This window comes from Myodes glareolus, chromosome 5 (assembly GCF_982192425.1).
Source record: "Myodes glareolus chromosome 5, mMyoGla1.1, whole genome shotgun sequence".
In the NCBI taxonomy this organism is placed as follows: domain Eukaryota; kingdom Metazoa; phylum Chordata; class Mammalia; order Rodentia; family Cricetidae; genus Myodes; species Myodes glareolus.
This window is the reverse complement of record NC_142030.1, coordinates 36094795-36220628: the sequence shown is the minus strand read 5'-3', so window position 1 is coordinate 36220628 and position 125834 is coordinate 36094795. Positions and strand designations below refer to the sequence as shown.

Sequence of the window (125834 nt, the reverse complement as noted above, 5' to 3'; positions counted from 1 at the left end):
CAGGAATGTAGAAGAATTGAAAGCTTCAGGTTAGAAAAATCCTTAAGATGCCACGAGCCAGATAGGCTGTCTGATGGGAGCTTGGAAAACCAGAAGGCTGACAAAACTCTACAAGCAAAGACCGTGATCATGAGGTTCAAGGGAGAGCAAGACTTTATTGGAAACAGACTGGGGTCCGTCCATACTAATCTAGCTGTATTCTGCTCCTCTCCTGAGGACTGAGACTGAACAGTTTTAAGTTTTAATTATGGATATGTATTCGTATCTGAGTGTAGGTTCATGCCTAGAGACCAGGTCCCTTGGAGCTGAAATTAGCCACCCAACATGGGTCATCTGTAAGAGCAGTTCATACTCTTTACTGCAGAATCCATCACTCTGGTCCCAAATTATAAAACAATGGAGTCATTTTTGGGAAAAAAAATCAGGACAGAATAACATTGATGTTGTGTTGTGGTTACTGTCTTTACCTGGATGTATAGTAAGAGAGAACAGAAAGTAGGGCAGAAAGTCCTGAGAGTGTGCAGTTTGCTTAGATGCTTGAGGGTTTAAGATGACCATGGACCTTAAGGAGCAGAAGTGCAATGTTATGGTTTTAAAGTGATGTGTTTGCAAAACTCAAGTCCAAGTGGATCAAAGACCTCACTATACAACCAGATATACTGAATCTGATAGAAGAGAAAGTGGGAACAGCCTTGAAGACATTGTCACCGGAGATGGCTTTCTGAACGGAACACCAACAGTGCAAGCACTAAGTTCTACAATTAATAAATAGGACTTCATGAAACTGAAAATCTTCTATAAGGGAAAGGATATCATCAATAGGACAAAGTGGAAACCTACAGGATGGGAAAATAATTTTACCAACTCCATACCGACTGACTTATACCTGGGCTGGTGGACTACTTGTAATCCTGGCCACCTGGCTAGCTTATGCCCAAAACAATGACATGGAGATCTGTATTAATTAAGTTACTGCCTGGCCCATTATCTCTAGCCTCTTATTTGCTAACTCTCACTTCTTGCTTTAACCTATATCTAATAATCTGTGTAGAATCATGAGTCTGTGGCTTACCAGGAAAGATTCAGCATGTCTGACTCTGGCGACTTCATGGCAGCTCTCTCTGCCTGCCTTTTTTCTCCCACAATTCTGTTCTGTCTACTCCACCCACCTAAGGGCTGCCCTATCAAAAGGCCAAGGCAGCTTCTTTATTCAACCAATGAAATCAACACAAATACAGAAGGACCTCCTACACCAAGATGGCTTAAATTGGGGGGTCTTTGGGGTGTGGTATGAAAACCTAGTGCAACAGAGACTTCCTGGAATTTATGAGGATGACCCTAGTGAGGACTCCTAATAAAGGAGGATATGGAGTCTGAACTGGCTGCCTTTTGTAGCCAGGCAAGTTCTCCATTGGTGGGATTGGACTGTATTCAGGTGAGTTGTTGACCAAGGGGATCCCATGGAGATCCCTCAAACAACTCAGGCTGATGCTAGAACAGAGGGTTGTTCTCCAAAACCTGACATGGAGACCCACTGCTGAGAACAACATCCACACAGCTCATTGAACATAAAGAAGCCAAGCAGGTACCTGCATGGAGCCTTCACCCCTACATTCTAGTCTCTTTGGTATGGGGAGGTACTCTGCAGGCTAGTGAAAGAGAAACCTTTGACCTACAGTCTGTCCTGCCTACGAAATGTTCTTGGGCAATGGTGATACAGAATTTGGAGTGGCCAATCAATGACTGGTCTAAATTGAGGCCCACTCCACAAGAGGGATCCCATACCTTACACTGCCTGCATGGCCAGGAACCAGAGACTGCATATCCAAGAGACCCAGAGTAGAATCAAACGCGATTGACCAAAGCATCAATAAAATTATTCCTGATGATATTCTACTAAACTCATAGATCAGTGCCCTGTTTAGTTGCCATCAGAAAGGCGTCCCCCAGCAGCAGATGGGAGCGGGCACAGAGACCCACAGCCAGACTCTGTGCCAAAGAAAGAGTCTATATTGAAGGTCTCCATTGAGTCCCTCCCCTCAAGAGATCTGGGAACCCCAACAAGAGGGTAGAAGTCAGAGGGGATGGAGGACACCAGGAAAACCTGACCCACGGAATCAACTAAACAGGGCTCCCAGGGGCCTGCATGGGTCTACACCAGATCCGCTGCATATATGTGATTACGGTTAGATTGGTGTTTTTGCGAAGCTCCTCCCAGTGAGCGGGTATATCTCTGACTCTTTTGCCTGCTCTTGGGACTCTTTTCCTCTGCCTGGGTTGCTTTGTCCAACCTCACTATAAGGACATTCCCATTGTCTTAGTGTATCCTGTTTTGTCCTGTTTGGCTGTCTCTTGGAGGTGTGCTGTCTTCTGAAGGGAAACAGAGGGAAAGTGGGTCTGGGGGAGAGAGGTGGTCAGGAGAAGAGTGGAGGGAGGGGGAACTGTGGTTGGTATGTATTGTGTGAGAGAATAATCTATTTTCAATTTTTTCTAAAAAGCGATGTGTTTTGAGATTGCAATGGTGTAGTGGTTCAAATGAGAAATGTCTCCTACAGGCTAGCGTTTGTGATCACTTGGTGTCCTCTTGTGGGTGTTATTTGGGTGGTTATGGAACATTTAAGACTTGCAGGAAGTTTGTCTTTGAGAGTCACATCCTTGATCCACTTTCAGTTTGCTCTCTCTGCTCTCTCGACGTCCTTGAAGATGTATTCTCTCAGCTTCCCGGTTAACACAGCAGAACACTGTGCAGCCATGAAATGAACAAGTTAAAACTGCAGAAAACACAGGGCTGAAATAAGACAGAAAACAAAACTTAGAATGTGGCTCAAAAGAAAGTAAGTTATTTTTTTCTCTGTACCCGGGCCTGGATTGAACCCATGGTTTGGAGTATGCTTGGCGTAATTATAGACTAAACTATTCCTCCAGCCCTCGAGAACAGTGAAACAGCAGCCCAGACAGCTTAGGCATGGATTTAGGGGGTAAAACTGTGTAATGTGGGTTTTGCTGTGGTTGTTTGCTTTTGCTTTTTGAAACAATCTGAAAAAACAAATCAGAGCCAGATGGTGGCGGCACATTCCTATAATCCCAGCACTCAGGAGACAGACAGGTGGATATCTGAGTTCAAGGCCAGGCGAGGCTACAGAGAGAGTTCCAGCATAGCCAGGACCCTGACCCCAAGAAAACAAAAAAGAAAAATATAACCAGTGTCACTGTAAGGCCCAAACTGGTCTTGAATTGTCACGCCCATGAGCTGGGACTCCAGCTGTCACAACAGTGTCTTTATAAAATTTGGATGGGTCTTGGTGTTGAGTGTGATAATAGTAGAGCTTTGGTTTGGTTTGGTTTATAAGTTAATCTTGCTATGTAACCAATGAAGTCCTTAAATATTCTGTGTAGCCAAGGCTGGCCTCAGATTTGAAAATCTCCTACTGTAGCCTACCACGTACTGAGAGTATAAGCAGGTACCACACCCTTGAGGCTAAAAATGCTTTTTAAATGACATCAAAGCAAGCTGGTACAACCCCTTTGGATGTCAGTGTGGCGATTTCTCAGAAAAATTAGGAAATAACCTTCCTCAAAACTCAGTAATACCACTTTTGGGTATATATCCAAAGGATGCTCAATTGTGCCACAAGGACATGTGCTCAACTACGTTCATAGCAGCTTTGTTTATCATAGCCAGAACCTGGAAACAATCTAAATGCCCCTTAACCAAAGAATGAATAAGGAAAATGTGGTACATTTACACAATGGAGTACTACACAGCAGAAAAAATAACATTTTGAATTTTGCAGGAAAATGGATGGAGCTAGAAAACATTATTTTGAGTGAGGTAACCCAGACACAAAAAGACAATTATCACATGTGCTCACTCATAGGTGGTTTTTAAATATAAAGCAAAGAAAACCAGCCTGCAAACCACAATTCCAGAGAATTTAGACAACAACGAGGACACTAGGAGAGACTTACATAGATCTAATCTACATGGGAAGTAGAAAAAGTCAAGATCTCCTGAGTAAATTGGGAGCATGGGGACCTTGGGAGAGGGTTGAAGGGGGAGGAGAAAGACAGGGAGGGGAACAGAGAAAAATGTAGAGCTCAATAAAAATCAATAAATAAAAAGATAAAAATAAATAAATGTTGTCAAAGAAGTCAGAAAAGACATCCATCGCAGGTAGGCAGGATCGGGATTGAAGGGAGTGCTATGTTGATACTGTCCTCTTTGAGGGTGAACCTGGTGATGGCTGCATAAGTGCCCATTATACATCTTCATAAAATTGGATGTTTGCTTCACATGGTTTTGACAAAAGCATGACAGTTCAAGTTTAAGAAAGGGAACATTGCCAGGCAGTAGTGGCACACACCTTTAATCCCAGCACTTGGGAGGCAGAGGCAGGAAGATCTCTGTACATTCTAGGCTAACCTAGTCTACAACGTGAGCTCCAGGACAGACAGCTAGGACTATTACACAGAGAAACCCTTGTAGTGACATTTCATTTGTATTTAATAAAGCTTGCCTGAAGATCAGAGAGTAAAACAGCACCAGCGGTTAGCCTTACAGACCAGACAATGCTAACAAACTTCTAATCCCAGTAGCCACACTAGTTGCCATAGAAACTGGGCAGTGCATGTTTTTAATCCCAGACCTAGAGAGGAGTATAAAACGGGAGGAGGCAGCTCTCAGACTCTCATTCTGAGATTCCTGGAGGCAGGATCACCCTTTTGGATTGAGGTAGAGGTAAGAGCCAGTGGCTGGTTGTTTTGCTTTTCAGACCTTCAGGTTGAACCCCAATTTCTACCTCTGAGTTTTTATTAATCATGCTTCAAACCCTGTCTTGAAATTTTTTTAAAAAAAAAAAAGGAAAAAAGAATCACTTCCTTTAGCTGCTATCTCGACACATCTGCATGCCCTGCCTCTGCCTCTGCCTCAGTTTCCATGGGCAGCACACACATGTTCCCGGAAAGGGAAGCTCCTCCCCATTGGACCCTCCTCCCGCAGTTCTCAGCATCTGTATCAATTGAATCTGCACCCCCAGCTCCCTCCAACTACTCCGCATGCTCCCTCTCTGGCAGGAGTGTCCAACCTGAGCCCGTGCGCCCTAGGATAACCATGAATGTGGCCCAACACAACAGGTGTAAACTTACTTAAGATGTATATTTTTGTTTCTCATTACACTCAGTTGCACAGTTCTCAAGGGTGACTTCCATGGAGGACAAAGCTGTGACACAGGCCTGCAAGTGTTTAGCGGCTAACGGTTTGTCCAGGCCTACTACATACAAGCCTTCCCTCTCTAGTGAGGAGTTCATGCCCCCCTTCATTGTTCTATCAGGATCCCCAACAACCACCACATGACTAAATCCAAGGCTATCTGTTCATCCTTCTCTGACCCTGGAAGGCAGCTGGCCACCCACTCCTCTAGCCTGGTGTGTAGCGCAGTCCCATAATGCCAGCACTAAGTAGACAGAGGCAGGAGGATCACAGTGGAATACAGCCTAGACTACAAAGAGACCCTTCCTCAAAACAAAGCAAAAAACCCTCTGTGGTTGACTTTGGGGACGCCACTTAAACTGACCCCCTGACGGCCCAGGCTTAGTCCCCACCACACACACTTTCCTGAACACCACTCCTCTGCCAGCTTCCATCACAGTTACGATGCCACCACAACCTCCATGGCACTCCAGTCCTGACATATAGCCCAGGCCTCAGCAAACACTGGTCTCCTATGTCTAAACAATGCCTGCCCAGCACGACCAACGGGAAGGTCAGACGATTACAAACCTGCTTCTCTGCCTTCTCCAGTTCAGGCAAGTCCATCCTCTCTGGGGTGTCAAACACCTGAGAGCCGCACAGCTGTACCGCCTGGCAGTCCACGCCCGTCTCCTAGCAACACGTGCGTTTGGAAGGATGGTGCCTGTGAGTGCTGGCTAGCCTGGTGGTTTGCTGGAGGAGGAGGGGGCCCGCTTGTTCATTCCCCGCCGCCCGGCTAGCTTAGTTCCAGGCCAGCCATGAGTACACAGGAGGACCGTCTCTCGGTTGCAGATGAGATGGTCAAATGTGTCTGCCTCCTGTCCCTGTTTGCAGTGTACACACTCAGAGGAGACACCCCTGCCTGTCACTGTCCCCTGTGAAAGCTGCAGCTAGCATTGTGGTTGAGACTCCGGATTCCAGTTTGTCCTCTCGGCGCCACCGCCAGATATGGTCACTTTCTACACACTTCCTCTTCTGTGAAATGGGAATACTACGACAGAATTATATGCCATCTTCAGCGATTCGTGATCTGATTAGGGAAAGCTGCAAGGCGTCAGCATCCGCGGTTTATTTCATTAACTAGATTTTATGATTTACTTTTTTAGGTGCTAGGCACTAACCCTTGGATATACTAGACAAATGCTCCACCGCTGAGCTACAAAGCCCGCCCTCGGATTTTGAAGACCACTTTGTAACCGGCCTGGTCTCTGCTTAGGGCCTGCCCCCTGAGCCGCCCTAGTCTCTTTTAGAGTAGTTCCCTTTTCTCACGCCAGGTGGAGCCATCGCACTGACAACACAGGCGCATCTCTGTAGGAGGGAGATGCTCCTCTCTGACAGGCGAAGTCAGCGCTTTGAGGTCTGGCTCAGCCAGAACGACTAAAACCACCGGGAACTTTGCGAACCTACTATTGAGCCCCGGATACAGGACTTGATGGGCCACTGCACGCGCAGGGTCCAGCTTCCCTAATGGTTCCGGTTACAAACGTTTAGACTTTCTGGACCAGGAGAGAGCCGGGTAAGAGCTAGGCCATGGGGAAAAGGATAGGGTTGTAATTTTAGAGGTCAGGCTCAGGAAGGGGCGGGCACAGAAACCGATGGCCCTGCGGTTGGAGCAAAACGCTAAGTCCCAAACTGTCGGAGAAAGGGCGAGACCCGGTGAAACAGCCAAGTCAGGGACTGTGGTGCTTATTCGGGTCCCTGTTGGCCTCAGCACACTGGACGCCAGGTGGAGAAGACCAAATCTACACTGTAAAGGCGCCCAGAAAAATTAGAAGGGGAACGAGTGTGAACAGTTACAGCAGGTAGTTAGATTTCGTCCTATTTGGGGGCACTAAGCTTCGTGGATGTGTTGAGATCCTGGGAAAGCTTCGAGAAGAGGGAAAGGAGAGGCCCGGGAACAGGTTCCTGAGGGTCAGAGGATGCCCTGAGCAGGAAGGAGAAGCGGCTTCCCGTGGCCTGTGCCCTCCTTATACCAGTGTGGTGTGTAGGAGTCAGGGAGTCAGGGCCTCAAAGATGGGCATCACCTAGAAGGGGAAAAATAAATGCATCAAAGGGACAAACTTCACTGTCCATGGGCCCAGGTTGAGGGCAGAGGCAGAGGAAATGGCTCACTGAGGGCTGGAGAAGGGGACCAGACCCATGCCTGTGAATCAGCAGGGAGTGAATGAGCCAGCCCTGATCTCTCTACTTCTCTCTCCAACAGAAGATTTATGGAACAGCATATCAAACCTGGTGTGAGGAATTTTTGCCTTAAAGCATCTCTACCTGGGGCTGGAGAGATGGCTTTGCAGTTAAGACCCTTACTTGTTTTACCAGAGGACCCAGGTTCAATTTCTAACACCCACATGGCCGCTCCCAGTCGGCTCTAACTCCAGGTCCAGGGAATCTAATGCCCTCTTCTGACTTCCGTGGACACTACTTGCACATGGTACACAGACATGGTGCACATGAAGGCAAAATACCACCAAATAAAAATACGTAACAGGAAAATAAAGGTGCTTTACCTGAGCTTTACAAGAGAAGAGTCAGGTTGTTTAATTGAACTTTACTAACCCAGAATAGCACCCACGTCCACAAACAGCTGGGATTGCCCTTATCACATGTTGCTTTCAACAATTATCACAGGTGATAAGTGACTTTCAACTTAGCTGTTTTCAGCCCAGACACAGCCCACACCACACACATCCCACATGCACACACACCACACATACACATCCCATATGCACACACACCACATACACACATCCCACATGCACACACACCCCACACCACACACATCCCACATGCACACACACCACACATACACATCCCATATGCACACACACCACATACACACATCCCACATGCACACACCCCCCACACCACACACATCCCACATGTACACATACCACACGCACACACACCACACACATCCCACATGCACACACACACACACATGCACACACACCCCACATATGCACACACATCTAACACAAACATTATTCTGGATTAGGGACATGAAAGGGTCGTGATGAAGAAATAGGACAGCTGTTTAAAATCGTGACTGTAGTCCCTCTTAGCTTGTAAAATGTTGACTACGTGGGGAACCCAAAGCATAATAAGATTGATTATTTTGTTTTCTTAAAGGCAAGTCAAATTTAAACGAGCTGCTGAGAACACAGTATGTAAACAGATTGAATACACAGTTTTAAATGGTCTCAAAGTATATAATTAACTTGGTTACAAGCTTGGGTAAAAGTTCAATGTTAAAGGCAGGTTCCAAGAGGCGTTTACCAGAAGTCATTTCTACACGGTTCCTGATATTTTCCTAATAAATATTTTACAGCTTTGCTTCCCATCTGGAAACTACTCTTTAGTCCTCCCGAAAATGTCCTCAGAGCCGCTGCTCCGGCCGCAGGCTAATGGCTTGAGTTGGAGCATTACCCTCAAGTTTAGTGTTATGTACTTTCTGATACCCGCTGGTATTTCTTTTTTGATGCCAATGTTAATTGGAAATATGCTTTTTAGCTTTTATTAGCAGCTACATGGGTGCCATGCTATCGACTCTTTGGGTGGGGTTTGTTGAGTAGTCTGTGATGAATCTTTGTGTTTCATGTGACTTACAAATCATATTTCTATTTGTAAATCATACTTAAATTTTTAATATGCTCATTTTAGCAAAATTAAATTTTAAGCAGGATTTCTTCCTGCCACGCGGTAGAAAGATTCAAGAGGAACTTAACTCCAGGCCGCGTGGTCATCTCCCACATTTACACACTAGCGTGGTCCCTTCGCTTTACACCTCCCCAGTCCACTGCTATCGTTTGTACCACAGCTCTTACTGTTCACTCGATGACTGTTTGGACTTATCGGGATGCTGGCTCGTTTCTACCCATCTTACTCGCTTTTCCTTTCTGGACTTAACTGGCTTCTCTATCTTGAGTCTACCCTACTGTGTTCTCAGGAAGGCCCTTGGAGGAACCAACTCTCAGCCATCATTCCTTATGAGACGATATTTTCTCTTCATCCTTACCCCTGGGCAAGGATGACATTAAGCTGGGTCACTTCCAGGTTCAAACCTAGGCACTCTGAAGGCATCCCTGCCCTTCTCCATCTCTGTCTCCCAGAATAACCTATTCTAACTCTTCTTCATTTACTTCATTTGCTTGCCGTTTGTCTGAGACAGAGGCTCAAGTAACTAGGCTGACCTCAAACTCCTTGACCTCGAACTCCTGTTCCCCTGCCTCTGCCTTCCAGCTGCTGAGGTTACAGCATGCACTGCCACACCCAGTGTGGCCTTCATCTCCTGATTCTCTTGGCCTTATTTCAGGTACTGACCTGACAAGCACATACAACCTCCTTGGAATGTAGTCTTCTGTTTGCTTGAATCAAGTCGCTGTCCTCTACGTGTAGCTTTCTGTCCCCCAACCTCCCACCCCGTTCTGGTCAGCTTTCCTTCTGTCTTTAATATTCTGAAGGGCATCCCCGTGCTCAGTGCCATGGTTTGGGTTTGGTGTGTCCTCCGCGGGTCTACAAGTCCGGGGCTGGTCTTTGGTGTGATGGTGATGTCCAGAGCTTTGAAGTTCGGGGTCTGTGGAAGACCATGAGGCCACCACAGAGGTACTTCCTGAGAGGCTCCTGTTTGTCACAGGACTTGGTGCTCCAGAGACAGTGAGTACTTAAGCCAGCTTAGCTGCTAAACCCTCCCTGCTCCGTCTCACCCGTGACCTCTTCATGCACTGCCGCTACCGTGACGGCCGCTACCGTGACACCGTCTGCCATGAGCCCTTCACTAGAACCCAGCAGAATGTAGAGTATAACAGATATCTCTTGAGCCTCCAGAACAGCGAACTAAGCAAATCCCTTCTCTTTAACTATCACTCAACCTTGGGTATTTTGTTATAGCTACACAGACTGAACTACATCATCTTTGTAACCCACTGAATATCCACATAGGAACCACTTTTAAAGAGTTCCTTGGGCTAGAGATATGGCTCAGTGGTTAAGAGCACTGGCTGCTCTTCCAGAGGTCCTGAGTTCAGTTCCCAGCAGTCACATGGTGGCTCTCAACCATCTGTAATGATATCTGGTGCCCTCTTCTGGCGTGCAGGCATACATGGAGGCAGAATGTTGTATACACAATAAATAAATGAATCTTAAAAAAAAAGATTTCCTCTTGACTATACCTTCCATTTTCTCATCTTAAAATTTCAATAAAAGTTAGAATCTTCTTCTATCCTATATGCTTCTTGTTGATGTTATTCAATTTCTTATTTTCCATCTCTCTCTATGGGATCTAATTCACAAATGTTCTCTTCTCTCTTTGGGGGGAGGGGGCAGAGTGGGGCTTGAGACAGGGTCTCACTCTGGAACCTTAGTTGGCCTAGAACATGCTATGTTGAGCAGGCTGGCCTGGAACTCAGCGATCTACCTCCCACGTGTTGGTATTACAGGTTTGTACTACCCTGCTTGACTTTAAAAACACTATATTAATCAACTATTTAATCATATGTTGAAGTTCTAATTTCAATGGTATGATGTTTTAGTTTCACTATTTTTATTCTCCTGGTTTGTTTTCTAATTTTCCTGGGTTTGTTTTTGTTCTTGAGAGAGCCTTATATATTCAAGGCTGGCCTCCAAGTTGATATATAACCAAATGACCTTGTACTCCTGATCCATCTGTCTCCAGCTCATGGGTGCTAAGATTACAGGCACGAGCCACTCTCTTGGGTTTATCTGGTGCTGTTGCAAAGTAATTCCACCAGAGAATACACGGATACTCTCAAAGCCAGTTAGAAAATCTGCATTGCCAGCCAGCAGCTAGGGAAGCTTGGCCAAATCAAGCAGCCTCAAGACCCACTGGTTCTGTCTTTTATGTACAGAACCTTATCCTGGTCGGCACACTTCAGTCAGCAAGAACAGTTAGTGAGAAGCAAAACTACAGAAGCTTTAAATCTTGGTTAGTGTGTTCAGGGACTTTCCCAGATCCTGGAGCTATGGACTACTCTTTGATGGGTTAGGTCTGTTTCCATCTGACTGATGTTGGGGCCTCCATGTTGGGATCTAAGGTAAGAATGGTGCCTCTAACATGGTGTCTGTGGTGCTAAGGTCTCAGGGCCTGCTGCATTCCCCGCTGCTTCCATGAGCTTGAACCAAATCATGAACTCATCTTGCGACAAGGAATTATATTGTCCTCTCAGCACTAATAATTTAACAGAATTTATTTTTATATAATTAAGTACACACTTGAGAAAGCATGGCCTATAGTGAAGTCTAGGAGCAAAAGGTTTAATGGCCCAACCACGGCTGAAGCAGAGCAGTTAACCAGGGGGAACAAAACAAGGTTTGGTACCAGTTATCAGATTTTTATGTCCCCATTGAGGTTATTTTTGGCCAAACTTTTTTCTAATTATCCCTGACTGGTTGTCACAGAAGAAACAAGTTTCTCCTGGTGCCATACAGAGGCCTCCTTGTTTCCCGAAGAGGTCCGGAACTCTTCAATTCTGAAGCCCAACCTCTGCTGCAGAGTATGCCTGCTGGGCCTCCAGATGGTAATAGTTTTTTGTTTTTTTTTTTTATAACATAGGTTAATGTTTACTTGAGCACTGAGGGTTTTTTTTTTTTTGAAACTATTAATCTCCCATAATTAGGACTGAAGTCACACCTGTAGCAGAGCCCACAGGACCCTGTCCCCACAGCTAGAGACAGTTGGCCTCACCAGGGAAGCCCAGAATCTAGATTGAGGTGTGCCCTGTTAGTTTTCTCTCTGATAGAGGAGCACGCATGGTACAACATGCATGAGGATGCGAATGGGCGGGGTCTCCGTTAGTGTCAACAGCTCAGAAGATGGACATTTGGTTAAGCCAGTAGTACCAGCCAGCCAGGTAGTCTCTGGGGTCTGGAAGTACACCTGAACGCCATTCCCGGGGTTAACCTGCTGTGTAAGGCTACAGGAATCCGCACAGGGGACTCTCTAGAGAGCCTAGGGAGTATCTGGATGACATTAGGCAAGCACCCTACCCTTGGAGGTCCCCCAGGATGACCTGCGGTTGGTCTCATTTACAGCTGTTAGGATTGGAAGTGGAGCTTATTGTTTGGAGTCCGGCACAGCCAGCAGTGCTGACCAGTGTTGGGCCAAGAATGGTTCAGGAACTGAGAGACTCCTTCCAGCTTCCTGAACACCGAGGGATTGGTTTCTGCTGCTTCCTTGACTTTTATCCTCTTAGTTGTCAAAAGAATTCTTGGAAAAACTGGAGTTGGAGGGCATTCCACCTTTAGGGGGCTCATATTCTGGAGGTACCAAGATGGGTCAGTTTGGGATGTTGTGCCAGATAACCCTAGACAAGAGGGGAGGGTAAATAGTAAATAAACCGTCTGGGTCTGGACCTTTCATAGGTAACTTGACTCTTCAGGTTTTATCAGTTAGCCAGTAATGACTTCCGATTTCCTGCTAGGTGCTAACCTTTGTAAATATGGGATTGCATTGCGTTTACATTTGCATAGCAAAATCCCAGGAGGGATCGGTTTTGTAACCCCACTGAGCACAGTGGTATTTTCCCAGCTCTTGGCAGTTCAGGGGGCTGTCAGCAGGACAGATACAGTATTAGGTAGATAAGAGTTTTGTCATTAGTAGATCCACTGTTATGATCTGCTGGCCTGGTCTGTCACCTTTGTACCCTGTCCCTTTAAGAGACAAGTCCCGCCCTCTGCCAACCCCTCCCGTGGGCCTTTCTGGTCTCTCTCTATATCCCCCCCCCCACATACACACACACACACACACACACACACACACACACACACATCTCTCTCTTCTTCCCCCTTCTCCCCTTCCCCCTTTCCTTTTCCCTCCATAACCCACTAAATAAACTAACTTTCTTTGCACAGCATGCCCATCTGTCTCTCTCCGCTGCCGCTCCCCGTGGGACCGGCTGCCCCGCCCACCCCCACCTGCCTGGGACCCTAGAGGCCTCAGTAGTGGGACCGGCCGCCCCTCGTGGCCCGCTGCTGCCCCCAGGGAACAGCATAGCTTTTATCTAAACCCTCACACCCACAATCCCAGGAGCATTCTCGTTTGTGTGGCCTCTAGGTGTAATATTTTACAGAGTCCACCTGAAGGCCTGTTGAGTCTCAGTCGACAGATTAACTCTAAGTTCCCCAGTTTCTGTTTTACATTTTTATACCCAGGGTCTTGGCTTATGGGGTTTATGGGCCTTTTCTATGTGGAGACAAAGAAGGTGAAATAGGACAACCATAATCATAGGGCCCGTGTCAGTCTCAGCCTTAGACCAGAGGACCTGGTGGTGACCCATCTGTCTTGGTGTTCTGTAGCCTCCTTTAGCTGGACATGGTGGGTTCATGGGGTGACACTGCTGTAGGGGTGCTGGGGACCACAAGGTATGAGCTTTTCTATAGTGGCTCCAGGTTCCGGGTCAGGATTCTCTTTACCCACACAGGGTTGCAAAACTGGAACTTGTGGGCATGCTCATACATGGACAAGGGCATGGCGCCTTGGATCGTCTGATGAATAGCCCTCCAGGCTTGTTGCAGGGCCTGTAAGGACTAGAGGGAACAGTTAGTAATTTCTGCCTCATGAACAATTTTAGCTTGTGGCAGGGATGGGGGAGGGGCTCCCAACCATAATTTCAAATGGGGTGAAACCCTCACAACATGGAGTAAAGCTAGCCCCTAGAAGTGTAAATGGTAGGAGGTTGGCCTAAGTTTTGTTGGTCTTAAAGACATGTTCAGTTACTTTTTTTAAGGTCTTACATATCTTTTTTATGTCCTGAGCTCTGCAACCTATGGACACAATGTAGTTTTCAACGAGTATTTAGGACCTTTGTCAAACTTTGGGAAACTGGCCAAAGACCAGGTCGCTGACAGACCCCAGGGAGAGAGGTGACTCAGATCTGGGAATGAACTCTTGGAGGACTTTCTTGGTATTACTCAGGCTGTCCCCGCTTGGATGGGACAGGCTCTGTAAAGCACAATGTCTGTCCTACACTCTACCGTACTATGCCTGTAACGTCCGTGCCCCCACAAGATGGTATGCAAGCCGGGAACTAAGCTGGAGACTTAAAAACACACAGACAGACAGACAGACAGACAGATAGAGAGACTCGAGCACGGGTCATCCTTGATACAAGAATGCCAAGTTTATTGTGCTCAGTGGAAGCTTATTTAGGGCTCTGGCCACGCCCCAGCTCTCAGGATCTTTCAACTGCAGACTCATCAGAACCCACTCCGGCCAGGCGTGGTGATGCAATTCTTTAATCCCAGCACTCAGGAGGCAGAGGCAGGCGGATCTCTGTGAGTTTGAGGTCAGCCTGGTCTATAAGAGCTAGCTCCAGGACAGGCTCCAAAGCTACAGAGAAGCTCTGTCTTGAAAAAACCAAAAACAAAAGCAAAAAAAAAAATCCACTCCACCATCAGGGTTTTATGCTAAGAGCAGCTTCAGGCTGCTCAGAGCAGGGGAAAACAAGTTGTTTACAAGAAATTCAGGGTCTGGGGGCCCACAGCCCCCAACAGCTCTCAACAGGCTTCCACCCATCCAGAGATGATCTCTATGAAAATAAACTGTAGTAGAAGAGTCACTTGTTTGTCTGTATTAATCACATCATTGCTTGGCCCATTAGCTCTAGGTTCTTATTGGCTAACGCTTACGTCTTAATTTAATCCATTTCTATGAATCTGTGTATCGCCATGAGGCTGTGGCTTACTGGGTAAAGTTCCTGCATCTGCCTCAGTAGGGGCTACATGACTTCTCCCTGACTCTGCCTTCTTTCTCCCAGTATTCGATTTAGTTTTCCCCCACCTAGCTCTGTTCTACCCTGCTCTGCTATAGGCTCAGAGCAGTTTCTTTATTAGCCAATGGTATTCACAACATACAGAGGGGAATCCACATCGACTAGCGAATACTTACACCCGAGAACCGTGAGTTCTCTTTCTGTAGAGTGCACTTTTCACTGTTCTCTCAGACGCAGTTTCCCTTGGGGGCTTTTTCTTTCCCTTTGGGGTTTACATGTGTCCAAGTAGCACAGCTGGACACAACGTCTTTGGCGAGACTGGGGAATGTAACATCTGGGCCTGAGAAACAGCAGTGTGGATGTCCCCAGGTGGGTGATCTAATAGGGTTTGGGGACTATTCATCTTCTGGACGTAGCAGGGAGTCTGAATCTCCCATCTGGCAAGAGCCACCGTTTGTGTCCTGCTTGACATCTTCCATTCTGTCCTTTGGTGTCTCTCTGGCAGCTTTGGCAGTTCAGGTTTGGGCAAGGTAACCAAAATCTGGAGAGGCCCCACGGTTCAAGAATTGCCTTATGGGGCTGGAGAGATGGCTCGGAGGGTAAGAGCACTGGCTGCTCTTCCAAAGGGCCCGAGTTCAATTCCCAGCAACCACAAGGTGGCTCACAACCATCTGTAAGGAGACTTGGTACCTTCCTTGCTAGCAGCACATTGTATGCTTAATAAATAAGTAAATAAGTAAGTAAGTAAATAAATAAATAAAATAAAAAAGAACTGCCTTATGGCTGGCCAAATCTGCTGCCCTCCTCTCTTGGGCCTCAGGGAAAACCTCTTTTGATGCCCTTTGTGATGAACAATGGCAGCCGTATGGCCTCTAGATGGGTCAGGATTTATGTTTTGCTTTTTTAGTTTTCTTTTCAGCTGAGGTGAGGGGAGGGCCATACGTATACAGACTGTGTACACAGCGATGACTTTACCCTTCCCCCAGTGAGGACCTGACTTGACACCAGGAGGTCAGCCCCGCGTGCTGACATGCCTTGGCTGAGACTGGGACCACACTGTCCTGTCCAAGGCGATAACTCTGACCCCAGCATGCCAAATTCCGTTCCAATCAGTATGCAGTACCTCTTCTGCTTCTCGTAGCCAGACATCCGTTAGATCAGGTCTGATAGGCTGGATCTCAGCAGTCACCTCAGGCAATCATGGAGAGACTCTGTTGGGTTACCTTCTGGCGGCAGGCTGGCTGGGTCCATGACTGAAGTTTTACCAAGTCAGGTATGGAGATGGTCTAGGAGCAGTGTTTGGTAATGGGTTATTTGAGCACTAGACATTCACTCCTCTGGGGTCCCCCTTAGGAGGGCCTCTACAGAGAGCAGGGTGGCAAGGAACAGTTTTCTGACCCATAATCTATTTGCCAGCTTTTTTGGTTTTTTTTTTTTTTTTCAAGACAGGATTTCTCTGTAGCTTTGGAGCCTGTCTTGGAACTAGCTCTTGTAGACTGGGCTGGCCTCGAACTCACAGAGATCCGCCTGCCTCTGCCTCCTGAGTGCTGGGATTAAAGGTGTGCGCCACCACCGCCTGCCTTTGTCAGCTTTTTTTATTATTATTACTAACATGGCTATAGTGGCAGCTGCCCAAAAATAAGGTAGCCAGCCAGCAGAAAGAGGATTTGGTCTTTCGGATTGGTACATCAGTGGCCTCTTCCAGGGTTCCAGTGTCTGGGCAAAGACCCAGCTGTGATACTGCAGACCTCACTCATGGATACAAGTGGAGGCATCTGGGAGAACTGGGGCTGGGGCAGAGATGGAAGCTTCTTCAAGGCCTCTGAGCTACCTGGAGTCAGTACCCTGTGGTCCCCTGTGGTCCCCTGTAGTGACTTGGATGGTCATCTGGTGAGATGCATGAACTGGTCTGAGGGGCTCTGTCAGAACTGAGTGGGCTGCTCTTATGTTGATCAAGAATTTACCAAATTTGCCTCCTACTTTTAATCTTACCCCGGACTCCTGGCGGCTCTGTGGTTCAGAGCCTTGACCCTGACGTTTCTCACCTAAATGAAGGACGGGTGTCCTCATCCCTCTCCCAATTTGGGCATTCGTTTTCTAGGGTCCTTTTCGCTTGCAAGAAGGGCACCAGTTCTTCTCTGGCCTCTTTGTTTCCCAGCATTCCTGGCTTCAGCCTCTAAGATCTCCTGTGAGTCTCGCTGAGGGCTGATGCTACTGCCTGCTCAGGTCAATCTTATTTTGTTTTTCTTTTACAGAGTCACAATTATTATAAGCTTTTTGACCAATCTCTAAAATTATTCACACCCTCAAACTATTTCAACTTTTGAAGTTTTTTTCTAACATCTGGGGCTAACTGCATAGCAAAAGTGATGTCAGTTACTCGCTGATTTTCTGGTATGGTATGTTTGGGTCTGTGGGGGCGGTGAGGACCCAGTATGTCTCCCAGAGGCGCTTCGGGAACCCAGTGAGTGATTCTTGGGGCCTGAAGTAGAAAAAAACCACACACCCCCAGCACAACAGTGAGAACCACTCCCCCTCATCAACCATGCTGAGCCATGAGGGAGGATGTCAGCTTCCTCCAGCAGGACACTTGGATTCCTCTATGCTAACTGGCCAATCCAAAAGGATTTGGTCCAGTGAGAGGACATAGGTCTTAAGTCAACGGGGTGGGCCTTGCGCCAGAGAAAGTCACTGGTCGATGTAAGAAAGTTGGTTGGGGCGGCCAGGGTCTGTAGTCACCACACTGCAAAAGACCTGAGCTGCCTGGAGGTCCAGAGATTTGTCCTTGGGTCTTCCGACCCCAGAGAAGAACCAACCTAATTCACAGAGGGTCCAGAGTTTCCCCAGAGAGATGGAGACCATGCCAGTCCTCCTGCACAAAACCTTCCTTGAAATATTTTAGCAAATATTCTAGTGGTGTCTTGGGACTGCTCACTCCCTCTACCAGGGCGGCTCCTGATGAACCAACCTGCCTCCATCATGGGCCTCCATCATGGGCTATCTTTTTTTTTTTTTTAGAAAGTAATTTTATTAAATTATAAAAGTTTCCATTTCCGCCCCTCCTCCCAACACCCTCCCACTCCCCCCACTCCCTCTCCTCCTCCCTCTTCATCCCTAAGAACAGTCAGGGTTTCCTGCCCTGTGGGAAGTTCAAGTTCCTCCCCCCTCCCTCCAGGTCCAGGAAGGTGAGTATCCAAACAGACTGGATCCCCAAAATCCAGTATATGCAGAGGAAACAAGTCCCAGTGTCATTGGCAATGGCTTTTCAGAAAGACTCCAGGCCAGCCACATTCAGAGAATCCGGCCACATTCAGAGAATCTGGTTGGATCACGACCTCGTTCAATCCCAGTCCAACGGGCCTTGGTGAACGCTCATTAGATCAGTCCCCTTGTATCAGTGGGTGATCACATCCCTCGCAGTCCTGATTTACTTTTTCATTTTCTTCCTCCTTCTGCTCCTCATTTGGACCTTGGGGGGCTCAGTTCGGTGCTCCAATGTGGGTCTCCGTCTGTATCGCCATCCATCGTCGGATGAAGGTTCCCTCTGGTCTTGCCTTCTTTGCTCACGTTCTCTTTCCTTCTGCTTCTCGTTTGGACCTAGGGAGTTAAGTCCAGTGTTCCGATGTGGGGCTCTGTCTCTATCTCCATCCATCGCCAGATGAAGGATCTATGGTGATAAGCAAAATATTCATCAGTATGGTTATGGGCCAAGGCCGGTTCAGGCACCCTCTCCTCTGTCCAGAGAACAATCTTGGGATCTCTCTTTGGACCTGGGATCCCATATATAATCAAGTCTCCTGTAAACCCTAAAATGACTCCCTTAGTTGAAATATATTCTTCCCTGATCCCATATTCATCCTTCCTCCCTCCCCCCCATCCCAGTCCACCGAGCTTTCCCCATTCCTCCCCTACTCCCTTCTCTCTAACCCTCTCCCCTTCCAACAACCCTCCCACCCCCCCACAGCATGGGCTATCTTATAGTAAAGACAAACTAGGTTCACTTCTGGTTATGATTAGGCCTGTTTCTCAAGGACTGAGCTATGTCCCACCTGTACTGCCTGTTCCAGGAAACTGCAGCTGTGCCTTTGTTTCAAGAGGTTATAATAATGACCACTTATTGTTACGAATACTTTGTTATGACCACCTTGCAACCATGTCTTTGCTTCACAAAAGGTCGTGATGATCAACTTGTTATGCTTCTGTTCTGTTTCTCTAAACACCTGAATTAAGATTAAAAGCCTTATCTTCTCCATATCCAATGCTGACTGACCTCTGAACCCTGCCTTAGAGGAAGGTACCCCATGTACACAAACAAAAGAGCTTGGGCCCATGGTCTTTCTCCTCAGATCTTTGGGATTAACACTACCTTTCCTCCAACCAACATAACTGACAAACACACATGGAGAGGTACACAGACAGGCAACGATAAAGACAACCGGAGGTAGCCACCGCACCAAGTTAAACCAGGGAACCCAGTGACTTCACATCTCTGTCACTATGGTCTCAGGTAGCAGCGCAGGCCACTCAGATCAGTATGACCCCAGTGGCAGCATGCCTCCCCACCCCTCAATCCAGTATGGTCCAAGGAGGCGGACCATCCAGATGGGACAGACCCCCGGCTGCCGCAGAGCCATGGAGCCAGACATGGTCCTGGCAGCAGCACAGGCCTGGACATCACATGACCTCAGGTGGCTGTGCAGGCCACACACGTCGGCCTCACCACCATTGTACCTCCAGTTGGGCTCCTCTCCACAGTCCCTGAACTGCTCCCCTCCGCATTCTCTCCATTCTCCCCATAACAAGCTTACTTGCCCATCATAGAGGCACCCAGAGGCAGGCCAGGCCTGTGGCCTCCAGCTGGCTGTCTTGTATAATGTTTTAAGGAAAATGCTGCGGACCTCTGAGTGGCTGCAGTGGCAGAAACACTGCATGCAGGTCCCCAAGCACTGGCAGCGGGTCCCAAGAGCAGCCAGTCCCAGGCAGGATGGCGCAGTTCCCCAAATGGCTGCAGTGGATCATGAGGAGCAACAAGTCCCACGAGGAGAGACAGATCAATGGTCAGGCTATGAGACCACGCCACAGGTCTCCAATGCGTGGGCATGCCATGTAGAGTGAGGTTGAATATTTATTTAGTGGGTTATGGAAGGGAAGGGGAGAAGGGAGAAGAGCAGAGGGAGGAGAGAGAGAGAGAGAGAGAGAGAGAGAGAGAGAGAGAGAGAGAGAAGAGAAGAGAAGAGAAGAGAAGAGAAGAGAAGAGAAGAAAAGAGAAGAGAAACATAAGGGGGAAGGGGAGAAGTGGGGAGAGACGGAAGCTGCCTCTATGAAAGGGACACAAAGGAAGGAACTCAGGCTGGAAGCTGAAGGTCAGCTTGCCTTGGTGGACAGACAGGGAGGGAGTGGGTGTGGCTAAAGGGACAGAGCAGACCATTACACCTTGTTTTTGTTTTGAATCAGAAAAGAACATGAACGTTTTCACATGCATTTTCAGGCAGGCCCCATAGAGGTAATCATACCAAACTCTCTTAAATATAATTTCTTTCATTTTCCCCAAGGTACAAAGACGACAATTATCACCTTAATTAAAATAAAATGCCTGATCCTCACCACACTTCCTCTGTTTTATTTTCTTCATCACAATTATCAGTATCTGATACTAATGAGAGTCCTTAAGGTTTCTGGTTTGTTTAGTCCTGTTTTTTTTTTTTTAACTACTGTATCCTTGATTGCTAACGCATCCCTTATATTTTATTTAGACACTTTTGCGCCCTTTCCATAGGACACTGGGTTACTGGCTTTGTTTTACCAGCTCTTCTCTGGAGCCTGCAATAGTGGAGGGAGAAGGCCATGTTCATAGCCGGAAAAGTGATTTCTAAGGCTCGGAGTTCTGTCTGTGAATTCTTTGAGCTTTTATACCCCTGTGAGAATGAGTGCTAATTGTCACCCAGACAGAACCTAGTCTCATTTGGGAGATGGGCCTCTGCGCATGATTGTAGGAAGTGCCTTGTTTGCATTAACTGAGGCGAGAAGAACTGTCCGCTAAGAAAGGGAGTTAGCTGCAAGCAAGCCTTTGTTACACTCTGTTCCTGAATGCCCTGTGACCAGCTCCCTTGAGGTGCTGCTACTGCGACTTTCCCTCAGTGATAGACCGTAACCTGGAACTGTAAGTCCAAATAGATCCCTTCTCCCTCAACTTGCTTTCGTTAGGCATTTTTAAAAGTTTTTTATTTATTTTTTTATGTATATGGGGTATTTTGACATCTGGGTGCAGTACCGGAAGAGGCCAGAAGAGGGCGTGTAGACCCTGGAACTGGCATTAGACTGCGAACCACCACGGTGGTGAGATGGACCTGGGTATGCTGCAGGAGTAGCTGGTGCTCTTAAGTGCCCAGTCATCTCTCCAGCCTCTTGTTAAGGCGTCAGATCACAGTAACAGGAAAAGAAATTAAGACATTCATCCATTCCTCAGAGAGGAAATAGACTTCAGGAAGACACTGTTTCCCAAAAGATCAAAAGTCTTCTGTCCCGGCAGGATGGTGTCTCTCTGTGTAGTTTGCTATTGTTATTGTTGTTGTTTGGGAGGGGAGTCGTTTGTTTGTTCCGTTGTTCTGTATAGTTCTTTGTATAACTTGAATTCTCTCCTTTCAGGAACACATCAGGAAGCAGTCAGGAGGAATCTGCATATGTTCTTTTTCCAGCTTTTCAAAAAGATTTTAGTTGCACATTTTGGCAGAGTGCTGCTTAGCCAGCAGCATCCTCTTTCTCACCAAATGCCCACTTTCTTTGTCGACCCCCCACCAAGTTCCACAGTTCAGATCATTACCTCCTTCCTCATCGAGTTATGAGTAGACTCTATGGGTTTTGTTCTCTTGTTGATCTTAGGAGATCTTGAGACTACAGAGGGTTAATCTTGTTCCTCCATAAGCCAGGAATACTCCACAGCTTTATGGGAGCCTGTACAGTCCCTTGAAGGGAGCACTGTGGGACTCCGCCGCCCCCCCCCTCCCCCCCCCCCCCGCCAGGTACAACAGCCAGCGATTTGCTTCTGTGCCTGCACGGTATGGGCCTTTCTGTTACTGCAATAAAATGCCTGAGACAACATGAAAAGAGAAATGGTTTGTTTTGAGAGGTTTCAGTCTGTGGTCAGCTGGTCCATTGTTTTGGGCTCTGGAGTGAGATAGTACATGAGGATGGGTGCACAAGAGGGTGGGCGCACATCCTGGGACAAGATGGGTGCCCTGAGAAGTAAACCGCAGAGCTCAACGAACCCATGCAAGGGTTTATTAAGGAAGGGCAGGGATAAGGAGAAGGGAATGCGGTGGACCAGCAGTCACAGAGACTCCTCAATCCTGCTGCGGGACTGGGCATTGGCTCGGGTCGCCTTCTGAGAGTGCAGGCCGTCCTCCCAGATGCGTGGGCAGATCCAGAGGGGCGGCGACAGTTCTGGTGTACGTCTTCTGTGCCCCTGGCATGCATCTGTACCGCTGGTGCGCGTCTGGTCCTGACACCGCAGGACCACCAGTGTGTGTCTGCTGTGCTGCTGGTGTGCATCCCACTGCACTGTTGGTGATCATCCCCCTGCACTGTCAGTGTGCATCCTGCTGCACTGTTGGCGATCATCCTGCAGCACTGTTGGTGTGCATCCCGCTACACTGTTGGTGATCATCCTGCAGCACTGTTGGTGTGCATCCCGCTACACTGTTGGTGTGCATCCCGCAGCACTGTCTGTGTTCATCCTGCAGCACTGTAGGTGATCATCCTGCAGCACTGTTGGTGTGCATCCCATTGCACTGTTGGTGATCATCCTGCAGCACTGTTGGTGTGCATCCCGCAGCACTGTTGGTGTGCATCCCGCAGCACTGTTGGTGTGCATCCCGCTACACTGTTGGTGATCATCCTGCAGCACTGTTGGTGTGCATCCCGCTACACTGTTGGTGATCATCCTGCAGCACTGTTGGTGTGCATCCCGCTACACTGTTGGTGTGCATCCCGCAGCACTGTTGGTGTGCATCCTGCAGCACTGTTGGCGTGCATCCCACTGCACTGTTGGTGTGCATCCTGCAGCACTGTTGGCGTGCATCCCACTGCACTGTTGGTGTGCATCCTGCTGCCGTGCTTCCAGCTGTCATTAAAAATTGCTAGCTACTCTGAACACGTGGCGGCCCAACGCGCAGCCTCAACAGTGCACAAGGCAGCTCCGGTGGGGACAACAGGGAGCGGAGGGTCACCAGGTGTCCAGCTTCAATGCACAGAGACTGGGGCAGAGGCAGGGAGGGGGGCACTGCACAGGCCACCACTGTTAGCCGGAGCAGGAAGGGGCCAGTGCAATGCGGGAATCCTAACAATCTCTTCAACCTTGACTCTATAAAAATGAAGAGCTGGGGCTGGAGAAATAGCTCAACAGTTTGGTTCCTAGCATCTCTGTCAGGTGAGTGCCAGGGATCCAACTCCCTCTTCTGTACTCCAGGGACACGTGCGAGCATGTGCATGAACACACACACACACACACACACACACACGCTCGCACGCACGCAAACACATGCGCGCGCGCACACACACACACACACACACACACTGAAAACTATAAAAACAAATCTTTTCTTGAAAAGCCCTAATATTCTCTTTGGGGCAGGTTTCCCATCACAGCATGCTTTGAGTAAGAAGTCCAAAGGCCCTTGTTATCCAACAGCTTAGTGGAACCCTTTTCTTCTAACCAGACTGTGCTCAAGTGCTGGTCTTTGACATCTGTCTTATCCCTCTGAATTTGACAGTAGGAAGCTGGCACCAGCAGTAGGAAGCAGCAGGCAGCGCCCTCTAGAGGTGTCAACCAGGCCTTGCATGATGGGATTCCTACTTCTGTGTTACTGCTCAAGTGCAAGACTAGAACCGGATTCCTTCACCTTTGGCAGAAGCAGACATTGCAGGATTTCTTGGCCTTTGACTGGCCACTGTTATAGCTCCCAGTCCTTGAAAGACTGAGGCCCTTTGCCCTACAGGTCTTCTCCTTCCTCGGGATTGTTGGCCACCGGTTCACGAGACTGGAGGGAAGAGAAGCTGGGAAATGGATTAATAAAAATGCTGCAGGATCCACGGCGGTGGCAGGCAGCAGAAACGCTGCAGATCCCCAAGCGGTGGCAGCAGGCCATGTGGCAGCAGGCAGCGGGCCCTGAGAGCAGCCAGTCCCAGGCAGAGACGGCTGTCCCCAAGCAGTAACTGGTCCAGAACAGGGAGACACGTGGCGGCAGGCAAGAGACAGAGACCTGGATAGGCATGCCATGCAGAGTGAGGCTGGATATTTATTTAGTGGTTATGAAAGGGAGGGGAGACGGGGGGTGGGGAACACACACAAAAAAGCTGCCTCTTCCGAGAGGGAGACAGAAAAAGAGAGAACCCAGGCTGGAAGCTGAAGATCAGCCTGTCTCAGCGGATGGGGGGAGAGAGTGGGCGTGGCTAGTCTCTTAAAGAGACAGAACAATCATTACAGATACAATGGAGATTACTGTTAGGAATATTTCCTAATGCGAGCTCTCTGCCAATGCAAATTCCCAAACAAGCCAAATCAAAACAAGCCAAATTAAAAGATGTCCAGGTTTAATGGGAGTTCTGCGCTCTGGGAAGCCGCGCACATGAACCAAACGCAAAACGAAACGCTACCACCTGGAGGAAGAAAAGGAGACCATGTGTTCCTCTTTTGGGAGCTCATTTAAATACCCTGGGCCTTGGAGTCAGGACCTGGCCTGCTGGGATTTGGAGTCCAGAGTGCTGACTCTCCGGGTCAGGGGACTAGGATAGATGAGAGGGGCTGGGGCCTAAGCTCCCAGCTTAACAATAACTCCCCAGGAAATGGCTTCAATGAGACAACTAGACTTTATTCCAGAGCATATGTATATATATATGGTTTGGGGAAGGTAACTGGGGAATCACCTAATTTGCATTAAAGTCTTAGCTACCATGTGGGCAACAGGGAGAAAGCTTCCAGTAGAAAACTATGCCAAGGGTCATGCTAGAGATAAATCAGGCGTCTAGGCCTAGAGACAGCTTTCAGATAAGGTCAGTCCTCAGGACCTAGAGACAGCCTCCAGATAAGGGCAGGCAGAGAGCGGGAAGTCCTGGCTTGGGACGGAGTCTCTTCTGTTGCACAGCTTGGAGAAGGCTGCCGAGCCACGGTAGACAGCAATCTTTGACCAACATGGCCAGCAAGGCCTCCCTACATTTCCCTGAAGTTTTGAAAGTTCTCTGAAAGTTCACCAGTGACCAGGGCTTATAGCTTCTCTTTTCTGGCTCTTTAGATCCATCCATCTATCGATATTCAGCCTCACTTGCAGATTCTTTCCAGTGATCCTGCCCCGGCCCTTCTCTTAAACCGTTCAGCTACCTCTTCTTCAGCTTTCAAGCAGTGGGCTGCCTTGCTGCTTTTGTGGCTTGACTAGCCAACTGCTCAGCTGCTTCTGCTTCTGCTGTTTCACGGCCACCTCTGCATTGTGCCACGCTGCTCATTCTTTCCTGTTACTGTCTCAATCCACGCTTCTGCAAGTGGGCAAGAAAGGACCACTCAAGAGAAGGCCCTTATTGTAGCCCTACAGTCACAACACCAGGAAAGGCCGCATAGCAGGAGGGAGGCTCTCTCCCATCTGACTCACCAAGTAGACTCAAGAGCCTGTTTATTTATACAGTTAGAGAAGTGGTTGTTTTCACCAATCAGAACAAAGTTCGCATGCAAACGAAGGTTACATTTGTACCAATCAGCGCAGCTCCCTCCTTGAGTAGTACTCTCTGCAGCGCCTCTGCTGGTCAACCCGGGAAGTGCTTCACCTCTCACGTGGGTTGGGGCTGGTTGTAGGGTCATTTAGAGCTCACTGAAGTTTGTCATTGCAAAAAACGCGGCATAGAGGGAATCAGTAGTGACTGGGGCAGCATCTCCAGAAGCCAAAGCAATCAACTGCAACTGTTGTATATTTTCCGTGGAGAATTCAGGAGGACCAGCAGCTTTAGGGTAACTCAGCCAGCTGTTGGGCAATTCTTTGGCTCAGGGACAGCCAAGGTAACAAGAGAGGAGAGCCCAACAGCTGCCAATTAGGGCGCTCAAGTAACCCATTCTCCAATGTCTTTGCATATTTCCAGGAAAATAAGCATCAGGAATGTTTAAAATCTGAAAACGAAGAAATTATCATTGACATGGTGATTTGAGCAGATTTTAACAGTGCTCTAAGGGTGCTTAACACACAGAGGTGGGCCCACAGCTTCTCAGCCCCACCTTCACAGTTTGCCCTGAGAAAGCCTCTCGACTCACAGCGAACAAACACGGCTTGACACAACTCACACAATAAGCAAGAAACCAGCAGGCAGAGGTGGGAAGAATGGATTTTGTGGACGGGCTGGAGAGAAGCAAAACAGAAAAACCGGCCGCCTCTTGAGTTGGTTTGTCTACGTGACAAATGCTTTTTGAATTTGTGCCACGTACAAACGACTCTTCAGCCACAAACTGACCCTCCTCTTCATATGGACTCAGATTCCTATTGCACTTGCCTCAGCCCCTCCTCCTCTCCTCTGTGGGCCTCTTCTGACTCGGAAGTGTAGGAAAACACGTGGACTCAATCAATCATGTTGTCTGTAAATCTATCTAGCTTGGCATCTGTCTGGCTCACTTATGGCTGTGCAACAAAGCACACCAAAACTTGGTGGCTTAAAAACAATAGTCCTTTTGTCACTCGTGATTCTGTGGGTCAACGATCTGCGTGGGGCTCAGTGGGCATGGCGTGTCCTACACGTGAGCTCATCTAGATTATTGGCTCAATAAGGCCTGCTGGATCCAACAGGCCTCCCTCCCTAGGTGGGCCCCATAACGCCTGCTGTCTACCCATTACACCTCAGCTTTCCAGTGGAAGAGGAAAGATGAATCCAACCTGGTATGTGTGTTGTATGAATGTGTATATGTGTATACATACATGTGTACATGTGTGTGTGTTGTGTACATATACATGTATATGTTTGTATCTGTATGTGTGTATGTGTATGTGTGTTATACGTGTATACACATGTATGTGTGTATACATGTATGTATATATGTGTATTGTGTGTATGTTGAAGGAGCAGAACAAACTCCATTTTGAGAAAGAGCTCCATTTTAGACAGAACCTAACTAAGTGGGGGGGGGGGTGGTGAATGCAGCCTAGCAAAAGTCATAACATTCCCAAGAAACTGTACCAGGCTTGGTCAAAGTGACCCCACCAGGGCATCCAAGCAACTTCTGCTCGCTTCAAACGTCCCTGTAAGTATCTGATTAGTTGCTATTTTGAATTTTTTTATCCGCTGACAGTCACTGTTTTGAAATTCCATTATACCCCAACCAACAAATTCAAAAGTTGTATACTTTTACCCAATCCCAAAATGCCAAGGCCTGTACCACCATGCTTACAATTTTCCCTTGAAAATACCCTTACCCTGAAGCCTCGGGGTTGTTCTCCCATACCCGGTGTATCAGAGTCACTGATTATATTCTGAGTTAGCTAACTTGTAACCAATAACACCCAGTGTGTTAGCATCAGATGCCAGCTCTGTGGTGGTCTTGTTTGGGGGTCCTGTAACAGACGCTGGCACAACAGTGTGTGTATATGTATGTGAGTGTATGCATGTGTGTATGTATGTATATATATATACAGTGTATGTATACACTGGAGATAAAGCCTAGACTTTGGGCCTACCAAGCACATGCTCTGAGTTATGTCTGCAGCCTGGGACCTCATTAGAACACTGCCAGGTCACTAGAATTGGTTTAGTACATTCCTTCTTTTCTCATTGAGTGCTTATAAGGCTTTTAGATAGTGGCTGCCTGTGCAGTGATATTTTCTTTGTGATCTAACAAATAGAGTTTGCCTGAAGATCAAAGTACAGAACTAAGCCACTAGTTAGTCACAGAAGCCAGACAGTGGTAGCACACACCTTTAATACTAGAACTCGGGAGGCAGAGGCAGATGAGCTCTGTGAGTTCAAGGTCGCCCTGAACTACACTATATTGATCCAGTCTCAAAGAGAAAAGCAGAACCAAGTGGTGGTGGTTCACACCTTTAGTCACAGTACATGGGAGTCAAAGGCCTTTAATCTCAGCTCTAAGGAGGTGGAGACAGGAAGAGAGTCTGAGACGCAGCCTGAGGATTCACAGAGACAGGATCGCCCCTTCAGTATGAGGATTCGGTAGAGGTCAAAGGTCTCTCTAGTGGCTGCTTCTCTGATCTTCAACACTAACCCCTGTATCTGACTCTGGGTTTTTATTATTAAGAACAATTAGAATATGTGCTGTATGCCTGGGCCTCTCAAGCAAATCATTTGCTAACAAGGTGCGGGGCTTTGCATCAACATCAGGGTCGTCTTTGTCTGCAAAGTCATCCTTAAGAAAATGAATGGGTATTTTGTTCATGTTTTGGTCAGGGGACTAAATCGATCTAAAAACAGTTGATTTTTTTTTTTCTAGTAAGAAAAAAATCTGTGGCTCAGAAGCACAGTGTATGCTTAGAACTGTAAGGTTCAGGGTTCCATCCCTGATAGAAGGGAAGGGTAGGTGAGGGAACAGAGAGCAGGGGAAGACAGGTGAGAGGAAGGGGGAGCTAAGGAGCGGGGAGGTATACTTCACCTTGGGAAAACCCAGGGAAGACAAATAAATCAGTTGCTTTCTTGACTCGTTCCTCCCCCACTGCTAGCTTCTTCCCAGATTTTCTGTTTATCCGTCAGCAGTCTTCAGCAGTCTAAGACTTCCACACAAACACAGGTGAAGCCAAACAGAAATGAAGGTCAAAGAGCACCCCTGCAGTACAGAACAGTCTCTGTGTCGGCTGGTTAGCTTGGAAATACCCACAATGCCCAGCGGGCATCCTGTGTGCCTTAGAGTTGGCAGCTGACAGACACAAGGAGCAAGCGTGGTTACAGCCCGGGCTTGGAGGACTGGGGATGGCAGTGAAGCCTTCATTAGCTATTGTCTGCTAGCTGTGACCCTTGACCTCTCCAGGTTTCCAGTCCCACAGCTGCAAAAGAGGGACACACTCGCAGGCTCTGAGCAGGATGGGCGTGGCATGGCCCCACAGACTGTCAGTCGCAGCCCCCTTTTCATCAGCTGAACCAAGCTCTGCTGGACTGCCCTCTCCTAGAGTTGCCCTTGGGAGACCCTGCACCCCTGTCACTCACCTCAAGCCAGTGGCATCACTGATGAGTCATTTTGCCAGGGGCACACATAGCAAGCACCAGCATTAACGACATCACATTTATCTATTGTGCCTGAAAGGCCAATGTGCTACAGTACACAGAGCTCTAAATTCCCCAGCAGTCCATAGTAAGCCCATGTGCTTTCATTCTGTGTTGCCTTGAAAATTCAGGTAAGGAGCAGCTCGTTCACACTTTATGGACTCTCAAGCGTAGATCTGGATCCCTAGAACTGATGCTCAAACACTTCTGGAAGGACCTAAAAACCAAACCAGACTCAGTGATGCAAATCTGTAATCCCAGCACTTGGGATATTCAGGCTGCAAGATCATGACTTCAAAGTCAGCCTGGTCTCCATAGAGAGTTCAAGGCCAACCTGGGCTCTAGCGAAGGCTGTGCCAGGTACATTACAAGAACTAATGTAGTGTTAGCAATCTACTTGGAACTCTCCCCTGTAATGTGAGCCAAGGATGAGAGACAGCATCACGTAGTAGTGGGATTGGAAAATAGCCGGGGCTTCGCTGGGAGCCTTGTGCTCCTCCATTCTAGCTTTCCTTCTGCGTAGTTTCATTGTGTCGCCATAACACCTAAAAATAAATGGCTTTACTATGAATCTGGGTGTGCTATTTCTGTCTGGACATGCGGTAGCTCATGCTTGCCATTCGAGCGCTGTTCAGTGAGCCAAAGACTACGTACAGGATGTGGTTTGACCAAGTTGTGTATATATAGCAAGTGATCAGGACAAGTGAGCTATTTTTATGAAAGTTGCTTAAGTTTTCATCCCAGATGACAGCCGTATAAGATGGCTACTGGACAAGTAGTGTGCATTCCTGCAGGATTCAGTACAAGCCGCTGCATTTTCTGCAGGATGCCACGCAACTATCTGCAGACCGACAGCTGTAACCCCGCAAGTTTATCTTCTGCTATCTCAGTTTAGTCACCAAATACCGTCTGAAGCCTCACGTGGCCAGTCATGCAAAAGTCCATGCTCAAATAGTTCAGAAACCCGTTCACGGTCTAAAGGTTCAACTCAGGATGTGGGTTCCACCCCAATGGCAGCCATCACTGCGGAGAGTAAATGTCTAAACCTAACCTTCAGAGTTTTTTTTTTTTTTTTAATTGTGACTGTTCATTTAGATGGTGATGTTACAATACCAGGATGGCCCTCAGGACTAGACGCATGCTATGCAAACTTCCTAACACTGATATGTAGTCCCATCTGCCCTTTGACTTTCTTTTCTTTTTCTTTTAGTTTTAAGACAGAGTCTTAATAGAGTCTTAGGTTGGTCTTGAACTTACTCTATAGTATAAACAAGCTCTGGACTTGCCTCAGTCTCCTGGGGAGCTAGGATCACAGTTTCACATCACCAGGGATGGCTATGAACTTCAGTTTTATGTGTGTCGAAGCAACATATGTGTCAGGGCTGGTGCCACAAGTGTATAATGAACCCCAGCACCAGAAGACTAAGGTGGGAAGATCAGGAGTTTTAGGCCAGCCTGGACTACATAGCAAGACTCTGTCTCAAAAAACAATTGTTTACCTTCAAAAGCCAAAAGTTTGACAATGAAGAGTCAGGCATCGTGGTGCACATTTGTAATCCCAGCACTTGAAAAGTAGAGGAAGGAGAGTCAGGAGTTCAAGGTCAGCCTCTGCTATATAATAAGTTGGAGGCAAACCCAACCCTCCTGAGCCCTCTGTCAAGAAAAGAAGGGGACAAAAGGAACAAGATTTTCAATGAAAAGGTCCTCAGCAGTGCCCACCTGGGTCTTACAGCTCTCTCTTCTAGATTTCTAAATATTATGCTTACCCTGATTTTCCTAGGTTTTCCACTGTCCAGCTTAGAAGACTATTTTCATGGCGCCATTGTTCAGCATTCACACTCTTTCAGCTGTGCAAATATTACCCAATAAGTCACATCGATTTTCTTGTGCAATTTTTTACCTGTAAGTTAATAATTTGCTTAGTTTTCTAACTATCTCTAGCTCACCATGAAGGTCAGCCTGACTTGCAAATTGCTTCTCAGTCAGTCACACCCTTGGGGTGTCCTTTCGGGGTTTGTTTTCCTTGACTACAATCCTTCTAGAGTGCTAATGCTTCAAATTACTGCTTCCTTGGGACTTCATTTTATGTATGTATGTGTGTATGTATGTATGTATGTATGTGTATATATGTGTGTCAGGGTTTCACCAGTTTGTCCAGTATGGCCCTAAATTCACAATCCTCCTGAATCAGTCTCCCAAGTGCTGACATTCTAGGCCTGCATCATTACACCCAGCTCCCTGGAACCTTCCAAGGGCTTTTCCTTGCTAAGATGAATTAGAATTTATTTTAGCATCTGGTCAAATAAAGAAAAAGCTATTTTAAGCTACTCTTGTAGGATGTTGAGTATTGAACATGAACAAACCGGTTTCCTGCTGTCGACAAACTGGAGGGGGCAACCCATGACACAAGAAGAAATTAATACTGTAGGAAGAAGAACTGGGCATCTAATACTGTAGGAATACTGTAGGAAGAAGAACTGGACTGGGCATCAGACAGCTATGGGTTTGATCCTGGTTCTTTCTGCCCCTGTTTGACTCTAACTGGGCTCACCCAATCTTGAATGCAAAGACGGTAAGAGCAACCAAAAAAGGAAACTTACTTGCAGCAGCAGAAGACCACATAGGGCTCATTTCCAAGTCAGCATCTCTCCCAAAAGATGGTGCAGAAGACCAGGTTGGGTGGAGAATTCACATTAGTATGGTATTATAATGATCTAAATTGCTTAGGGCTTCTTAAGCTTTCTCTGATCATGACCTCTTTACACCTGAGAATCGTTTTTATTACCTTTATTTATTATGTATGTGCACATGTATGCACAGGGCATGGCATGCATGTCGAGGTCCCATGACAAGTTGAGGGTATCAGTCTCTTCTCCCACCTTAGGGTCAGAAATAGAACTCAGTTTACCAAGCCTGACCACAAGCACTTTACCCACTGAACCATCTCACCAGCCAAACACATTTGTGTCTCAGTTTTATTTGACGTTGGATGAACAGTCATATAAAAAATGGTATACGAATCATTTGCTGGTAATAGCTCATGTTTTTTTCTTTCAATTCCATGATACATGTATAATTTTACCATTTAGTAAAGACAAAAGAGAACGTGTATCTAAATGAGGTGCGTGTGCTTATTTTTATATAAAGAATTTACACTGAAGGATGTGGATCATCTATCGACTCCAATTTTTATTTTACAGTCATCTGTGCTGGTGTCACTTTGTATAAAATGGCAGAAGTGCGTCCACCACCATTTCAGAAATTACTGGAAATTCTCTAATCACAAACCAAACTTCATTGGACAGTGTGCGAGGGGGAGTGGGGGTAGTGGTACAGGTGTGCCTCAGAGGTCAGAAAGCAGCTTAGTAGTCAGAGTTCTCTGCTTCCACCTTTACTTGAGTTTCAAACAGCAAACTCAAGTTGTTGAACTAACTGTCCTGCTGGTCTCCCCTTGGAAAAATGTTTAATTCAAATCAGCCACTCAAAAAGTAGGGGGTTTTTTGTTGTTTTGCTTTGGTTGTTTTGAGACGGTATCTCCTAAAACCTAGGCCAACCTTGAACTTCTTATCCTTCTACCTCTACTTCCCAAGTGTTAGCTATCTAGGATTATAGGTGTAAATATATCACCATACCCAATTTTATGTGGTGCTGGGATTGAGCTCAGGCCATTCTTGTTAGGCAAACACTCTCCTGAGCCATATCCTCAGCCCTCAAACTGCAATTTTTAAAACCGAGCATTCTGACATATCACAATTCAATGATATACTAATTTGATGATGTGCTGAAAATGATGGAAAATAGGAAAAGCATTTGTTTATGTACTGCTTCAATAAGAGGAGAAAACATTATATAATACAAGCACTGCAATTCATATCTTACAAAACACAAAAAACAGTATGAGCTGAGGTGTTTCAGGCAGGTGTTTTGGTTTGGTTTGGTTTTGCAGGGCTTTTTGTTGTTTTTGTTTGTTGTTTGGTTTTGGCATTGCATTCATGAAGCATGACCTATGCAAAGTGCATGTTGTGTAATCACAACTAAGACTGCAGTAAAGTCAACAGATAGGACACTGGCTAGTCAGAAACACCTAACTTGACATAGAGTGACAGGAACGATCAGGTCCCAGTGTCCCAGGGAAAGTCCCTTTGGAAGAATGTGTCCTCCCTTTCCTGGTTAAGTATCACCTTACCACCATCCATCTGTAACTTTTGATCCGTGTCAGTGAGGAGCCTGTCTCTGAAACAGCCATTCAGGGGAAATCCCCTATTTACCACTTTCTGTGCATACATGATAGGTGTGCCTATGTGTAAAATTATAGAAGTATAACTCAAGCCAGAGCAGAGCATCCAAAGTGATGTAACAATCTAATTGTCAATCGGGGTAAAAATCCACCAAGTTCCTGATCCTTGTATCAGCTCCACCCCCATACCTCAACTCCCAAGAAACACCTTGGAAGGATGTTAGCAGTTCTTTAAAGGGGAAAGGCATCAGCGCCTTCCCCCATAAGCACCCATGCTCAACCCTGAGGTCCTGCTGGCAGCTAGCAGCCTCAAGAAGCATGCCCTGTCCCTCCTTCCCAGATGTTTGCTGGAGTAGAAGAGAGCACTAGGCACATTGTCAGGCACTTGGTGTCCCTCCAAATCCAACAGCTGAATTCAAGTCAGGCTTTTATTCTCTGGGTTATTTCCATTCATAAGTTCACCACATCCTAGAAGAAACTAGGAAGCAAACCAGTAAAAGAATTTTTTTTGTTTGTTTGACCAAAGTGAGGAGACACAGACTCCCTGGTTGTACCCACTTCCTTAGCAGGGTTACAGTCTCATGGACAGGCTGAAGCAAAGGTTCAGCCTGGGGTTACACACTGTTAAGTTGTCAGAACTGTGTGAAGCCCCTTCCCAGGAGGAAGGTCTCTTCTCTGATGTGATTAATCTTTTTCTTCTAGTATGAGAACCAGAGTCTCCTGTGTGGAAAGGCAAGGTAGAGAATACTGAATATGTCTGAAACACTCTACCAGGCTGATTGATTAGAATGCCCATGATTGTGAAGAGGTGGAATGTTACAGGCAGGAGCCAAACTATCTTGAGATATCTTAATTCCCCAAATAGTCATTTAAATCCTACGAGTGTGTTCGTGTGTGCATGTGTGTGAGCTAATGTCCTTATGACCATTAGGTAAATTCTTGGGCAATGTAAGAGCCCTAGCTTCCACCAACTCAAATGATAAGAATGTCTTAACACCTGCAACCTACAGACTTCCCCCATTTTGCTGTACCCACCTACCTCATGTGTTTCCACCAGTGTATTTTTCACATGTCTTGATGGCCAACAAGATGGCTCAGGGAGTAAAGGTGCCTGCCACTCAAGCCTTACAACTGAAGTTAGATGTCTAGAGCCCATGTAAGGAAGTCAGATGCACACATCTGTAACCCAGCACTCCTGTGATATGGGAGGCAAAAACAGGAGACTCACAGCTAGCCCAAAGCTCAGTGCAGCAAAACAAATGGAGGGGCAGTTAGTATGAAGTGACCTTATGTTCTAATTTTGAAATCAATTTTTGTTAGATATTAGAGCATATGCTTAGAATATCTTTGTCTTTCTTTTTATTCTGAAGTTACAGCTGTCTCTGAAGGTCAGGTGCATTTCTTGGGACTAAAAAACAGAAGAATCCTGTTTAACTCAATCTAGCATTCCATCTCTTGTCATTGTTAATTTTTTACCATTCAGTATTTTCCTATCCTCATTTGCTTAACTATTATTCATGCATTTTACTTTTTTTCCTCAGTGACATGTTTATCTTTCTCTTCAGTCTGAAGGATTACTACAAGTATCTTCTGTATTACTTCTGCTTAGTGGTCATGAATTCCTTTAGTCAACTTTTATCATAAAAAGCTTTTCTTCTTCAGTTATGATAGTTTTGCTGGATATAGCTGTGTGGTTGACAGGTATGTGCTCTAGAGTTTGAAATACATCATTCCAAGCCCTTCTGGCTTTCAAATCTTCTCGAGAGGTCAGGTGTTATTCTCATGGGTCTATCTTTACATTTGACTTGGTGCTTTTCTAAGGTTTCAATACCTTGTGTACTTAGTGTTTTCACTATGACATGGCAGGATGGTGTTATAAATGCTTTCTATACCTGAACAGGCATTTTAAACTTGAAAAAACTTAAAGAAAATTATATTATTGAAAATGTTTTCCATATCTTCAGCATGTCTTCATTTTTTTTCTAGGTCCAGGATTTTTGGACGTGGTCTTTTTATAGTGTCCTATATATCTTATTGCATTTTACCTTAGTCTGAACATTTCATCTATCTTGAATTCTATCCCTAGCATCCAGTCCTACTTTTGGTCCATTCTGTTGGTGACTTTCTGAAACCTTTCAACCTAGCACTTTCCAGTTCCAGTGGAACTAGCTCTACATTGACTTATTTTGTAATGCCTATCAACTTATTTCAGTCAGTCAATTGTATTCTTCCAGTTATTTGCTGTAGAATATTATTTTAAGGTGTGTTACTTTTGTTTATACTGCATCCGTTTAACTGTGAAGCTGAGTTACTCTGCCTGTCTAAAACACCTGATAGTCGTCTAATAAAGAGCAGAACAAGCAATATCGAGATAGGAGAGAGGAATAGGAGGGGCTGGAAGGCAGAGAGGATAAATATGAGAAATCTGGGAGAAAAGATAGGGAAACCAGAAAGGAAAGGGGAGGGCTCCAATGGCCTGCCACCCAGCTACACAGCCAGACATTGAGTAAGAAGGAAAGTAAAGGTAAACAGAAACAGAGACAGAAAAAAAGTCCCAAGGGCACAGATTCAACTCAATGCCCAGCAAAATTCTTCACAGACCTCAAAAGAACAGTACTCAACTTCACATGGAAAAGCAAAAAATCCAGGATAGCCAAAACAATCCTGTACAATAAAAGAACGTCTGGAGGCATCACAATCCCTGACTTCAAACTCTACTACAGAACTACAGTACTGAAAACAGCCTGGTATTGGCATAAGAACATACAGGAGGACCAATGGAACTGAATAGAAGACCCGGATATCAATCCACACATCTTCAAACATCCGATTTTTGACAAAAAAAAAAAAAAGCAAAAAATATCAAATGGAAAAAAAGAAAGTATATGTAACAAGTGATGCTGGCATAACTGGATATCAACATGTAGAAGAATGAAAATAGACCCATATCTATCACCATGCACAAAACTCAAGTCCAAATGTATCAAAGACCTCAACATAAAGCCAGCCACACTGAACCTTATAGAAGAGAAAGTGAGAAATACACTTGAATGCATTGGCACAGGGAACCACTTCCTAAATATAACCCCAGCAGCACAGACACTGAGAGAAACAATAAATGGAACCTCCTGAAACTGAAAAGAGCTATTATACAGGGAAACCCTGTGTGTGTGTGGGGGGGGGGGGCACAATTTCCTTAAAGGAAGGGAGCAGACCAGAATAGAGAAAGAAATGAAACAAGAACTGACAGATTCCAAGCTCGAAGGAAAACGATACTAAATATATGGAGACTAGACTCAGCTCCTGAGCAACAGGATAGGAAATATTTTTTAAAATGCATCTTCCTGAAACTGAAAAGCTTCTGTAAAGCAAAGGACACAGTCAACAAGACAAAACGACAGCCTACATACAGAATGGAGAAAGATCTTCACTAACCCCTCATCAGACAGAGGTCTCATCTCCAAAATATACAAAGAACTCAAGAAATTGGACACCAAAAGAACACATAATCCAATAAAAAAAAATGTAATACAGACCTAAACAGTGAACTCTCAACAGAGGAATCTAAAATGGCTGAAAGACACTTAAGGAAATGTTCAACATCCTCAGTCATCAGAGAAATGCAAATCAAAACAACTCTGGGATTCCATCTAATGGCCAAAATCAAAAACACTGATGACAACTTATGCTGGAGAAGTTGAGGGGAAAAGGGAACACTTCTGCATTGCTGGTGGGAATGCAAGCTGTTACAACCCCTTTGGATATCAGTGTGGTGATTTCTCAGAAAATTAGGAAAAAACCTTCCTCAAGACCCAGTAATACCACTTTTGGGTATATATCCAAAGGATGCCCAATCATGCCATAAGGACATGTGCTCAACTATGTTCACAGCAGCTTTGTTTATCATAGCCAGAACCTGGAAACAATCTAAATGCCCCTCGACAAAAGAATGGATAAGGAAAATGAACGGAGTACTACACAGCAGAAAAAAAATAATGACAGCTTGAATTTTGCAGGAAAATGGATGGAGCAAGAAAACATTATTTTGAGTGAGGTAACCCAGACACAGAAAGACAATTATCACATGTATTCATTCATTTGTGGTTTATAAACATAAAGCAAAGAAAGCCAACCCACAAATCATAATCCCAGAGAATTTAGACAACAACGCAGACACTAAGAGAGATTTACATAGATCTAGTCCACATGGGAAGTAGGAAAAGACAAGATCTCCTGAGTAAATTGGAAGCATGGAAACCTTGGGGAAGAACTGAAAGGGGGAGGGGAGAAGCAGAGAGGGGAGCAGAGAAAAATGGAGAGCTCAATAAAAATCAATAATAATAAAAAAAAAGTCCCAAGGCCAAAGATAGATGGGATAATTTAAGATAATTTGACGAGAAACAAACCAAGTTAAGGCTGGGTGTTTATAAGCAGTAATAAGCTGTGATTTATTTGGGAGGTAGGTGTTGCCCCCCCCCCAAAAAAAAAGCCTAAAGAGTAATCAACAAATTTGTGCACCTTCTTTTGACTTCATTCTGATTCTTTGTCTAGGATCTCTTCTCTCACTGGATGACATTTCTGTGGGACTAGTAACTTTTGGATTATGTTGCCTTGGTTTTTCCATGTTTGCTTCTGTCATAATGCATACAAAAGCACCTTTTTGTTTTTTGAGAGGGTCACATATAGCCATCTTGCTAAACACCTCTGACACTTGCCTCTTCTGCCTCCACCTCCCAAATGCCGTGATTATACATGTATACCGTGAACCCTGGCCTCATCTTGTCACTTGTCAGTTTTCAATTTAAAGCTTATTGCTAACTTTTTTTAACATTTTACTCTTTTGAATATCCATAGGCCCTATGTTTCATCTTCCATTCCTGATAAATGGTAGGTTTTTGTTTAGTACTAAGGGCTTAACTTCAAAACAAAAAACTGGTTTAAAAAATTTTATATTTTTATTATACTGACTTCTGATTTTTTTCTTAAAACTTACTTTGTGTTTTAATTATTTCATCTTTTTCATTTCAGGTTTATTACATGATAGCCTTTAACTACTGCTTTAGATGTGGGGAAAAAGACCTCTGATATTTTTATTGGCCAGATCTTTTCTTACTATGATTTTTCACTGTCTGACCCATATGTCACACTGAAGTGTATTGATATCTGAATATTGGTTTTAAGTTTTTGACTGCTGATTTACAGGTATATTCTCTAAGATTTTAGTCATCTGAAATACATCAAAACCTGTTTCATGAGCCCTCAGACTATCTTGGCAAAATTTCATGTGCAATAGAAAAATCATGTCCAATGTAATGTTGCATGAATAGTAGATTAAGGTAATTCATCCACTCAGACTTCCTGTAGCTTCATACTTAATTACATACTTATTGAGACATGTAATTGTCCAAGAAGGCCTTTTAATCCCCACGGCCTGAGTATCTAGGATTCTAATTATGTGTGGCAGCAACTAGCTAATATTTAAAAGCAAACAAACAAAATTAAAACAATCCGACTGGAGAGATGGCTCAGCGGTGAAGAGCTCTAGCTGCTTTCAGTGGTCCTGGGTTCCATTCCCAGCAACCACATGATGATTCACGGCCATCTAAAACGGGATCTAATACTCTCTTCTGGCATGCAGGCAAATATATATAAAATACATAATCTAAAAATCTATTAATTGCTGAAGCTACCCGTGTTTTCATTAACATAAAAGTTCTGTAGTATTAGAGGTACATAGTTTTCTTTTGATTATGTACCATATCTCATGACTACAATATGCTCTTGGAGAAATAAAACACCATCTGCCTTAAAGTATACCTTATATCCACACTTCACTAACATTTTACAGTGTATTTTTTTTAACATCCATGTTGTATTTAAATTCAGTCTTTTGGGTGTTCAGTTTCACCGTCTCTACCTTGGACTAGAGTGTTTGTATACCTTCAGTTAATACAATTAATGATAAACGTTTATTGGACATCATTGGCATATTCCTCTTGCACGGAAGAAACATTTGTTTTTGTTCTTGTATGTCTTGTTTTTCATTTACTTGTGAGCCAGAGCATAATTGACTAGCCAATTCACTTATTCCATCAAGTGTGTCCTAGAGACTGAACTTGTGCTAGAGGGCATGGAGAAAAGCACCTTTACCCAGTGAGCCACCTCATGGTCCTGTTTTGTATTTCTTGCTAATTTTTGCTGTTTTTCCTTCTCTGCTTTCTGTTGTACCACTTTGATTACACTACAAACTCAAACTGTACCTGCTGGTTTGCTGGCTGCTCTAAGGATTGTGATGAGCATCTTCACCAGACTACTTCAGCATATTAAACCAACAAATCCTGCAGTGCTTTTCCATCTACTATTCCTTTGTTGTTCAATCTCACAATCTCTGCCTTTAACTGAGTGTTTAGAGTGTCTACACTTAATTTTCATTACCACTAGATTTTGTGGACATCTTCGACTTACTAACCCTCTGTATTATGATTTTAGTCAGCAAGCTGATTCTTAAGAAAACGTAGTATCTAGGTAGAATAAAAATGTGGTTTTCTATTTCTGCTCCTTAAACCAGTACACGACATTCTGAGTATTCAAACTGCACATATACAGAGGTTAAGACAGAGAAATAGAGCTTTCACCAAAACATTCAAGAAAATTTATTCAAATTCTGTGCTCAATGGCATTCTACAAGAAGTTACTTAGTTATCTATCTACCGGAAAGCCACCAAGAGTGAGTTGTTCAAACATCTTTGGATCATTCTAATTTAAGAAAAAAAAAAAACTGAAACATTTTAGGGAGCCCTAAAGTCTGTTCAATTTCCCCCTGCTTTATGACACTTAGTAGAGGTGAACAAAAGCAAGTGTGGAAATAGCATGTGGGGAGTCCCGTGACGTGAGGCCCCAGCAGCACACGTGTCCTTCATAGACACAAGCATTTGAGTTCACCTCCAGAACGTTCTTTACTTTCTGACAGTGAACACAGTGAAATGAGAAAAAACCTGCCACTTACTAAACATTAACTCTGGAACAGAATAGTAATGTTTCCCATACATCTCATCTTCACAATCAGGAGGCAGGTACTCCCACTTTTCAATTTTCAATTACGGAAACTGAATAAATGACAGCTTCAAAAACTTGCTCAAAGTTAGCAGCAAGGTATCTGGAGCACTGGCCGAGCCGTCACTATGCCTCTGGCTAGAGATCTTTTACACCCTTCCTTAGAAGACAAAAAGAAAAAACATAAGAAGAAACGGCGGGTTCAGAGCCCAAATTCTTACTTCATGGATGTGAAATGTCCAGGCTGATACAAGATTACTACAGTTTTCAGCCATGCTCAGACAGTGGTTCTTTGTGTAGGTTGTTCAACAGTGTTGTTTCAGCCCACAGGAGGAAAAGCCAGGCTCACAGAAGGCTGTTCATTTAGAAGAAAGCAACACTAATCATCTATACAAGTTCCTGAGTTTGAGTTTTTCACAGAAAGCCTTATCAAGTTTAGTGACTCTACCAAGACAATGTAACTGTGTTTGATTTTATAAAGAATACAACAGTGATCTCCTATTTTGGTGTCAGTTTTTCAATAAAGTTTTAATTATAGACAAGTTCAAAAAAAAAAAAAGTTAGCAAGTACCAGAGTTGGGAATCAAATTCCACATGTGTGATTTAGGTCTTTACAAGTCCAGAACCTGCAGAGACCACTCTCCATTCTTATACATTGTCATGTGTGTGTGTGTGTGTGTGTGTGTGTGTGTGTAAATGGGGAGAGTGCATGGGAAATTTAGGGTAAATCTTGAAATCTTTTGTAACAAGCAAGGAAAGGTTGAGGAATCTAGTTTTACACATGAAAATATTAAGGGATGAAAAAAAAAGTTAAAAAGCTAAAAAAAAAAGTCTATAAAGTCTCAAAAGCAAAGAAATTTGCAGTCATGTTAAAAAAAAACTAAAAGATTTAAAGCAATATAATAGGTATGCTAAGGACTTAACTATGCACTCAGAAAACCACCACCCCTAACCAGCCCAAAGTATTAAGTGTTTTACTTCCATTCAGATCAGTACTTAGAAGTACGTAATAAAATATCTAAGAAAAACTGGACACTTATGCTCAACTGACAGTGTAGGCCTTATCAAGTTTCTGTGACTTCTTCCTCCAAAACAGGTCAATAGACTTATGTTAAAGACAACATGTGTATTTAAAGTAGCAATTTTATTTGAGTTAAAATTATTTACAAAAACCCAAAGACATACTTCATGAAACTGGTACAAACTATTTTTTTTCCTGCCGTTGGCTTTTGCTCCAAAGATCACAGCTGAGAAATACTGTATAAAATAAAAATAGGATTGGATTCAGAAAAGTATCCTACTGTTCTAATATCCAACTGGTAGTATTTACAGAAATATTTACAATGGAAAAAAGGTTACCTTAAAACTTTAGTTAATTTGCAAGTCAGCCTCAAGTACCCTAAAATGAGAGTTCTCCGAGGGTTAAAGACACACAAATGCACTGCAGGTGGTCAGGTGGTATCCTCCTCACAACCCACCCCACCAGGACCTGCATCTCTATCAGTGCTTGACAATTAGTTATTATTTTTAAAACAAAACAAAACAAAAACCTGTTAAACACTGAGGTAAATCAATTATCAAATGATTACCAGTGTAACAGAAAAAATGTAATTCGCCCTGATTGATCTCACCCACGTGTTTACTGTTCCTTACTATCTGCCACAATCAAAAATCTGTTCCCAAATCCAATGATTAATAAATATCACTGTATTTTAAAACAATTAAAAATATCTAAGTAGATCTGTGGACATCATTTAGCAGTACGCTGCTTTAAGAAACAGTCTGCTAAATTAGTTTGGTGTTCAGGGCAAACACAGTCTCAATCTTTCCCACATTACACTGGCAAACTGTGTTCTTAAACGGTGATGGGGAGAGGGTCGGGTGGGCAGAAGAAGAAAACAATTTGCCTAGAGTCAGTTACTTCCTTATAGATTTCCCAACAATCTGCATTATCAAAAATAGGAAGACAATAGAAGGCAGCCACTGCATTTAAAAAACATTACAGCTGGCACTGATACAAGAGCCCCGGTTTGTTACTTTATACAAGGAAATAACAAAGTCTAAAATGAGTCAAAATTAGACTTTTAGCTATTTTCCCCAATACACACCAAACTAATATTTTTATGGCTTCAAGTTTTACAAATCCAATGAAGAAACATGATGTAACTATATGAAAAGTAATTAAAAGTATTAATGAAACATCTCTGGAAAGCCTTGCTCAGGCCAATCAATGAAAAAGAGGGAAAAAACCACAACCAGTGGTCTGAACAAAACAAAGCAAAATCTATAAAATTAAACCTATAAACCATGTTCTGTGTGTTCCACAACTGCTTTTTAAACAACTGTTCTATGAACAAAGAATCTGAATAAAAAAGGGTCTTCTCTACACCAGCAATTTTAAGGCTTTGCGCTTATGCAATTGATCCTGTCACTCTATAGAAGAATATACACGCTATCTGGAAAAACGAATTCCACATTGGTGTTTTAGCTTCCTTATATTTACTGTACTGAACATTAGAAAATATATCTAGAGAACTTCCCTCAAAACGTAACAATGTTTCAAGAGCCTCTCTAGCATTAAGTGTAAACTACCCTGGGTTTGTCTATTTTTGCTTAATCCTGTAACAGGGCACATTATCTTATATAATATAATATTCCCCAAACTGCTACTTGTTTTCTTGTGCCTATAGCTATGACACGTTATGGTATGATATTGAATATGGTCATGGTCTCAGAAGTGAAAAATAGTTCAACACCCAAACCTAATCAAGAATAAAAAAATATACTATTAATCCCTTGTGTCTTTGGATTCCATCTAATTTTAAATATAGACAGTAGTTCAGGGAACAACAACAAAAAAAATTCACAAAATTATTAAAAGCTTTATTTACGATTGGAATCATTCAACAAAAAGCAAAAGCAAATGAGCCTGAAAAAGGAACTAAGCTGTTGTCTAGAATGTCCTCAGAACATTCAATACCTCAGTAGCTAAGCTGCCTTTGCACCTGACTGGCATGACAACAGTGGCTCAACATACACAGCAGTTGCACTAACAGCAGCACAAGTTTTCCCCTTTAAACCTTGCCCAAAATAAAGCAAGGCAACTAGGGGAGGGTATAGACTCTGCCAAGTAAGTGTATTTAAATACTGCATGGGATTGTTACAGCCTGAACCTTTTCCCTCATTTTTGATAGCTGCAGATTGATGTAGTAACTGTCATTTAGCAAATGCAGAATGCATGATGAAGAAATCGGGTGGTCATAAAAATCCAAACACGAATGATACTGATGAATGTTCTTGGTATATCTTCAAGGACTTCTTTCATGACTTTTCTTTGTCTAAGGATAGCTCCAGCATTACCAAGCACCTGAAGCAAAGGTAAAGCAGCTAGCAATGTTCCAAATACTCGATCACTCTAGAGATAGACTTCTGGCCTGTTGTTCCAACAGCACACTAAAAGGGGAAAGAAGGAAATGATGGTTATAATAACATACATTAGATTAGCCAGGTCCCACTATTAACACCTATTAATTTTAGTACTTGAAAGGCTGAACAGGAGGAGGATTGTTGGCTGGGAATACAGTGTAAGATTTTTGTCAGAAAAAAAAATAATAATAATAAAAACTCATATAAACTGCAATACACAATAGATGTTACTTACAGTAAGATTCATGAAGCTTAAGAATTTTTTAAGCATCTCTGTCATTATGGAGAAATCTCCTTCGGGAAGGTATTCCCTCACTGTAGTTACATTGATCTGAGGAAAAAGATAAAAACCAGTCAGTCAGTTAGCAGAAAAAGATACTATAACCCACTCAATGCTGTTGGCCTGCTATATATCTTGTGGTAAACATCTGAAAGAACCTGAGAACTCCTGGGTTACTCCCATTCCACACTCAATTAACTATGTGCAAGAACATTCGGGTTCATCTCCCCACTCTATACCACCCCACCCACAGGAAGAAAGGGTAAAAGGGCAAACTAACAAAAGCTACAAAGGAATATCTGTGAATATTTATTTTTGGAAATGCAAAGAGAAATATCTGAAATAAACTGAACCGTCAAATGTGTAAACAGATTATAGCCACAGAGCTGTTTATAAAACAGATCTACAAAGATAAATTAGAAGAATTAACTATTCTTTATATACATCGTTTGTGATAAATTATGGGCCAGTTCCCGGAGAGGTGTTTCCCTTGGTTATTAGCAAAAAGCTAAAATAAATATAAACAATCCTGTAAGAGGAAACTATTACATATTCTAATTTAAAACTTCCATTTCATTGTTTAAAAATGCTTAATTTAGCTCAATAGTGGGAGCTCAGCAGCAGGAGGCAGAGGCAGGCAGATCTCTGAGTTTAAACTCTTAAACAGAGACTACAGAGAAGGCTCAGCAGTTAAAAACACTGTCTGTTTTTCCAGAAAACCTGGGCTTCACTCCCAGCACCCATACAGTGGCTCATAATTGTCTGTAACTCCAGTTCCACTGATCTGGCCTCCAAGCACCAGGCACATATATGATGCATAGACATATATGTAGACTGTGCTGGTTAGTTTTCCATCAACTTGCCACAAACTAGAGTCATCTTGAAAGAGAAAACAGCAATTGAGAATTGCTTCCAGCAGACTGACCGGTAGACAAGTCTATGGGGTATTTTCTTGAATGATGACTGATAGGGCAGGGCCCAACCCAAGCATGGGCAGCATCACCCCTAGTCAGGTGGTCTTGAGTTGTTTAAGAAAGAAAACTGAGCAAGCCAGTAAGCAGCATTCCTTTATGGCTTCTGCCGATTTCCCTTCATGGAGAACTGTAAGCTGTAAGATGAAATATACCCTTTCATCCCCAAGTTATTTTGGTCATGGTGTTTTACAATAGAAAGAAAACTACAATACAGGTGAAATATTCATCCACATAAAAAAATATTTTTTAAAATATTTATTTATTTATTATGTATACAATACTCTGTGTGTATATCTGCAGGCCAGAAGAGGGCACCAGACCTCATTACAGATGGTTGTGAGCCACCATGTGGTTGCCGGGAATTGAACTCAGGACCTTTAGAAGAGCAGGCAATGCTCTTAACCACTGAGCCATCTCTCCAGCCCCATAAAAAAAATATTTTAAAGTAAAAAACACAAATAGTATCAATCACTACATTTAAACAGCCTCCAAAATGGCTGTGGCAACTCTGAAGGATTGTTCAATAAAAAGTATACCTCTAAAATAATAAATAGCTCCTATGATGGGGATGAAAGCCCTTCATTAGTTCAAATCCTTCTTTACCGACGCACTATAGAACTAAACATTTATAGTGGTTATGGGAAGGACAGTTACAACATTTATAGTACTAGCAGTACAAAAGGAACACAGCACGGACTATTTGAAAAACTTAATAGCTGGGAGCTGGAGAGGTGGCTCAGAGTCTAAGAGCACTGGCAGCTCTTCCAGAGGTCCTGAGTTCAATTCCCAGCAACCACGTAGTGGCTCACAACCATCTGGCATGAGATCTGGTGTCCTTTTCTGGAATGGAGGTGTACACGCAGGAGCACTGTATGCTTAAGAAATAAAGTTAAAAACAAAAAAAAAATTAATAACTATCCAAGACGGAGGCGGGGTTTGGTAACTGAAGAGCCAGGTTTAAAAAGTAGTGGGCTTTTAAAGTAGTAAGCAAATCCATCATTCCATTGCTGTTGACAAACCAAAGACAGAAGTTAGACGATTAGCAAGAGCTCTGAAAAAAATCTAGATCTTGTGGCACTGTGCAAGAGTCAAAAGAATGGAAAGGGGCAAGAACAGCCAAGAGCAGTGAGGAGACTCACCACTGCCAAGTACCAGGTGCAAAATGGTAGTCAGAGTGGTCAACAGAAAATGAGACCAGACTTTATTGGGCTTCTTGATTATGGGGGCCACAGAACACAGGCAGTTCTTACTGTACACGACTGCTTGTTTGCTTTATCTCTTCTACTTCCACAATGGGAAAAGCCAATTCACTTCATATTAATGGTAGCATCTTGTTTTTTAATTATAAAAATCACCAAGGAAACATATATACATATACAATCACATCAGTGGTTCTAAGAATACACAATATTGTCTACAAATTCAGAACCTTCTTTTTAGGAACAAGAAAGTTATTGACACCCATAATGATGGCCACGTATCAGACTAACAGAACTTCGAGATCTACTATTCAATACAGTTATTACAATACTGTCCTAATATGTTTTATCATGGCAACTGGAAAAGAAATTAAGGTAACTATGAGCTTTCACTTTATCCACCTGTGTCACATATTTCAAATGGAACACTCATAATGACTCCAAGATCGAATTGACAAGGTATTTTTATTGTTCATATTTCTATTTCCAATGACAACAAACCTCCACTTCTGTGAAACAGCCTAATTATATAGACACTTGTATTTCTCATAGGTAACTCCTGATCCACTAATAGTAACCCCATTTTCCTAGTCTGAAATAGGTTCAGATGGAAGCATGTGGCCCAATGTTCAACCAGAGAGATGCTATGAAGTCTAAGAATAATCTCTTAAAAAGAAAATGAGGAGGAGGAGGTTCTGTTAGATATTATTACACTAAATGGGACATTTGGTATGGTCACCTTTTCGCCCCCTGCCCCCCAAAATAGGGTTTCTCTGTAACTTTGGAACCTGTTCTGGAACTCACTCTATAGACCAGGCTGGCCTAGAACTCAGAGATCCACCTGCCTCTGCCTCCCAAGTGCTGGGATTAATGGCATGTGCCACCACTGTCCAGCTAGGAATGGTCATCTTATGGCCATGGCAAGTGTTTTCTACACACTTAAAAATATTTTATTTTTATTTAGCCAAGTGGTGGTGGCTGGCGTACACCTTTAATCATAGCACCCAAGTTGCAGAAGTAGACAGATTTCTGTGAGGCCAGTCTGGTCTACAGAGCAAGTGAGTACCAGGACAGCTAAAGCTGTTCCACTGTTCCATAGAGAAACCGTGTCTCAAAAAATAAAACAAAATTTATTTTGATGATTTTTAATTAGGTATATTATGTGTTCATGTGGGTTTGTGCAGAGTACAGGTGCTAGAGGAGGTCAGAGGTGTTAGAGACCTTGGAGGTGGACTGTTAAGACACCTCACATAGGTGCTAAGAACTAAATTTCCAGTCCTCTGAAAAGCAGCAAGTGCTCTTAACACCTGAGCCACCTCTTTTAACCAAGAAAAAGGACAACAAAACATGTGTGGGAGAAGTTACCCCTCCTGAGTCACTAAAATGGGCCAAATCTGACTTGGCCAGCTGAGCCCAGGTTTTACACTAGTCCTTCTTTTACTTCAACTACAGCAGGGACTCATTTATCCATACCCAGAACTCTGCTATCTCTAATGCATTCTTAGTTCAGAATGTAAGCTTCAATAAATATTTTAAAGCCTTTAACATCCCACATAATTTTAACTTCTAGTATGTAAACCTTCCTTTTTTATGACATTAAGAGCATTCCCATTAGGTTGGTTTCCTTGTTTGTTTGTTTGTTTTATGTCTGTTTTGAGGTTCTAAGCCCAGGCTGGCCTCAAACTCACTACTTAGAATGATCTTTACCTTCTTGATCCTCCTGCCTTCATCTCCCAAGTACTGGGATTGCAGGCATACACTGCCATGACCAGTTTAGGTAGCACTAGGGACTACATCAGGGCTTCATGTATACTAAGCAAGCACTTTAGTAACTGAGCTTTATCTTGAGCCCACTAGCTTGCTTTTTAATATCTTAAAGAGTTCCACTCTGATAGGAATATATCAGTTTTTAAAAGAGCAACAAGACTCTATCTCAAATCTTACTATGAAAGCCTGTATTAGAAAGGAAATAAAGATGTTCATTGTATTAAAAATAATTTAAGGGAAACCACTAGAAAGTTAGACATATCCTTGGCATTTTCTTTCATGGGGAATTAAATAAAATTGTTTAAATAAACTTATGATCAGCCAAAACATCTTCTGAAATAAAAAGTATGTATGAACGGGGAAACTTTTTTCAAGTAAATAAATGCATCAGGTAATGGCATGAAGCTGTTAAAAACAATCTTTTAAAGATACATAAAACATTTCTGAACTATTTACTTACAGGACTTTCCTGGCAGAGACACCCAAGAAGCAGGGCTGTGTAGGAGGCCACGATGCAATCCTCCATGTGTTTGCCAGCATGTTGAAGGGCTGAGAACAGTTGAACAAGGAATTTTAATCACTGTACCAACTTCAACTACTGTTATCACCTTAAAAGCTACTATATGAACTTAGTACCCCAAATTAATAATAACTAACTCAAAATGAATAGGGACCCAAATATAAGAAATAAACTCTAACAAACTTAAGGACACAACTAACAAAGTGGAAGTACGCAATCATTTATCTCGTAAGATGTTCAGGATATATAAAGAATTCTTTCAATTTAATAGCAACAAGACCTGACTAAAAACTAGGCAAGAGAACTAATACACTATTTCTTCAAAGACACAAAAAGACCATAAACATTCCAAATAATGTCTTTAGACAGCTGCAAATGAATCAAAAACTTTTCCATCAACCAAAATAGCTAAGAACAACTTCAAGATAATCTTTTGAAGGTATAAATAACCTTGAACCCTCATAAAATGCCCCCAATACATCTAATTGAAATAAGTTTCTTAAAGTAAAAAAAAAAAATTGTATGATGATTCTTTTTACATGAAATGCCTGAAATAGGTAAATCATTGGAGAGACTAAGTAGATCGACTGTTGCCAGTGGCTAGAGGAGGAGGAAATGGAGATGTTTGACTGCCAAATGATATACAGTTACTTTAGGGCTAAAGAAAACATATTCAATATTACATAATTGGAATGAATACACAATTCTGTAAACATACTAAGCTATTGCATTACTCACTTTAAAAGAGTAATATTACAGTACATGAGTTATATCTCAATAAGCAGTTCTTTTTTAACAAGACTCTAAAACAAAATTATTATCATAATATGCACAAAACTATCAAGACTTATCTGGATTGACCCGCAAGCCTCCAAGTAAGAGACAAATCCTAGTAGCTAAGTTTCTTGGAAGCAAAATTTTCTTAAGAGTATCAGAATTTAGGGGAGGAGTAGCCTAATAGAAAGAGAAGAGGCTCAGCATAAGTCTCCTAAGTAGAAAATGTTGGACATACTACATTTCAAAACCTTAGCTGGGAGGTAGTGGTACACGCCTTTAATCCCAGTGTGCAGAAGGCAGAGGAAGGGTAATCTCTAAGGTCATCCTGGTCTACAGACAGTCCCAGGACAGCCAGGGTTACTCAGAGAAACCCTGTCTGGAAAGACGAAACAATAATAAAAAACAAAACCTTAGGGGCACAGTTACAAATAGCTATTTTGCAGAATTTGTATATAAAGCAAGTATCATAATTCCTGGAAATAGTAGATAGTTAACAAATAATTCATTAGTAAAAACAGTGCCTCTGGCTTGGTATATATTCCTCTTCTTTACCTAGTAAATTCTGAGAACTTTGTAAATTTTGACAAAATACCTCAGTTTAAGGTAAGGCTGAAAAAAAGAAATATGAGAAATCCATCCCCTCCCCCTTAGATATATAGTCTCATATAACCAATGATGGTCTGCAACTCATGTTCCTTTGGTCTCAGCCTATCAAGGGCTGGAATTACAGATGTGCACTATCATGGCCAGTTCAGCTGCTACTCTTTAGAGAGTAAAGGAGGGAAGGATCAAGAAAGAAAGGTGACCAAACTCCCAATGAGAACACCATGCTCATTGATCGGAAGAATTATTCTAAGTAATGAAATACCAAAGCTTAACTAGACATACTATAAAGACATTGTTAAATTATAACACTATGTGAATCAAAATGGTTCGAAGAAGAACAATATTCTCATTGTGAAAATACTACTACTCAAGATAAACATGCCTTTATTGAGGTCAAGTTCTTCGTCATCCTCCTCCTTCTTATGTTTTTCCTCTGTACCATCAGTCTTTTCAGTTGACACCCACTGTATTTCTCCACTTGTTTCTTGCCATTCTCCACTCTTATCATGCTGAGTGGTGGGAGCATCTTTGATCAACTCATCCGTTTTACTCTCTGCCAACTGGGCTGCACGCTCTCGTTCAAGAAATAGCTAATAAGAATTGTTTTTGAAAATCATTAAAAAGGCATCAGTAAATTAGTCAATCTTAAGGTCAGCACTAAATACATATGAGTAATACTACATGATTTCAAATGATTGTATTTATAAACACACACCAAATATAAAGAAGTGGGAGGGAACTGCGAGGCACTGGAGAAAAAAGAGGGACGGAAAATCTTAAAAAATTAATCAAGTACCAACATGTACATATTCTAATATTTTGCTCTAAATAAGAATATCTTATTTTTAAAAAAGCTTGTTCTATATTTTACCAAAAGACAAAACTAAAGTATAAATGCTGCTGAAATCTAAGTAATCTAGTTTATGTAATCTAGTTCCAATAATGAAACTCAATAATTGTCCTTAATCTAGGGAATTCTACCTAAAAATTTTAAAAAAACTACCATTTTTTTTAAATTAAAAGAAAAATCAACAAACCTATGCATATTAGATAAATTAGCCAGCAGGAAAGACAATAATTAACTACACTAGGAAAAGCAACATGACTTCTTTAAAAGAAATTAAAAGACTTAAACAATTAGAAAATATAAACGGTCCCAGGAAGAACTAGATCTTAAGCATTATTGGCATTTCTATCATTGAAAGTATGTAAGGCAGACTATTAGTAGTTTACTATTTATTATGTATTTCATACAGTCAAGAGAAGTCACCAAATTCCTTGCCTTTAATTACTCTATTTTCCTTTTGTTGTTATTGTATTGAACACAAAAAGCACTTAATATACCCACTCACACCATTTAAGAACTACCACAGGTTACTAATGAAAATTACCTAAATATCAAATACTAAACAGACCTTAAAAGATGTGTTAAATAAACAGACTCTGAATACAACATGCGTAAGATAATGACCTAGAAAAACGTAAGAGCAGTTCTCAAAACCAGTCCAAGAACCCCAGAGGTCCTAGGGACCATGTCAGGAATCTGGAAGCTGAAGACTGAAGAGGTCAGCTGACTTTTCATTTTATGAGTGGACAGAATTTACCTAATATGCAATTGTGTTGTCACTGCTTCTCACCTGTACTAATGCCTGAACGGCATGAACTTGTCCAGCTAGCCTTAAACTCTGATCTCCTTCTCCACTAGAGAAGGAGGAATCGAAAGAACAGGATGTTTCCATGTTGACAAGGCAGTGTCGATTCCGGGCACTATACTCCACCAAATTTATCAGTAGACCCAATCCCTATAATATATTAAAAAATAAAAAATAAAATTATTACAAACAAGAACTTAATGAATATATATATATATATATATATATATATATATATATAAGCTTTTATTGTCAAATAAAATGTTAAACAGAATTCTTTCATTTGCAAACCTGTTAAAAAAAAAACACTGTGTAAGACACTGCTCTTTACAAAGAAAGATTCTTTCACCTGGTTTGGGTGGGCAGCAGAAGAACTGTTTAGATGCTTTCTATAGTCTAGGCTGGCCTTGGCCTTGACTCATAGCCCTCTTCTTACTCCACCATCCAAAGTGCTAGGGTTATAGACACAAGCCACACTTAGCTCCTCAGTTATTAACCACCATTTTCAGTTTAAACCTCTATTTTTATGAAGGAGGTTTCATTTATTTATTAAGAATACAGTATTCTGCCTGCATGTACACCTGCAGGCCAGAAAAAGACACCAAATCTCATCACATGTTGTAAGCAACCATGTGATTGCTGGGAATTGAACTCAGGACCTCTGGAAGAGAAGTCAGTACTCTTAACCTATAAGCCATCTCTCTCCAGCCCTATGAAGGAAGTTTTGTAAAACAGAAATATATGGAGAAGTATGTTCATGAGGATCCATCAAAAAACCCAGAATCTCAGAACCTCTGGAAGAGTAGTCAGTGCTCTGAGTCATCTCTCTAACCCAGCCCAGAATATATTAAACAACTGATTACTTTTTTTTTGAGACAAGGTTTTCCTGTAGCTTTGGAGCCTGTCCTGGAACTAACTCTTGTAGACCATGCTGTTTTAGAACTCATACAGATATACCTGCCTCTGCCTCCTGAGTGCTGGAATTAAAGGCGTGCACCAACACCGAACAGCAAACTGATTCTTAATCCAAACTAAAACAAAGGCTCCTCGTCTAAAGATAAGATAAAATACCAAGTGGCACTTCAACTCACCAGCACCCGAATATCAAATCTCTGCTCCTGAGGTAGGTACTGTGGGACCTGGAGGACACAGCTCATCGCTGTGCCTATGAGGCCATCTTGTTCTCCTGTCTTCGTGCTGCCCCACTCTGAAATAAACATACAAACAAAAACTTTCCTTATGACACCAATAACCACATTTAAAAGGCTTTTCTTTGTTGGTTTTAGTTTTCTTTTCCCGAGTTTTACTGTGTAATACTAAGCAGCCCACGTTGGCCTCTATCTCATGGCACACCTCTTGCCTTAGCCTCCCCCAAAGCTAGGATTACAGGTATGCACACCATACCCAGTTATTAAAATAAGTATTAATTTTGCTGGGCAGTGGTGGCGCACACCTTTAATCCCAGCACTTGGGAGGCAGAGGCAGGCAGATCACTGTGAGTTCGAGGTCAGCCTGGTCTACAAGAAAGAGCTAGTTCCAGGACAGGCTCTAAAACTACAGCGAAACCCTGTCTCGAAAAATTTTTTAAAAAAAGTATTAATTTTAAATTGTATTTCACTCCTTTACTGAAATATGTGGTTTTAATATTTCAAGGTTTATTTACTAGGCAGTTCTAAAAGAAACAATTCCTAAAAGTAGCTTATGACTATGGAAGTAAGTCAATTATATAATGGAATATTGTAAATTATTACATCAAATACAGAATAGCTTATTTCCATGTGCAATATATAATTTTTCAATAAGAAAATATTACTTACCATTATCATTAGTTAAATTGAGCAACACCCCAATGATAGCCCTCATGCAGTCCTCCACTGCTTTGCCCACATGGTTAGTTACATTCTGGTAAGGCAGAGGTTTACTGTCTGCTATGCATATGCTGTTCTCAGCGCGGTTATACTGCTGGATCAGTTCTTCACAATGCTGTAATGCTCTTAAGAGAAAATAAAATGCATACTATAAACAGTCAAGGTTTTTTGGTTTTGTTGTTTTTCTATTTTGGAATTTATGTTACCATACGCCAGATAATCTCACTAATTGTTAAATTTTGATAAACTTTCTAAAGAAAATGAAAAGTTCATTCCATGATGAGCACGATGGTTCAGGTCTATAGTCCCCATACAGAGGGGGTTGACGCAGAAGGATTGCTTCAGTCCAGGAGTGAGATCCCGTTTCAAATCAAACAACTACCACCACCACCACAACAAGAAAATCTCACAAGAAAAAACTCCTGTTACTTGCAGGAGCTGTCATATTTTATTCCTATCTCAAACACAAAATACTTCACAATGCACACTCACCCCACCCCCACAAAAGCCTTTAAGAAACAATGACAGGCCTGTCTCAGTTTTACTCAAAGAATGTTTTAGCAAGTAGAGCATCATATATGAAATAAACTACTCAGTGAAGATAAGTATTATTAAATGCTTGATATACATTAAGGCAAATCATTAGTTTTAATTGTAGATTATTCAAATTAACAGGTCTCCTGGCAGATATACCTAGTAAATCCCGAGACTGGACACATACTAACAAGGACACGTAATATGTATACAGGTCTATTTCTAAAGACTATCTGTAATTTGTATTTGTTATTATTACTATGTGTGTATGATGTGTATGGGGGTGAAGGTATCACATCACTCATGTGAGGATCAACTTTGTGGAGTCAATGTGCTCCTTCCACCTCTGCATGGGTTCTGCGCATTAAACAAAGATCAAGTCTATACTCCCAAGCACCTTTACGTGCTGAGTCATCCACTCCAGCCACCCAAAGCCTCTTTAAACCATCAAATCCATTAGTTGTTTTCCCCCAAGTCTGACATATATTAAATAAGCTGATTTTGTCAATTTAATTTTTCAAGAATTGCATACCATACAAAGCCCTTAAAGAAAAATGTAGCATATTTAATCTATTCCTGGTTCCTTCTTAATACATGATTTCTAATATTCTACAATTCTTGGTTAGGAAGATGTTCTTATAAGGTCAAACCCAAATAACTTGTTCTTCTGATGTTTGAGGATATTGACAGAATTTCCCTGTTGTCATTAGTAGCTCAACTGTCTGTCTTAGTATTACTGAGAATCTATGATGGTTTCCAGGTAAGTGCTACTTCCCATTTAATTCTGACTTTCATCATCTCTTCTAAAGATGAAAATCCTACACAAGAGATGAAGTCTGTCATACTAAACATTTCCTTACAAAGGCAATTCTCAGAGATTAGTCCCTTTTGGGGGCGGGGGAGTTCAAGACAGGGTTTCTCTGTAGCTTTGGAGTCTGTCCTGGAACTCACTCGGTAGACCAGGCTGGCCTCACAGTCAGAGATCTGTCTGTCTCTGCTTCCCAGGTGCTGGGATTAAAGGCATGTACCACCACTACCCAGCAGAAAGGTCTTTTAAAATCAGAAATATAATTTTTGTTAATCAAAACAAACAAACAAAAGCAAACAAAACAGCGACTTGGACTGAATGATAAGAGTACTTGCCTGGTATATGTGAAAGTATAGGTTCAATCCCTGCTATTACACAACAACAAACCCATCAACAAAGCACAACTACCAAATAAAATGGAATCAGAAAAAGATTTAACTTTCAAGAAAATTCCTTGGTAAGGAAGAATCACATGTATTAAGGATAATAATGTCCTATAAAACTCATAAAACAGGCTATGAAAATGATACAAGATAGTATTCAAGCTGAGGTTACCACACCATTCTGACCACATTTCTCTCCAATTAAGAGGTTAAAACAGCTACACTGGACCATTCACATTCAAACATTTGTACTTTTCATAAGGAAATTCACAAAGAAAATAAAGGGTCATATAGAATTGCAATTTAAGATTAATTTTTCAAAGCAGAGACCCAGAGAAAGTTAAATCCCAGTGGCATAATGCTTGCTAAGATCAAGGCCAGAGAACTAGGGCAGAGATGGCAAAAACTAGGACAGCGATACCAACAAGCTGCTGTAATAAGACAGAACCAGGACTAGAGACACAGAAGCACTGAGGTGACAGCACTAGCCTAATTGTGATGAAGGGTAGACAAGGAAAGATGATACAAAAAGATCTGGAAAATGAAATATAAATAAAAGGCAGAAATGGTGTTACAATCCACTTCGAACAAAAGGACTAACATATTTATGATTCACTATATGCTAAGCAATGTTCTAGTAGGCCTTACAAATAGAACTTGACTCATTAACACATATTGTACATATACCTTTAAATGTCTTATCAAGCATTTGTTATATAGATATATATGATATACCTTGGGAAAATATATCTATGACATATGTTAAGATATATTTACCTGATTGTGAAAACTACACTAGTAGCTAGGTACAATTCTTCCTTCCCCATAAGAACTTGCAACAACACAATGACTTGTCCAGAATTATAGCTAACATGAAGGAGCTGAAATTCTCACCAAAACTCAAGAATCTGTACTACTAACTTTTGCTCGACAATGTACATATTCACAAATCTAACAGACAACACATTTTAAGGAGGAATAGAATACAACTTTATTTCCTTTGTTAATAAGAGCGTTTATAAAAACTTACTTAGCTGATGAAATAATGAGTTGTGAATCTTTATATGCGATCAAGTAGCTTTGATTCTCTGGATTATGCACTGTTACCTAAAAGGAAAGGATATAAAAAGACTGTGACAACCCACAATTTTCATTTACATAAATAACACCACACTTTATCTGATGCCTTAAAATATATAAAGATGAAATCGATTTTGGCATCTAAGCATGCAACTACTCTAGTTTTGACCCACAGAGTTGTAATTAAAGGTGGGGCTGCAAAACCAACATAGAAATTTCTCAATGTACCAACAACCAAAAACGAATTAAAAGCCAAATGCAGAATAAATCCAAAGCGTTTCTAGAAATATTCACCCATGGCTTATTTCATGAATTCACTTGGCTTTAACATGAGCATTTTGCATCATGCCTATTGTCATGCCACAAACTAACAAATGCTTCTCAAACACTTAAGAAACAATTATGTTTTATGCTACAAATTACAATATACACAAAAATTTCTGGCCTTATACAGAGTCATTTGCTTAAACATAACAAAAAATTTTAATGGTATACTAGTTTGATATACACCAAGGAAACCATTCTTAAAATGTATGATGCTCACTTACTGACAATTGGTTGTGAAAAGAGCCCTTGCAACTTTAATTCAGAGAAACAAAGGTACAACTCCAGGGTATATAAAACATCAGGTGGTTATAAGTACATATAATCACAATTAGAAATAATTCCCTCATACAGTTGTTCATACTTACACTCTCTAAAACTCGTAAACATCTCTCTGCTCCCCATAAAGAGGCTACTAGTTTCTCTTCATCCTCATCTCTACTTAAATGATCCACACACTCTTTTACTAGGCAAGAAGAAATGGACAAGTTAGTATATAAAACTTCAATAATTATTCCTTTGCTAACATCAAAATTCACCCACACGCATGCTATGAATATGCTGGAATGTGAACATCATTTTATGCTTGATACTAAGTGCAGTGGTTTTAATGACAATGGCTCTCATAGACTCAAATATTTGGATGCTTGGTCTTTAGGAAGAATTAGGAGGTCTGGGCTTGTCAGAGAAGGTCTATGCTAATGAGGGGCTTTGAGGTTTCAAAAAACCTCAGGCCACTTCCAGCTAGTTCCTCTCTCCCTCCCCTTCTCTACTCAGTACTTATATATATATCTAGATGTGAACTCTAGCTACTCCTCCAGCCCCACATCTACCTGCCTTCATGTTCCCTGCTATGATGGTCATGGTCTTACCCTCTTAAACTGTAAGCCCTCAATAAACTCCTTCTTTTATAAGTTGCCTTCATTACGGTGTCTTCTCTTTGTTGTTGTTTTCGTGAGATTTAGATTTCTCCTGTGTAGCGCTGGCTATCCTAGAACAGGCTCCACAGAACAGACTAGTCTTAAACTCAGAGATCCACCCGCCTCTGCCACCCAAGTGTTGGTACTTAACACGTGTGCCACTGTGTGTATGTGTGTGTATTGTATACAGACCTTTATCTACAATATGATCCAGACCACCCAGAAGTCGGAGCTCTTCTTTAAACCAATCACCTGCTCTCTTGGAAGTGAGGGACAGCAATGTCTCCATAGCTAAATGACCAGTCTAAAAAAAATCAAAAATAATTAATGAATACTGAGGTGATATTGCTTGCTTTTAAGGAAAAAAATTTATTAAAAAGTAATCTAGTTCTTGTTAGTTTCAATATACAATGTCAGAATAGAGGCTCAAATGTGGCATTTTGAATTAAATGATCTATTCTTTACTATAAATAAATATATTGTATTAACCAAAAAGGATGTATAATATACATTTCAAGGAGAAGTATGGGAATGTCGGTGACCCTAAATGTTCAACTTCAACAGCCTGAAGGTACAAAGTGGTAACAAACAATTTTGGTTTATACTTTTTCTGATTATAGTAAACATGAGCATTTTCCACGGATTTATCAGTGAACCATTTTATTCCTCAAGTTCTCTGCTCACTACTTTTATTTTCCTACAAAGTCTTATCGTACTATGTCTTAAACTGTATTCTTTAGGACTATTTAGCAGCTAGAAAATTCCATGTAGTCAAAACACTATATATTCAAAACCACCACTACATGGTACAACAAATAAGAATCACATTTACTGCTAGGTTAGCATTTTTCTTTGTGAATCTATGGTTTTAAAGCCTAAAGTTACCTTCCAACAGAGTAGTCTAGTTCTTGGTGTAATAAAGGAAGTTTAGCCTAAAAGAAGTAATCAGCAGGATGGGAGGCAGCGATCTAGTTACTGTTCAGCATGCTAACCCCTGGCAACATACCAATCAACTACTCATTTAAAAAAAAAATAAAGAGTCTGGAGAACAATTGGCAAAGACCAGTAAGACTTTTTTGTACAGACACCAACCTGAACCTGAACCTGAACTTACATACTTCAAAAGGGAAAACTTTTCACCTTGGCATGTATTATATTTAAAACTGAATATATACATTATGTACAAAATAAAACAAGACTTACCAATGAGAATCTTAGTATTACCAATTTAGAAAGAGCTAAATACTTTTAAAATTTCTTCAGAAAGAAAATTTATCCTAGGGTAAATACAGAATTAGAATCCAATACAACAAAATCATTGAATTGTGTTCATTTCTCATTCTAGGTTCTCCAAGAAATAATTTAATGACCAAATTTATTAGTTTATGAATCTTAACAATGATGCCAAGGCCTAATGCTATAATCCTTAAGTACAGTATAAAAAAATTTGTATTAATAAAAACTATTTATTTTAGGTTATATATAGCACATGATTAAGCTACTATTCAAATAGTCTATAGTTTTAAGCATTTTTATTTGAAAACTAAAACAATCATCTAAAGCAAAATTACTAATAAGACTTCTGTTAACTGTTTGCATTCAGTTATCTACTGTTTAAATCTCTATTACTACTGTTATCTTATGCCTTATCAACAAAACATATATATATATATATATATATATATATAAAAGATAAATTTTTTTAATTTTATGAGCTCTTTGGGGGGGGGGCAGTGAAGACAGGGCTTCAAGCTGGCTTTGAACTCAGAGATCCACCTGCCTCTGCCTCTCAGGTGCCAGGATAAAAGTGTGCATCATCATACCTGGCTATAAATTTTATTATTTTAAAAAAATTAATCAAAAACCTTTAAAATAGTCAGGCAATGGTGGTGCATGCCATTAATCCCAGCACTCAGGAGGCAGAGGCAGGTGGATCTCTGAGTTCAAGGCCAGTCTGGTCTACAAAGGGAGTTCCAGGACAGGGTGGTGGTTACACATAGAAATCCTGTCTCAAAACAGAAACAAAAAAACAAACCCCACTTTGAAATATACAAAAACAGGGGGCTGGAGAAATGACTCAGAGCTTAAGAGCACTGACTGCTCTTCCAGAGGTCTGGAGTTCAATTCCTAGCAACCACATGGTGGCTCAGAGCCATCTGGAATGATATCTGGTGCTCTCTTCTGGCACGCAAGCATACATGGAAGGAATGTTGTATACATAATAAATAAATAAATCTTTAAAAAAAATACAAAAACATCACACAAGAAAATTAAGCCAGATCCAAACTGGTGTAGGAGGTTCTTCTGTATTTGTGTTGCTTTCATTGGTCAAATAAAGAAACTGCCTTTGCTTTTTTATAGGGCAGTACTTAGATAGGCAGGAAGACAGAACTGAATTCTGGGAAGAAGAAAGCAGAAACAGGCAGACGCCATGGTTAGACCAGATGAACGCTGGTTAGACTCATGCCGGTAAGCCACAGTCAAGTGGCAATACACATTAATGGAGATGGGTTAAACTAATATGTGAGAGTTAGCCAATAAGAGACTAGAGATAATGGGCTAGGCAGTGTTTAAATGAATACAATTTCTGTGTGGTTATTTTGGGAGTTAAGCTAGCCTGGTGGCAGGACGCAACCAGCTTCCTCTTACTACACAAACAATATAACAAACATAACCAGTGTTTGCAACTATTCTTTAAATAATTAAAGCAACTTTTTTGTTGTTTGGGTTTTTCAAGACAGTTTCTCTGTAGCTTTGGAGGCTGTCCTGGAACTAGCTCTTGTAGACCCACCTGCCTCTGCCTCCCAAGTGCTGGGATTAAAGGTGTGCACCACCACTACCCGGCTTTAAACAAAGCAACTTTTAAGCCTACTGTACAATTTAAAAACTACATTTACGAACATAGGTGACACTGAGTTGAAGGATCAAAGGCACCCTAACATAGTCCTGTTTTCTGGTTTCAACTATGTAAATTATTTAAAATAGTGTGAGCATTTTTAATGCTGATATTTATTTACCTAACAAACCAAACGAAAGGTCAAATTCATTTTTTATAAAATTATCATTTAACAGCAAATATTTCAAACTAAAATGCTGAATGGAAGACAAAAAAGATCAGCAAACAAAAATTATAGGTTCAATTTAAATTAATTTTTCCTCGCTTGTTTTGGCAGTACATATACTAAAATTGGAACAATACAGAGAAGATTAGCATGGCCTTTGTGCAAGGATGACATGCAAATTCATGAAGTGTTTCATATTTTCTTTTATCCAAACAATTAAAATGAGAAGAAATAATAAAAAAATAATTTTTCTTTTATGACTAAATAAAATTCCACATCTCTATATAGGCCACATTTTTATTTATTCATCTGTTCTTGGCGATCTAGGCTAGGTCTATCTCTTGGCTATCAACAGTGCAGCAGTAGACAGACACACAAGTATTTCTGTGGTTGACTGAGAGTTGTACCTCTCAGTGTTGAGAGTGTTCCATTAAAACAAAGAATGGAAGAAAATACCATGATGAAGCCCATACTTTGAATATAAATTTAATAATTACTCTTAAAAATTGGAAGTAAAATTGTGGAGTGAATAAAAATTACTGGTTTTAAATGTATAATACTGTCCTACTTCCAAACCAAACTATAGGCAATACAAAGACTGCAGTGATTTTCCACTTCTGAGTTTTGAACCTAACCTGTGTTTAAAATTGGCTGGCTTTCCTCTATTTGCTTACCTTTTCCAGAACCCACGAACCCCTTAGTGAGTATAGTATAATTAAACAGACAGTCTTCGGTCACTGAGGCTAGCATAAGAGTCTAAATTTTTCCAGCAAATGTTGCAGTCCTTTCAGTTAAGTACACAATAGAAAAAAGAAGTTTTATCTTATAAAATCAAGTTGCACAACAATTATCTTTTCTCCTCTCTTCAAAACCACAGGTCAATTATCTTACTGGTCTTGTACCCATTAGACTATCATCATCTATTGAGGAATTGTGCTCAGAATAAAGGTACAAACTGTCCATAACCCTACAGTGAGTAGGGACATTGCTCCATAAAGGGCACGTGACTAGGGAATTTCCCCTATTACCTTCTAGAAACCCTGAGATAGTCTAGAATAAGCAAATGTTTGCTTACAAATCCTTTACAAATCCTCCTAATTCTGATTTCTGAAATGGAGAAAATAAAAATTCCAGTTGCAAATTAACAGCTTAAATGCAGAGGAAAGGAAAAAAGATTAGGCAAAATGTAACAAGACAAACAGCTAAAATTTACTAGCAAAATCAAAACCAAGAAAGGCTCAAATACAGATAAGCTAGTTTAGTGAGTCCAGGAGCATGCTGGCTAATATAATGGCAACTTGACACAAGCTACAGCTATCTGAGAGGGAATTTCAATTAAGAAAATGCCTCCGTAAGATCTGGTTGTAGGGCATTTTCTTAATTAGTGACCGATGGGGGGAGGCCCAGTCCACTGTGACAGTCCTGGGCTCTATAAGAAAGCAGGCCTAGGAGGCCAGTAAGCAGCATCTCTCCATGGCCTCTGCAGTAGCTCTTACCTCCAGGTTCCTGCTGTGACTTCCCTCAGTGATGCACCTGTAAGTCTAAGCTGAAATAAACCTTTCCTCCCCAATTTGCTTTGGTGTTTCATCACAGCAATAACCCTAATTAGGACAGGAAATGATGTTCAGAGCTAAACCTTAATAGCCACTGTGACTAATCAGACTTTCTGAGCATAATCTTTATTTGTTATAGGAAGAAACAACCTACCGTTATATTTTCTAGATCAAGATGCTTATTGTGCACAGTTTCACAGAGTCTTCGGATTTTTTCTTTGATCTTGTTCATGTCTTTTTCATTCAGTAGCTTAGCTGAAGAAGCATCTTGTTCCAGTTCCAAGAGTCGAATCATGAGATCTAGGCTGGCCCTATCAAGATCCATGTTCAAACGATCTCTACTCAATATGTACATGAGAGCAGCTGTACAGAGGGACAAATTCTTCAACAGATCCCAAAAGAGAAATAATCATGAGAGCAATTACTAACAATTTTAGAAACCAAGGCTATTACTAACATTTGAAAGTTAAAATGTCTAAAATTCCTACTCTTTGATTCACTGTTCTTCCAAAATATCCTAGGAAAATAAATCTATTTGATAAATAGAACTCTGATTAAAAACTGTTTTCTTCAGAAGGGCAGTGGTGTTGGCAGACGCCTTTAATTCCAGCACTCGGGAAGCAGAGGCACATGGATCTCTGAGAGTTTAAGGCCAGCCTGGTCTACAGATTGAATTCTAGGACAGGTAGGACTGGAACATAGAGAAACCCTGTCTTGAAAACCCAAAAAAAGAAAGGGGGGGAGGGTTTCCCTCCCCATCATCCTTCTCTAATGATTCAACTTCTCTATGTTCAACTATAATATAAAATCAACTACCCATTTCTTTGGGGAGCTTATAGAACATTTTTATGTATTATACAATATATATCTTTAATGTTCTTTGCAACATAAAGACATGTCAATTTTTGGTTCAAATATAGTAAAAAAATGTGTTTATAATTCATATCGAAACACATTTTTCCCTCTGTAGAATACAGACAACTGAGCTTACAACAATATACAGGGGGCTGAAATAAATTTAATTAGGGGGGCTGACAAGATAACTCAGCAGTCAAGGGCAAGCACAAACTGTTCTCCCAGGGTACCTGAGCTCTATTCCCAGCACACATACGGTAGTGATAGTTCATCCACTATGGTCTGTAACTTTAGTTCTAGGGAATCCAATGCTATCTTCTGGCCTCTGCAAGCACCAGGCATACACATACAAGCAAGGAAATAATTTTTTTTTAAAGGAAACAAATGTAACTGGACTAATTTCTTTTCTAAATATTTTATTCCAGTAACTTATTCTTTTAAATACAGTCTTATAATGTAGTTCTAATTGGTCTGGAATTCACTAAAGAGACTGGAGACCCACTTGTCTTTGCCTCCTGAGTACAGGGGTCAAATACAAGTGCCACCAGGCCTGAAAAGTCTTTGTCAGTTTTAGTACTGTATTTTGAGACATGGTCTCATCATGTAGCCTGGAACTCACGTGTAAAACCAGGTAGATCAGGGTAGCCTTGAACACACAGGGTTAAGCCTGATTCTGCCTCCCAAATGCTAGGATTAAAGTTGTTTTATTATTTTTATTTTGTTTTGTGATAGGATCTCATATAACCCAGGCTGGCCCTGAACTCATTATATAGGGGAGGATAACCTTGAACTTTTGGTCTTCCTTAAATGCCAAGGTTACAGGCCTGCATAATATCTATTTTTTTGCAGTGCTAGGGGTCAAACCCAGTGCCTCATGTTTCCTAAGCAAGGACACTAGCAACTGAGCTACATACCTCGCACCTAGTAAATAAAGCATCAAAAAAAAAAAATGTTCTTCAAATACTCAGGGTAGTATGTTTTAGATTAACATTAACAAAGTCAGTCTTTGGTAGACAAATGCCCTAAGAATACATGGATAGAAACCAAACTCAGATCCTTTACGAAACATCTCTTCAGGTCTCTTGATTTAAATGTTTACAAAGCATTTTTGGAAATTTGGATGCCACAGTAAAGACCTGAGACTCATGAAGAAAAGAATGTCTTTGGGCTATGCCTAACCGGATAATAAAGCAAACTATGCACTTCTTGTCTTTCTGTCCTCATTAGTCTGTGTCCAGTACAACCTGGGTACAGAGGAATGTTCTCACACTTTAATTACATTACTTTTGGTTTTAGAAAAACCACTATTAATTTTGTGTCACTCAATTTGTATTTATAAAGTAATTTTCTTTCATACAAGGCCACCTCAATATATCACTGCTAAGTTTGGTAATGACGATTTTGATGACACTGGAACTAACTTTGGTTAGGTAAGCTTTATTATTTATTCCTTTTTACAACAAAGCTATTCTCCAGATCTAACAATGAACCAAATATTTTAAAATCATGGCAATATTTCAAAACCCCTTTTCATACCATTAATATCAAACAGTATTAAAAGATTCTTCTGAATAGAGGAAATAAGTTTTATAGCATAAAATATTCAGCACAGTATGTTAATTAACAGATGAGATTTTTAATAATATAAACCTTTATATTACAAATAAAACAAAAACATTTTTAAGAAAAATGTCTCCAGAAAATACGATTTAAGAAGCAAAAACATATAGCTATAATCTCTACTTATCAAGCAAATAAATTCAATTTTTAATTCACTTATATGGATATCCAGTGAAGGTATTTTCTGATATAGTGAAAGACTATAATTTTTTACTAATAGCTCTCAACCTCAAACACTTAAAATACCTGGTGGTGCTGGGAATCATCCAAGGTTTTAAAGACCATTGCAACCATCCCATGTGCTCTCAGGTGCATTCGGAAACTGGGCATGGCACATTTAGTAGCTAAGCTAATAACACTAGAAGGAAACAGACTATGTTAGAACAGCTAAAAATTGCTAGGACATTAGCTGTGGTTTGCATAATTCCAAACAAGCAAATGAGAAGGAAGCAGGTTTAAAGTAGACAACACAAAATATAAAAAAACATGGCAAACCAAAATTTTAAAATATGTGACAAGGTTTAGAGTGTGACTGAGCACACTACCTTTATAAACATGAACAGCATGATATCTGTAGTGTATTCCTCAAGTCACTACAACCATTGAAATTGTAAAATTCTAGTTATCTTTCATAATACCACTATTATAGAAAAACTAGAAGTGATTACATTTGATAGGATATATTTCAACTGACTATAGAAAATACAAATCAAGTCAAGGTGTACAATCTATTATCATACATAAAAGATGACTCAAGTCTCTGCTCAAATCAATCTATCACTTGAAGTCTGAAATTTTGAGATAATTTTAAAAAACAAAACCTCAGATTCCTTAGTATACTTTTAGTCTTTTAGCATCTGGAAACTAAAGCCTATACTATATTTAAAAAGGGAACATTTAACATATCACTGATTATCAACACACAATTTTTTAAATGCCTAGCTTTACTAACAAATTTAAAGCCACGTAGGTGAAAAAAATTAATGACATAGCATACACAAAAATATAATGCAAAATTAAGATCTTACCTAAGGCAACGTGTGTTTAGAGGCTGAGTACTCTTTAAGCCACTTAACAAGTATTCAATGTCATCAGTGAACTCTTGATTTTCACCAAATTCCACCACATCATTGAAGTGCTTCACGTGCTGAACAACAGTATATAACTGCCAAGAAAAAATAAGCCCACCTCTTTTTTAACTATAAACTAGAATATTTAAATCTATAGGCTTACTGTATTTAATAAAAAAAAAAGCCTATACATTCATTTGATGTCCACAAAAATGTTTTTAAATCACCAGTACTAGTAGGTCAAGGTACGTTTGTGGTTCAAAACTCTGACTATCAGTGTAGTGATATCTGTTTAAGACAAAAGGCTATATGTTACACATAGAAATCTATCCACGTGCAGTAAAACTGTATATGGCCGCTTACTTCTTTGTCTTCTTTTCTGCATTTCAGTGCAGTAACTATATCTTGGTAGGGCTGAGTAGGTATTGTCACAGTTTTTATCACTTTGAGTGGTGGTGCAGGAGCCTTAAAAACTCCATCATCTTTTTGATTTGGTTCCTTTGAAGACAGCCTCACCTATTGATAAAGGTATTAAATTAGTTGTTCTAAGCAAATATTTTAAAAGGTAACATCTTGTCTATGTGACAATTTTAGCTTTTAAAAAGTAAATGAAATTTTTTCTTTTTTTTCCCAAAGGGAGAAGAGGGAGGCTGCTGAAAGGTCCTAAAAGGTAATTTAATTTAAATTCCATGCAATACTAAGACTTAAATGCTTCACACACAAAAGAACCACTTGAGAAATACTTCTAGCTTTTTTAAACTTCACATTTAACATCATCTGTTGCTTCCAGGACTGTTAAAAAAAAAATAAAGAACCACAATTGCATGCATAAGTAGCATTGATAAGCAGTTAGACAGAGATCCAGAAAAACTATGGCAAAAGAATCATAAAAGCAAAGGAAACTAAAAGCAATATAAATCAAAAATACTATACGATGGTGACAACATAATCAATTTAAAGAAAAACCTATACTATGCTTTAGAAATATTTCTATTCTTGGAACTGAGGGTGAATATTTGTGTATGCATTGAGGGCCTTATTTAAAACTCTATCCCCAAATTTTTGTTAATGTTGTAATTCATTCCTTTGATAACTCCAGATGATGAAGGCTTCACTATTATTAAGCTAAGAGTCTTAATGTATAATACTACAAATCCCTTTCTTGAAAATACATTTTTTCAAGGAATGAGGGGTCCTCACTATGTACATGTAGGCCTTCAATTTGAGATCTGAGCCTCTTGGTTGCCTTTTGGGTATGTCACTAACCTAGGCAAGAATATTTTACAAAAATTTCAATTTGGAAAATATTAATGCAATGTAATATCATCTCTATGAAAAGCAAATTAAGATATGAAAGTCACTTAAAGATATACAAAGATTCAGGTAAAACATAAAGATAAAATAATTATTAAAAAAAACAGAGGCACCAAACTTTTTTTTAAAAATCCACTTTTTGTAGAATATAGCTTTTGGGGAAGGAGCTAGACTGGGTCTTGCTATGTAGCTCTTGTTGGCAATGAACTTGTGATGATTCTCCTACCTTCTTCCAACTGCTGGAATTAGAGGTCTGGGCTATCATGCCTAGCTTTATTTTAAGTTCTGAGGACCAAGAGGTTGGGGACAATGCTTATTTGGTAAAGTGCCTGTCATGCAGGCATAAAGACCTGAGTTTGGATCCTCGGTATATGTGCATAAAAATACATAAACCAATAACTGATACAGCAGCAAAGCAGAAACACCATAGCAGCAGTTTAGGGTGAAGATCAGTAGACCCTTGAAGCTCACTAGTCTAGCGGTACTAGCCAAATTCAATGAGACCCTTTCTCAAAAAATTAGGAAAAGAGGGCCAGTGAGATTACTTAGCATGTTAAAGGTATTTAACAAGCAAGTCTGACAACCTGAGCTTGATTCCCAGAACCCACATGACAGAGGACTCTTACAAGTTGTACACACACAGGTACACACATCCACACAAATACATGCATAATACCACACACGCAAAGGACCCATACTAATACTTCATATAAGGAGTAATTTTTCTTAAACCCTAAATATTATAAATTCTATGAAACATCAGTCATAATTAAATGCTTTGCTTTAGTTTTTTCTTGTTGTTCTATTTCTAAAATGGGGTCTCAGTATGAAGCCTAGCTTGACCCTGAACTCCTCCTACAAAGTTTTAATTTGTAAGGCTTTTCAATTATAACCTTGAAAGAACAAAAATTAAGATAGTAACTATCTAGATTAACTTATAAATTGTTTTAAGAGAGAAAAATAAAAAGCTTTACTTACTGTGACACTCTGAGGTTTTACTACCGGTGGTCCAGGCAGTTCTTCTGAGTCTGGGTGATTCCAATGCCTGGCATTATATACAGCTTTTGTAGGTGACTAGTGAAATAAGAAAAAGATCAACTGCTTCCATCTCACTTTGTATCCCTTACAAAAAGGTGTCAATTTATACAGAATAACTGAAGTGCATAAACATACATCTTAGACCAAAAAAGATGTTTTTGTCAGCCTATGTCAGACATAATCACTTTGGTATTTAGCATAAAATTGGCAACTGCTCTTCTGTGCAACCAATCAACCATAAGAAGAAAGCATGTGAAACTCTAACAAGCACATAGATTATACAGAGATTGTCTAAGAAGAATATAAAGCACAAAGAGCTAGTTTGTGCTTCATCTACTCTGTGTACATGGATCGGGTCATTGTGTGAGTTCATAAATTACTTAGAAATAAGAAATGAGATATCACTTAATGCAAATCTACTTCCTAAAAGTAATAGGAATAGGAAATATTGGCAAAGTACTTTATTGGGGATGAAGAAATAGCTCACTGAATACAAGTTCTAGCAGTGCCAGAATGACAACTGGAGTTAAGTTTATGGAACCCACATAAAAAGCTGCATGTGGGAAGCATGCATCTGGAGTCCTAGCACTTCTATGATAAGACAGAACTGCCCAGAAAAGCATTGGAACCAGTTAGCCTAGAGCATGTGGCACTGCAGTAGCAGGAAAAAGATCTGTTTCAATAAGGTAGAAGGCAAGAACCAACTCAGAAGTTGTCCCCATGACATCCACAAATGCACCTTAGTATGTATGTGCCTACACTCTCACACATATTAACATACAGGAAAGATAGGTAAATGAATGTTTTTTAAAGTAAATGTTTTGAAAGTCTAGTATTTAATATATTTAATTCAACATGCTAATGAGCAAAACTTTTTCCTCATACTAGTCATTCTTGCTACATAATTTTCTAACAATAGAAATTGAGCAGTTTGTGATAGGCAGAAATAAGTTCCATACTCATTTCAGTGAAACCACTAGAGCCACTAGATTGAAAACTGATCAGATTTTATAAAGGGAGCTGTGTACTACCTCAAAGATACAATAGAGTCTAAAGAAGTTCAGGTAATTAACAATTGTGAATTCTGTAGCAAAAATATACAAAATATTGAATGTTTCATAAAGATATGAATTGTCCTGAATACAGGTCACTGTGCTGCTCAATTTATTTAAAATGAGGAAAGTCTCTCAATTTTAACAGTCTGAATTTCAGAACCATGAATAACGAACCAGTAAATGCAAACCCATAAGATTAAATCTATATTCTATATTTTAATATTTAAAATATTATATTTTAATATACATTTAATATATTATAAATTTAATATTTAAAATCTATATTTTACCTTCAATCTGACACCAATTTTTGTCGTTGCAAACCTCAAATTTCTGATCTGACTAGTGATTGTTTATGATTGCAATCTTTCTATGTTTTACTGTAACACACACAAAATAAAGAGTATTTGTACAAAAATCTACTTCAAGAATGGTCAAATATTCCTGTTCCCGTTACTCTTATGAACTAGATTTTTATAAAGTAATTATTCATAATGATATCTAAAGAAATTATGAACTCATGTAATGACTTGATCAGATTTTCTGGGTCACATGTGCACAATGTGGCTTTAATATCAATTCTAAAAACTAGTCCTCTGCTCATGTTCATCTTAGACAACCACTATACAATCTGTGTACCTGCTAATTATTAAATAGTTGATTCAAGCAACCTCTAAAATACCTCAAGTACACTCAAGACCCAAGCTATGATTACAGGCTTTGGTATAAATCTGTGTCCTGGGTTGGAAGGGTGGCTGGCAGAGCACCTGCCCAGCATGCACAAGGCCCCTTGTTCCATATCTAGCATTGTAATAAAGTCAGAAACATAGAAAAGTGCTTCAAAATGCAAACATCCTACTGATTTTGGTTTGTTTTTAAATTCTTTTGTTTATTTTGTGAGAATTGGTGTTTTGCCTGCTTGTAGATCTGGGTACCACAATTGTGAGTTACAGAGAGTTGTGAGCTGCCTTCTGGGTGCTGGGAATTGAACCCTGGTTTTTTGAGGAGCAGTTAGTGTTCTTACCCACTAAGCTATATATCTTTCCAGGCCCAAATTCTATTTCTTTTAAAAATGCACTGACTCTAGCAAATAATTTTAGGGGTAAGAAAAGGGCTAGTTCTCCATAGAACAAAACAGGGTAATGCAAGGTTCTTAACTAAAACACTGTAAGAGCAGGCAAAACACTAATTACTATATTAAGCACTAAATATTACCAATAGATATTTAATGCTGGCCTATACTAGCACCTTCAAATAAATAAACAAACAAACAAATAGAAGAAGGAGGGAAGGTGGGAGGGAGTAGTTTATCAACTATACAGGGACTCAACCAACAAAAGGAAAGCTGGCATTGAAACATTCTATAGTAACAATTTGGAAAAACCAGGCAGTGGTGGCACACACCTTTAATTCCAGCACTGGAGGCAGGCAGATCACTGAGTTTGAGACCAGCCTGGTCTACAGAGTCAGTTCCAGAGCAGCCAAAGTTGTTATACAGAGAAACCCTGTCTTGAAAAACCAGATTATTTATATATAGATAAATGTGATGGCTGCTATTATCAACTTGGAAAGATCTAGGATCACCAGGAAAGCAAGCCTCTATGCATGTCTATCTACAGGGAGTTATGCAATTAGAGGTGAAAAGACCACCTTGAATATGAGCAGCACAATTAAAAGGGCTGGGGTTGAGGACTACATAAAAAGGAGGGTGAGCTGAGCATGGCACTAACCATCTCTGCTTCCTGAATGGGTATGCAGTGTGGCCAGCTGCCTGCTGCCAGGACTTCCCCATCATGATGGATTGATTGATTATACCTTCAAAGTTGCTTCTTGTTGGGGATTTTCTCACAATGAGAAAAGTCTCTAATACACTAATACATTTAGCATACAATTTGACGAGTCCATAATTTTAAAGATTTTGATGTTTACCACTTTAATGTAAAGTAGTATAAAGAAAAATCTTATCAGAACTTTCCCTTGACATTTATTTCCAGATCTTACAGTTATAAGGCTTTACAATTTTTAGATTTATGTGTATGTATTAATGTTTTGCCTAGGGCCCATGGAGGGCAGAAGAGGGCATCAGATGTCATGAAACTGGATGGCCATCATGAAACTATTAAGCCATCATCTCTCTGACCAATTAATTACAAGGCTTATTAAAGAGAAAGACAGCTACTAAAATTACATGTACTTAAATAACATACAGGTGATAGGGAAGGAGGGAGGTTAGGAGAAAGGAAAGAACACTAAATTGATCCTGAGCTCAAAAGGGCATTCGAAAAATGATACAAGAAAAGCCAGGGGACAGTGTGGCACACGCTTTTAATCTCAGCACTCAGGAGGCAGAGGCAGATGGATCTCTGTGAGTTCGAGGCCAGCCTGAGCTACAAGAGCTAGTTCCAGGACAGACTCCAAAAACTACAAAGAAACCCTGGCTCAAAAAAAAAAGTTACAAGAGTACTACTTGCTCAAATGTGAATGGTGTATATAAACAATGTATCATCTGATGTCACATTCTAATTTTACATAATAAAAGTGACTTGCAGAATAACTAAAAATGGGTCTTAAAAAGAACAGCTACAGAGCATTAGCTTTTCATGAAAAATAAAAATCACGAATATCAAGTAAAAATTTAGGCAAGTCTTAATTAGATCATTCATACTGTACAACCAAGGTTATTGTTATTCTCTTCTTTTTTTCAAATTCTAAAAGCAGATACACAGCACATTTATCAATTTTTTAAAATTATTGTTTTTATTGAGCTATATTTTTCTTTGCTCCCCTCCCTTCCTGTCTTCTCCCATGATTCCCACCCTCCGAATTTACTCAGGAGATCTTGTCTTTTTCTATTTCCCATGTAGATTAGATTCATGTATGTCTCTTTTAGGGTCCTCTTGGTTATCTAAATTCTCTGGGATTGTGAATTGTAGGCTGGCTTTTCCTTGCTTTATGTCTAAAAGCCACTTATGAGTGAGAACACATTATCAGATTTCATAACTTTACTCTTTGTTAGACAATTTATGGCTTCTGTTTGCTCTGCAATCTAAAGAGAAGAAAACTTAGAACAAACAGTGAAGAGTTCTCCTATGAATATGCTAACATTCTAAAGATCTGAAACCAGGTAGTCATGTTTCAGACAGTGTTCTTACAACATCCTATATTCGTTCTTGGTTAGTTCTCCAGGAGTATAAGCAATAAACAAAAATTTTACATGCAATAATTAACTACACTTCAGGAAAAACTAACCCAACAACTAACCCATATATTTATACATGAGTGACAGTTTCAATGAAAATATAAATAAAACTTTTTTTGATGACAATGTCAATAGTGTGATTTAACACACAGTTTCACTGAGTTACAATTATAAATTATAAGAAAGTAAAGTTGAGGGGTTGGAGAGATGCCTCAGCAGTTAAGAGAATTGGCTGTTCTTCCAAAGGACCTGAGTTTAATTCCCAACACCCACATGGCAGCTCACAACTGTCTGTTATTCCAGTTCCAGGGGATCCAACACACAGATATACACATGAAGGCAAAACACCAATGCACATAAAATTAAATTGTTTACAAAAGAAGAAAGTAGAGTTCATTCCTGAAGAGCAAAGAATAAGAGTATTCTGCTATTTTCTATTGTGTTGACTTCTAAAAGTGTTGGGGGGGTGTCACCATTTTATAGCATGATTTTTATTTTAATAAGACTAAATTCATGAGTTCTAAATAATACTATAGTAAAGACAAAAGCAGAAACTATACTTCACCCAGATTTATCCACTAAGACTTTATGAACACAGCAATATATTCCCACCAGTAATTCAATCAGCATGAGTCCTTTTAAGAAATGTTCAAAGTACTGCACTATATGACTGTGTCTGTCTGGGTATAATGCCTTAGTAGCAAAGAAAAGAGAAAGAGAAGAGAAGAAGAAAAACATAAAGTCAACACATTAGAGGATGTCTAATAAACAGAAACTAGGGAATCAAAGAAAAACTTGTGGGGGGCGGGCTGAAGAGATGGCTCAAGGGTAAAAATCTTACTGGCTTCTCTTCCTAAAAACCCAGGTTTGATTCCTAGCAACCACACAACAGCTCCCAGCAGTCTGCCAACTCCAGTTCTAGAAGATCCCAGGCCCTCTTCTAGCCTCAATAGGAACTAGGCTTGCACACAGTACACAGACTTACATACAGGCAAAACAACCGTACACATAAAATATAAATTTTAAAAAATGGTTTTAAAGTAGTTTAAATATAAACACTCAACATATGAAAGAATGCAAGTAAAGTAAAAAATTTAAAAAAGGCAATCTAAAGCCAAGTTCTTACATTATTACTACTTGGAAGAATTAGCAAATGCTAAATGATTTCCAGAGTTTACTAAGCAAAATAAGCAAAGTACAAAAGAATTTCTCTTATAACCCAGGCAAAGTGACACCCATCCTTTACCCTGCACTCTGAGGCAGAAGTTGGCAGATCTCCAATGTGGGATACCCTTCTGCATGCTGTGAATATGTCTTATTACCATTGGTAAATAAAGAAGGTGATTTGGTTAATAGCCATGCAGAACAGAGTCAGGTAGGAAATCCAAGAAAAAAAGGAAGAGAGAAAGCAGAATCAGGGAGATGCCAACAGTTGCTGGGGAAGCAAGATGTGAGGTAACAAGCCATCACCCTTGCAGTAAAATATGGAATAGAAATGGGTTACTTTTAAGTTGTAAGAGCTAGTTAATAATAAACATGAGCTAGTAGGCCAAACAGTTTGTAATAAATATTAAGCCTCTGAGTGGTTATTCAGGAACTAGCAGGAAGGAGAGGAGAAACCTTCAGTTACAAATGGCACCAAATGCCGGGCTTTAGAATTTCCATAGGGCCAGACAAAGTTTAAAAACAAAAAGTTCTGAATGCACAGAAATGGAGCTTCACTGAGCTTCCAAGTCTCACAGTCTCATGTCAGCAACAGTACAGAGATGCATCTCCCAATGGCTGGCTGCAAGATGGAGCCGGATGCCAGCCACCATGAGCTAAACAGTGTGACAGGTTTCCACAGTCTCACACAGGCCTCTGGTTAGAGAGAGGCGCACTGTGTGGCAGATTTAGCTGCTGCTACCAGGGATGCTACACGGAGAAACCCATCTCAAAAAACAAAACAAAACAAAAATACTTCTCCACAGACAGCAGGAAGCAGTTTGGAGAAAACAATGTCCACATTCCCTAGAGTTTTGGGGGGTTTGGGGTGCTTTTTGGTTATTTAGTAAGTTATGAATGTTTGTTATATTTAGGGGAATACAGGATAAAAAGACAACTATTAATCGCAGATATTTTGCATTGATATGAATTTTGGTATAGTGATACAAAATTTAAGGTTAATTTTGTTACACTATATATTTTTCTATTCTTTTCTTTTTTTCTCTTTTCTTCCTTTCTTTTTATGTCCTGGAACTAGTTCTTGTAGACCAGGCCGGCCTTGAACTCACAGGGATTCACCTGCCTCTGTCTCCCAAGTGTTGGGATTAAAGGAGTGCCACTACCACCCGGCATTTTTCTATTCTTGTTTAAAGGATTTTTGTATATTGATACAAATTTAAGGTCAATTTTATGATACTACATGTATATTTGTACTCTTGGTTAAGGTATAATGTTTATGTAGCTCATTTAAAAATATAATGTATCGTTAAGAAATGCAAATTAATAGTCATTTATAATAGTCAAACTTGTAGTCATGTTAGCTTTCTAGATATGCAGGCATATTTCAGATGGATAGGTCATCTTCAAACACTTCAAAGACATACAGAATAATGCATCTAAAATGTCTTAAGAACTTAGACTTTTCTATACAGTGAGACACATCTGCTTCCGGAAGCACTAATTACTTCAAAAGGATGATGGGCATTGAAGAAACTCCTATGAAGTTTGCTTCCAATGTGGGAAGGCTAGTCATTTGGGTTAAAAAATTGTTCTGCCTGGACTGCTTGACTGCATGCTGTATGAAATGGACATGCATGACCCACAAAAACAGTCCTTCAGGGTTCCTGCTTCCTGAGTCTGCCAGATATTCTGCAGGGCACAGAGGAAAGTGACAGACAAATTTTGCCAAAATAAGCAGGAGAGTCCTTCAAATTTTCTGCTTCGCTGAGAAATCTGCCAGATACTCTAGGCCTGTAGGCTGAATATGGATGCCCCAAGATTACAGAAGAATTTTGGGTGACTGTCCAGGCAGCTAGATGTCTCTGTCATTTCTAGTTTTGAAAGTAACTTACAAAATACTTCCTATTTACTTAGGTAATATTATATCCTTCTGGGATCTTTGATGGAGTTGAAGATTAAATAGTTAGGATTATAGTTTCCCTTAGTTATAATAAAAGATAAATTAGATATGAAACTTTAGACTCACAAAGATAGGATAGATGAGACTATTTTAATTTTGCCAAATACAAACAGACAAAATATTATAACTGTGATTCTTGCTTGATACCTGTTTTGTTATATATAATTTTACTATGTTCATGTTAAAACCTTTCTTTTTAACTAGACAGAAAAGGGGAGATGATGTGGGATGACTCTCTGTATTCTGTGAATGCTTTATCACTGTTGGTTGGTAAAGAAGTTTCTTTGGCCAATGGCAAGGTAGAATATAGCTAGGCAGGAAATCCAAGCAGAGACAGAGGGAGAAAGGAGGCAGAGTCATAGAGATGCCAGCAGCAGCCAGGGAAGCAAGATATAAGAAAACAAGCCAGAGTCTTGTGGCAAGATATAGAATAATAAAAATAGGTTAATTTAAGTTATAAGAGTTAGTTAATAATAAGCCAGAGGTAATAGGTCAAACAGTTTGTAATTAATATTAAGCCTCTGATTGGTTATTCAAGAACTGACAGGTGGGAGAGAAACCTCTACTTAGAGATCTCTATGAGCTCAAAACCAGTATGGTCTAGATAGCAAACACAAGACTACCTAGTAAGACCCTGTCTCTAAAACAAACCACCACAAACAAACAAAAAGCCCATATAAGCAGGATGTGGTAGCATGAGTCTATAATGTGAGCTCAAGAGATTGAGGTAGGAGGGTTTGGGGGATACACAAGGTTTCAGTTAAGCCTAGGACACAATCAGTAAGACCCTTTCTTAAAACAAACAAACAAAAAACAAAAAAAAGCTTAAAACAAACAAAAACTAAATTTTATTTTTCAGTAAAAAGTTAGTAAGAAAGCACATGGTTGTTTTTATAAAAAGGAAAACAGAAATAAAAGCAGGCTCCCTACAAGTGTTGAGGAGGATCGGACAAATCTCAAATGAAGTGATATGTTATAGAATATTATTTAAGGTGTGTTGCTTTTGTTTATTTTCCATTTGTTTAACTCTTGTGAAGCTGTGATTCTTTGCCTGTCTAAAACACCTGATGGTCTAACAAAGACCTGAACCACCAAGAGCAAAGCAAGAGAAAGGATAGGCAGGGCTGGCAGACAGAGAGTTTAAACAGAAGGAGAAATCTGGAAGAAAGGAAAGAGCAAGACAGAACAAGGAAGGGAGGAATCAGGAGCCAGACACCCACGGAGTAAGAGTGAAAGCAAGAATTATAGAAGAGGAAGGTAAAAGCCCAGAGGCAAAAGGTAGATACAATAATTTAAGATAAGGAAAGCTGGCTAGAAAGGCCTGGCATTTATAAGAATAAGCCTCAGTGTATGATTTATTTGGGAGTTCAGCAGCAGGCCCCCACAAAAAGCCAAAAGAATAAAACAACCAACTACAGTGACTCGTAACTAAATTTACTATATGTGTGTGTGTATGTATATGTGTATATATATGTATGTATATATGTATACATTTATTTTACTTTTGGAAAAATGTTAATGTTCTATATACCATTCAATAAGAATGGAAAGAGCGTGCAGGTAAAAGACTAAAATCTAAAGAAAACCAGAACCAAGAAACCTACTCATATTTCAAATAAATGAGGAAAAACATACCAAGTGACCATGAGGCAAGCAGACAAAACTAACCTCAAGAAATACATGAAAATATCAATCAACTTTACACCTTTGATCTTAGTGGGCAAGGTAAACAAATTCTGAACAACTTTTGTCTGTGTGCAGTGTTGTGCCTGGGTCTGCAAGCCTGCAGAGAATACAAACCAATGTTACATTTTGAGATAGGGTCTTTGAATGAACCTGGAACTCACCAATTGACTACACTGGATGGTAAATGAATTCCTGGGATCCACCCAACTCCTAACTCCACAATGCTAGGGTTATAGGCACTACCATGAATATATTTTTAACATGGGTGCTGGGAATCTAAAACCTCATCCTTATAGTTGCCCAGAATGTATTTACCCATTGAGCAATCACCTCAATCCCAAACCCTGAGTATCTTAAAGGATTTACTGCAGTAAAATAAGCAAATAGCTTTTTTAGAACTGTTGTTACAAATTGCTTATGCTAGATGATTTATTTTACAAGGTGTTAATGCTCGCTGACAACAAAAGGCATGAAAAAATTGTGGGGATAGGTTGATACTGAAGATATCTGTGTGAACTCAAGACGTGTATGAAGAATCTACATGAGTGTCTATATGTTATTGTATATAAGCATGTTTCCTACCTCTGTCAAAAGAGCCAAAAATTAATGAGAGCATACCTAGTGCACAAAATTTAGTCTCTGGGGGTTCTCTTGAACTAATTTCCAGTACCAGACCTTAGCAGATAGTGCAAGATGAAACTGTATTATTCAGAAAGTGAGGAATTTCTCCAGAAAGACAGAAACATGTCATAGGGACCAAACAGCCAGCACCTGGTACCCTGGAAGCTCTAAGAGGGTCATGGAACTGGAGTCGCAGGTAGCTGTGAGCTTCCATGTGGGTGTTGCAAAAGAAAATTTCTGAAAGAGCAGCCAGTGTTCTTCACTGCTGAGCCATCACTCTGAAGAGGCCTCATTTTTTTTAATTTTAAAAAAACTTGAACTAGGGCTGGAGAGATGCCCCAGCATTTGAAGTCACTGGCTGCAATTTCAAAAGACTTGTATTCCATTCTGAGCACCCACATGGTGGTTCATAGCCACCTATAACTCCAATTCCAGAGGCCTTCCTTTGGCCTCTGTAGGTACCAGGCATGTACAAAAATGCCTTTATATGCCTGTAGGCAAAACACTCATTTACTTTTCTAAAACAGCACCCGAATGAAGGAAAACTAAGAGTAGTAGTACTTTAGTAGCATTTAAAATAAAACATTAAAGAAAAAGGGGTTTATATAGAAAAAATATTTTTTCTTCATTACTTACATATTTTTACTCCATTATTTACATAGATCAACAACTAAGAATGCTTAGTTTGATATTCAAAAGGTATTTCTATAAGAGAAAGATAATGATAAAACTATTTAAAATTTCAGTCTGGAAAAACATTCCAGCAAACATTAAAAGACATTCTTTTTATTTCGTCTGGCATGCCTGATCAGCTAGCACTGAGATCATACACTGAATAAAGAAACAAGGAAGAAAAGCCAAAAGAACTGACCTTCTTCCACTCTTAAGAGTCAACCAGAACCAATTTGATTCTTATTAAACTACTCTGAATTGTCAAGCTACCAATTATAAATAGATGGCCATGACTTTTAATTTTTTTTTTTTTTTTGACAGGGTTTCTCTGTGTAGTCCTGGCAGTCCTGAAACTCATTCCATGGACTGGCCAGTCTCGAATTCATAACTCTGCTTCTTGAGTGCAGGGATTAAAGGCATGTGCCTCCATACCTGAACGGCTTGTAACTTTATACTCTGCAAGCATTTCCCACCATCACACCAGTTCCAGTCTATCTTTAATTCAGGCTTCATATGCATTAACATCTCAGGTTTCTAGTTTTTAGAAATCACCACCACCTACGTGTCTGAATCCTAAAATGGTAGGTAAATCCCAAACACAGGACAAAAGCAACACTCAGTAAATACACTGGACACACACACACACACACACACACACACACACACACACACACAGAAGGAAGGAAAGAAAAAAAAGCTGTTTTGAGAAAGTGAGTTCTAACTGCTAAAACCAGCACTGTGTGAAGAAACATTTGTTCTTGGGTGGGATGTGGGAGGAGTTGTCCTTTAAAATCTCTTCAGTTAACAGTATTCTGTTTTTAAATTGAGAACTTATATAAATTAATTTCAGCAAACAAAAAAGAATCTATAAAATATAAAGCTATATACAACTCTAAAATTGCAGGCTCATACAATTGCAATTTTCTAATATAAATTAATATGTACTTGTGATTTATAATGAAAAGTAAATTTTAATCCAATTGCCCAGAAGCTAACTATCTAGTGTCATATTGAATGACAGAAGGAAAGAAAAATTTAAGTCCAAAATGTTCCTTAGAAAGTCAGACCAAAGATAGGGCCAGATGGGCCTGGTATTAAACTACAGAGAAACACTGAAAAGTAGTGGTAGAAATATTTGAAAATTGAAACAACTGATCTTATATTATAGTTTTAAAAATGCAGAAGCAGTCTTAATTGTAAACAAGATGACCTCAACATCCCAGGAAAAAATGCAACTTTCCAAGCACAAGGTGATTCTGGCTGATTATAAAAACACTGCCCTAAAAGCGGACAGGAGTAAGGAAGAGCTGAATTTAAAGTGGGCATAGCAAGCAGAAGAAATAAATGATCTCTGTGACAGCTGCAAGTAAGGGAGTTGGGGAAATGGTAGCCAGAAATCAGAAACTGGTTAACATTTCATGAACAAAAAGGACCAGAATTTCCAATGATCACCAATAAGACCTAACCAAGGTTAAATACAGTTATGTTCAAATTCAATTCCTAAAGCTCCTTTATTTTTCTAACTAGCAAATGATTCTTTGTTTTCTGTTTTAGTTTATTTTTTTAACATGCGTATGAGTGTTTTGCATCCATGTATGTATATACATCACATACATGTCTGGAGCCTGCAGAGGTCAAAAGAGAGCTTCAGATGCTGAACTAATGCTATGAACTATATCATGTGGGTGCTGGAGATCAAACCTGGGTCCTCTGGAAGAGCAAGATTGCTCTTAACCACCATGCCAATTCTCAAGTCCAGCAAATGACTTTTCAAAGCCATTACTTCAACCAGTTTTTTAACCAGTTTTCTTTACCCTTCTTGTTTTTCTGTAGCATGTAACCTCCCAAGCAACCCTCGATCCTAATATAACAAGTCCTTCCTACACTCCTGGTAAGGCAAAAACTGCAATAATGATGAACTTAATAAAATTAATGTGGGGCTGGAGAAGATGGGTCAGCAGTTGAGAGCACTTGCAGAGGACCTGGGTTTGGTTCCCAGCAACCACATGGTGGTTCACAGTCATCTATAACTCCAATATGAAATCTGACAAACTCTACTGACCTTAGAGAACCAGGCATACACATTGGTACACACACATGCATGCACGCATATTTAAACACAAAATAAGTATCTAAAAATGGTTCATTTTGTAAAGAAAGTTAATGTTTCTAATATGAGAAGGTGGAGAAAAGGAAAATCTTGGCTAGCTTATGTCTGTATCACTAAGGTGAGATGACTTGTGTGTACTGTTGACAAATATTAGGACTGAATAAATGATTAAGCATACTAAAGATAATGACAATCTGATTTCTCACTGTAAACAAAGAGAAGTAAAATACATAAGCATGAAGGGCAGAATAAACCTGGTGTTGGGCCAGAAGTGAAAGTACCAGCATGAACTCTAGGTTCTACAAAACTAGATATGCAATCATTTGTAAAAACACAACATGAGAGGTAGAGATATGTAAGTCAGAAGTAAAGGAGGATTGTCTGGGATGTGCAAGGTCCTCCGTACGAGGCATTAGGTTTAAGTCCATAGTCTTTAACAACAAAAAGAGTGCACAATTTTTACATGTTTCATAGCTCTGTGTACTTAACAGGGTTTCAAAGCAATGAGAACACAGTATCTCCTCTAGCATTCCTACCAAAAACATGGCAACTAAACTGAATCGGAGGAAGCACTAGACAAATACAAGTTGAAGCCATTCTACAACTGCCGAGAACATTTCCCACATCCACTCACACCCCCTTCTCTCTAGAAGGGGTATCTGAAAGATAATCTACATAAAATTTACTTGAAAAAATTGGTTTTCTATTAATCCTAATTACTCATTCAAAAGGAGGAAGTATTTCTTTAAATTTCTTCAGGGAATAAAATATTAGAAATACTATGTTACGACAAGGTTTTCTTTCAAGTGTGATGAATCCATACCCTCTTTCTTTCTTTCTTTCTTTTTTTTTTTTTGGTTTTTCAAGACAGGGTTTCTCTTTGTAGACCAGACTGGCCTTGAACTCATAGATCCACCTACCTCTGCCTCCCAAGTGCTGGGATTAAGGGCTTCCATCAACAATACACACCTTTCAATCCCATAGCTTCTTAAGTTTAAAAAAAAAAATCAGCAGTAATTTTCTTAATTTTTGTGACACTATAATACCGTGTCCATACAGCCGCAAATAGGTCTGCTACCGACTTGTTTTTCATGACCTGATTTACTTTAGGGCAGATAAATTACTCCAAAATCAGGTCAAGTGCATGTACACTATTAACTTTTTAAGTTGTGTGAATAGCAAAGCAAATCTCTCAATATTAAATTTAAAGCTAAATTTAAAAACTGAACACAAGGTTGCAGTGTAGAGTGCTTGCCTAAAACGTATGAAGCCTTGAGTCAGATCACTAACACTGCAAAAGAAAAACAATATCAAAAATTAAATATAAATAAGAAAGAAATAAAGAGAGAGAGGAGGGAAATTCCAATTATATGGTCCCAACTGGCCTTTGGAGACTCTTTGGAGACTGACTAGCCTTGAGCAAACAGAGATCCACTCGCCTGTCTCTGCTGGAATTAAAGGCCTGTGATACTCTGCCTGGCTTTTAAAAAAATTTCAGACAGTGTAGAGGACCGCAACCACATTCGCCATTCCAAGATGGCGCTGACATCCGGTTCCACTGCGCGGTGAACAGGATAACGCGCATGTGCTGGCAAATTTCCAACGCTGTAGTCCCTGCCTCTCCCGAGGCGTCATCTGGGATGATGGGCAGCTGACCAATCTGAGAGTGACACGTCCGAGGCGGGGACTGTTTCCTATATAAGGGCTGGGTTCGCCTCACTCTGGGTCTCCGCCATGTCGGCTTATGCTCTCGCTCTCAAGATGCATTAAAAGGCTGTTCTGCAGAAGGATCCTACGTGCCCTGCGTCGTTCTTGCTGGCGAGACAGTAGCGCGGGACAAGACAGGGTCTCTGCTATGTAGCCCTGGCTGGCTTCAAACTCCCCACAAGTTTCCTGTCTCGGCTCCCTAGGTGTTAATTATTACAGGTGTGTGCTGCCACGCCCAGTTTCTGACCAGTCACCCTCAGTAAAATACTAAGGGCAAAAAGAACTGCAAAGTTTAAAAATCACTACTTAATGTTCCCAGTAATTATCATTAGTAACAGTATAATATGGTCATTATGTGTGCACAGGATGCTACAGCTAGCCAAATACAAAATTCTGTCACATCAGGGTTCCCAAAGTGACTCAGTGGGTAAAAACATTTACTATGCACATCTGATTCCAGAGATCAGATTCCAGAACTGATTCCAGAGGTCTGCCTTCTGATCTCCATACAAGCACTATGGCATGTAAGTGGCCTCTCCCTCAAACCACTAATAATAATAAAAAATAATTTTTAAATTATGTTATGCTAAATTTAAAGTAAAGTTATCCATATAAACTTATAAATTATTTTCCTGGCTGTCCAATGGCAGTGCCTATCAGCAATGAACATAGTTAACACTTAGGTAGTCTAAGTATTTATGCTGTATGAAAAAAAACTAAGAGTCCTGAGAGAAATGAGAGAAATGAATTATTTAACTTAATTTAGTTTAATTCTTTAAAGTACACAATGAATCTCAGTCACTTTACTGTGCAGAAAACAAAATGCTCAAAGATGTTGGGTTTATATAAAAGGAAAAAAAGAGCTAGAAACAGTTCCCAATAGTAAAATCTAAAATAACTAGGGCATATGAAGAAAAGTCAAAACCTATCATATTATATTTAACAAGTTTTTTAAAACATTTATTATACATATTTAAGGAATACAAAATGTTTTGATAAAAAAATTTAATGTATCCAAACCTTCCATAATTATTTTTTTGCAGTGTGGTTAAGACGGTCTAAAATCTACTCATTTAGCAAATTTCTAATAAACAATATTAACTATATTTCTGTTATATATTGACTTAAGATTTACTAATTCTACTTCACTGTACCCTTTACACCCACATCTCTATCTCCTTTGCCTCTGTACCATTACCTATTTCTTGACATTTTGCTTCTTTTAGATTTGTCAGAAAAGTGGTGTCATGCATGACTTACTTTACTATGAACAATACTAGTAAGTAACAATTATTTAATGTGTCAATGAGGAGAGACTATTACACTATACTAAGTGCAGATGAAACAATTTGAAAATTTTCACCAGTCAGCAACTGTTAGTGTAACAAAAGATGGTGATAGGGTTTGTGATGGTTTAAGAATGGTATCAACAGTTTCATACACTTGGACATGTAAGTTACCAGGAAAACAGTTTAGGAAGAATTAGGAAAAATGGCCTTGTGGAGTAGGTATGACCTTAGAAAAGGTGTTATGACTGGAGTGAGCTTTGAAAATTCAAGTTTGTGTGTGTCTCCCTCTCTTCTCCCTCCCCCTTTTTTAAGCCTGCAACTTGTGGATCAGATATGAGATCTTAGCTTCCACAGCATCATTCCTGCCCACCTGCTGCTACCCTCCCAGCCACAATGATAATGAACTAACTCTTGAAACTGTAAGCAAGTTCCCAGTTCAATACTTCTTTCGGCAAATTGTCTTAGTCAAGGTGTCTCTTCACAGCAATAAACGGTAACTAAGACAATGTTCAATACTAGATGCAAACGAGTTAAAAGATACAATGCAGAATAAGATATTCACAAAATGTCAGAGGGAGGGAAAAGGGAGGCGGGGAGGAGGTAGAAATTTTTAATAAATAACTAAATACATAAAAAAACAAAAAAATATAAAGCTAGTGCAATAGGCTTATTGTGCTGCAACGGTTTGATAAACATGACTGCATCTCTAGGTATGGGGGAAACATGAAATTGCTATCTTAAAAGTTTGGAAGAGGTGAAAATTTTTAATAATAATAATAAAATAATAAAACCTGAAAAAAAACCCAAAATGTCAGAAAAGACCTAATTAAATTATAAAAGGAAAAAAATGTGTCTTTGTTTTGACCAAAGCTAATGATCCCAACTTTTGTTAGTTGTTTAAACAATATTAAAGGCCAAGAATGCATATACAGGGCCCTAGATTCAATCCCCCATACTGTGGAAAAGTAGGTGGAGGTATAATTGAAGATAGATTAAAAGTGGAATAACCAGAAAATATACAGCTTCAAATGCAAACAAACACAATTATTATCAAGCAAGGTTTGCAAAATGAAAAAAAAAGTTTAACCTAAATCTAATCCAGGATATAGATTTATTAATTTACAGATTCCTAAGCCAATAGTGAAGCAAATTAAATATCAAGGAGATTATAGAGAACTTCTAAATATAGAACAGCCCTAAAGACAAATATCACAGTCACCTAATAAGTGAAAGGGATTATTTTAAATAAGAATCTATTTAAATAAGGTATACTTAAGAACCAAGTTGATAAAAGGCTCTAGTTGGAAAGTGTGGGGAAGGGAATTAAAAGACATTCTGAGAACTTCTGATAAAAACAGAATATGAATTAGACATTTACATGAGATTGTATGACCTCAGCTAATATTACACATTCTAATCTAAGTCCATCCATTTTCCTGCAAATTTTTATTACATTTTTCTTTACAGCTGAATAGTATTCCACTTTACACACACACACACACACACACATACACCCCAAACATCCATTCATCTTTTGATGGACAACCAGGCTTCTTTCAAATCCTTTGCTACAGTAAATAAAACAGAATATGGGATACAAATATCTGCATAGCAGGATATGCAGTACTTTGTGTATGTGCAGGAGTGAGACAAGTAGGTCATACAGTGGTTCTACTTTTAATTTTTTGAGAAATCTACCAAACTACAACTAAACATTAAAAAAAATTAACCCTCAATTTAAAAAAAGGAAGACTCAACTAGACATTTCTCAAAACACAGACAAGTGCAGCTAGGGAAATAGCCATATGAGTGTAACCACCTAAGATCAATTCCAGCACCTACATAAAAGCTGACAGGCAATACATGCTCGTAATCCTAACACTGGAAAAGTAGAGAATGGAGGATTCCTGGGCCTTGCTGGCCAGCAGAAGTTTAGCTGGATCTGAGAACTCCAGGTTGAGTGAGATACTATCTCAAATAAAACAAGGTAGGGAACAACAGAGAAGATACCTAATACAATCTTCAGGCATTCATAGGTACATGCATACACACCCATATGAAAACATACAAATACATGATACACACATACACACACACACACAAAACTAATAAGCATATGCAGAGAGTTTTCTAATTCAGTAGTCATTATAGAAATGAAGATTAAAGCATAACTATTCCATAGCTATTATGGTAACATTTTTTTGAAACAGGATCTCACTATGTATCCTTCGCTGGCCTTCAACTCACTATGTAGATTATGTAGACCAGGCTGGCCTCAAATTCACAAAGATTTGCCAGCCTCTGCCTCTCAGCTGCTGGGATTAAAGGCAAGCACCACCACACCTAGCCTACAAAAGCTTCTAATTAGTAAATGGGGGAAATTGATACAGCCTGCACACTGCTACTAAGAATATAAAATGGAATGCAAAATAGTTTGCTGTTACTGAAAAAGCTGGACAATCGTCTGACTGTAAGAACTGGGGAAAAAAGAGAAAGAGATTCAAAAAGACAGGCTCACAGAAGAATCCCTGACTTTAAAATGTTCAATCTGATGTGTTGTCTGATCCCTCCCCCGTCCCACCGCGCCACGACAACATTTCTTTGTATGTAGTCCTGGCTGTCCTGAAACTTGCTTCATAGACCAGGGCTGGCCTTAAACTCAGAGACCCACCAGCCTCTGTCTCCGTGCGCCACTACCACTTTAGGCTTTAGGAGGTGTGGTTTTGTTGGAGCACGTATGGCCCAGCTGGATAAAGTGTGTCACTGTGCGGGTGGGTTTTGAGGTCTCATATATGTTCAAAACAAGTGCAGTGTCTCAGACCACTTCTTATTACCTGCACAAGATGTATTAACTCTCAGCTACCTCAGCAGCACCATTTCTGCCTATACACTACCATGACTCTCCATGATGAGAATTGACTGAACCCCTGAACTGTAAGTTAGCCCCCAATTAAATTTGTCATAGTGTCTCTTCATAGCAACAGAAACTCTAAGACATGAGCCCACTAATGAAAAATGAATAAAATAATCACCAATAACAGAGCTTTACTTACCCGTTTGGGGCCACTAAAAATCTTTCTGGTATTTTCCTTGGATTTATCTCCTTGTTTATTTATGGGCTTCTTCACACTCTCAGGCACACCAGGCAAGTCCTCTGCAAAATCCAAGTTTTCTGAAATGGTAATCAAAACTAGCTAGCTTTCCAGTATTTCAAGTTATCAGAAAACTTAAGGCCATTTTTTAAACGTAATATTTGGGGTGGGGTGTGAATGAAAGATTCAGAGGAATAATGGTTGAAAAAGTAACCCCCACCCTCTACTTCAAAACCTACCTGTTACACATGTATTCTAGTTTTATTTTGTGTTAAAAGAAAAGCCAGATATTTTCTTTTACTAAGAATGGTCCTTTGTAGGCTGGTCTGGAATTCACTCTACATCCCAAACTGGCTTCAAACTCATGGCAATATCCCTGCTTCAGATTCCCAAATACTGAAATTACAGTCATGCAACACCATGCCTGGCTTAAAATTTTTTCCAAAATAAAATTTGAACTTCACAGATCACAACTGCATGATATATACAGATGCTCGATATATAATTTATACAAACTCATATAAGTATCAAATATTATCTAAGTTTTACATTTTTCTATATTTTAAGTTCATGAAATTATGTTGCCTTAAAACAATACTTGCTGGAAGCCAATTAGGTGGATATAACAGAGCCAGAATCCAAATCCAGGTGGTCTTCCCTCAACGCTGCATGCTTTCAATACCCACTGTAATAATTCCAATGCCCATTTGTAATAGTTGGGGGTATAGAGTGCTCTGATGCAAGATAAGTAACTTTTGGTGTGGCTCTCAAAAGTCAAAGACATTGTTCAAGCTGAGTAAGAGGCTGCTGACTTCTACAAAGATAACCACTTTTAAAATTTTTTAGATTAATTTTATGCATTTGAGTGTTTTGCCTACATGCATGGATGTGAACCACATGCTTGCCTGGGAGCCTGCAGAAATGAAAAGGCATCAGATTCCCCTGTGAACCACAAAATGGGTGCTGGGAATTGAAACCAGGCCCTCTGCAAGAACAACAAACACACTTAACTATTAAGCCATCTCTCCGGTCCCAGAAAGGAATAAATTTTAAAATGCAAAATCTCTGGGTGTGGTGCAACAGGCCTATAATCCCAGCACTTGGGAGCTGAGTCAGGAGGAAAACAAAATAACAAAGATTTCTGGCTAATACAATGCAGTTCAATAACTTATGAGTCTTCACATAAAACTACTAAAGAATTAGATTACTTCCTAAAAGGTTATAAACATTTTCTTCTAACATAGAAGGGAAGACATTTCTCCACTTCAACTTTCGTTTTTAAAGATTTATTTATTAATCATATATACAGTATTCTGTCTGCATGTAAGCTGCAGGCCAGAAGAGAGCACCAGATCTCATTATAGATGGTTGTGGGCCACCATGTGATTACTGGGAATTGAACTCAGGACCTCAGGAAGGGCAGTCAGTGTTCTTAACCTCTGAGCTATCTCTCTAGCCACTCCAACCTCAACTTTTAAAAATGATTACTGGCTCACACATTATATCAAGATTCAATTGCAACTTGGTATTTCTCATCCAAGTGGTCTCTAGTTTTAAAACATTCAATGCCAACTTCATTTCTCAAAGTAAGCCTATTTTTCACATTTCAGAATTAAAGTTGTATTATTCCAAGATGTAAAAACAGATTCTAAACTGCAAATAAGAAAAATTACTTCCTATATAACTGAGCCTAAATGTCAAATAAACTGCAGCAGGACATGAGTGCAGGTACTGCACAGTATTATGTCCCCATCTCAAGTGTCTAGTAAAGCTGCTGCAAACTGCGATCTTCTCCAGAGGCTGATGACAACACTGGATAAACGTTGACTATACTTCTTTGGAGGGTAAAGAGGCTCTAGAAGCTCCTGCTTTAATTCCAGTTTAAAACAAAGGATCAATCTCATCTGGGATGAGAGTGTAACTCAGTGGTAGAGCTATCTCTAGTGTATAAATCACCCCCAACAAAAGAAATAGTAATTCTAATCAAGCAAACTATTTCTAGGTCAGAAAAAAAGCTAAGTAGCAGGTAGTGTCAAATATGATATACTGTATTTAAGAATCTAAACTCACAAATACAATGGAAATTCTAATTCACCACAATTACAAACTTAGCAGGACAAAGATTCTTTTTTGAAACAATTAAAGCAATATAGAAAAGATTTATTCGACTGAAAGGACCAGTAGCTTTCACAAGTTCTTCCTCACTAAACAGTGAATCCTCTACACACAGCCCTTGTCAAATAAAGGCTTAATTATAGCAGAGCTACCTAGTGTATTTGTATCTATCTCTCACTAGAGATTCAACTCCTTAGAGAACCTTATCATTGGGCCTACAATCTAAAGAGAAAAATTTTCATTATTAAAAGAGAATATTTACCTACTACTTTTCAATCTTCTGTTTTGTTTTTCCCAGACAAGATTCCTGTGTAGCCCTGGCTGTCCTGGAACTCACTCTGTACACCAGGTTGGCCTCTAACTCACAGAGAGTCACCTGCCCAGCGTACTTCTCAATCTTATAAAACCACAATTTAAGAGTGTTTCCAAAAAAAAATTTTTTTTTTAGTTTTGTGCTACTTACAAAAGGTTTAATTAATTTCTTTTGAGTATTTCCCTTATTAAAACCATCTGTTACCAGTACAGTTCTAAATGTCCAAAATCTATCCTTATGTCTCCACTACATTTGGATTTTCAAACCTAAACCAAGATGTTTGGTATCTCTGTCCCAAAGACTGAGCAGTTTAAAATTGTCACGTAAATTTACAGGTGCAGGCCCAGGGTTATATTTCAGTGGGAGAACTTGCCTATTATGTGTGAGGCCCTAGTTTGGAACCCAATCTGAAATCAAAAACCTTAAATGCTAGTCACTGATGTAAAACATGTAAGACTCCCAGTCTACCATAAGTTAAGATCTAAAAATTTACATGTAAAATACTATAGCTTTGCATAACGCAATGTACAGGTTCTAAGAAGAAGTTTCTACTAAAGTGTAATATAACACTAAAGCTAGAGAGATGGCTCAGTGGTAAGAGAATTTGCAGCTCTTCCAAAGGATCTGAGTTCGGTTTTGGGCACCAAGGTCACACAGCTTACATCCCTAACTCCAGCTCTAGGATACTTATGTCTCTCTGGTCTCAGAGGGTATTTGCATTCACATGCATATACACACATGTAGGCATACACCTACATATACTGAAAAAAAATTATATATATATATATATAAATATAAACAAACTAATACTAGGAATCTAGGGAAGAATTAAACTTTGATTAAAGCCTAAAAAGAAATCATCTATTAAATACATATTACCCTATTATATACACATCTTACAGTTCTTACCTGCATTATTAGTACTAGGCTGACTATCCTGGGAATTGTCGCTGCTTTCAGGGGGAGGCTGCAGGGAAAGTGACGGAGTTGTTTTAGTTCTTTTTTTGTTTGTCTTTCTTTCCATTTGACAGTCGTCATCATCATCATCTTCACTTTCACTGAGATCGTCAAAGCCAAAATATTTAATTTTGTAATTAGAACTTCCAGAGCCACCTTCATCACCTCCTGTCTCATCATGATCTTCAAAACCAAAAAATTCAAGCTTAACATCCTTTTTGGATTTAGTATTACTAGGTCGAAATCTAGTAGTGGTCTTGGAAGTCGCAATGTCTGCCTTTTTCCTGAGCCGGCCAGCCTCTCCTAAGTCTGCAGGAGTGGATGTCGTGAACTCATCCATACTCCGTTCCATTGTATCCTGGATGGTAACATTACAAACTGACAAGCAAGATGGATGTAAAACAGTGTAATCTCTAGTCCGTCCGACTGTTCCTCTAAAACTGGTCCCACAACTTACACCGCCTTTCTTTGCCTGATTCAGGCCATCTTTACTTGATTCACTGTTTGCTTTGGCTAAAGCCTGACTGGTGCCATCCATTAGCTTATCGAAATTTGATGCTCCCTGTGAGGATTTCGCTTTATTGGCCCTACAGTACGTCCTACAGTTGCTGGGCCTAAGAACACTTTGTATAATATCTTCTTCAATGGCTTCATTTATATTTTCCAATCGGTTTTTTAAATCCTCATCCTTCATCTCCAAAAGAGAATCACTATCCAAATTCATAATACAGTCTTCTGATCTGTTATCTTCAAAATCGTTATCCCACTCATATAAACCAGTTCTTACAGATCCTTTGACTGGGCAACTTTCAGCCGGCGACTCTGACCTTTTCCCAGACTGGACATTCCAAGTATCATTTGTTTCCTTAATTTCATCAGCTTTATATTCAGAAGCCACTGCTGTTTCTGTGTTGGGTTTCTTAGTACTATCTTCAGCATTTTTATGAAAATGGTGACTATTTTTTTCATGTTCTTCACTAAAATTCTCCACTTTATCTACAAAAATAAAAAATGTCACGTTAAAAACATAAATGTCATCAGTTATGCAAATTAACAAAGCACTCTGAATAATCTTGAAATAGCTGCAACAATTTCAAATAGTTAAAAAAAAAAAGGTTTACACATATGACATTTGCTCTCCTACTGTCAGTATATTAGCCTGTCCCAAAACACCCAAGGCACTTAAAACGGTCATGCTAAATTCATAAGAAATTCTAGCATTATTAAGAAGCTGAATCAAGGCCAGGCGGTGGTGGCACAAACTTTTAATCCCAGCACTTGGGAAGCAGAGGCAGGCAGATCTTGGAGTTCAATGTCAGCTTGGTTTACAGAATTCCAGGAAAGCCAATGCTACACTGAGGAAACCCTGTCTCAAGGAGAGGGAGAGGGAGAGGGAGAGAAAGAGAGAGAGAGAGAGAGAGAGAGAGAGAGAGAGAGAGAGAGAGAGATATTATTGTCCTCACTAGGGACAATAAACTATAGTTTTCTTACAATTCAGAAATACCAATCAGTAATCCTAAAAAAAAGAAAAAAGCTAAAAAACAAAAGCTGGTAGCACTTTGGGAGGTCATTATAAGCAAAGTCAAGCCTAAGGTAACTGAAAAGAGCACTGGTAACTGAGTCTAGGGGAGTGACACCAAGATTAAGCTGATCCAGCAGACCTCCTGCAGAAGTCCTATCTTCTCAAGTTTTCCTGAGAGCTTCAACTTCCTCTTGTGTTCAACAGGGAACCATTTGGCTTCTTTATTTCAGAGTACCCAAATGAATGATTAGGATGTTTCTGTTTAGTAAATTTCTGATAAACTCTAACATATATATATATATATATATATATATATATATATATATATATATATGATGTAGCTAAGTTAAACCACCTCATTTTTACTGATTTGTGTATGTGTGGGTACACATGTGTCATAATGCAGTAAGCCATCTTTCCAGGCCTCATCTCATTTTTATAGTTGTATAGTATTCCATTATGGGGACTTTGTGGGGGTTGATGTGGGGTGTCCACCTGTATACGTGCTGTTTTTATTGGTTGATGATTAAAGCTGCATTGACCAATGGCTCAGCAAAGTAAAGCTAAGTAGGAAGTTCAAACAAAGATACAGAGAGAGCAGGCAGAGTGGAGGAGATGCCATGTAGCTGCTGAATGAGTAACATGCTGCACTGGTAAGCCACAGCCTCGTGGCAATCCATAGATTAATAGAAATGGGTGAGTTTAATAGCTAGAGCTAGTCAGGAAGAAGCCTAAGAAATTGGCCAAACAAATGCAACTGGTAAGAAGTCTCAGAGTGGTTATTTCATAAGCACCTTCAGGAACAGGCAGGTGGAGAAAAACCAGTCCAGGGGACCAGTGGGACAGAGACTACTTCTAGCTACATGGGGTGGTTAATGGGGCTGTATTATGTTTTGGTTTTGAGACAGGCTCTCACTATGTAGCACTGGCTGGCCTAGAACTTGCTATACAGATCAGATTAGGCTGGCCTCAAAATCACATAGATCTTCCTGTCTCTACTGGGATTAAAGACATGTGCTATCACACTCAACTTGCTTTTGTTTTTGAGAAAGAGTCTCCCCCCTTTGGAGCCCAAGATAGCCTCAAACTAGTGATCTTCCTGCTTCATGTGCACAATACCTGGCTTCTACTATCTTAATATCTGAAAAATAAAAACTTTCTGTTTTAGGTGTAAACATCCTTTGACTTAAAGAGAGATGAAAATAAATTTTATTAGTTTTTAAAACATTACTACTTTAAGTTTACTGCCCTCATTTATCCTATACTCAAGTGTGTATGTTGTATTTATGCATTTCAGAAGTTGCCTAATGTGATTTAAGAGTAACTGCTGCTAGCCTATCCTTGTAAATTTGTTAGAACAAAAAGTGATACAAGAATTCTGTAAGGAAATACTTTCAGTATTCAATAAAGAAATAGCATTTAGTATCGGTTATTAGCAAACAATCCACATACTATAGCAAAAGCAACAGTGAATTATTACTCTTGTACATAATTTTTTAACTTCTAAAATGCTACATAGCTGGCAAAGCTAGTAACTAAGAAAGAATTCTACATAAGAAAAACTGCCCAAGTTCTCCACAGCAGTATCTTAGCATACCCAAATGCAGGCATATACCTACACATTAATTTAAAACAAGATAGATAGATAGATAGATAGATAGATAGATAGATAGATAGATAGATAGATAGATAGACAGACAGACAGACATAAAAAATATGTATATGCCCTTTCAAAACCACTTTTAGAAATAACTCCCACCACTATACTAATACAGGTAACACGATACTCAATATCTTTACAGAGAACCACGTTCAATTTAACATTTACTTGCAACAAAAGAGCAAAAACAGAAAAGGCAGCTGAACTACACATACACAATGGGAAAGTGTGAGGCTGCTTACAAAACAAGGTATATCTACAAATACTGATCGATAAACATCTTAAAAGTCACCACTTAAATGTACTGAAGACATAATATGCCATATATACACACACACCCCAATATTCTATATCTCACTCTGTTATGTACATGCTGAAACAAGACCTGTGTAACCAAGGCTGGTCTGGAACTAGGTAACCTGGGCTACTTTCAAATTAGAGATTACCCTGCCATACTGTCCTAAATACTGGGATTATAATCATGCTACTACACTCCAAGTGTGTGAATTTTTAGGGTCACATACAGTACATAAATTGATTAGGGGAAAGGCAAGTTGGGGGATAGATCAATGATAGAATGCAATGATGGAATTAGGTTCTAGCACCCAAAAGAGAAATAGAGTATTCATGGAATCTGACTCAGTGAAAGAAGGGCAACTTTTCACTGTCAAGAGAGCATGTGTATATTAATCACTAAAAAAAAACACAGACTAACTACTAATAAACAAGGAGCTGTAAAGAAAGCTAGGTTGTCAGACAGATTGTGTGGCATGTGCTGTACTAGGCCCTGCCCTGGGTTCAGTTTCAAACACTGAATAAACTCAGAGTGGTGCATAGTGTAATTCTAGCACTTGGAGGGGGAAGAGAGAAGCATCAGAAATTCAAGATCATCTTCTGTTACAGAAAGAATTTGAGACCAGTCTGAATTAGACTGTCAAAAAAAAAAAGAGGAAGGGGTAAGAACTCTGGCTACTCTTCCATTCGTCCTAGGTTCAATTCCCAGCAACCACAAGGTAGCTCACAACCATCTATATAATGGGATCTAATGCCCTCTTTTGGAATAAAGTCATACATGTAGATAGAGCATTCATATATACATTAATTTTTTAAAATAAAATTAAAAATAAATAAAAAAAAGAAAAGCTTCCTCAGTGAATCAACTTTACATCAAGACTTGAAAGGTCAAGAATATTCTTTTAACCTCTATATAAAATATTCTAATAAAAACAAGATTACAAGTTATTTTAAAGATAATATAATAAATAATGAGGATGGGGGTATAGTTCAATGTATAGTGCTTACTTACAAGGCTCTAGGTTCAATACTTAGCATCAAAAGAAGAAAAAAATAACAACAAAACGGTAAACTAAAAACCATTTCAGCTGGGCGGTGGTGGCGTACACCTTTAATTCCAGCACTCGGGAGGCAGAGGCAGGTGGATCTCTGTGAGTTCGAGACCAGCCTGGTCTACAAGAGCTAGTTCCAGGACTGGCTCCAAAGCTGCAGAGAGACCCTGTCTCAAAAAACCAAAAATAAAAAACAAAAACAAACAAAACAAAACAAAAAACTGGGCATAGTGGCATATCTATAATCCCAGCACTGGGAGCCTAGACTGATCAGCAAGATCTTATATACAATGAGAAGCAGCAGCAGCTGCACAACCACCACTTAGCAGGCTCACAAAACAGCCAAAATTAAATCAACTTCCTATCATTTCCATCAACAAAAAAGCCTTATCCTTAGGCTTACACATAGTTTTACCCATACAGAGCTGCTGCCCCCAGCAGGACAACAGAATTATGTTCAAGCTGGGCTTCCTTTGTCTATGCCCTCTACTGCTCCTCTTAGAGTAGGCCTCTTCTGCGTGGTTCAGGTAACTCCTAATCCATTTGGGTCAGGGTGATAATAGCTTCACTGTAAAGAATCAAGGTTGGGGCCCCTCCTATCTCTTTGTAAATAATTCCTCCTCATATTACCTAATTTGGGCATGGCATCTGTTTCCAGCTGTCCTAGGTCATCTCTTTACCACATATATGAATCTCCTCAATCTTCAGGCCACTACAACTACTCTATGAAATCCTCATTTAGTTAACTTTTGCATCAGCAATCCATTTCGATTCAGTTGACAAATCTTTCATGAAGCCTTCTGCAGCACGTCACCAGCTATACTTCCTTCACAGCTCAGACTGTTTCATATTAGCTTTTTCAGTTTCTTCCTTTTCCTCGCCACACTTTAAGTATAGGAATTTCTTCACAGCTCAATTCCAATACTTAGTGACTTCACATAATTCTGCATTTTCAAATATTTATATACTTAATCTCACATTTATTATTTCTAATCAAGTTACTTATTTAAGCTCAATCCTAGATCTCCCTCTCAAAAGTGATGACTCATGCTTTTAAACTGACTCTACGTTCTAAGAGTATACATGAGGGAGAAAAATGTTCTGTGAAGTACTATAAATATTTATCTCGGGAATGGAGAGATAGTTTAGAGGTTAAAAACACTGGCTGCCCTTCCAGAGGGCCCAAGTTCAATTCCCAGCATTCACATGACAGCTCACAACTGTCAATAATTCCATGCTAGAGGATTTGGCTCCTTCATATGGACATACCTGCAGGCAAAACACCAATGCACATAAAAGATCATGATAACCAGCACAAATAAAAGGCACACCTCCTGAAGAACATTAGGTTTGTAGTTTTTATTTATTACCACACAGCTGGCAGGCTCCTGTATCTGAGAGGAAACTTGCTAGTGGCCTATTGCACTTTTGCTAACTCTTAATTTTGAGAATACTGAGTTTCCTGGGGAGAGGGGGGGAATAAAAGTGTGACTGCATAGGCTGTAACCCTTGCACTTGGGAGGTGGAGGCAGGGAGGAATCATCAGCTATATCTTGAATGGGAGGACAGTCTGTGCTAGTCTCCAGACAGAAATAGACAGAGACAAGATCAAAATCTACCTAATAAACGTAGGCTGGGGATGTGGTAGGATGTACAAGGTCCTGCGGTACAATCGCCAGCAACTACAACAACAAAAACAGCACTTAAAAATCTGTCTCAAAATTTGCACATTGCTGAGTTTTTATTTATATACAACACAAAAAATTAAAATTTATTACCTACAAAAATAAGGTCTACTTTATTCAGTATGTATTTAAAACTCTTATCATATTTTTGCCAAAAAGGAAATTATTTAAATAGAAACAAAGGGGAATTTGCTTCAACATCAAGATAAAACTGATCTTATGACAGCTGTTTTAACTTTAAGATCATATATCAATTATTTATTAAGTTCATTCCTACCAGAATACAGTATCACATAAAAAGAACACTTTGGATGCTTCACAGCTATTCCATCTAATCTATCCAACTTTGCTATCCTGGAACTCACTCTGTAGACTACATTGGCCTCAAACTCACAGAGATATGCCTGCCTCTGCCTCCAGAGTGTAGGACTAAAGGTGTGCGCCATCATCACCCAGCTGTCATCCAACTCCTGAATGATGCTTTATCCTTTATATAATGGGAATTAAGCCAGCTTTACAAGGTTATGACTGCTATATAAGGCTTAGCACAAAACTAAAACTGAAAAAAATAAGAGATTTCTTACCCACTTTTCTTGAAACTTGAGATGTCATGTTTTATACCAAAAAAAAAAATTTACTATCTAAAGGCAAATAACTTCCCTATACTAATTAGGTTAGATTTATCTAACAATCCTCACTAATTTATTCTTTATCCAATAAACAGACAGTATCTCAGATAAGTTTCTAGACCACTTTTTTAAAAAAGTATTTTAAATACGTTCATGTGTGTACCTGCCTGCACGTTGATATATGCACAAGAATGCAGGTGCACTTGGAGGTCAGAGTTGTTGAACCCCTGCAACTGTAGTTACTGGTGAATGTTGGAAAGTCAGGTCTTCTCCAAGAGTCATATGCATTTTTAATCACTGAGCCATCTCTCCAGCCCTGTTTGTAGCCCACTTTAAACTGTCAAGAGTAGAACTATGCACTTCCCTTTCTAAAAATCACCTTTGGTTCTAAAATCAAAGTTCATGTCCTGATAATACCCCTCAACAAGCTCACACATTGACTACAGCTTTAAGCAAATGGAAAAAAAAATGTATTGGCTAAGAAACCAGCCATGCAAATTAAGAGCCCATGCTATAGTTATCTCAATATTTGGCAGAATATGTAGACTGAATCCCAGCTGGCTGGCAAGGAAAGTATGCCAAACAGAAATTAAGTCTCTACATACTTTTTTTTCAAGAGTCCAGACGAACAAAGAGGAAAAATGGAAGTACCCCCACATAAAAAGCAAAAGCAACCTTTTTTAAAAATCCTATGGGGTGCAAAGGGGGAGAGGGGTGAAAAGATGGTTCAGTGGTTAAGAGCACTAGCTACTCTTCCGAAGAATCTGAGTTCAATTCCCAGGGCCCACAAGGCAGCTTACAGCTGTTTCTAATTCCAGTTCCAGAGGGCCCACACCCTTACACATATATTCAGGTAAAACACTAATGCATGTTAAATTAGTATCTTCATAAAGCTGTACTCTGCCTTCTACATGTGCACCCTATCATGTGATTCACAAGGAAGAAACTCAGAAAGTCAGTCAGTCAGTACTGGGGCTGAGATAGCTCAGAAGTACTGTCTGCTCTTCCAGAGGACCCAACTACCACCTGGTGGCTTATAACTGACGAACTCCAGTCCCAGGAGCTCTAACTAACTCCCTATTCTGGTCTCTACAGACACCGCACACATATGGTATATAGGTTACACGTGTAGGTTAAAACACCCATACAAAGATAAATGGTTTTTTGTTTGTTTGAAGGGGGTTGTTTTGAGACAGAGTTTCTTTGGAGAGCACTTGATATCCTGGGACTAGCTATGTAGACCTGGCCTCAAACTCAGAGATCCGCCTGCCTCTGCCTCTGCCTCTGCCTCTGCCTCTGGAATACTGATATGAAAGATGTGGGCCACCTTATTATGCATAGTTCTGGATTCTAAATTATAAATGCTACCAGTTATTGATAGAATGCTTGCCTGCCATGCAAAAAGTCCTGGATTCCATCTCCAACACCATGGAAGCCAGGTATGGTGTCAAATGCCGAATAATCTTGCATTCAGGAAGCAGAGGCTGGAGAATCTGAAGTTCAAGGTCATCTTTGTCCACATAGTGACCTCAAAACCAGCCCAGGATACACAAGAAGATGTTTCAACAAAACAAAAACTCCACAGGGTGAGTGAGATGAGTTAGCTGGTAAAAGTATTTGTCAAGCAAGTCTGAGAGTGATTTGCTGAAACCCATGGTAAGACAGAACTGACTCCAAAAAATTGTCCAACGACCTCCACAGTCCAACCATACTCATACACACGAATTTCTTTAATTAACAAACAAACAAACAAAAAAAAAGAGTATGGGGGGTGGCTCATTTGTTAAGAATAAAGAAAAAATACTACTCCTGCAGAAGATCTGACTGAGTTCAGTTCCCAGAATCCATGTTTGATAGTTCACAAGTTTCTAATGCCTCTGGCACCTGCGCTCATGTGCACATAACAACACACACATATATACACACATTAAAGATAAATCTTTTTTTCTTTTCTTTCTTTCTTTTTTTTGAGAGAAAGTTTCTCTGTGTAACCCTGGCTGTCCTGGAACTCACTTTGTAGATAGCCCAGGCTGGCCTCAAATTTGGAGATATGCCTGCCTCTGCCTCCTGAGTGCTGGGATTAAAGACAAATGCCACCACCAACCAGCTTAAAGAAAAATCTTAAACTGAACATTGAGATACATGTCTTTAACTCCAACACTCACAAAGCAGGGGCCATCTTTGGTCTACACGGCGAGTTCTAGGACAGCCAAGGCTACTGGTCAAAATCAGGTAAAATGATTCTTAATAGACTATCATAGATGTCTTACTTAGAAAGCTGAACTCTAGCTCCTGCTCAAAGTCATTTTAGTGCCACACCTAAGAACTGACTAGTTTTAAAAGCCAAATAAAATCAGAATGTTTTGTTTATAAAATTAAAGATACAGAAAAATTTGCAAATGAAAACAGAACTACTGAATTTATTTGAAAATAAATACACAGTGGAAGGTAGAGAGAGTACTATGTAGGTAAGCTCAGCGGTGGATGACTACCCAGCATGTGCAGAGTTCACAAGAGGAGAAAGATGCCTTGCAAATAAATTGACTAGTGAGTACCTAAGATGCTTTCACTATTCTATTTTTGTGCAACTGGAAATTCTGTGATGTCTTTTTGTTTTTTTTTTTTCAATTAAAGGCTAAAGTATTTTATGAACTCAAAACTTTCCCTGGAGTTCTTAGGCAGTCTGTAATTCTTTCTGCTCTTTCCCTCACCTATTAGGCATCTGTTTAGAAAATGGCAACCATTTTTTTAAATTAATGTACTCACTTTTATTTCGAGCATGAGTATGTGCACATGAGTGTATAAAGGTCAGAAGTCAACTTGGAGTTAGTTCTCTCCTTCCACTATGTGGTTCCCAGAGATCAAATTCAGGTTTTTAGGCATTTCCATCTAGCCATCTCTCTAGCCCAACCACCATTCTGTTTTATCATGACTTCATCTTGAATTTCCTCTTTAAATTAAAGAGGTGTGGGACAATCGTCTATATTCTGTCAATTATATTTTAAATAAATGCTGATTCATCAGTAGCCAGACAGGAAGTAGAGGTGCGTCAATGAAACAGGAGAATTCTGGGAAGGAGGAATCCCATTCCTTTGCAGTCCTGCCCAGACACAGAAGAAGGAAGATGTCACTGCCTCACTGAAAAAGGTACCAAGCCATGTGGCTAACATAGATAAGAATAATGGGTTAATGTAAGTTATAAGAGTTAATAAGAAGCCTGAGCTAATGGGCCAATCAGTTTATGATTAATGTAGACCTCTGTGTGATTTCTTTTGGGACTAAACAGCTGGGGAACTGGGCAGGACAGAAACTTAGTCAACACATAATTTTCAAAAGTACTACTCATTAAAAAATATTTAAAACAATGAATTATAGTATCAAAACTTAATCACATAGTTCTCTACAGGAAAAAAAAAGATGCACTTAATATTACTATTAGAAAAAAACAATAAAACCCTAAGAATGCATAAGCTTTTCTCACTAGTGTGATGTAATTTCACAGCAGAAACTGGTGTGATTGAACAACTATCTCACTGAAAGATAGTACAGAACTTAAACCTTTGCACTTTGAACAAGCTGTTGATAAAACATTTAATAGCTTTCTGAGTGAAAGTAAAGGCACTGACAATAAGACAAACAGATGCAAAAAAAAACCCCCAGAAAATCCTAAAAGTTTAGACAAAGAAGCAATGAAAAGAAAATCTATAAAGCTCAATATATTAACTTCTACATGGTTTGTAAAAATAATTTATCTACACATGTAGGATAGGTTAAGACCACCAAAAAATTAAAAGACTTCCTCAAAGTTTGCTTCTTTCCGTATAGGAGTTGCTAGAGTTTACAGCTTCAGAAAGCCAATAAAAAGAAAAAACTCATACTGTTATAGTTTTCCCTTCACACTAAGTGTGTTTTTGCTTTTTTGTTGTTGGTGGGTTTTTGTTTTTGTTTTTGTTTTTTGAGACAGGGATTCTCTGTAACAGTACTGCACAGAGATTCACATGCCCCTGCCTCCTAACTGATGGGATTAAAGCGTGTACCACCACCACCACCCAGGTAGGTGTGCCTTTGTAATAAAAAAAACAAAGTCAGATTTTTTTTTCTTGAATATGTTTATCTGTATTTTAGTATATATTTTCTTCTCAAAATTCATTATAATGGAACATGAATACAGGATCAATACTAGTACTACAACTTAGCAACACTGGAGTGGGAAGCTATACCAACCCACAGAAAACTGCACTTTCAGTTTCTAGCAAATTCCAACAGTAATTTGGACCTATGTAAAGATTCATCATCACCAAAGGGACATAAGCAATTAATTACCTCCTATGAATGCTCCTACCCCCTTATTAAACATTTATTTTTTTTCTCAACCCTCTGCCACCAAGGCCGTTTCCACCATTGGGTGCCCTATATTCCAAAACAGTATTCTTGGTCTTCCATGGCAACTTTAACAACTTGCCACCTTCCTCTTCCATCTCCAGGCTACCTGCCTCATATGTTAAACAACTAACAGAAATCCACAAGAAATGACGGTAAGAATACCACACACTTCAAAATGAACAGTATTCTCAGAGCCCAGGCCAAATCTGAACAAATAGTAGGGTCAACAATATACTGATAAATCTCATTTGGTGTTTAAGAGCACTGGCTGCTCTTGAAGAGGACCTGGGTTCAATTTCAAGCACACACATGGTGGCTCCCAATTGTCTGTAACTCCCAATTCTAGGGGTTCAGATGCCCTCTTCTGACTTTGGTGGGCAGCAGGAATGCATGTGGTATGCATACATAAATGCTGGCAAAACCATATAAAAAATTTTAAAAAAATTTTAAAAATCTCATTCTGATTTTGCCACTAGCTTATCTTTAAAAAATTTTAAAAGCTAACCTGGAAACAGTTTTAGGCTGCTTTTGTCTTGCTTATTTTATCTTTTTAATGATAATCTAAGCTTAAGAACAATGCTTCAGGAGAAATATGAACAAAGTAACAACCAAATGAGTATTAACCCAGAGATCAAGGGAATGACAACAGCTGGCTCACCAAAGGTGAGAAAAAGTGGGGAAAATGTTAAGCATTTTTAGCATAACTATGCAAGTCACCCTCCATTATACTATTTGATGTGCCTTACACTAAGTCTATCAAATTCATTGTGGATCACAGTACTAGCATTTCTATTTATTTCCTTCAAAATGTGGCCATCACTAAAATTCGTGAAAACGATAGAGACCTAAAGACAATTTTTAACTGTAATAGCCATCCTTAACCTATTGCTGACAGAATGCCTGCACAATTCAAATTATATCATACTTTCACCACATCTTAAATATTCATTTAGTTAACTCCATCTATATCATTCACTAAGTCTCAAACATCTCACAGAAGACTGAAGTAATATTGGCCCAAACACTTAAAAGTTAATCTCAGTTTATGTAACACTCCATGTCTCTATTCAATATTTTTGGAACTACTTTTAAGAGAAAACTCTAATTATCCTCAATGTAACTTACCATCTTGTCATTATCAGTAGCCAACCAATCTATAATAATACAAAACACTATCCAACAAATACAAGGTAAGAAAGACTTCTCAAAATTTACCAAGTAACGAGTCTCTAAGAAGTTATTTGGATTAAAAATTCAACCCAACTGAATTCTTTAAAGTTTTAAAAATCTTTGTAAGGGGGACTGGAGAGATGGCTCAATAGTTAAGAGCACTGGTTACTCTTCCACAGGACCCAGGTTCAATTCCCAGTACCCACATGGCAACTCACAACTGTCTGCAACTCCAGTTCCCTGGGATCTAACACCTTCACACCAATGCATATAAAATAAAGTTAAAATAAATTCCTTTTTAAAAAAATCTTTAATGGCCGGGCAGTGGTGGCGCACGCCTTTAATCCCAGCACTCAGGAGGTAGAGGCAGGCGGATCTCTGTGAGTTTGAGGCCAGCCTGGTCTACAAAAGCTAGTTCCAGGACACGCACCAAAGCTACAGAGAAACCTTGCCTCGAAAAAAAAAAAAAATCTTTTAAGGGGGCTGAGCACAGCTGCCCTTCCAGAGGACCCGGGTTCAGTTTCCAGCACCACGTGACAGCTAACTACAGCAGCTCCTTTTCTAGTCTGTGAGGGCACCAAGCATGCACAGAAAGATATTATTATGCAGGCAAAACATCCATACATATAAAATAAAAATAAATTTAAAAAAAAACCTTACCAATAGCCCCTATTGATCATAAATGAAGGGGAGAAAACAAGTAATAACACACAAGTGTGCATGCGCACACACCTTTTAAGATGCCAGTAACATGTCTTAGCAGGGGTGCTTACCATGCAAGCCTGGCAACCTGAATTTGATCTCTGGAACCCACCGAAACAAGGAAAGAAACAACTATACAAAGTTGTCCTCTAATTTCCAAACACATGCATACACACACAAACAATAAATTAAATTAAAATCTTATTATCACATAATGGTTTATAAATAGCTCTCATGGCTTATAAAGAACATCAAAACTTACCTGAAGTTATTAATTTAGCACAACTACTTTTGTTTCCATGGTCTTCCGAGATTCTATTTGTGTTCTTTTCTTTCCCAATCAAAGTATCCTCCATAAGTAAGCATCTATCAGAAGTAAAACTGTCTTCACCCACCATATGACTAAATTTGCTATTAGCTTCAAGTACAGAAGTGACTTCTTCAAGCTGAGCAGCGTCACTAGATTCTGAGTAAGAGGAGCCCTTACCCTGGGGTAAATTTTTGGAAGAAACAGGTAGAGACTCGTCATCACTATCAAAACCAAAAGGATCTCCAGTATCTTCTTCTTCTACTTTAGGTTTCTTCGGAATTTCTTGGATATCTGGTTTAAAATTGGGCCTCTTCTGCCCTAATTTAGCCATAAATGTCGTCTCTCCCCATTTTGTACTAAGAGTAGTCCGTTTGTTGGAAAAAACTTCATCAAATTTTGAACTGCCATTTCCTCCTTTCCTACTGTAAGTTTTTCCAAATCTGGATGTCATTTTGACACCTGTTTCATATTCCCTGTGGAAAGAAATTTAAGAAAATATAATCACCAATCTCTTAAGTTTTAAGCATTTTATAAAAATAAGATCCTAGGACTTGCTTTTACACTAGTTTAAATGAATAAGTTGAAGAGGCTTGTTTTCCATCCTATACTTCCATCCATCAGGCTTGGTGGTGTTTTGGTTTGTTTTATAATAAGTACATACTCATATGAAACTTAAAGAGTAAAAAAGTTTACTAACCAACTTGTAATGCAGTATCTACAAATCTAACTTAAGACATTTCTCAAGTTCCAAATGAACTATTCTTAATACACAATTTAACCAAAAAATAATAATAATAATCTCAATAGAGTACCCAAATACAAAATCATTAACCACAACATATTAAGTTTTCCAGGATCTAAACGATGTCAATTGACTAATTTTAGTTCTTTGAAATTGTACTGCTCATCATATAAAGGGTCAGAAAACTGCTATTTTCTCATCTACTACAATCTTGTAACTTCTACCTCACCTTAAAGACTCTGATTTTTGGACTAGTGTCATTTGAACTGACTTTTAAAAACGTTCTTTTAGTGGGTCATTTCCCTAAATTCAAGAATTCATTCATCTCATCTTCCTTATCGCTATAGTGCTGCGTTCATTTGCTGAGTGACATTTTTCCATTTTACAAAGACACACAATTTATTATTATAAAAATAGAAATAAACCAGGTGGTGATGGCACATGCCTTTAATCTCCCACTTGGGAGGCAGGCAGACCTCTGAATCTGAGGTCAGCCTGGTCTACAAAGTGAGTTCCAGGATAGCCAGAGCTATACAGAGGAACCCTGTCTCAAAAAATCAAAATAAATAAACAAAAAGAATAAAAAATAAAAAAATAGAAATACATAGCTTTTATTTTCCTATTCAATTTACAAACAAATCAATCTACTTGATTTACCTAAAAATATACTGGAAAAAAATTTTCAAGTGAAGTCAAAGGTCAAACATTTTAAAACTACAAGTTATGGTACTTTTACAGCACAATCAATCCTTATCCATTTCTTAACACTTTGACCTGCAGTTTAAATATCAATTTATCAATTCTGGGGGGTGGTAAGCAATGCTTAAGCTCTTGAAAAATCTTCATTACTTTGAAACTTATGATGGGAATAATATTTAACTTATGCTTTCAAATGTTTTCCATCTACACCTTTAATATTTTTATTAAGTTCTTACAACTTAATGAATCACTATTCAATTCAGTTCAGCAAATATTCATAAAAGACTCACCCCCACCGCACAACTAATGTTTGAAACCAATTCTGATTGTTCAAAATAATAATTTAGTCATCATACACATCTGGGCTAAGAGAAAATTTAGCTTTCCTCAGAGAATTTCCATTTTGTAGTATGGAACACTAACAAGCTTTATTGTCGTTCTTGTTAAACAAAACAAAGTATTGGGCAGCTACCAAAGTCAAGAAAATAAAGTCATGTCTTTAAGCTGTGATCTGCAGTCCTACATTGCTCTATTCCAACAAAACTGGAACGCTTTGGACACACATACATGGCAATCATCTAAAAATGCTGACTAAAGGTCAAACCAAAAATCTAGACTTGATCTCCTCTATGGCAACATCTGAAAATTCTCCGTAAAAACAGTCAAAACCACAAAGCATTCATTCACTGTTCAAAGTTTAAGGTCTGCAAATGAATATTTGATACTGAGTCAAGTGATAAGACAACTGAGAGCGTGTCTCACAAATACACACTGATGTATTATAACATCATTAAATACTGAAGAAATAACATCAGTGGCTTTTTAATATTAAGCACTGGGAAACGTGTAGATGAGGCAAATATGGCTGAGTTACTGTCTACTGAATCCAGTAGAGATGAATACAAGAGAGTTCATTGTACGATTGTTTTTATTGTTTTCTATAACTCCCATTAAAAAAAAAAGTCAGCAGACTCCTGCGATGGCATTATCTAAGCATAGCACATGTACAAATTCCGGAGTGGACATATCTGGCATGACATTTTACACACGTCAGACAAACTACCTTGTTCAGGCTCCAAACTTCACCAACAGTCCTAACTAAATAGCAAAGGAGGGGTCACAACTAAGTGTTTTCCGATCTTTGGGTCTCTGCCCAAAGCCCAGTCGGCTTCTGAGGAAAGGGTGCAGGGATTCAAATTAGGGAAGGGGGGTTCTCACACTTAAATTGCAGAGAAACCTAGCCTCTCTCACGCCCCCAAAGTGCATAAGGGGCTTCCATTAAGCGAGGAACGTGGAAGGGGGAAATGGGAGGAAGCAAGAATTCTCACCTCGGGCGGCGAGTGCGCCCGGGGCTGGAACTCAGACACCCCTCCAGCTGGACGCTCACGCAACTTTTCTCCTCCCAACCCCCACCGCCCAGGAAAGGGATGTCGCTTCGGACGCCCCGGAAGCTTCTGCCACCGAGTCCCCGAAGCAAGGCCTCGGTGACGGCTAGAGGCGGTGGAAAACTACGGAGCAAAGAATTCGGGACTGAAACCAACCGGACCACGTTCGGAACAGAGGAGTCAATCAGCCGGCCGCCCGGAAAAAGAACTCAAACGGGAAATTAAGAGGTGGAAGGGGAAAGAGTTCTTCAGATCGGTCAGTGCCGAACTTCCTTAGGAGCCAGGTGAGCAGCGAGACTCGCACCGCCCCTGCCTCCTCCACCCAGCCCGGCTCACTCCGGGCCTAAGCAGCCGCCCGAGACCTCACTTACCCTCGGCGCCTGGCGGGTGCTTTGGCCTCGGGCCGCCTCCGCCTCCCCCGCTCCCAACGGCCCACGGGCGGGCGCGGGAGCCCCGCGCGGGAGAACAGTGCCGACCGGTGCGCCCGAAGAGGCGAGGGGGTTCTGCTGCCGTCACAGCCAGCGGCTCCGCTTCGGTAAATAGGAAGCCCGGTCGAGGAGGGGGGGAGGAGCGGCGGCTCCGCAACTTCCCTCCCCAGCTTAGGCGCGCCGGCCGGGCAGAGCCTAGGCCTCCCTGACGGCCGCCGCCGGTGCCGAGCCTGCTACGTGCCCCCGCTGGGCCGCCGCCGCCTCCTGCGCCGCCGCCTCCGCCGGTGAATGGTCAGCGCTGGAGTTTGAACAGGGCCCTGAACCATCTCAACGCCATTTGCGCTCCCGGCCCCCACCTCCTTCCTCCAACAGCCGCTCGCTCCGTCACTCCGCTTCCCACAGGCCCCGCGCGGCCACCCGACCCCGCAGCCAATCGTACGGCCGCTTACTCAAACCGCCGCGCAGGCGCCGCGCCCCGCACGCGCCGGCTACTACCATTGGTCGGGCCGCGAAGCCCGACGGGAGTTGTAGTTCTCTCCCGCGAGGTCCTGGTGTCTGGAGCCGGTTCCGGAGCAGAGTTCTGGCTGCGGGCCTGCTGGACCTCACCGGCTCGGGAGCCAGTTCTAGTTCCTGGCCACGCGACGAGACGCAGGTGCGGCGCGGGAAGGCACGAGGCACAGTGCAGGCAGCTGTGTCAATCGTTTCCCCTCCAGGGACCCTCCGGTGTCTGGGGACAGTGGATCGTGCAGCTGCGCCGAGCCTGCTGGGCCACCGCCCGGACCTTGGAGGCGGGGAGCTTGGGGCCGCCCTTGCCTACGCAGGTAATGAGGACCGAAACCAGGAGGAGCCGGGTGCCGGTCTCTTCACGGCCACGATTCCGCTTTAGTCCGGCCGTTCCCCCTACTCGTCCCCACTCCGAACTCTGTCTCCTGTCCCCCACCTGTTAGCAGTGACACCGCACACACACACTTGGGGTGTTGTATGTTACTAAAGAATTATCGTCATCTTTATTGAATGTGCTTACGGTGATGTGGCTTTAAATAAAAAGGCATACTGAAGTGTGGACGGGTAAAATGATCCGATGTTTATTTTGCTTTAGACTGCGCCTGTGAAAACTGGAAAAGGGGAATAAATAAACTGAGGATGTTCTTTGTTGTTGGAATTGCGGGATGTGTACACACACGCTGTCCTACCAATGTTTGTATCTAAAATTGTTCATAATAAAGTTGTTCTTTTGTTTGGTTTATTTGGAGGGGTTGCTTGTTGTTTTTAACTGACTAGTCGGGGCAGGAAGGTAGTGGATGATGGACGGAAGTATTATTTTAAATTTTCCAGTCTACGGAGACTTTTTTCCGTGACAGTGTATTACCTAATTGAGAAATTTGGAGAAGCTTCGTTTTAAGCCTTCCATGGGGAAATAGCTTTCTAAAACTTAGCACAATCAGTTTCCCCTAGGAGAAATGTGTGCGTGAGTCATCAGACTTGGTGTCTGATAGGCAGCTAATGGAGACTCGCCTGAGAAGTTAGAAAACTACTAAATGTATTTAGGGAGAAGACCACCTTTTCTGCCAGATTTACTTTTAAGGTTCTCCCAAGTTTCGAGCCCCCCTCCAATGTAGTCAGGAAACTCCTAGAGGAAAAATAAAAATTTGAGGCTGGGCAGATAAATAAGTGGCAGAGTGCTTCTCCAGCATGGCCTTGGTTAGATCCCCGGCACTCCCTTCTACCAACCTGGGGGGCGGGGGAGGTAAATGTGCCCCAGTAGGAATTTAGGTGGATTTTAAACACACTTGAATTGTTTTCATTTTGATGCCAAGTCCCATAATTTACATTCCTGCATCTGCAGTTTCCCTGATACTGTGTATTTACATTCTCATCCTGGTTTCAGAGTAAGCCACCTGTTCCTTAACTTCCTCTAAGGAACCTGTTAACAGGTCTTGCACTATCTGTGGTATACATATATGACTTATTTGGGTCAATTTTGTCCCTTTTTTTTTTTTTAAATCGGCAGCTTGGGATCTTGTTTTGTCATTTGAAGATGACTGGCAGTGGTGCAGACTGCATTTAGTTTAATTATTTAGATGACATGGTGGTGGGTGCTAATTAAAGGGTAATTATCATCAGAGGCAAAAGGTAAGATCAAACAGCCAGAAGAGGTAGCAAGAGGCAGTTGCAAGATCTTCCTGGAAGAGTTTCTGAGACCAAGGGAAATATCCTTCTGGACTAACCCTGCTGGCGTTGGGCATTTGACAGGCCTTGATGCTAAATAAAACTAAAGTGGAAAGGTTAACTATTTAAAGAAAGGGTCTTTGGCACCCTTTTATGGGGTTTTATGTTCTTGAATTAAATGATAGAACTTAGTTGTGTTGAATTCCTGCTACTGAAAGAATGACCCATAGTCAGGATTTAGGCATGATCTTGTTGGGAAGGGATAATTCCTGTCCCCACCCCAGCTCCAGCCATCAGAATCTGCAAGTTAGTGGGATTCCCCCAGGCAATTGGTTCACACATCAAAGTTTGACAAGCACTGGTTTATAATATAGTCACAACATTTGGCAACAATATAATCCACCGAGTTTGTGTGAGGAAGGGGGAGAGCAAGAGTGTGCACCTATAATGCCAATCCTGAGGCTGAGGCAGGAGCGTTGAGCATGCCAGGTCAGTATGGACTGAGAATGGGGTTTGGCATATATAACTTGGTGGCAGATCACTCACAGGTCATATGCAAGCCCTGGGTTCTATTCCCAGCTCAAAAGAGTAAAGAACCTAATACATAGGAAGAATGAGGCTAGGGATTTTAGAGAACTCGTTTATACCTTAGACTCTTCTCCCTAGTATACAGAAAAGGAAACAGGAAGGCTGGCACTTGCTTAAGATACTGCAACTAACAAGGGAAGATCAACTTTATTGGATGTATATGGATAGTCCTAAATGTAGCAGAGTTACACGTGAAACCAGGTATGGTTGCACATACCTATGGCCCCTGTGCTAAGGAGGCTGAAGAAGAGGGTCATGAGTTTCAGATCAGCCTGGGGTTGGGAAAGTGGGGAAAGAAGTTGTACATGGTTTGGTTTGGTTTTTTGGGACAGGGTCTTGCCTTGTAGCGTTAAAAAAAAAAAAAAAAAAAAAAAAAAAAAAAAAAACCTAAAAACTGCACTTTAATGGGGAATGAGGAAGGATGTCTGGACGGAATGGGTGACTGTGTCAGAAGCGTAGCCCCCTGCGGACTAAATCCGCTGGGGCCTCCAGGATCTGGCTCTGTAGCCCTCGGGCGGCGTCCTCACAGTCCTGAAATGTGGCCACGCGATAGTCCACAGTGCCCAGGGCATAGCAGCCAGAGGACACCAGCAGGTAGGCAGGCAGTGGCCACAGGACTTCCTGGCAAGGGAAAGGTAGCTCCAGGCCCAGAGCTCCCATGGTCAGGGCAGCCCAGGCAGAGCCCAGGAGCACCAGTCCCCAAAGTCACTGGGTTAACTTCGTCATGGTCGCTCTGGGCGTCGCGTTAAGGTCCCCATCAGCGTCCAGAAGTCCTTGCCTTGTAACTCTTGACTGTCCTGGAACTCACTCTGTAAACCAGGCTGGCCTCAAACTCAGAGATCAGCCTGCCTCTGCTTCCCAAGTGATGGGATTAAAGGCGTGCTTCACCACCGGCCAGCAGTTGTACTTGGTTTTTGAAGGGAAATAACGTGCCTGGGTCTGAGGAGGTTAGACGCATGAATACCCAGCTGTGGTGTGTGAGGGCTCTCCACCTTCCTAGCCCTGTATCAGGACTGACAGAGATTGTGCCACATCCTGGGCTTGTCTTGAGGGGAGTTGAGACTCTTCTAGCCCCAAAGACTGTACGACCTTAACCTCTTTAGTTCTGTGGAAGGCAAATGCTTTGTAAGGCATTTGTGGCCATGGTCCTGAGTGCCGCACCAGAAAGTGAATGGATGACGTACAGGCCGGACCTATTTCTTTATTCATTTGTTTGGTTGCTTTTGAGACAGGGTCCTGCAGTACTCAGTATGACCTTCAACTCTTTAACTTTCTGCCTCTACTCCCAAGTCCTGCAATTACAGATGTGTACTGCTACACCGTGTTAATGTTTGTCTCAGAAACAGCTCTTTTCTCCTCCACAGTCCTCACCCCCGATGTCATGTGCTATTCACCTGATCAAAGACCCAGGCATTTCCTTCATCTGATGCCCTTTTTCCCCTCCTATGTCTAAAGGTTTCCCACCACTGTCCTAGTTACATGGCTACAATCCTGGATCTGAACCCAGTCTGTGCCCCTTCATGCTACAGGCTGCCTTTCTGTGTGCTGTTTAGTGAAGGCAAGACCCCCACTACCTGGACTCCCCCTGAGTGGACTTACACTCTCTCCTGTAAAGAAAAGTAGCAGGGCGCCTTTCTTCTGCTGTTCCTGTTCCCTTGTTCTAACTCAGGCATGGGCTGTAGCAGAACTAGCTTTACAAAATAGACCCTCAGTTCTTTTCTGAAAAATGTGTCGTAAAATATAACTTAAAGTTTAGTTTAAGCACTCAGGAGGCAGAGGCAGGCGGGTCTCTGTGAGTTCAAGGCCAGCCTTGTCCACAGAGTGAGTTCCAGGACAGTCAGAACTATTACACAGGGAAACCCTGTCTTGAAAAAAAAAAAAAAAAAGAGTCCAGTACCATGAAACCAGAAGTGAACAACATTTTTTTCCCTTTGTACTAAGATGTGGGGAAAAAATTATAGACTGTACATTTGCATATTGTAGTGGTTGGTTACAAAGCACTACAAGATGTGTACTAGACCCTGCCCCTTTCCTGCTGACAAAGCAGCCCCTCCTCTTTCCTGTCTGCACCCCACTGCTGCGTTCTACCTTCTCCCTCCCCCTATGTGTGGCTTTTCTCAGAGGCCAGGCTGTTTCCATCCATTTAGATGGAATGAATATTTAGGTGTTTAATGAATCTCTCCCAGAGAGAGAGAAAGGAGAAAGAGCTGCTTGGGATTGAGTCAAGGTCCAGCAAATGCGAGGCACGTTCTCTGTCAGCGAGCTTGTACCCCCAGCCCTGAGTAGCCATTTTAAACTGTTGTAGTACCTCACTCTCAAATATCGCTGCCCCATTTTATTTTATGTCTCAAGGATGTCTCTCTCCACATCTAACTCACCCTATTTCACATGTCTTGCATGTTTGTCTTCGCTGGGAAGAGAGGGCAGGAATCTTGTGTCAGCTCTGGTTAGGCTTGGTTTTAGAAGCTCTTGTTTTCTGCTCTTTAGACCCACAGACAGTAGGTACTCATCAAATAGCTCAATAAACAAGCTGCTCCTTGTTTCCGTCTCTTGTGTAGGACTTCGCCTTGAAAGGAAAGTGGCAAGACATTAACGGTAGTGTCAGGTAACTTAGTGGCTCCATAAAGTAGGGTTCCCCATGGAAGGGGGACTGAGCTCTCTAGCGTTACCTTTGGTCCTTGTGGTTTTTCATCATGAGAACAGAGAAGATGAGTACAATCACAGTTCCAATTACCTTGTTTTCCAGGATAATTGGAATATGTTCTCTGGAGATGGTGATATCCCTTGGGGAATAAAATATCCTCTAGGTAGTTTAAAAAAAAAAAAAAAAAAAAAGCAAGGGGGATTGCCTGGCCTGTGTTGTCTAACAAGACTTGGTACCCAGCAACCTCTAAGAGGTCTTGATTTCTGACTTTTGCCTCTGGAAATGGCCTTTCCCTGAGGTCCTCACCGCTAAAGCTGCATGGTACCTTGTCAAAAAAATCTAGATGCTTCCCCATCACTAAGACAACCTCCCAAATCCTTACCATGGCCCAAGGACCCTACATGATGGGCCCCTGACAACCACCAATCCCTCCCACTTTGCCAAGCCTACCTTCTGTCTGCCAGCTTTGAGCTAGCTTTTGCTTCAGGCCTTCGTGCTAACTGTAGCCTCTGCAACTCTCCATGTATGACTCGCTCCTTCACCTCTACTGGCCCTCTGCCAGCATTCTCTAATTCCTGTCGTTTTTCTCCATAATTATCATTGTGTTTTTCTTACATATTAGCTTAGCATGTTTTCTTCCACTACAGCAGAAGGAAGGAAGGGACACACAGACACCATGCCACACACACAGATATAAACATAAATATTTGCTAGCCAAGCACTAGCATTAAATTACTTCAAATTCTGTTCAGCTTCTATAGCTTGACTAACTTGTTTGTCGGTTTGGTCAATCAATAATTGCAAAAGATACATTAAAATCTTTGGCTTGGAATTTTTTTTTTCAGACCATCCTATTAGTTTCGGGTTTGCCTTTATTTTCTGAGGTTATCTTGTTGGACGTAGAAGTTTATGTGTGTTGCACTGGAGCTCCAACCTTCCCTGTGCCGGACAAGCACTCCACCACTGAGCTGACATGCCCAGCCCGGGATCAGGATTTTCACAGCTAGGGGAGTTGGAAGCTTTTGTCATAATTGAAGTGATTGGTAACAAATGTTGCAGGGATTTGTTGTCCGTTTCTGTTGTCACACTTTCTGTAACGTGACTGCCTCTGCAGTTTCTCTGACAATCAAGGCAGGCCCTGTAAGTTCCCCTAGTCAAGAGAAAGGGGCAGAAGTGATACAGTTCACATTGGAGGCTTAAGAAACCTAAAGCGTTCCCTTTGCAAATCTGCTGCCTCTGCCCAGAGAACAGGTCCAGGCTCGCTTGTTATTGGTGAGAAGCCACACGGAAAAGAGCTGAAGTCATCCTGTTCCAGTCAACAGACAGCAGGCCCCAGAGCTGTCCTACAGAGCCACCGAGCTGACCTGCAGCTGTCCTAGGACATGTGTGAGCCCACCTCAGACTAAGAGCTTCCCCACTGACTTGTAGTCTCACGTGTAATAATGACTATTTGTGCTAAGCTAAATTTTAGAGTGGCTTGTTACCTAGCATCAGTGTGATCCGGCTGTGATCTCCCCGTATTTAATTTGAAGTCTCAGCACCCACAGGGCTCTCTGGATTACTCAGGCAGTCTTCAGCTACCTTCAGATCTCTGTGGCAATATTCCCATATTCTTTTCTTAATAAAGCTCTCCAATACTATTTGCTTGCTTCTTTGTTCCACACTAGAATGTCACTATAAAAGTGAGATTCCTGTCCTTTTGATCTCTGCTGTGTCCTCAGCACCCAGCACAAAATTGCATCCCCCTTGTCCAGTGTGGCAGTCACAAGCTGAGTGTTGGATGAGTCCAGTCTACCCTGAGGTGTGCTAGATTTCAAAGGCTTGGTACAAAAAAGTATATAATTATTTAAATTTGCTCCCTGCTTAAATGTTAAAATGATATTTTATGCATTGGGAGAAGCAGAGTGTGCTGTTAAATTTAATTTCACATTTATTCATTTTTTGAGGTATGCTGTCATAAATTTGAGGCCAGCCTGGGCTATTAGAGAAGCTCTGGCAATAGAGGAAAGCAATAAAATGATAGAGCAGAGCCTTAAATGCAACCAGCCAAGTGCAAAAACCTAATCTAAAGACTGAATACTTTATGATTTTAGTGGTATGACATGTGGAAAAGACAAAACTACACGGACAGAATTCTTTAAAAACTCAGGGGTTCGAAGTGAGAGGGCAGAGGCAGGGTGAGTATGTGATGCACAGGAGACTGAGGAGGGTGACATGTTTCTAGAGTGTTGTAACCGTTCACATTTGTCAAAACTGTAGGACTATGTGCCACACAGAGCGACGCTAGTGTTCACTACGGACTTAGTACTGCCTCATTAAAAACAAGCATACCTGGCTGGGCAGTGGTGGCGCACACCTTCAGGCCCAGCACTCAGGAGGCAGAGGCAGGTGGATCTCTGTGAGTTCGAGGCCAGTTTGGTCTACAGAGTGAGTTCCAGGAGAGCCAAGGCTACACTGACAAACCCCATCTCAAAAAACAAACAAACAAACAAACAAAAGCATATCACACTGACTGATTCATAATAGGAGCATTTGGGATGGGGTTAGGAGAGGGAGGTTTGTGGAGACTCTGTATACTAAGTGCTTAATTTTTCTTTGAGTCTAAAACTGTTGTAACTGGGAACATCCTAAGTGAAATATGCAGGGCACAGAAAGGCAAATGCCTCGTGTTCTCATTTCCTAGGGCTGGAGACATGGCTCAATGGTAAGAGGACAGATTGCTCTTGTGAAATCCAATTTCCAGTACCCATGTTGGGGGACTCACAACACCTGTAACTCCAGTTCCAGGGGATCCCAGGCCTCTGACCTCTGTCGGCACCTACACACACACACACACTTAAAAATGATAAACATAAGCCTTTTTTGAAAACCACTTAATTCCTAGAATAGAAAGGGGGCTAAGAGAAGATTGGGTACCAAGTTGATACCTGCAGGTAGATAAAATAAGCTGTGCTCTGAAGAATAATTTGTGGCCATTGTTTACAGTAATTTCTTTATAGAAAGAACTAGAAGAGACAAGATTGAAATTTCCCTGCCTAAGTAAATGTTAGATATTTGAAGAGAGTCGGGAATGTTAATTACCTTTGTTTGATCATTACATATTTCATACATATATCAAATTGTCCCACTGAGCTCTATAAACCTTTTAGATTATTGTGTGTCAAAAAATAAAAGAAGTCTGTGACTAAATATATAACCTTCCTATCTTCTCATGTGACTGATGGCCATGGATCTGAAGAAAATGGTGAAAAAAAATTTGACTGGAAGAAAATAAATAAAACAAATTCAACTCTTCTAAGAAAAGCCTTTTTTTTCCCTTTTGCCTCAACAGGGAGGGTCCTGCTATATAACCCTGGCTGGCCTCAAATTTGCCCTAGTCCTTCTGACTTTGCCTGCTAGGTGCTGGGATTACAGGTATGTGCCACTAACCTGATTAAAAATAGCCCATTTTCTTAAAAAAATGAATTCACCCTTCCTTAGCCCCCAGAAGTCATACATTTGATAAATCACTTCCCTCTGCTTCCAAAACTTTAATGACGTTTGGCTGTGCCCAGAAATAACTCCATATGGTTGCTTGTTACCTTAAACACCTTCACTTCCCTACCACACTCCAGACATAAGATAGTGCTCAGGTATCAAGACGCCATGCCTGGATTTCTGCAGTTCTTTCTGCCCGAAACACCACTCTCCCTCTGCACGCCTTTTCCTAGATCACACAGCATACTCTATGTGAACCAATCATCCTATAGTCTTGCTCCCCATATGGTCTCTATTTTAAAACTCAGGCACACGGCATTACTGTCACGTGTGGCTCTTTCTAAAAGCATTTGGGGAAATGGATATGATAGATCTATGTATGCATAAATCTTGAAAATGTGGAAGAAGGGATTAATAACCTTGAGGTGGTTATATCAGACAAGGCAACTAAATGACCTCCATGCTCTGCTTGGAGCAAGAGCCCAGCAGGGAGGGTGAATCAGCTGACTCCAGATACAGGCCTCTGGGGTATCACCCGGTCCAGAAGTCAATCCACCTCTGCCTGCTTCCCACCTAAGCTAGCAGGCCAGGACCGGACAGTCCGGCAGTGGCACAGTCGTTATGGTTTCCCCCGTGTCACAGTGGGACTTCAGAGAGCCTGTGAGAAAGCCAGCCACTTGCACTGTTCTCAAAAGAGAAGCCCCATTTTGTTGAGTCCTCTTTGCCATCTACAACACAATCGCTGCATTGTCTCGGACACTGTCACCAGCATCTCATCACCGTTTAGGGCTCAGTGTATTACCCTACCATTTCACTAAGGGGGACCTAAAGAAAGCTGTTCCGGATAGCTGACTTTCCCAGGGCAGCAAGGTAACAACTCGGCAAGAGAGCCAGAGTTTTAAACCATGTCAGTCTGTCTCCCGAGATCTGAAACGTGAAGCCTGCTGTCCCAGGCCCTGAGGTTTAAGCCAGAAGGAACCCATCCTTCTGTTACCCTTCCAAGTCACAGGCTTGAGTCTGCACAGAGAAACAAGGGTCAGGGGTTGAGACTTTCCTGCTTGTTTAAGGAGAACGGTCAGAGCCTTGTTAGTCCCTGCAGCCACATGGTAGGAGATAACCAACTGGCGAGTGTTGTCCTCCGACCTCCACACGCACAGTAAAAATTGAAGAGGTCAAGTTGAGTCTGACTTGGAAGCCAGTTTATTTGTAAGCAGCAAGGATAGGGAAACAGACAGTCTACAGCATGTTTCTCAACCTGTGAGTCGTGGCCCCATGGCGCTCCAGCGACTCTTTCATATAGGTCACATGTCAGATATCCTGCATATCATATATTTACGTTACGATTCGTTAACAGTAGCAAAGCTACAGTTCTGAAGTAGCAACAAAAATAATTTTATGGTTGGGGGGTCACCAGGACATAAGGAACTGTATTTAAGGGTCGCATCATTAGGAAGGTTGAGAACCGCTGGTCTTTTACTAAAGCCAGGCTTGAGTTTGAGGCCACAGCCCTCTGTCTTAGTCAATACTGCTGCCCCACCTGGCGTTTTGAGTTCTCCAACAGCGCCAGGACAACTTAGTGCCACCGACTTCCCACCCTCGCCAGTTCTCTCTGTGCCCAGAGCAAAAACAGAAAGGAACTGAGACCCTGAAAGGCTTATGAATATCCCGGTTTGGAGTTTCTTCCAGTGTGAAACTCCAGCCTTCGGGTGGTTAAAAAAAAAAAAAAGCTTTCTCTAGGTTCCCATTTCTTTGCGTGCACCCCCAGCTCAAGTCGTCCTATAAAGTTCCTGAGCCGCTCCCAGGAGAGTGGGAAAGAACTCCGTCCTTTCTGTTACTCACGCCCGCCCTCGTGTATGGGGGTTGACTGCACAAGGTGAAAAATGACCATGCCTCTATTGGGTTTTCCCAGCTTGAGCCAAAACTTTTGAAAGATGAGGGGGTGATTTTGGTTGGAAAATTGAGTGGGCTAGAGAACGCAGACGTTGGAGCATTGTGGGGAGCCTGGAAATGTTCCAGAACCAGGATGAAGCCTGCTCCTGTGCCGCCCTCTCCAGCACCCAGAAACTCAGGGCCCTTGGCGGTCTAGCTGCGAAATTCCGATCCCATATCCAACCAGGAAGTGTGCCCCAATTTATTCTCATCCCGTGAGACAAGTGAGAAACAAGTGTTAGAGCGCTTCTAGAAAACAACCAGACGCGACGTTCGTCTCCTCCTGCAGAGCTAATCTCTTTGAAAGGTTTGGGACAGGGCCTGGCGGAGTGTCAGAGCTCCCAAGGTGTTCCTGGGTACTGTTACCATCGCTAGCAGCTGGGCTGGGCAAAGAATCCGACTTGATAATTTTTGGCAATAACTCGACAAACTATCGAATGTGGACAAAGAAACACATGCCAAAACTGGAGAGGGAGGGAGGGAGGGAAGCGGGGGGCCGCTGTGTGACTTATCTGTTCTCCAAGGCGCTGTGGCTTCAACCCAACTCCGCGCTGGGAGGCGGGACCGCCTATCAGCACCTAGAATAGGCCAGCTACCTGGGCGGGACTTGAATTTGGATCACCCCATCCACCCTCCACCGGCGACCTGCTTTCTATCCTTCTGCGCCGAGGCTGGAGACCAAATGGCCGCCTGTCCCGGCCGGGCTGGTGGCAGGAACCCGTGCAAAGAAGGGTCAGTGGAGTCGGAAAACTTCAACTTTGAAATCAGTGCTCAAAGGAGACATTAAAGCGAGTGGTCTGGGCTATGGGCTCTGCAATAATTTACCCTCATTTGTCTACAAACACCTGCCTTGCTCCTTTAGGTCAACAAATATTTACCGCTTCCTGCCCAAGCCCAAGGCGGTGCGTTCTTTAATCTCACGAAAGCTTTAGCCCGCTTTCTGGAAGACACACGGGGTCGGAGAGAAGAGGGGTGATTCAAAATATTAGCATTTCAAATGAATGCACCCCAGGTTGCCGGAATGGGCGGGGTGGGAGGCCGGGGCTGGGTCGCTTCTCCCCGGGGAATCTGCTTTGCACAAGGGACCTGACCTAGAATTTACAAGAAAAAGGTGCCAAGTAGGGCCTCCTTTGTAGTGCCGATGACCTCGAGGACACTTCCTGGTCAGAGCAGAGGCCTAGCTGCTTTGCTGGGCAGTCTCGGCCTTGGCCAAAGCTGTGAAAGTGGGGCAGTAAGACAAGGCAGGCGCGTCGGTTCAGGACGCTGGCTCCACCAACCAGCTGGAATCCGGAGTCGCCAGGGTCCAGCAAGCCACGGCAAAAGTAGCCCTCCCGCCCCACCCGGGATCTGAACGCCTGACCTGAGGCCATTGAGGCGAGAAGGGCTTAGCAGAGGTGGGGTTCCTCCGTTTGAGAGAAAATGGGAGCCCACTAGCAGTCTCGCAGCGAGCGTTAGGTGGTGGCCTTTGCGAGGTCTCTGCGCTCGCAATAAAGCTGACCCACCCAGCAAGCCCTAGGCCCTGAAGTCAGTGGTCTCTCTCTCTCTCTCCCTCTCTCCCTCTCTCCCTCTCCCTCTTCTTTCCCTCCTCCCTTTCAGCGGGACGGCGGCGGGGGGGCATTGAAGTTCAAAGTTATGGTAATTGCTCCAAGTTTGGCTTTTCTTGAGGGCAGTATCCAGTGCTCCCCGGCTGGCTCCAGCGCTCAAGATATTTTTACTTGAATGGATGAACCTTTTCATTCAGTGCCTTCCCCGCCCGAACTCTGGAGGTGTACCCCTTTAATCTGACTGTATTTAGTTTCTTCCAGAAAGCCCTGGATATTATGCAAAAAGGGGGCGTCATGCTAGGTGATAAGAACAATTATAATGGATCTTCTCTCCACAAGGGCTTTTGGGGCACAAGTGAATAAAGGCCTGGAGACTTAGGACAGAGTTGATAAACTACAAGGTCGGATTCCCTAGGCAGCCTTTGTACTATCTGGAGCTGCCAGAAGACCAAGTGGTGACAGTCTCGACCTTGGGCAAACATACATATAGCTCTATTAACTCTGTGTCTAGAAAAACGTTCAGAGCCTTCCAATTTTGCACTGTTTAAGACTTCACGCGAACTCTATCCAGACCCAGCTTTAAAGAGGCTGGCCTGGCTCATCAAACCAACCTCCTGACTTTATTCTCCTTGAACCTGCCAAGGTGGCCTCGTTGCCATCCCTCAGCAAGCAGTGAAGACGCATTTTTCGCTGGTAGTGAGCTTGTGCACTAGAGTGCTCCTTTGCTCTTCTCATTACTCACCTCTTCCCCTTCAGTCTGCCCCTCTTGCAGCCACAGCAATTCCTGTGCCTTCTGTTGCGTTTTTTCCACTGGTTTGTCTGAGTGCCTGTGACTGACGGGATCTTTTCTGACCCTTTTCTTACTTCATTAGCTCAGGTAACGTTCTCAGAATAGATTGCATCGCACTGAAGATGAGGTGCCCAGATGTGTGAATGGTGAATGGTGTGTGTGTGTGTGTGTGTGTGTGTGTGTGTGTGTGAGAGAGAGAGAGAGAGAGAGAGAGATTTGCTTTCTTTTCATTCTTTTCACCCCCCCCCCCTTTCTTTTCCCTTTTTTTTTTTTTTATTTTATTTTTCAAGACAGGGTTTCTCTGTAGCTTTGGAGCCTGTCCTGGAATTAGCTCTTGTAGACCAGGCTGGCCTCGAACTCACAAAGAGCTGCCTTGTGCGCCACCACGACCCAGCATTCTCCCCTCTCCGCCCCTTTTTCATCCCTCCCCAATCTCTCCTTTTTTTCTATGGGCATTTTGCTTTTTTGGAGACAAACTCCATCTAATAACCCAGGGATTCTCCTGCCTCCACCTCTTGAGTGCCGAAATTATGGGATGCTATCACCACTCCTGACTCAAACATTGCTTTGGATGACAGTGTCGTCAAATATGGCTCAGAAATCTTCAGGTCCTGGAAGGCACTCAGAACAAATCCTCGGGGTCCGTATACTTCACACAGGACAAGCAGCAGGGCTGGAGACTCTTTGGGCTGCCCACACTGAGGGCTCTACTATCTGGTGAGCTGTGTAGATACAAGAACATAGCTCTCGCCTCAACACAAGTAAGAGTTTAGGGCCAAATATGAATAATCTTGACCCTGCAACACAGATTCGGCTTACCCCAAATACTGTTCCGATGTGCTAACCATTTCGCGACCTTTTTAGTTACAGAACAAAAGAAAGTCATGAACTGGCCTAGCAAGATGGCTCAGCAGGTAAAGGCACTTGCTGCCAAGCCTGATGCCCGAGATTTGATCTCATAGGACCCATCTGATGGAAAGGAAGAGTTAACTCTCAAAAGTACTCCCAAGCAGGCACCCTCAGCTATAAATAAATTTTAAAAATTAAAATAATAAACCAGGGTACCTTTCTTTCTTTCTTTTTGCTTTGTTTTTGTTTTTTATTTGTTTTTTTGAGACAGGGTTTCTCTGAAGCTTTGGAGCCTGTCCTGGAACTAGCTCTTGTAGACCAGGGTGACCTCGAACTCACAGAGATCCATCTACCTCTGCCTCCCATGTGCTGGGATTAAAAGTGTGCACCACCACTGCCCAGCACCAGAGTACTTTTCAAATATGTTGGTGGGTATAGCAAATAGTGGGTAACAGCAAAGTGGAAAATCTCTGCTGCTATAGGTTTTAGACATCATCTGATTCTATCCTTAATTTGGGGGTTATTAGAAGGTTATCATCCTTAGTTTGAGGGGGGTTTGTTTGTTTACTTGCTTTTTTATTGGCTATCCAGTTCATAGCTTTTCCAAAGCCACAGAGTGAGACCCTCTTGGCTGGCTACAAGTTGGGAGTTGAGGCTCTAAAGAGCCTGACCTATAAAACAAAGATAACATCCACTGTGCTGACCTTCCAGAACTTTCTTTGTTTCTGAACTGCTCCCAAGGCCTGGCATTTCTTTCAGCTCCTTCACAGTCCTAGTGTCTCCTTTCTTTGTGTATCTGTACCTTTCTTTTTCATTCTTTCTTTTTCTTTCTTCCTTCCTTTCTTTCTTTCTTTCTTTCTTTTTTTTTTTTAGCTTTGAGCATTTAACATACTGTTTCATCAGTGTCTACCTGACCTAGCCTGGTGGTCAGCCTAGTGGTCAGTGACCACCTCTGAAGATCAGGAAGAAAAGGATTAGAGGACCTGCCGTGTGTTTGAGTGACAGAATCTTGCAACATAGTTCAGGTTCACCTTGAACTTGACGATCTTCCTGAGCCAAATGCAGACACTACAGGTGTGAGCCTCTGTGTGACTGTGGATTTATGCAATTGTTTGTTCCTGATGCTGGGAATTCCTTCCAGAACTTTATAGACACATGACATCGCTCTACCACTGCTACAAGTCCAGGCCCTTTTTATTTTACCAAAATGTGAAGGTTTTATCCACCTCTTGGATCTTGCTTTTTCTTTTTCTTTTCTTTTCTTTTCTTTCTTTCTTTCTTTTTTTTTTCTTTTTTTGAGACAGAGTTTCTCTGTGTTGCTTTGGATCCTGTCCTGGAACTAGTTCTTGTAGACAAGGCTGGCCTCGAACTCACAGAGATCTGCCTGCCTCTGCCTCCCGAGTGCTGGGATTAAAAGCGTGTGCCACCACTGCCCTGTGGGATCTTAGTTTTTCATGCGAAATGCATTGTTTACTCTTCTCCTCTCTGTGACAAAACTCCCGACAAAAGTCTTTTGAGGGAGGAAGGGCGTTTGAGTAAAAGTAAATGCCCATGGTTGCACACTGATATCAAGAAATGACTGAACAAATAAATGGGGAATAAAGACAAATTTCCTGTGCAGAAGAATTCCAAATAATTGACATAGATAATGCACCCGCCCCATAGGGTGAACTTAGTGACATCCTCCTGAGACTTCCTGTAGTAAGAGAGGGACCACAGCAAGGAAGCCCTGTGCTCACTTGAGGGCCAGGTGATGATGGAATGAAAAGCCACACGGAGAGAGCTATATACTCTGGATATAGGGATGAGAGGAGGGGCTTTACCTCAGTGATCATATTCCTAAGAATCCACCGGCCCTGCCTACGAATGAAAAAATCAAATTTCCATAGAGGAGCGTTCTACAGAATGCCTATGCTTTCTGATGGATTTTAAGGAGTGCTTAAAATTGCTGTGGTCAGCAAAACAAGGAAAAGTCAGAGAAGCTAAGAGGAACCTAAAGCAGTATATGAGTTCCTCCCTCACTGCAGTGGCCAGATAGCTGACAAAAACAAGTGGGGGAAGGAAGGATTTGTTTATTTGGGGTTACAGTGGGAAGGTACACCCCACTATGGAGGAGAAGGAATGGTGACAAGAACATGAGGTCCTTGGTCCCATTTGCAGCAGCAGAGCTAAGAAAGCTGACAGCCGGAAGCCAGCCTGCTTTCTCCCTCTTTCCTTCCTGTTGTCTCCAGAACCTCAGCCCACAACACAGTATCGCTCACATTCAGAGCGGGGGGGGGGGGGGCTTCCTAAGGCAGTTACATTCATCTAGAAACACCCCTACTGACAATACCCAGAGGTGTGTCTTCAAGGTAAAGCCCAGTCGCTATGACGACGAAGATTAATGATTACACAGGAGGTGTAATGATTAATGTGAAATGTTATTCTGGAGGTAGGGGGAGGAAGAGGTGGGGTGGGGGAACACACCTGTTATCTCAGTCCGTAAGAGGCTTCGAGGCAGATATTCCACATTTGAATTTGAGGTCAGCTTGGGCCATACAGTGAGTTTAGGCCAGTCTTGGCTACGTCGTGAAACCATGGTTGAAATAAAAAATCCAAACCTAACCAAAACAAAACATAAAGAAAGAGAAAAGAAGAAGAGGGAGTAGGGAGATGATGTCCAGGATAGGATCTTGCAACAGGAAAAAGAAAGTAGGTAAAAAAAAAAATTAAGAAAATCTGAGTAAAATATGAACTTGAGATACTGACACTGTCGTTATTGGCTTATTGATCTTTTAAAATGTACGGTAAGCTTATAGTTTAGATATGGAAGGTCCCCAAAAGCCCATGGGTTGGCACTATGAAGAGACCATGAAACCATAAAAAGCAGAACCCAGCCAGGGAGAAGTTTTGCAGTTACTGAGGTGTGTGTGTGTGTGTTTACTCACTTATCTGTTTGCTGGGGAGAGCACAAGCCACAGTTCATGAGTGGAAGTCAGAGTCAAATTCAGGCTCTGCTTCTACTCTGTGGGTCCTGGGGACTGAACTTGGGTTCTCAGACTCGGCAGCAAGCACCTTTACCTGCTGTGTCGCCTCACCGGCCCTGCTTAGAAGTTTCTGTACTACTGTGTCAGTTTTCCTGCAGGCCTAAAAGTATTCTTTAAAAGTGTTACATTTTTGAGATGACGTGTTTTAACAAATGACAAGAAAGGAGATGGGCTAAGTAGGGCGTGGCAGGCTAAAACATCAGCGATCCCCCAGTGCTGTCCCTGTATTTAATATCCCTGTCGGAGAAAGGTTCTCAGGGAAAGAGACGTACCGCCTCTCTTCAAACGACCGGCAGTAAGGATTGCTTTGCTTTCGGCATCCACAGAAGGGCAAACTCACCCATATGGTTTGCAGCCGTGGGAACTGGTCATGAACTAAGCTGGGTTCATCCCTCAGCAGTAGAGGGGTGGAGGGGGCCTGTGGGGAGCTGGAATAGTTTCAGGATCTGCTGAAGGAGACAGCAAATGTTCCTACTCAGCTGACTATAGCCATGGGGAGGAAGGACCCAGGACTACCCATATCTTTCCATATTTCAAAGAAAGAATTCATCTAGGTTTTCATGGGACATCTGATTTTAAAGTGTTGCTAAGTAATTCTAACTTTTTTGAAAGGCTGGCCTGTCTGTAAATAGGGTAGGAAACGAATATGCATACCCTCCATATATATAGGGTATGCATATATATATATATGCTTCATATATATATATGAAGCTTACTATATGAAACACACGTCTGGGCCATATCTAATCTGAGTTATCCTAATCTGATTTACTCAAGCTCAGGACCATCTTGGTTAATTTTTGTATGTTTGTATGCTTTATGGAATACATGTTTATATGTGCTATATATATAATTGCCTCTCTAAAATGTACACAAAATAAATGAAAAGGACCACGCAATTAGGAACCCGAGAAGCACACAACTAATAGTTGCTGGTTACAGAGCTGGAAGGGAAAGTTGTGCGGGATGGAGAAGTTGATTTACGTTTAGAACTTTGGGGTGGGGAATTAGCTCTAGCTGCATGTCTGCACTCCATGGACCAAGGAGCTATTGGGAGAATTTGCCCAGTGGCTAAGAATAGCTCTTCAAAAGCAGGGGGATAACTACAGGACAGATGTGGGTTATGTGTCACTCATTTAGGCAGAGCTAGACAAATGACCCCAGATTCCAGTGACTTGTAACAACAGCCAGGGTTTCTTTCTCTTGTATATCCTTCTTGGGTGATTCTAGGTCTTCTCTAGGGGGAGGTGTACACAAGCAAACTAAGCGAATCCATCTAGGTGTTGCTAGGAAAACAGGCAAGGCAAAGTATCTTGGCTCTTCAAAATCCCTGTTCCCCAGCCCCATCAGATGATATGGAGCACTCATACATTGCGGTGGCCGAAATAAGGATCTCCTGCAGGGAGGGACACGCACTGCCTTCACAGGACATAAGACAGTATAATCCAGGTGGCCTTCTGGTTTCTGATTGTTGGCCTATTTTCCTGGATGAATGTCACTAAAGCTGGCTTGACGAAGTGGGTCAGAATCAAGCTAAACTATCATTTATTACCTGAGGACCAGGCCCATTTCCTAATGGGAGATGAAAGAAACACTCTGGGTCACCAGTGAATAGACTGATTGTTTAGAACCTATGTCCAGCATCTCAGCTAAAATCATCTTCTCCCTCCGGTGCACATTAATCTGGGGAAGGCCCGTGTGCCTATGATTGTTTTGTAGCAGCTTGGCTGAGCCCAGGTATTTGCTTGTGCTCTTCATTTAAATAGCAACAGAAGGAAGAACAAAGTAGCGTGAACCTGAAATCCCAGCACCTAGAGACTGAGACAGGAGGGTTGTGAGTTCAAGGACAACCTGCACTATATAACAAAACCTGGTCTCAGAGAGACAGAGAGAATAATTTGAGTGATTATTATTCTGTATCCCATAAGTAGCATCATTACACATGAAAGGAAATTTCATTTTATTAGTATGGGTGTTTTAGGCTCTTAGGGCCTAATAATTCTATCATGAAACATAAGCCTGTTTGTATTTCCTTTGAAGAATCAACCCACACCAGGGTCAGGAAATGAACATCAACATTTAATCCTCAATCACCATT

At 41.1% G+C, this 125834-nt stretch overlaps 1 protein-coding gene, 1 long non-coding RNA gene, 1 other non-coding gene and 2 pseudogenes across 6 annotated transcripts; 2 read left to right on the top strand and 3 right to left on the bottom strand.

The window, feature by feature from the left end:
• Window positions 1-24815: 24815 nt before the first annotated feature.
• On the bottom strand, window positions 24816-31068 carry LOC125391842 (uncharacterized). Its single transcript, XR_007229276.3, has 3 exons — window positions 30966-31068; window positions 28595-28765; window positions 24816-26116 (listed from the first exon to the last, which is right to left on the bottom strand). It is a non-coding gene; the product is annotated as an uncharacterized LOC125391842 (long non-coding RNA).
• Window positions 31069-40606: 9538 nt separating this feature from the next.
• LOC125391695 (small ribosomal subunit protein eS27-like pseudogene) lies at window positions 40607-40949 on the top strand (annotated as a pseudogene).
• A 665-nt stretch (window positions 40950-41614) lies between these two features.
• Wapl (WAPL cohesin release factor) lies at window positions 41615-106922 on the bottom strand. 4 transcript variants are annotated; one of them, XM_048421205.3, is made up of 19 exons: window positions 106664-106922; window positions 103419-103939; window positions 90012-91055; window positions 86636-86754; window positions 68060-68155; window positions 66131-66283; window positions 65726-65862; window positions 64944-65055; window positions 62377-62604; window positions 57800-57911; window positions 57056-57153; window positions 56314-56390; window positions 53508-53683; window positions 52782-52897; window positions 51676-51840; window positions 50421-50628; window positions 48596-48684; window positions 44151-44246; window positions 41615-43942 (listed from the first exon to the last, which is right to left on the bottom strand). In XM_048421205.3, exons 2-19 carry the CDS (start codon window positions 103915-103917, stop codon window positions 43877-43879), a joined length of 3591 nt encoding a protein of 1196 aa, XP_048277162.3. In that variant the 5' UTR covers window positions 103918-103939; window positions 106664-106922; the 3' UTR covers window positions 41615-43876. The 4 variants fall into 4 exon arrangements, with proteins under 4 accessions (XP_048277162.3, XP_048277163.3, XP_048277165.3 ...); XM_048421206.3 differs by having other exon boundaries at window positions 86636-86736; XM_048421208.3 differs by having other exon boundaries at window positions 103644-103939.
• LOC125391980 (U6 spliceosomal RNA) lies at window positions 60769-60871 on the top strand. The gene has a single exon (XR_007229342.2). It is a non-coding gene; the product is annotated as a U6 spliceosomal RNA (small nuclear RNA).
• A 2955-nt stretch (window positions 106923-109877) lies between the features above and the next one.
• Window positions 109878-110847, bottom strand: LOC146894880 (dolichol-phosphate mannosyltransferase subunit 3-like; annotated as a pseudogene).
• Between the last annotated feature and the right edge of the window lie 14987 nt (window positions 110848-125834).

What these genes read in the sequence shown, in the direction of transcription:
- Wapl (XM_048421205.3), bottom strand. Translation starts at nt 103,917, where the DNA reads ATGACATCCAGATTTGGAAAAACTTACAGTAGGAAAGGAGGAAATGGC. An exon ending in GGATCATATTGTAGATAAAG is followed by an intron (nt 57,154 to 57,799) that starts GTCTGTATACAA and finishes CTTCTTGCCTAG; the next exon opens with TAAAAGAGTGTGTGGATCAT. An exon ending in CAATTTAACTAATGATAATG is followed by an intron (nt 52,898 to 53,507) that starts GTAAGTAATATT and finishes TGTTTATTTCAG; the next exon opens with AGTGGGGCAGCACGAAGACA.